Source organism: Erithacus rubecula (assembly GCF_903797595.1).
Source record: "Erithacus rubecula genome assembly, chromosome: 5".
NCBI lineage: Eukaryota > Metazoa > Chordata > Aves > Passeriformes > Muscicapidae > Erithacus > Erithacus rubecula.
This window is the reverse complement of record NC_136687.1, coordinates 65,264,470-65,408,648: the sequence shown is the minus strand read 5'-3', so window position 1 is coordinate 65,408,648 and position 144,179 is coordinate 65,264,470. Positions and strand designations below refer to the sequence as shown.

The 144,179-nt window shown below is 40.7% G+C and overlaps 2 protein-coding genes across 2 annotated transcripts; one reads left to right on the top strand and one right to left on the bottom strand.

Moving 5' to 3' along the window:
* Nucleotides 1-51,925: 51,925 nt before the first annotated feature.
* On the top strand, nucleotides 51,926-102,351 carry LOC306802066 (bifunctional heparan sulfate N-deacetylase/N-sulfotransferase 3). The gene is made up of 14 exons (XM_079305814.1): nucleotides 51,926-52,064; nucleotides 58,383-59,509; nucleotides 75,511-75,598; nucleotides 76,163-76,317; nucleotides 77,946-78,131; nucleotides 80,559-80,687; nucleotides 89,519-89,701; nucleotides 91,199-91,295; nucleotides 92,118-92,241; nucleotides 95,406-95,580; nucleotides 95,942-96,112; nucleotides 97,113-97,222; nucleotides 97,668-97,770; nucleotides 98,943-102,351. Exons 2-14 carry the CDS (start codon nucleotides 58,529-58,531, stop codon nucleotides 99,060-99,062), a joined length of 2,622 nt encoding a protein of 873 aa, XP_079161940.1. The 5' UTR covers nucleotides 51,926-52,064; nucleotides 58,383-58,528; the 3' UTR covers nucleotides 99,063-102,351.
* A 5,201-nt stretch (nucleotides 102,352-107,552) lies between these two features.
* PRSS12 (serine protease 12) lies at nucleotides 107,553-140,288 on the bottom strand. Its single transcript, XM_079306702.1, has 13 exons — nucleotides 139,925-140,288; nucleotides 132,516-132,654; nucleotides 130,477-130,655; nucleotides 128,730-128,880; nucleotides 125,901-126,079; nucleotides 125,558-125,699; nucleotides 124,495-124,700; nucleotides 121,406-121,547; nucleotides 117,661-117,866; nucleotides 116,916-116,994; nucleotides 114,912-115,034; nucleotides 111,783-112,063; nucleotides 107,553-110,135 (listed from the first exon to the last, which is right to left on the bottom strand). The coding sequence occupies exons 1-13, from the start codon at nucleotides 140,238-140,240 to the stop codon at nucleotides 109,828-109,830; spliced, it is 2,451 nt and encodes an 816-aa protein (XP_079162828.1). The 5' UTR covers nucleotides 140,241-140,288; the 3' UTR covers nucleotides 107,553-109,827.
* Between the last annotated feature and the right edge of the window lie 3,891 nt (nucleotides 140,289-144,179).

The following is a 144,179-nucleotide window of genomic DNA, read 5'->3' as shown; positions in this document are numbered from 1 at the left end:
ATCGTGTAATATTAGAATAACTTAAATTACTAAGGCTGGTTGGCATTCTTTCCAAAACAAGTGAAGATTGATCTTTGGACACAAGCTGTGAGCTGTGTAAAATTGCCTCTGCTAAATATATGCTAATAGGCATATGAATGAGATTTTGTTAATCTTCTGCTTAAATAAGTAGGTAGAGAAAAGCTGGGAGTGAGTCCTCATTTCTTCCTTATAAGAAAAAAGGGTTGTTATCTTAATAATTTAAATTAGCAAATATAATGCAAATATGTATTTGTAGATACAGCAAACAATTAGCAACTGTTATTTGGGAACAATATACCAAAATATGTGTTCCTCCTTTACTGAAGTACTTATGAGGATTAAAATTGACAGAAACCCACCCAAATTGTAAGGTTAAGGTGTTAAATGCAGTTTTGTGTTCTCTTGGTTTCTTCGGCCATATTGGAGAATCTTCCAAGAATTCCTGTGTTCAGTTAGATGGGGTGTTTGGTGTCCTAATGAGCCATAAAATCCAAGTAATGGAACAAAATTTGGAGCCAAGAAAAGGCTTTCTTCTGCTTTATTTTGTGATTCAATTCAGTAACATTTCTTAATTGCTGTAATATGAAGAATAAATAATTGAATTTTTTAAAGGCTTAACAGTACTTTACCATGAGGACAAATCTTTGTGTCTTTAGGATGCTAAGCACTGTAGCAGGTCATATTTCTTAAATTTCAGAAGGAACACAACAATTCTATTTGAAACAAATATGATTTCAAAGTGTGTGTGTTTGTGTGGACATGAATTGTTCTGAGCTGAGCCTTTGATTATTCCAGGAAACAGCAGGCTGAAGTCTTGGGGGTGTTTGAGCCTGGATCATTTCTTTCCCTTTGGGGCACTACTTTGCATTGGCTGGTGGTGGCCAACAAACCTCTTATTCTCAGGACCTATTCTGGTCTCTGCTTGTGGGCCAGGCAGTAAGAGGTGTTATGAAAGAGATCATTCAGCTAAAGCAAATTCTACAATATAAGGATCACTGACCTGAGAATTGCAATTCTGTACTACAGGGATATTCTGGACTTTTTTCACAGTAAATGTAACTTAGTTGCCATAATAAAGAAATGGGTAGTACATCACATAACTTATACATTTTTTAGCACACCTAAGGCAAAGTTCATTAATTATGTCACAAATCACCTTTGTGTAGCTTAGAAGACAGCATACATTATAAAAAATGTTTAATGCATGAACATAATGCTCTGCCTTGTTAATACTGTGCTCTGTAAAAGGGAAAAAGTACATTGTAGAGTGCATGTGGATGGATGTATTTACATCCAGTGTTATTTCTTTACAGTAGTAAGCATCAAACCCACTCATCCCCTCGTGACAAATGCACTTTTCAGAGGAACTCCTTTTTCCTCCTAAAGCAGCCAGAGCTGAGGAATGGCTCATTAAGTGCCCAGCATGCACCATTAGGTAAGGCAGGTAGCCCTTCATGCAAGCTTGGGTAATGCTCACACCCCTCACCTCAACCTTTGCTGCTGCCAGGAGGAGAAACGTTGCCAAGCACGACATGGAGCCTAAGGCAGTGAAGTTAAAGCCTCTTTGCTTTCATGTCTTTCTAGTCTATATCAACTAACATTTTCATTTTCACTCAAACAGAATTACATTCTTTGGCTATACCACCCTGTGCCATTATCTGTCTAGTGGAGAAGTTTGTACCCTAGAGAAACAACTTCCTCAATAATACATATTTCCTGTCAAAAGTTTCTCCCCTGCAGAGCAGGTGAAGTGCTGAGACTCAAATCACACAAGGGATTGGCTGAGATGCTGAACCCTTGTCTGCAATCCCAATGTTTTAAAAACTGAGCAGTGCTTTTAATTTATGACAGGATGTGCCTGGTCCATCATAGCACACCAAGTTTCTCTTGTTATGTACACTGAATCTTATGAAAATGTAGGTATCTTTTATAAATTACCAGAATTCCTTCCTCTTTTTCCTTGTAAGGAATGCAAGAAGTATCTCCTTTGCCCCTTGGCAGTTTGCATTAGAAATAAAATAAATTCTGGTGTCTGTTTTGTAATCCATCTGTTAAGATGTAGCTTTTAGCAGGGGAAAAATCATTTTAGTTCTGTCTTACTATAACTTGCAGTTTTCCAACGTTATAAATTACGTCCTGTTGTAGGCTGGAATACTCCAAAATTTATTTGCAAGTTTGGAGCTGGTCTCTGTGGGAGCAGTGTCTGAGATCTGTGTGCATGGCACCTGCATGAAGAGCACTGGTGGCTGTTCAGTGACCCTCAGGGTTTGTTAGTTTAGCAGGAGCCAGCAGTAGCTCCTTGGCAGGCAGGTGGGCTGGGAGACGAGCTGGGGGGCATTGGGGGGGCTCTGTGAGGGCAGGGGCAGCTCAGCCCCAGCTCCTGCACCCTCAGTGTGCCACTTCTGGGCTGCCTGTCTCTCCTGCATAATGAAAGAGCACATTTGAACGTCAGCAGAAATGAAACAAGGAAACAGCACAGGGCAAAAGGCATCTGCAGGAGAGGAGTAGCCGGAGATGAAGCCTGCAGAAGGAATGTTGTGAGCACATTGTGCTTCCCAGGTTGAACTGCACTGCCTTGAAAAAAACTCCACAAACAGAAATTACAACATAGTGAAAACAAACACCCAGAAAATGTTTAAAAAGTCAAAGAATAAATCTTCTGCCTAGGAAAAATTGCTAATGAAATAAAATATTGGGGAAAGCACCTTGCAGAGTGTAGTTCAAAAAGATTATTAGAAAGGACCTATTTTTTTTAAGAGTGTAAGTAGAGCAGTTTTCTTGGCTTCTGTTAAAAGTCTGCAGCCAGCTTGGGAACTGAGAAAATAATAGAAGTAGCAAACAGCTTTATGTTTGTGTCCAAGAGAGAAGTCATTCAGCAGTTATGTCATGGGCTGTTCTTCAAAGCAACTTTGGGTTATTAAGACAGTGCTGACAAGTGGTTTTGTTGCTCTGTTTGCAGTGTGAAGTCAGAGGGTTTTAGACTCAGTTTCCCCAAAGAAATGCAGCCATTCTAAATGGAAATGTGGAATTACACCTAGGGTGCTCATATCTGTATTTCATTGTCCTTGTGCTTGTGCTGTGCTCTGGTACTGGGAGAACAGTTCATGTCTGAAGGCATATTCTCCAAGCAATTAATTATCCCCTGTATTTGTGTAATTGTATTGTCCTACTTGTTGTAATTGAGCTACGTATATTTGGCACTGGGCTGCTTTATATACCTTTCACTCCCACGGGTGAGCTGTGTAACAAATTGGTGCAGCTCATTTGGAGGCAGGGAAAGAAATGTGCATGGATAATGGGTTCCATGATGGATGGGTAGCCCGTGCTGGGCTGCCTCACTGAGTACCTTGGCTGCACAGAGCTCCTGATAAATGAGCAGCCTGCCCAAAGAATGAGGGCAGACAGGAGATGCTCAATAAGTACTAATAGGCTACACAAAGTATTGTGCTCAGCAATGTGGACTTTTTTTCCATAATTCCAGATAGCAAACTGTGTTAGTCATGCTAATGTGATACAGTATTTGTGACTGCCTTGACATTTTCCATTTAAATATTCAGGAAGCTGCTTCTTTCACATCTGCATGTCCAAGTACATTGTGCTGGATTAGCTCTAGTCAGTTTAGCACTGTATTGTCAACTGTAGTTAAAACAAGTGTCATGGGCTACTTCATCACTGAGTGGCCTGCACTCATTATACAAAAATTGGCATTTATAAGCAGCTCTTCCATGAGGTTGTCTTCAGTTTGTGAGTGACTGAGGGAAGAGTCACATCCAGGCAGCTGTTGCATTCTGGATCTGCTAAGGCATCTTTCATCATCTTGTGCTCATTCAGTTCAAACAAACAAACCAACCCTCCTGCATCTGGACACAAGAAACTGCCATTTTACTTTGTGCTGACAGATCTGCAAGGCTGATGTCACTTGTTTATATGGCAAAAGCGAGATCGATAAACTCACAGGGAATTCAGAGCTCACAGGCTGCATTTCCTGGGGAGGATTAGCTGAAAGGAAATGTCTGACAGCTCTGTGTCAGCTTTCACATTGCAAGCTGAAATATTCTTTCTTCCCCTTCACAGTCTGATGGAAATGAGAGGCGTTGAACTGCTCTTCACTTAAATCTTGGCCAGTCATTTAGCAAGAAGTGTTGTATCAAATCAGTAATTTTGTCTGCCTGGAATATCCTAGACCTTTAGCAATTACTTAGGAACACATCAGCCTTTCCTGCCAATCAAGTCTAATGATTAGTTCTACCATCTTTACCTCCAAAACTGCTAGTGCCTTTCTTAAGCTGGACCCTGCTAAGGGTTCACAATGTAGGTTGATATGAAAGGGTCAGAAACTTCCCAGAAACGTTTTGTTCCTCTTTGCAGTTTGAGTCTTCTTGATGAAGGTTGTCCTTGTCCACTTCACCACATTGCTAAATATTTATCGTGCAGTTTTTACCACTTCAGTGCTTACATCTTCAGGGCAGATGTTCCATGGAATGCAGTGAGAACTGAGGCTTTCCTAGAAGCCATGAGACAATAGAAATACTAAATTTAGCATGAGGACTTCCTTCTCTTTTCAAAACTCAAAGCAATGATGAAAATCTAAAATTAATAAACTGCAGATGCAGAAATTGGTTTTGGTTATATTTTATATCACATGGATGAGCTGAGGATTTTAAGATCTCTTTCTAGGCCATAGCTGACTCTTCCACTCGTGAAAGGATATTCCCAAGGTGCACAGTCAGTGGCCTTGATCTACCAACATGTGTTTTCCTCCCAGTTGCTGGCTTGGAATACTGTGTGCTTTGGCAGAAACAACAGCCCTCCAGTATTTGAAATGGAACAGTGAGCATGAAGCTGGATCTAACTTCCTCCCACAATGGGAATGACCCTTCCTTCCTCCAGATGTGCTTTTACAAATATTGAGTTGGAGTAAATTACTCCTTTTCACTCACAAATTCCAGTTTTAGCTGAGTCCTTCCTAGTTGAAGTAAGTGGAAGAAGCCCTCCCAGTAAGATGCAATCATTCTCTTTGTTTTGATGAAGACAATACCTCTTACAGAGCTGTGGCACAAACACACCAGGCTTTGCTTTTAGGCAGGAGGGTTTCTTTTACTCATTTTGAAGTGGGGGCTGATAGGTGATAGGCAGCCCTATCCTTTCTACAAATCTCTGCTGATGTTGTTTTTAAAAATAAAATTAATAAAGGTCCCTTAGGAGATGCAGAGTAAGACAACAAATATTTCCTATCACTTTGCCTTTTCTGTTTAAAAACTGCTGATTTAAAAATCTGTCACTTTGTGTTTATTTTGATGTGCAAGTTTCCACAGTGTCTTGCAAGTTCTTGTGCAGGTAAAGGGTGAGGTAACAGAATTCCTTCATTGCAGGCTGGGCTCAGTCTTTCTTCTTAAGGCAAAGTGCTTCTCTTTGTGCTTGGGTCACAGCAAGTCCCTGCACCTCCATCTGACTGAAACAAAAGGGACCACTGTAATCCAAAACCAGAAAGGATAACAGGAAATACTGTCCCAGTTTGAAAAGGGCAGAGAAAAACCACCAAAAATCCTGACAATTTGATTCGAGTGGAATTCCAGCCTGCTGTATGTAGGAATCATTTAAGACTGCCAGTTTAAAAATGATGATAGTACTGGTACAAAGATAAACTTATTTTTGAAGAACTCCCAGGCTTTCTCTCTTTTTTTTTTTTCTTTAAGGACTTCCTTCATATTTTAGCAGTGAATAAATCTTAAATTAATTCTATGGTAGATGATGGAAGAGCACTTTAGAACATGAAAGAGCATTCCACGTTAATTTTAAATTCCTCTTAGAAAATCAGTTGCAGCATAATTTATCAGAAATATTAGGTTATTTTCATTTTCTCCAATTTTGATGGAATTTTCCATTAATATGTTTTCTCTGTTTATCCTGGAGATGCCATTAATCTGCCAATTTTTTTTCTGGAAATTAGCCTCTCACCACTTCTTTTTTTATTTTTTTTCCCTCTCTGGTATGTTTATTTCATGTCCTGCTTTCTAAACATCCCCAGACTTTCAGCCTGCTAACTTGGATATCTTTGGGCAAACCATTTGGCCTCTTTTTCCAGTGATCTCCATCTGCTGAGGGGGGGACTGAGCTTCCCCTTCTCCCTGGGGCTGCATTTAAATGGACTGATGTTCATAAAATCCTTTCAATGCCTCCTGCCCAAAATTCTCCAAGGAAATGATGGCACAAAGAGCTGTGGATACTGACTACACTTTGAAGAAATTGCAGGCAGCCTCTTTTTGTCTTCCCTGTTTACTTTGTTTTTCTGATATGTTCATGCCAGAAAAAAATAGGAAAAAAACCCCTTGTACTCCTATTTGTTGGATTTTTCCTGTTGAATTAAAACTTCAAAGAAAATGAAAATAAAAACTTAGATGCTTTAGCTATCTGACCTTTTATCTTTGACTGAGCTCTCAAAACCATTCCTGAAGTAGACATTTCATAGATACTTGTGACATGAGCCAAGTGTCACATGAAAGGACAGGCTGTTCCCATAACATTGGGGTAGGAAGCCTTCACCTAAGTTAAAAGAAACACCTGAACACCCTGTGGCCATGTTGTTCTGTAATTGCACATCTATTAATATTCTAGACAAATCACTCTTGCTTTGATAAATAAAAGTACATGGGGTGAACAGGCTTCCCCAGAGGGGATCAAACAGAGAAAGGATTTAGAGATCACAAATGCTTGTGGCTCAGTGGAAATCCACTATTAAAAGATCCTCTGATACCAGAAGAATCTCAAACTACTAATATCAAAGACAGTTAATGTTAATTACTGGGGAGCACTTGCAAAGATGGGTTGTGCACTTCTGAACTGAATCTGACTGACAGGTTCTCATTTGTACAGGGCATAAAAGAGAGAAAACCAGTCTGCCCTTGTATGACAATCTAGTCACTACTGAACTCCAAACCTTTTACTTTGGTTTTTGAGCTTGAGCTCCTTGGACTTGGTGCTAATTTTCATCTTCAGTTTCTGTGCTTTGCCTTCAATAAGTGCCACGTCTGTCACCACACTTTCTGTGATGTGCTCAGGTGTGGAACATCTGTTCTGTGTACCAGCTGCTTAGCCTTAATTTCTGTTTCCTTAAACACACTTTTACAATAAACTCTCCAACAGTGATGCACTGAGAATGAGTCTGTAATGTGCATAAATGTATGTATCTGTAAGTGAATGGTTTTTTGTATTTAAGTTCCCTGTTTTGTAGTTATTTTTTGCTTTGCACAAGGTCAGGTTTTGCTACCCTTGTTTGCATGACCCCTACATAACATTATCAATAATGACTTCAATGTACAATTTTAAAAATCTGCTTTTCTGCACCTTGCTGTTCGTCATGTTATTATCTACATTTTTCCAAAACTGCTCTCCATTGCTAGAGCACAAATCCCACAATGTATATATGCATTCAAAGGAACAAGTTAAGGATAATTCCTCTTCATCAGGCTCTCTGCAATGAAAGATGCTGCTGCTGTTTCATGCAGTGGACTCTAGCTGCCATGGCTGATCACTTGGAGTGTGTGGTACTTTCCCAGAAAAAGAAAAAAAAATCAAGCAAAAGGTTTTTAGTGCTGTGTTCTGCAGTGCTGTAAATCTGGGAAGGTGTGGTGAGACACATGATGTGTGGGATTTCTAATGCAGTGAAGCCAACAGATTGAATTTGTCTTGCTATTACTATTGTATGAATAACAATAATTACCCATTTTTCCTTTCATTAACTTTGTGATTTTGACGGATATGCTGCTTTTAGAAAGGCACACGCTAAATCTCTGAATTCTGTCTTCTAAAAAAATAATCCTCTCTGGGAAAAACTCTTCCAGAGGCCAAGGAAATACTTCAGCTGACAGTAACTCTTTTTTGAGTTGGTTTCCCTGTGTTCTTTTCTTAAGAAGCTGGTCTCTAATGAGCAGGTCTGATTGGAAGCTGCTTCAGGCTTGCACTGGGAAGAGAGAAATTTCTAAGCTCTGGGTTGAACTTTGAGGGAAGTTCCTTTTGTCTACAGAGTCTTGTGTGTGATGATTTCCTTGCACCCTTTTGGAAGCCTCTTACAAGCTCACACAGAGTATCCAAAATAAGGGCTGTAGGAATAGTCTTGATAAGGATTGAGAAGCTGGATTTCTTTTTGCCAGTCTTGCATCTGAAAATACTTTCTCTTATTATTTCTTTTCTGTGTAGCAGAGATTTTGAAGTGATGACAGTCTGGGGTTTTATGTGAGCTTTTCCATGGAGCTTACCTTTTCCTGCAGCTGGCTCTCTGCCAGGCATCCTCTGGAGCATGGGGATGAGGCACTAACAAGCAATGGGCAGTCAGAGTCTCCACACTGATAAAATTATTTTAAACACCAAAATATCAAACTGCTTCAATGAGATGATAATTGAATAGGCTGAGGACTTTGAAACATGGGAAGGCTGAATAAATAGCTAGTTGGTTACTGACTGAAATGGTTATTTAATTTAATTTTAAATTTTACTTAGGTGAAATAAAATATTTGAAAACCCAGGTGAGGTCTTACTAGCATAGATTTTATTATGCTAAACTCTTTAAAATAATCTGTTGTTTTTTCAGCAGCCTCCAGCCCCTCTGTGCTTCCTCTGGTTTCCCACATCACATGTCCCATGTCAGAGTGTGGCACTAAATTGCTGAGCACTTCAGTGGAAATGGTGCTGCTGACTCATTTTAGGATAAACCCAAATTTTATTGCTGCTCCTCTCATCCATAGTCCATTTGTTAAAATGAGCAAAGTAAAGCTGTCCTTCACCACTGATGTGAGCCTTCCACTTTCTATTTCTGTGAACTGATTTTGGTGAACTCCACTATCTAGATTATGTACAACTCCAGCAACAAAGATTCATTTGGGCAAAACTGGTTTATTTTACTTCACTGACAAAGAATATCTTTGAAAACAAAAGTGGTACCTAGGCCGTTAAGCTTTTTCTTTCTTCTCTCTCTTCTTTATTTTTCTTTAATTTTCTCTTTTTTCTTCTCTTTCTTTTCCCTGAAGAGACATAGTAAGCTGTTAAAAGTATATCTGTGAGCACAATAACTTGCACACTTTTGTTTTATGTTTGCTAAGGAAAAAGTTTATCAGACTGCTTTGTTGATCTCTGTAGAGTTCTTTTGTGGAGAAAGGTTGCCAAAATGTCAGTCAAAGCTTAAGGCTAAGCCTGCAGCCATCCTGATGTATTAAAACAGGGGAAAAAAAAAAAAGAGAGTGATGAAAACCCTGATCCACTGAATTACTAGAAAGACTTTTTTTTTTTTTATTCATATTGCTGTGGTGTATCTGGCCTACATTTCTCACTCATGTTAGTGCTGAGTGAGGAGTATTTGTAAATTATGCCTGTTCCAAGGCTCATTTGGGATGTTTACCACTGCTCACAGTGCTCACAAGGCTCCATGCAAGGGCATGGAAAGGATCCCCCATTCCTGTGGCTACAGACATTACTGGAATAGGTCAGAGCTGCAGGAGGAGCTCCCTCAGCTGTGGAGCTCCAGTGTCCAGCACAGCCCTTGCAAGTGTTGCTCCTCTCTCAGGGCTGATGTTTGAGAAGTCTGTGGTGCTCCCTTCTCCTTAAGGGTGGGATGTCACAGTGGTACAGTTAATTTTTGTTGGTGGCATGACTGCACTTACTTTCCTTTTGGAATGACAAGTTGGGATGTGTCATTTATCTCAGGCTCTGTATCAAACCTGTGGGCCTCCTCCAGCCCTAGAATTTATGGTGAGCTGTAGGGGAAGAAAGTGTCTATAATGGATGTGCTTGTTCACTCTGCTCTTGCAGCTTCTCTTTTTTTGTGACACTTGGTTGACCAAGCCCTCATTATCTTGTGTTGCTGAGACATGCAGCCAGTCTCTTGCTTCAGATAACTTAGGCTGCCTCAGACAGTTCTGAGGGAGCAGGGATTGGAGACCATGGCTTTTGGAGCATAATTACAAGTTCATGTCCAATTCACTTTGACACAGTGTCCAGCAGAAGGAGCACCCTGGCTTCACTGTGATGTGCCTGTGATCTGTTGATTGCTATCTTCTCCCGAGTCAGAAACAGAATCCCCTGATGTTTACCCTTACTTGAAGGGGTGTGAAAAATTGATGTCACCAGCAAAATCAAGGCTGTAGTAAAAATTGCTGATTCTCAGCAAGCATTTGTTAGTGCTTTCACAAATCAAAAACTTTCCCAGATAATGACTGAATTTTATATCCTACATATTTTTCCATGGCACATGCTAATTGTTTTTTTACCAACTCTGCACATAATTGGCATGCCAGTAGCCTCTGAATATTCGTTTCACCTGGTAGCAGACCATCATGAGTTTATCTCCCTAGTCTGGTAAACAAAGACAAAAAGGGTAATTTCCTTACTATTCATACCAGTTTGTAAGTGGAAGAGGCTAACTTCTGATTTAGAATTGATTTCAAGCTTCAAGGGAGACCAGGTTAGACATGTGTTAAGCAGAGATTTATCTGATGAGACCTGAATAGGGATCTGCACAGCTCAGTCCCTAATTACCCAGCTGATTGCCCTGTCAATTAGCAGTCCCAAGCCTGCATGGCCATCCTGTCTCTGGCCTGTCTGGGCTCCTGATGTTCCTTGCTTGCCTGCTCTTTGCTACTGCAGTTCAGGCAAAGCCACAAATCTTTGCTCATGCTGCTTTTCTCAGAGCCCTCCTTCACAGGAGGGTGCACTCAGTGATACCCAGCAGCTGTCTTCCTGCTGATACATGGACCTCATTTTAAAATTCATTTCAATTACTGACATAAAACCCCTATTTCCTCCAAATTCTTGGAAATGCCTGTTGGTTAACAAAAAATGTCTGTCTGATTTCTAAATCCTTCTTTTTTCCTTTTTTTTTTTTCCAAAATAAATGTGAGGTGTGTGTTTAATTGCATTAAATTACTTGAGATGGAAGAGCTTACTTAATTTAGTAAATGACTCTGTGAATCATAATAATGAGGATTGACCTGTTCTACTCATGCTCTGACTTTCTGATGGCATCAGCAATAAAAAGCACAGAGGACCTATTTTAATCATTAAAATTGCAGAGGCATGTCAGAATGCTCAAGTAAAACAGGTCTTCTGAGTGGATGGCATATTTATGTAAGTGCTTTGAAAGGAAAAATGCTTCTTATGGTTGTAGCATTACAATAACAAAACATGAGGAATGCAGCAACAAAGTTTTCAGTCTTAATTATAAATCAGTTCAGTTACAGGTACAATGTAACTTGTATTTCTAGTTTTCTTCCTATAAAATTAAATTATCTTTGTTGATATAGAAGTATAGTACACATCTGTCAAGTAGATGAATTCAAAGCAGTAAGAACTGCAGATTCTGATTCCTCTTTTTCTTTATTTATTTATTTTTAGTTACACATATCTGAACAGTGAACTACCTTAGAATATTTTGTTATTTTGATTTGGTTTCTCAAGCATTAACTTCAGAAATGAGCTACCTAACATTGCCATGCAGATTGTGGGCCAATTAATTATTTACCAAGTATAATTATATAATTAGCAACACGTACACATTTGTGTAGAGGTGTAAGACATTTTGCAGTCCCAGGTCAGCAATTGTAATCTGGGGGCTCAGCTCAGGTCCTCTCCCTTCCAGCAGGGTGGGGAGCATGCCTGGAACCACAGCTCTTCAGGCAGGCTGATACCTGGGGTACAAGGCCTTGGCCAGGGAGCAGAAAAAAACCAAAAATTAAGTGAGAGAGAAATCTATCAAAAACATGCAGTTGAGAAAATAGCTGGAAAAGGTATAGCTGCAAATTCCAGAGGAGAGCAGAGTCAGCTCTGCTTGTAAGTGCCCTCTCTAATGAAGAGCTCATTGTGAATTTAATGTGTGCCTGCAGTACATTATTTGAAGGGGATCTCTGTAGTTCATACATGCATTTGTGATACTGGAAGTATCACAGGGTAGGTGTTGGAGCAGGGAATATATCTGCCTGGATCTCTGGTACATACTGAACATCTCCTTTATGTGTTGCAGAGCTAAAGCACTGTAACATTACCCAGTCACTGAGAGAGATTTCAGCATCGTGGTCTGAAACAGTGTTTCAGAGCAAATAGCCGAGTAAGCCAAGTTTAAACTCTGAAGTGGTATTTACTGCTGTATCCAGACAATTTACAGTGCTCAAGCAGCAGGATGGTAATAGAATGGCTACCCTATGTGTAATTAGTTGGGTGAACAAACAACTGAAATTAGCAGAAAAATTCCTCCTATCCTTCCTGGAGGAAGTCCTTCTTGAATTCCAGAATCCCTTGTTTGATGACAGAATAATGTAATTAAGGTTCCATGAAAACTTGCTCTTTCATTCCAGCAGGGCTCTGGAATGTGCTTGACAGCATCCATGTGCCAACAGAAGCACCACACTTGCTCTTGTTCAGTGATTGAAGGCAACCAGTTACGGCAAATGCTGTGAATTGAATGTGCAGAGAAGGTACCTGCTGAGAAAAGGTCTGACTGTGTGTACAGGTGGGGCCTGCAGTGAACTCAGGGCCCAGGCAGCATCTGCAGCAGTATTCTCACTTGCATAATTACCTTCTAAAGGCCTGGGAAAGGGGAAGGACACTGCTCATGTATCCTGGGGTGAAGTCCAGAGTGTGCATAAGGTCTTGGAAGAGTGAATTTTAGACATATGAGAGAAGAACACTGCTGGGAAAAATGCTACCAAGCAGAAAGGCTGGTGAGCCCTCTGTGCCTGGCCTCAGGGACCTGGCATCCCTGTGACCATGTGCTGCTTAATCCAGACAGCAGGCTGAGAAAGTCACATTGCAGGGTTGTGATGTTTTATTTAGACTGGTTTCCAAAGAGGAGAGAAGCTGTAATAATAGCTCTGAGTAGCAGTGGAGAGAAAAATAACTGGGTCTTTAACCTGCCTCTGGTGGCTGAGTCTATTCACTGCCTCTCATGAACACAGTACCCAGGCACTGGCAGTGTTGTGTTTCAGCAAACACAAAGAGTAATTGGTACTGTTTCTGTGGGTGCTATTCACACAGGAGACTTCAAATGAAGGCTGGTGCACTGCTCATGTGTAGAATTTGTAAAACTCTTAGACACAAAGATGTGTTTTGCTGCAATTCCAAAACATGACTCCCAGATCTAGTCAGCAGAATCACCTGAACAAAACCATCTGTGTCTGGGTACAGCTGAGTGCTGTCAGTAATGCAGAGAAGCAGTGCAAGAGTAGGAAGTTGTGGCTATTCTTAATACTGAATATTGCCAGGGAGCTTTTCTGAGATTTTTTTCTACATAACTTTGTTTTCAGAAGTCAGTCCCTGGAACATCTGTGCTTTGGTGATGAGATTCTCTTACCTTGATTCATGATACCTACCCTTCTCCCATGCATCTCCATAACCCAGTTATTTGCATAGCACCAAAGAGAATTTTGCATATTAGCTAAATCCACTGCTTTCCAAGGTTTAGGGATCTGTAATTATTTGCAGTTAAAACTTTCCTTGGCTTTGTAACTAAAGAAAGAGGTAAAAGCTTTTTTTTTTGGTTGTTCTAGTTGGCAGTAACTCTTATAGAGAATTTATCTTTGCTATATTATTTCAACAGTCTCTCCAGTTTGTTTTTTGGTAGGTTCTGTTACTGTTTTCAGAACATGGATACCAAACTGGGATCCTCTGCAGAGAGTGGAACAGGGAGAGGGTGAGCAGTAGATAAACAGGTAACTACAGGAATAGTTTCTTGCCATTCTCACCCACTGTGCACCCTACATTAAGGGTCAAGAGGAGAATGCAGTCTGAGCAGTGTATTCACTGTCCAGTGTTTCAGGATTTTTTTCCATGCAGAAGTGTGGGATTCAGGTATTCCAGAGGGCTTTCACCAGGTTTCTGCAGGACTTTGGTGGTGTTACCATTCAGAATTTGTTTCTCTCTTGTAGCAGATGGGACTTCCAATAAAGCTTCTCCTCAGGTGCCACGAGAGGTTTCTAAAGTCTATTATCCTTCTTTTGATATTGATCCATACCCTGAGGTGGGGAATGATGGGATTGGCTTGGCTGTTTTGCTGCCCTTAGGACATCAGGAGGGCATCCCTTCCTGATACCTTCAGTTTGCACTAGTAATTAGAAATGCTGTAGTCCTGAAAAGCTCTGGAAATATAATTAAAATCAAACATCATACTTCTGGGGCAGAAATTGGCAGTGGTACTTTCTGCTCCCTAGGAAATGTCCAAAGCAATAAAAACGAGCCCTTGTTAGTGGACAAATGGGAAGTTTCCTGTGTAGGACAGAGAAGAGTGCATGGCTGTTTGTACCTTCATCTCACCAAGAGGGACCAGAAAGGAAACACTGTTCCAGTGAAGGAGATGTGCAGTCAGCTTTTCTCTTCTGTGTGGAAGATGCAGTTTGTCTGTCTGAGGGATAATTGGACACCAGATGACAAAGTGAGCTGATTTAATAAAAAGGCTGAGGAATAAAATTTTAGTCTGCAGCTGTGGCTAATTCTGTTCTGTTTGCAATAAAAATAATAATAACTTTCCTGTGACGTGGCCATTTTAGCATTTATGTTGCAAATAACTGGCATAGCAACTTGATAAAAAAAGACATAAAGAACCTTCTTGTGTTGCAACCATTTTGATCAGGAGATAAAAATGACCAAGTTGTGGAAGTAATATCTGGGTCATTGAATCAATCCAACACCAATTTATGACTGTGCAGGGAAATGAAAATGGAAAACAAATTTTCTTAAAGTCCTGTTAACAGGAGATATCCATCACTCACTCTCAGCTTCTCATTTTTAGGGATATGAATACAATAAGCACTGAACATGACTCTCAGTTCATAAATCAGTATTGAAACAAAAATTTTTTTAAGTCTACAGGGAATCTTTACAGAACTGCTGTATAAACCAGTAATACAGATGTGCAAAAAGCATGAGGAGATTAAATGTTGTATCCATAACCTTCAACTTGGCTGAGTAAGGAAGGATATCATCATTCTTGTGTGCTGCCAAAGGCAGAAACACTGTGATCTCTCCCTTGTTTGTTCTTAAGATTTGTAAAATTAAGTGTTACTAAACTTCATCAAGGAGCTGAAGTGCCAAGCTGCCAAAATAATGGAACCTGCTCCTGAGAATCAGTGATGAGTATTTTATGACTCCATATGTGTGGTGGGTTACAGTGGCAGTATCCCTCTGGGTTGCAGAGGAATTCAAGCTGAGAGAAGCTCCATAGATTCTGCTTATTGCCTCTCTGGTTGTTAGAGGAAAGCACATGTCAAATCAGCATAGGATAATGTGTTGCCAGCAGCAAGATATTTTGAGTTAGCATTTACTTATATAGAGTTTAGAAATGTCAGGCACAAAGCATGTGACCATTGTGTTATTAATCTGGGGGTTTATTGTTTATTGAGGCACTGCTCCATGGTTCCTGTGCATAGTGCTCCTGCTGCAAAGGTAAAGCCAAAGCTTAGTGCTGTTTCTTTGTGCTGGCTTCAGTTTGTCTGTCTGCTTGGTGCCTTGCCTGCTGCTCTGCCTGACCAGGATCACCCTGGACTGGGAGTGCAGCTGGAGCCACTGGAGCAGCTCATGGAATGATGTTGACACTTTTAGGAGCTTTGCTCTGTGAACTGTCACTGAACCAAGTGCTGACCAGCACTCAGAAGCTCTGTGCTGCTTGCAGGGTTTGTCTTCTTCAAGTGTTCTCAAAACACTCAAGGATAAGAGTTCTGCTGAACTGGGAGCTTGATTTCTGCCTACTTATGATCTCCTGGGGAATGTGTAGGATTTTTTCCTCATTTCTCATCTCACTTGTTGAGCTAATGCCTTTAGCTCAAGCTGCCTGCATTACTATTTTGGCTGTGGCAGAGCCAATTGCTAATCATGAACATGGGCAGATGTGGTAAAACTGATCCATACATAGATGATTCACTCTCTGTGTTGAGGGGGAAAAAATTTACTTTCTCAGTTCCTATATCAACAAATGAAAGTGTCCTCCAAAACATCAGGCATGTCCAGAAGAGCAGTGTCTGATGGTGTTATGCAAGAGCAGCATACCAGTAATGACTCGTGGTTTCCTCTGAGCTCAGCTGGAGGGCACTGAGAGTGCAGGGAGTTGTTTTTCATCCCCTTGTACTTCCTCAGCATAAACAGAGCATAAAAAGCAGCTATTGCTCCCAGTCTGTCACTGATCTGCACGTAGAGTCTTGTGGCAGCTTTGTCCGTGGGACAAGAGGAATCTGCTGCCCTGAGCACACCTTGCTGTTAGGTCAGTGGTGCTTTGGCAAGGCTCCATCTCACACACCATTCATATGTGTGTGTGGGGTGATAGGTTCAGTGAAATCTAGCCCTGCATCCTGTGGGATATTCTGAAGTTTGCTAAAGATGTGTGTTTTTAAATCTTCACTGGAAAAGTGGTGGTTTTGCTTCTGTTGCTGGCAGACATTTTTGAAGATTGGAATAGATTTGAAGTAACCCAGTCCTTCCTTCCCTGTCACAGACATTACTTTGTCCTGATAGAGCATTTGGAAGGGAGCTAATGTGTGATTCAAAAGGGGAGCTGGAGCTGGGAAGCTGTGCCAGGATGATGGGAATGAAGCAGATGAGAGATCCCTAGAAAGAGTCACATGAGGAGGGAGAAATGCAGACTGGCTGGCCATGGTGCGCCAGAGGCCCAGGAAGGAGTTGCTGGGCAAGTTTGGATATACTTGTGACAGCATGGCAGTCTGTTGAGAGCTGAAGCCCCTGTCTGTTTGCTGTTCCAAAGGCCAAAAGACCTTTTCATAGACTAGTGAAGGGAGTGGGAGGCCTGTTCTGGCTGGGAGTGACACCCCCTGGCTCATGCCTGTACCACACACACTGCCAAGGAAGCCACTCCTTCCTGCTGGTTTTGTGCTCCTCGGGTCAGCGAGCCCTCAGCTGTAGGGAATTAATCAGCTGTAGTACCTGGAGGGCCTCAGGCTGGAGATGGTGATTTCATCCCTAGGACCACCCACAAAGCTGTGAGTCTGGATGCTTGGGACCCTCCTCACGGGAGTGGGAGCAGCCATGGTCATGCACTCTGGCTGGGTGCTCAGGTTTCTCTCTGCTGCAAACAAAGACATCCTGACAAGACATTCTGTACCATAGGGTTGGAAACTTCAGTACTGCTTGTCATCTCCTGCTGCTTTGAAGTTTGGGTTTACAAACCTGGAGTATTCTTGGTTTGCAAAGGTGGTGTCTAATCCAAATGTAGAATGGAAGCAGCTTGTAGTGTAATGCCCAGTGTTTTGGTTTCTTGCCACATCTGAATTCTCCTGATTTTGTGACTGTACCTCAGATTACCTGTAAATTGCAAATGTTTGAGTAACTCATCAAAAGGCGGTATAAATTTACATATTTAGTCAGAAAGAATGAGGTAAAATGTCCTCTTTTCCCCATTTCTCCTTCAAATTCCAATTTCCCACTTTCCAGAGTCTGCTGCCTTGTCCCTGTGTGATCCCCATCCTCCACCTCTGCCACCAGCTGTGCTTAGGTGTGGGTTACCAATAAGTGATTCTCAAGGCCCTGGTCAAGGAAAGCTGATTATCTGTGTGTGAAAGTGTCACCCAGCTCATGTGTGAGTCTGTAACTGGTCTGTCCCAAAGCAGATGTGTTACTCTTTTAAAGCTGAGTCCAGCAGAAACAAGCAGTGGGTTCTTTTACAGTCCAAATGTGATGCCTGGAGAATGGAGCCCTCCTGGATAACTCTCAGGTACCTCAGATCTGAGTCACTGATGCCTTCCAATACTCAAATCATCACTCAGCATGTCTCGAGGGCAGGCAGGTGGGGTTTTTACTGCTCTCTGAGGATTTTACCTCTCTTCCTGAAGAAGTACCTAAAGGAGCAATGTTAGCATGTCATGGAAATGCCTTTACTGTGATAGGTGGAAGAATAATGTGCTCAAGTTATGTGCATGCAAGCTATTAGTGCTTCCTCCCCTTCACACAGCAAGCTGTTTATCTCTCACAAGGCTGGAAACTCCTCATTTCGCTTTCCAGAGATTCCCTTATGGAACAAACAGTATAAATAACATCTGCAATATGAAGCTCTGGGGATAAAAAGAGAAGCTTTAGGCCATGATGTCTGTATTTATGTATTATTATTATGTTTGCATTCATTCCCAAGGAGCAGAGAAGGCAGGGAAAGAGTGCATTAGGACCACCATGCATTGTCTATTCACAGGAGGAAGAAGCAGCTGCTGCTGAGATTTCTGAACCCTTGCTCTCTGCCTATCTGGAAGCTCAGCTAAGATTACCTGTGACTGGGTATTCTCACAAGGAATTAAATGCAGGGCTTTGGAGTATCTTTCTTGCTGTTATTTATAGTGAAGTTACACATAAAGCCCCAGTTTCAACTGGGGACAATTTTTACTTCAGCATTGTACAGATTTGTCAACACAACACTGTGTCTCAAAATAAAAGTGGGAAGCAGCTCTACAGGTGGTTTTTATAATTGCCCCAAAAGCCACTGCTAGAAGCCACAAATAGATCCTGCCTCTTCCTTCTCAGCTGAATGCTCTCCCCACCAGAGCAGGATGTATTTTGGGCATTTTTTAACATTCTAGCACAGTGATGCCAAACCCTGTGATTAGAATTCACATTTTATGTAATTTGTGATTGCTGCAGTATTTGACATTTTTCTTCAAGTGTCAGTTTTTTGTATTCAAGCAGCTGAAAAGGAGCCTCAATGTTCTTTAAAAACAAAAAGATTTAAGCCTTTTGTTGCTTGAAAAACAGGACTTAACAGCTGGTTTTTGAGGAACAGAATGTTTGTATTCCTTCTTTTCATATTTTAATATTTTCAAAATCTGTAACTTCTAATCACTAAACTAATTATTGCTCAAATTTTTCAAATAAATCATGACTGTGTGGTCGTTTGCCATGGCTGCACTACTGAAAAAACCCATCCCTGTAGAGAAAGCAAGCCCATATTTTTGGCATTACTGTTGGAGGAGCCTCTATTAAAAGGTAGGACTGCTGAGGCACATTTAGTTTGCATCCCTGTTGCAGTGAGACATTCCTGATGGTCCATCACAACCACCGTACCATCTGCTTATTCCAGGCTATTTATTCCATCCTTGTCTAACCTCTTTCTGCTTTAAAGCAAGCACATTTTCTCAAACCTGTTACCACTCACTAAATTATTTTTTAAACATATTCTGAAAAAATTAATCCAGCCTCCATCTTGTAAAATATTCTGTTGCTGGACCAGCTATGACTTCTGAGGGAAGAAAATCTTACTATGGATTAGAGTTACAGCATGATGTATCCACAATGGAAGAGTGTCTCTTGCACTTTCATCAGTCTGTCATTGCTTTGTACAGTCTGCTTAAGCTTGTTCCTGGTTTTGAGTGTGTGAGTTACCATCATGCTCTACTTGGCAATGTCCACAAGTGAAAATGAGGTTAATCTTTGACTACATGCTTGAATCAATGCTTGAAGAATGAGGTGCTCCTCCTTCATCCTATCCTGTAGCATTTTATTGTGTTGTTGGAAAAATTTTTAATTGTTTTCAGAAAGAGGTGTGGGTTTCATAGCTGTAAAAACAGCCATCTTTTCAAACCTCATTGAGCCCTTGCTTCTGTGGTTGTGGTGATGGGTTCATTATGCAGCACTTTGTATCAGTTTTACATTTCTGGCTTTCAAACATCCTCCTTGATCTTGTGTTTTAAGAAGGCCTATAAAAATGCAGGGCTTATCTGCACAGTCCTTTGTAGCCTGGTATCAGAGCTTCCCTAAGATGTGTCCTCTTTAATCAGGGCAGCCTGATCTCCTTGTCCTGCTTCTCATTACTGCTGTGGTTGGCAGTGCATTATAGCGAGCACTGCACAAGCAGAACACAGAGACCAGCCCCAGAACTTGGGAATCGTCCTTCATATGGAAATGTCCTCCTTCCTTTAATCATTGAAATCGATCCTTTTAAGAGTCTGCTGTCCCGTCCCCCAAAAAACTTTGTGTGTGTCTGTTACCAATGACAAGAAATGAACAGAATCTTTCGGGGGAGTGGACTGCAGATTTGCATAACAAAACTACAGAGCTGTGTTCCTCCCTGTTTCTTCACCATTCTCAGAGGGTGTGTAAAGCATTTAGAGTCCAACCTCACTGTGAGAAATTGCTTTTAGAAGCTCTATGGCACAGACACAGGAGGTTTTCATGGCACTGTCCCTTAGTGGCATTCTTCTCTCCTTCTTGGGTGATTAACTAATTTAAATGCACACAAAGTGCAAAGTTTGAAGTTATGGTTATTGGTTATATTTTACTTTGCTTTTACTCACAGCTGATCCCATCTGCTGTCATGCTTCCCTTCTGCCCTGAGCTTTCTTGGGCTTCTCTGTGTCCTCCTAGGCATGTTTGTTTTCTACATTTTATAATATCACCACATTTGTGTCCTGCCTGTTTTCCAGATGGCTGTTAAATATATTAAAAGCTTTTATTCTAAGGCCAGTGTAAAACCTTATGACTCTCTTTAAATATACATGTTTTATGGCTTACTTACACTGTGTTTTTTCTCTTCTGGGCCATAGCTATGCATCTTGTTCATGCTGCTAGGGATTTCTGAGTGCATTTTATCCTGCTGACTTTGACTTATTAATACAAGGCTGTACAGTTTCTGGTACTCTCTCTTTCTACTTAATGTGGTGAAAGTTACTGGGAATAGTAAATTTGTTGCTAGTATTTCAGTGAGGAAATAAGAGGAGTAAGTCTGTGTGTGAGAACCTTCATTCTTGTAGCTGATCCATCCATTCTTGTTCCAAAGGAGCCCAGTTTACCCTACACCTGAGGAGACAGTGTCTGATGTTTGGGAAGGGGCTCAGGAGGTTAAGCTATCCCTCACAAACTGCACTGAAGACATTTTTGAAGGAAAGATCCTTCCCACTGTCCTCAGGGAGCTGCCAGCACACCTAAAAGCCCTGGATGAGCAGTGGGAAGTGCTGGGCAAGCCTCAGGGAAACTCCATGGCACTGTGGTGTTCCCAGGTACAGCCAGCCCCAGCTGCTGGACTGGGGCTGTGGGGCTCTGTGTGTCCAAACCCAGCACAGAACAGACCTGTGTTTGCTTCAGAAGTACCCCACACAGGAAGCATAACCTTGCCTCAATATGTGCATGCTTGCTCTCCCCCCTCCTCCTGCTCTCTAATAGTTTTCCCTAAGATTCCTGAACAACAGAGCAGATGGAAACCTTATTTAAATTTAGAAACCGTGAATACCACATGCTGAGCTCAATGGAGCAATTCAAGTTGTTTTCCCTTAAATGATTTTTTTTTTTAAATGCTGGATTCCATTTAGAATTTTCAAAACAGCACAAACATGTCATACAAAGCATTTGAAGGTACCTGTATTCCTTGGCACATAATGCCTCACTTGGACACAAGTGTGAAAATGTGTCCTAAACAGACCCAACTTCACAGCTAGTCATCCTAAAAGACATTAACACTCCATTATTTATTAGAGCCATTATAAAAGAAACTCCAGCACCGTCCCCAAAGAGTGAAAATCTGTCATGGTTCCCAGGAAAGAGAAGCAAGGATTATCCTTGAAAGCAGTCAAAGGAGAGAATAGTTTTTACCAACTTGTCAGAGGAGTTGCCATGGGCACCAGCCAGGAGCCGAGGTTTAAATGTCAGATTTCCCTTCCAGTACTGTTTTTTCCTTTCTTTTGCCGTATTTTTGCATTCATTCCCTTATTCTCTCTCCCTTTTCCCCCCTTTTATAAGAATTTCTCTAACCATGTCCCTGTTTTCTCAACATTCAGTTTTCCTTCTTTTTGTGCCTATCGTTGGACATCATGCCAGTCCCAGGTAAAAAAAAAAAAAAAAAAAAAAAAAAAAATCTGTTTTTTTTTTTTTCTTTTAAGTAAGAGAGTACTGGTTTGAAAGTCATTAGCATATCAATATTTGTCCATCAAAAATGTAAAAAGCCAATGAAATTGCATTAAGAGATTGAGGCAGCTGAGGGAGAAACTGCTGTGTGGAGCCGGGAGCAGCTCACTTCAGTGATACCCTGCCTGCATATTGGGAGACATGTGGTACATTTCATTATTTGCTAAAATATTACAAAGAGAGGGATGGGGGAAGGAAAAGAGCAGAAGGAAAAAGCTCACATCTGTGGTAATGTCTCTGCAGGGGGAAAGAAGGCAAATCCTACCATTTGTGGAAGGTATTCATGTGTTGTTGGCTGGTTAAACTGCATGTCAATTGAATTAATGTATCCGTTAAATCTAGATAAAAGCTCCGAAGCAGCAGTTTAGAAAACACTTTTTTCTTTTCTGGGTTTTTTTTTCCTTCCCTTTCCTTAATTCCTCTAAGCTGCCACAGGACATCTGGGTTGGTTTTGTTTTGTATGCTGGGTTTTGTTTTGTCTTGTGTGTCTTCACTGTCCAAATCCCCAAGCAAGCGCAGCTGCCTTTAAAAGCCGCTCCGTGTGTGTTGTGCTCGGTGGTTAATGGCGCTGGCATGTCAATGAACACAGCCCGGCCGAGGGCGGGCGGGCACAGCTCCTTCCGAGCCATTGTCCCAGCCTGGCTGCGGGCTCAGGGCCCGGTGCAGGGACAGCCTTTGGCAGAAACAAGGCAGGAGTGGCACAAAGGAAACCGAATTTTTGTAAGAACCAGCCATGGACTGCGTGCCTGTAACCTCCATTCGGTCACTAAGTTTGTTCTGGAGAGCAGAGACAAAATTGAGGCAGTAGCAAATGTTCAGCTTTGGATCCTGAGAGTTTATTTTCTCCGTGTAGCTGTGGAAAATAAGTGTTTGTGGTTTTGAAACCCATTTCTGTTCTCCCTTCCATTGATCTCACCTTGCATTTAAAGAGCTGAGTATGCTTCTATATGAATAATTGACACATAATTAATAGGTCATACCGACTTGAACGCTGGGTTATTAATAGAACTAACAGGACACAGATTTTCAGGATGCCTGTTAGTGCAGACTGCAGTTCCCCCAGTGGTTTTGAATTATGTGATTTTTTATTCCCTCTTGGGAATCATTTCTGTGTTCCTGGTGCACATAGCAGTGGTGCTGGGTGGTAGAGAGGTGCATGGTCATGGGGTTTGGATGGTTGTGGTGCAAAAACAAATCAGTGTTCAGAGACTGGGACAGCCTTGAGTCCTCTCTGTACAGCCTGAGGTGATTCTATCACATCCAGTCCCAAGTTCTGTTACCTCCAAACCATCCAGCCCCTGAAACAAATGCTTCAGGAAGCATCCTGTGCAAGAGGAGGGAAGGTGTGGAAGTTCAGTGCCTACAGCAGATCATCAGGAAGATTAGGAGATGGTATCAGTGATGTTCATTGAAGAGCAAGAAAGTTTGCATTGGCTGAAGTCTTTGAGGTGGGAGCACTGATGTAACCAGTTACTTGATTTGGAACAGCAATGTTGTGGGTGTACTTGGCTGAAGAAAAGTGCTAAATACAACCTTTCTGTCCTGGAACAGTGGGAAGGACTGGTGCTCTTTAGCCTGGGTTTCCATGAAGATCCAGAGTTTCAGACAGCTGATGAGAAGTCTGGCTTAATGTCAGCAGTAGCCTGTCTACCTTTATTTAATCAGAAATTATTCATGACCCTGATTCATGAAACCCCCACTCTTAAACCTAAGAGTCATGTTAAAAACAACTCAGAAACCTCTATTAATTAGTTGGGGAGACTTGGTTTTAAGATTTTCTGTAAGTATGCATTACCATAGTAATGTAAAAACTTGTATGTAAAATTATAGCAAGCCTTTCTTTGACATCACTGAAACCTCTCTCACAGTAGATATTTTGGGTATGCTGGAGGTTTGGGACTAGGTCTTTACCTATTTACTAATATTTTCTTTCTGAAAAAGAGGAATTAATTTATCCTGCTTGGTAGGATAACTGAATGATTGATTCTGGTATTTTATTTGCCATCTAAATCTAAAGTAATCATCATCCCCCAGTGCAATACAAATAGTCTTGCCTTTTAATCCTTGTCCATTTCAAATAATCTGTTTTCGTGACTCACTGAATAATATCTTAATTTCATTTTCATTCTAGTATAATCTTACTCTGAAATAAAATAGATCAAAAATATAAACTCTAAGAAAGTACAAAGAGATTGGTTTTTTGCCCAAGCCTTCCTGTGTATTTACACATACATTAAAATTAAACTCTGTATGTCACTCTTGTGTGCCATGATAGTGAAATCCATGTGAAGTACATTGTGCTGGGGCATCAGTCTTGTCACTGAGATATTCCAGTCCTTCCAAGGAGACACACCAAGTAGGAGAGTAACTGTGACCATAGCTGCCAACATTTTGGAGTCAGAGCTCTCCTTTTTTCTTGTCAGTAAATGGAAGTATAAGTCTTACACTCTGCATATATGATAAATACTGATGGTAATAATGTAAATTCAGGTGCACAGATCTCATTTTTGGTAGAAAAGTGTTGTTTTTCTCTTTGTCTCCCTGCCCCACTGCTGTGATCTTGGAAGGGCTTTGCTGTGCAGCAGATGGCAATGCAGGTGTAGCCATAAGTTGGTTTTGCAGCCTTGGCCTTCAGCCATGGGGGACTGTGGAGCAGGGAGTCAGATTACCAGATGGAAACCCAAGGCTGAGCACAGATTAATATTTCCAGGATGAGACTCATTACTCTGGTGTTAGCACCAGACAAAACCAGGAATTAGTGTCCTCATCCAACACTTGAACAACTCGAGTGATGAAGTGACATGAAAATTCCTGAAACCTCAGTGAAGGTGTATGTCTGCTGCATGGGATTCACCTTGAACTTTTGTTGTGCAGTGCCACTTACATTAGAGACCTTGGCAGGAGTGAGAACCTCCCAGTGCTCTTGCACTGCTGTGTGTTGGTCAGCACACAAGGACTTCCTTCTTCATGGCTAAAGACAAGCTTCTAGAAAGCCAGGTTCCAGGAAAAAGGGAGAGGCTAAGCCACACCACCATGCTGCTCAGAATAAGTAGAAATTGGCCTGTTTCAGGGCTCCATGCACCTTGGTATTCCCTTTCCATCACTGGACATAAGCACATACATGGGAAGAGTTAAACCAGGACAACTTCTTAAAATTGTTTCAGCCCTCACCTGATGCCTGCCTCCAAAATGCACTAAAATGATATGGTTGCTTTGTGGTTAGTAATATTTAAGGGTTTCCATGGACTGCTCAAGTTTCCCCTGGAGTCCCATTCAAACTTTAAGATTTACAATGCCCTTACTGCTCATATGAACAAACTTCTGTTTAGATGGAAGGCTGCTCCTGAAAAATTAGGCCATTGACTGTGAAAATAGAAAGCAAAATACAGGTCTCTGTGTGAGAATGGGAAGCCACTTGAAAATGTAGCCCCAAAGTCTCAATAGGGTCTGTGTGTTAGCATGTGGGATCCTCATAATTTTAAATGTGCTTCCTCATATTGGATTGACAATTTGCCCATTAGATAGTGCTCTAGTTAAAACCTTTGTGCATGTGCTACAGAAATTTCCAGAAAATTTAACAGACTTCAGTTGGCAACATTTGTTATATGATCGAGAGAGATGAAAAGTACAGAAATGAGAGTGAAGAAAAATATATAAACTAATGGGGCTGGGGGGGAGCAAGTGGAACCACTGCAAGATTTGTCTTTCTGAAAACTGCCTGATTGCTTTTCAGATCTATCCTTTTTTCCCCTGTTGACAAGCAAAGCTTGGGAATAAGTGCTGCATGAATTAAATCCATCACACTTGACTGACTGGGTACCATGTACTGGATCTTCCAAGCAATTTGGGTTCTATCAGAGTGCCACTATTGATTTTGGTGCTTTGACAGAAAATTGCAGAGAGACAAATGAAGGGGGGCAGGAATCCTACAGAGATTTTTTGGGATGCTGTAGCTGTAGGGGGTAGCTGAGGCAATGCCAGATTTCCTCCATGTAAGGTACCAGAGAAATGTGAGCACAGCTTTGTGCAGCTCAGGCAGTAGATGTTAAATATGTCTGTGTTGGTGCTGCACACTGTTCTTCTGTGGCTCTTTAGGAAAAGCTTATTGACAGCTGAGCAGGAGGGTTGTTATTCTTGTCCACCTACACGGTGTCTGTTCCAAAGCAGCAGCAGCAGCTTTCCCTCGGCAGTACAGCTGTGCTCTGTCAGGAGTAGCAGGGATGAGAATGTCAGTCTGTCCCATTGAAATGCAGATGGGCAGAGATGTTGCTCAGCTCTGTCACAAAGTGCTGTTTATTTCACTATGTTTGTATTGCTCATACAAGGACTAGCTTTGAGAAAAACATTTTATTTTCTTATCCTCTTCTCTTTTTCTGGGTTTTCTCTGTTCCTCTTTACTTGGTTAAAGAAAGATCAGGGATATCTGGGCCTAGGGGGAGAACTGGGACTAGAATTGCCCAAGAGCTGACTTGTACCAGGAATAGCAGAGACTCCTGATGGAGCAAAAACCTGTTGTTTTTCTGCTGAAATGTAGGATAGAGTAGTGAATGCTGAGCATTCTGTGGGGTGCACTATGGATTGTTCCTGAGCGTGGAGCTGTGGTGAGGCTGCTGAGGGAATGGGAGGTTTCAGCTGTACTTTTCCCGTTTGCCTTATGCCACATTCAGGTTGGACACAACAACTTTCTACTTTGTCATTGATCTCTTCACATTGCCAGTCCTCTGGGGCAGGGCTGTTTCTCCTGTGCTTGTCTGGGACTTGGAATGAAGTTTTCATGAGGGATCTGTCGAAGCTGCTGTAACTCAAATCATCATTGCTGAAGAGGGAGTTGTGTAGGAATGGCTGTGCCAGACTGGTGCAGTAATGGGGTTCAGCACCTTCTGCAGGCAGGCAGCAGGAAGAATAGGGTTTGCTCTATGCCTCCCTCTCCTTTGGTTTCTGCTCTTACTTTTGGTTACTTTGTTTTCATTATGATCAAGGCATAATATAAAGAACTTTTCTGTAAGTGAAATCCAGTCACATCCATCCCTATTAACACCTGCAGCATATTTCACCTGAGTGAGAGTGGTCATTTTGGATAAACTGTTTTTCAGGAGTAAATATACATTCCTGAAGGGAATGGATGCAGCAGTTACTGTTCCCCAGAACAGGTGACATTTTCTACAGATTGCTTCCTTAGGGAGAAATGTTAAACCTTGAGATTTCATCTCTCCTAAGAGAAGACTTTAGGTATCTTCTCTCTACTGTCCAAAGCACTAACAGTATAGAAAACAGACAACAGTAATGAATGGTTACATTTAATAATGTACTGTCATATTCAAGTACAGATCTGATTACTAAACCTTTAAGTATCTGAGGCAGAAGTTCTTATTACTATAGGAGTCTGCTCCAAACCCTCGTTTCTGTAGTATCAATTTACAGTAATTCCTGACAATGCCCAAGCTGTGTATTTTAGGAGGAGAGCATCACAGAGCTCCCCAGCAGGTACAGCCTCATTTGGCTGTGGTGGCTGTTCAGAGTGCACTGTGCTAATGGGGGAGTTAAAGTCCCTGCCCTTTCTATGATGCAGAAAATCTGCCATTGCCACATAAAAGGCCATTTCAGGGCTCTTGCTGCAGCTCCTTTACAACATGCCTGTGGCACAACTACAGGTTTGGGTTCCTTGGAGACAGTTAGTTTCCCTCTTAATAGCTGCTGATGCCACAAGGCAGAAGTGGCCCTGCCAAGTACTCTTAAGGAGCAGCCTGAATTCCCAAATCCCTTCTAGGGTAGCAGCAGCATTCTTTTAGCTTCAGTACTGTGTGATGGCTGTTGGAGGTGATGAGCTGATGAGACCTGGTCCAACAGGAATCCTTCCTCCTCTGCAAGAGCCATCCCATATAGTCTGCTCCAGAATAAGATTCCCAGTCCATCTAGAAGGCCTTTGGGAAGGTGGAATCCCTTTTTCAGCCCTGCACTGCAAGACAGCTTAGACAGATTGTGATTAAAAGGTGAAGATTTTAAAAAGGCAATAAAAGCTGTGGTAAAATATGGAAAATTTTTAAAATATTTTTCCAAGCAGATTCTACTTTAAAGTTGTGTGTATATTTATTTTTCGAATTTTGGAGCATGCTTCATTGAAAAAATAGATGCTTAATGTTTTTAAAAAATTTTACACATTCTCAGAATTCAGAGAAGTTCACTATTTCAGCCTAAGTAAGAGTCACCACTTGTTTGAGGAGTTGTGGACCACTGTGTCACCTTAGAAAACTTTATGCATGCTAGCCAGACATTTTAAATTTGAATCTCCTTTTATTTTTAATAATGCCTTAAAAAAATGGGGATATCTTCAGCTGTCTTAGGTTGGAGGTGTTTACCTTCACTGAATTTAGAAAATGCCTCCACCTTCAAGAGCAAAGTGACAAAAAGAAGCTCTCAGCATCTCTGTTTCCAGTAAAGAAAACAGGGAAATAAAAACAAAGGCATTTCCATTTACAGAGCAACTGTTCCTGAGACGTGATTAAAGCTGTTCAGATTTCCAGTAATGTATATATAATATATTCCTGTATCTGCAACATATTGGTAGGAAACCTTAAACAGCAGATGCTCCGTGGGACTCTTAAACTGAAGTCCAATCTATATAGAAGACAGAACTTATAATGAGACATAATGTAGCTGTGAGACAAGACTCACAGGCAATTTCCTGCAAGAAAGAGTGAGATTTAATCACTTTGGGCTACTTCTGCAGCTACTGCTAAGGCACGTTAATTGTTCTGTCAGAGGGGGAGATGCTTGTCAGGATTGTAAGCAAACGGAATTGCTGCCAGCCATTTCCTCACAGACAACAGATGATTCTCATAGACCATTTGTTTTATTTCTGTGCATTTTGTCTTGTGCTTTGCTGTCTCTGTAAAATCCATGGCCTTTTCTGTTAGGACAACAGGACATTAGCAATTATGGCTGTTACAGTGCTCCACACATAAGCAAAGCCCCCTCTCAGCCATGTTAGTCATCAGGGCTCAGTTCAGTTATTATCTCTGTCACTTCTGAAAGTTTTCATTCTAGTGGCTTTATTTACCTCGAGGAAATAACTTTGGAATTTTTGATTGATAGAAGTAATTGTTCAGGTACTTGCAGAAGCCAGTCTTGTGTTACATTTAATGGCCTACAGGTGAGTGACTGCTGCTTCCTGACTGCCAGGCACAGAGGGGGGGGGGAAGAAATCCAGCTTATCTCAAGTCTTGTATTTTCTGCAGCTCACATAAAATATTAGCCCCAATTAGCATTCATGTTGCCAGCCTCAGCTAGCACTGTGCAGCAGCGTGAAGGAAAAGCCATAGCTGGCAGATAATGAGCCAGGTAATTAGTCAGGGAGTTCCTGGGCACTCATTCCCATCCAAAGGCAGGGCACGGACTGAATAACCAGCAGCTCCTGCACTGTCCTGCCAAGCTCCACGCTGTGCAGTACCTGCCACTCCTCAACAACACTTATCCTGACTTCCTCATCCTGTTGGGATTATTTGCAGCCAGCAGTCCCATCTTGGTTTCCAGGTTGATTGCACAGATTGTAACCCAGGGCACATTTGGCAGAGGGTCTGCTGGAGGTTAGGCAAGGAGAGGCAGATGGGGGAAAATGTCATTGACCCAATTGCCTTGTCTGAAATAGATGGAAAATTATATCCTTGTCCCATCACTCCCCACACTTCAAACAAATGGAGGATTCCTAGGTGAGTTCTGTGGCATCACTTCCAGAGCCCAGGGATGAGTGTTACTGAGGTGAATGCTACCCTGTGCAGTCATTTGAAGCCAGCCTCACTGTCACCACCTTTTCTTTTCCCCTGAGTACCCTCAGCCAAGCCCCTTGCCTGGCTCTTGCTGTGGGCCAGCTGCACCAGTCAGAAGCCCAGCAATGGATTCCATGCTCTGCCTGCATCAGCTGATGTTAATGTACTCCTTTCTTCTAGGGCATGATTCAGGACAATGACCTAACTGGAATCTTTTTCCAGGATAAACATCACACATGCCAGTATACTCCTAAAAAGAGGGTAATGGATCTGAAACAGGTTTTTTTTAACATCTAGTTGTCAATGGCAGAACCATATTTCAGGTGATTAGCATCCTGCAGACCACTTAGTCTTAGCCAAGAGCCATGACAGAAAGGAGATTGAAAAGACAAAAAATTTTTGGTTTCCATGGCAGTGAACCAGGAATGGTGTGACCAGTTTCAGTGCAGAACATGTGGGAAGAAGAAAATAAGGTCCAGAGGATTATGGCCAGAGAAAGGAGAGAGGGTGGGTGGGCTGCAGACCCTATTTGCCAGAAAGCATGCGATAGCACATTTAAAGCAGTAATTTTTATGAGAAACTCACTTCAGAGCTCAGAGGTTTGTTCTCAGAAAGGCAAATGTGCATTAGGAGTGCAGCATTCCAATGCAGAAAGCGAAGTTTTCCAAAGTACAGGGAGATCAGTGGTGCCTTCTTGGCCAAGACACCTCTCTTGATTTCCAAAAGATTTCATGGGAATTGTCAGGGTATCCATAAATCAGGGTAGTGTTTTGTGATTGATTCTTTCGTTCTTTGATTTTTAGCTAATAAAAGCAAATACCATAACAATAATTCACACTCAGAAGAACATTTTCCCCATTGCATCTAATGTAATTTCACCAAGTTAGCACAGTCCAGATTAAAATGTGAACATTATATGTGTCTAATATATCAAAAGCAAATTAAGTCTGGATTTGAAAAGGTGTTAGAGCTTTTCCTTTCATAAAATAAAATTAGTTCTAATTTGTCTCTGAAGCTTAAACTGAAATGAATTTATTGTTGAAATATAAACCAATAGCTTGATCCAAGTTTAATACATTTAGCACTGAGGAAACTTCTTAAGCAGTATTTTTATTTTTCTTACAAGCTGAGGGACAAATCAGCAGTGCTACTGAGATTACTAGAGCTACCATGGGTAACCCCTTTGAAGTATATGCCCATGGAAGAGGCCAGGAACAGGGAAATTAATACAGATACATTTTTAGTAAACTCACTGATAATTTTTTACAGGTGTTTACAGTGTGACATGAATATTTTGAAGACATTATGTGAGGTCCAGTATTGGTTGTAAATATGGACTAGCACTGCAGTGATGTTTTACTTGAGGGTTACAAATTCTGTGTTTGCACCCTTTTGCTTTTGTTCCTCATACTGTGTAATGAATGACTTTACTAAGCCTAATGTGCACACAGTTGGCAAACACGATATAGAAGCATTTGTCTAAATGGCTGAAAACCAATTTTGAGTTTGGAAATGTGACTATTTGTTCGAGGAGTAATTCACTTTTAATGGAAAACCACAATACAGGCTGTCAAACTAAATGACAGAATCCAAACAGAAACCATCAGATACCTAAATAAGCAGCCTGGGTTAGAAAATACTCAAATGTGATTATCAGGTGACTGTTGATCACCTAATTCTGAATTTTAGTCATTTGGTTTTTTGAAAGGTTTGTTCTCTCAGCCTCAGTTTTTCTTTTAGTAATGTTGGAGTAGTGATACTTCCTCTGCTTGCAGAGGTGGTAACAGGATTGCTTCTCTTCACACTGCTTTGCCTATGGAAAGTCCTATTAAAGTGTTATCTGAACATTTCAGAGGGCTCTGGTGTTATCCTATTACCCACTCACAGAGGCAAGTAGTGGGTAATTGGGTTCCAGCTTACTTTCATGGGATAAGAGATTCCTCATTTAACTCTATCAATAGAAAGATTAAGGGTCCTTGTTATTCCAGGAGGATAAAGTTGCATAGGACAGGAGAAGTGAATAATAGTGAGTATAAAGCCATGGTTGTAAACCAGAAAATCTATTACAATAAAGAAGTTTCAGACAATGAAATATCCTCTCTAACTTTTATGGTCATACTTTTAATTCAGTACATGGAGACACATTACTCTGGATCACGTGAAGCAGAATAAAACAGCCCATTAATTTAATCAGAAGTTTGCAAGCTGACTTCATATATTCACAGCTGTCATGTGAAGACAGGAGGTGAGACTCCTGTGAGGGCAGAGCCAGTGGAAAGGCTCTTGGAGCTCATTGTTTCCATGACCTCTCTGGGCTGATCAGCACTGCTGCGTTTGCTGGCTGTACACTAGACTTCTTTTACCTCAAACTTCTATTCCATTAGAACCTGCTTTTGCTAAATTCTGGCCAAACAGGAAGGATAAAAATTAAGTTTCATTTTGAGGATGTGCCAAGTTCACAGTCATGTTCAGGGAGGTGAGGTGCCTTAACTCCTTCGTTTGTCATGGCCTGTGACACAACTGAAGGGCTTTTCCCACTGGGAACTGCTGGCAGCAGCTCCTACACCTAACCAATGATGTTTCCTGGCACCCAGAGATGGTTTGCTCTCTATCAGGCAGAACTTTGTTACAGGAGATCAGTTAGTTTTGCAACTTGCATTGCTTTGTCAGCTTTATCTGGGAAGCACATGGAAAAGCACTTAGCACTCAGCCAACTTCCACACAAGGCTGGTGTCTTTTCAACTGTGCCATCTCTGTAGGAAACTACAGATGACAGAGTGTAACAGTGTTTTTCCACAGCTGCCCAGAGTTTCTAAGCTATTCTCTGTATTTATCTGCAGTGACCTTACAAAAATATCCCCCCCGCCCCCACAAAGCTTAATTACTGTAATTGTGATTTAGTTTGACTTCCACAGGGGTCTCTGTGCTCTAGAGCAGCATTTATCAGCACATTTATTCCGTGGAATAAGCTGATGTTCACAGGATACCTCAGGGTGCTGTCTACCTGCAGAGTGTCTGCTAGGCTGTAACTTGCACTGTTAATTTTTAAAACCTGTAACAGAGAGGCAATATTACATTGCAAGGCCACCTTTCTGCAGCACCTCCCTAAAAGCTCTTTTTGTTCTGGTGCTTTCATATTTCTCAGGTTTCTACCATCCTTACTGTAAGAACCAGCTCCCTGTTGCTGCAGGGATGTTGAAAAATTATTTTCTTCTGGATGGTTCTGTCTGTTTTGAAATCACTGGAGGGAAAAATTTCAGGGCATCTCCCCACTGTCCCAGCTGGACCTCCGTATGGACTTGATTTTTATCTCTTCTTTTCTGGGTTGTTATTTGCAGCCACTCCACTGCATTGTTTACCAATTTAAAAATAATCCTTGTAAGTCTCTGAAGTGCAACCAAAATATGCTTTTTTGTGGCAGTGTAGCAAACCCTTAAATAACTGTGACATTGTATTGGTGATGAGAAAAGAAAGCATTTACATAAGGAGCAGCTTGCCAAACCTTAGCAATTTCTTCTACAGTCAAGAGGAAAATAAAGCCTCTTGATTCTGCTGGAATAGATTTAAATGATTACCCTCTGCTATTGTTCAGAATGAACATTTTCAGGAGGATTGTAGGAAAAGCATTGCTTGTAATAATCTCCTAATGGAAAAACATAGGTATGGGTCAGGCACTGTCAAGAGTAGGAATGTATCAGTAGGCTGCAAAGGTCAGCTAAGTAGAAAATACAAAGTAATGATGCAACCTGTTTAGCATCCATGGTTTGGGAAAAGCAGTCAAATTTAGGCTTTACATTGCTATTGATGTGGGTGTCTGAGCCTTGCTAGGGAAAATTGAACATACTTTACCCACCAGGTATAAGTGTGAACCAGTTCCTGTTTTCTAGACTTCACAGTATTGAATTATAGTGCTATTTTTCAGTTGTAAACTTTTCAAATTTATGAACCAGGCAAGTTTAAACGACTCTGTAAAGGAAATAAACGAGATATTTTTCCAATTAAACAAAATTACTTTTTTAAGTCATTGTTTTAAGAGATCTTGTTATTCTGTGGGCAGGGATGGATAGGGAAAGATGGTTCATCATAAATACTGAAGAAAGCTGCATTTTGGAGAAGGGAAAAAAGAACATTAATAAAATTTGTAGGTGGTACTGAGGTGACAGGTACTATAAACACTACAGGAATAGAGACATAAAAGAACAAAATAGTGCCTAGTGAGAAAAGTATATGCACTGGAAATGCAAAATGAGAATCAACCTGGAAAAAAAAAATGCAGAGAGATCTCCCCCGGGGAAATTATTCCTGAGCACACAGGCTCAATGAGCAAGAGAAAATTGGAAATGGTAGTGATTAAAGAGGCCCTGAGGTGAGGGTAGTCAAAGAATTAGACAGCAGCAACAGTATGATATGGGTTTAGAAGGAGGGAATTTTAGGATACATTGTGTTCCAAATACAGTGATTCCCTGGCCAGGGAGCTGGTGCAGGGCTGAGGTGCTGCAGCTGGCTGATGGCAGCAGCAGGTCCATGTTGGCTTTCTCTGGTGCCTGGAAACCCTTACTCTGGCTTTCTGCAGCCCTGAGTTTCCTCACTCCTACTGGGTGAGGAAAATAGAGATTAATTGCTCACAATGTGAAACACAGCAGCAACTTCACTAATTATTATTTTCAATCAAATCATTGTGATTTTCCTATAAGAAGGGGAATAATTAGGAAAAGCAGAGGCCTGAACTACATTGCTTTTAAATGTATCCAGTTAGTACTTCAATCTGCAGGGAGAGCAATCATTTCTCTTTGTCTTCTGATGGAAAACTTCCTCCCTCTCACTGCACATTTTGTAGTAAAAAACTTCTCCTGTTATATAGTAGAATTCATCTCAATAGTAGAGAATTGCAATCACCAACATTCTCATGTAAGGCTGAGGCAGACATGCACTGATCCAGTAGAAAGGGCTCAGTCTGCAAATGCCAGATCCAGCCTTTCATACCAATAAACTCCCTGGTCCCTGCTGGGAAAAAAATCAGGTCACAAATTGAGTTAAACAACCATTCAAATGTCATCCCAGCTCTTTATTCACAACTCTTCATGTAGCTTGGAAGTGTGTCCTGAGCCAAAGGCTGTTAAAATACATCAGCTCTGGGAGGTGCTTGGGCACATGCTTAATGTTGGACTGTGCATCGAGGGCTCATTCATGGAGTGCTCACCTGTGCCTTCCATGGGAAGCATCTTCACATCCAGGTAAAAGCAGAGATCAGCAACCTGCCCAAATGAAAACTGCCACCCCCAAACACCCAAAATGTATTTCTTCTCCTCAAAGAAAAGGTTTGCTTAGATATCAGCAGTCTCCTTCAGATGAAGGAAGCAGTTTAAATTTCATCCGTGACTTGTGGTTTCTTAAGTTTGCAAAGCACAGATTAAATGGATATGTAAACACTTTCTGTTGTTTTGTTTTTGTTTTGTTTTGTTTCTGTATCTGGGGCTGCCACAGCCCAAATTATTCCAGAGAGCCTGTCATGCTAAGCTTGGCAGAGATGTCAGTCCTCAGGAAGTTCAAGGTCAGTGCTCAGGCTTTGGAGGGCTGTGTGTCTTTATCTATAACGAGTGCTCAGTTCTTATCCTGCAGTGAAAAAAGACCTGTCTGAATCTCCAGTTTGAGCTTTTTTTGTTTGTTGGTTTGGTTTTTTTAATACACCAGGAAAAAAAAGCAAACCAAACCAAATTTTGGTCCCAAGAACTTTGATCTGCATCTCTGCCAAAATAAATGGAATCACGCTGGAAGAATATTTTTCCACTGCATTGTGCTGTTATGGATTTATGCTTCCCAGCCACTCGTGTCACTCAGCCCACCACATTTCTTGTGATGCCTGCCACTCACACAGGAGAACAGCAGCTCCCTGTATATCCTGGCTGAGCAACATGACAGTCAGTGGATTTTTAATGAGATAATGCAGTTCATGGAAGAGCTGAGCCACAGCCGATAAGTGAATGTAAAATACAGCCCTTGCTCTTTTAATCCCTCCTGCTTACTTTACATGAGAACAGAGCCTTTGTAAGCCCCATACTGGAAGCTCATTATACAAGAGGAATAAAATTCAGCTCCTTGTTTTTATGTTATTTTTGTTGGAGGCATATCCCACGTAGGGATCTCAACTATAAAGGAGCCTTAACGTAAAAGAAAGAAACAACAGGATCAGTGACAAGCCTAATTGGCTTTTTCAGATGTTTAAAACATGAGGCCAGCAGATTCATGTATGTGATGTACATGAGATGAGTTTCTGGTATAGAATTAAGTGAAGAATCTTATAATAGCATACTGAGCATGTGTGGATTTCAGGGGTTTGGTTTGGGCTAAGACATTAACTGATGGTAAATAGTCCCCAGTGGTTATTAATTCCAGTAGAACAAGGAGCATGATGCCTCTGCAGTAGCAGTGGTGAATTTTGCTCAATAAATCTGGAAAAAAATCTCCTTAGGTGAAGAGGAAAAACCATTTGTTTCCTGGAATTCTGGGAGCCTTTCAGAAAAAGGTAGGCTTGTTCTGCAGGGCACAGGACATGCATTTTCTGTGGGGTACCAGAGGTGAGGAGCCTGTCCTGGTCCCCCAGGGGCAGTAACACACAGTCAGACCCTGCTCCTGTGGTGCTGTCAGTCAGCAGGGATGGTTCTGAGCCCCATGGCTGTCCTGTGTCCTGCAGGGTGTCCATCAGCACCCCAGTCACTCCCTGGAGGCACAGGAGAGGTGGCTGACAGTGGAATGTTGTCCCTAATGGAATAATTCATCTGGTACCCACTTGGTCTCCCAGCACTTCACTACATCTCCATGTCACCACAGAATCACACTTGCATCACAGCATTTCTCTTTTCTTGCTGTTATTTTGTCTCCTGAGCACATTTCTGGAGCTTTGTTGTTCCCTGTTGGCTTTGTGTGTGCTGCTCACCTTGAAGAAGGTTTGTTTACAGTTGCAGAGTAGCCTCTGAATTTAAGCCACCACATCCCTGACAAACATTAATTTCACTTTCCAGTGTTTACTTTTAATTTTTCTTGCTTTTCGGTACCAGGTTCTCTTAGTGTAGCAGGACCTGAGCAGTGAGGAGTTTGACATTTGCTCACTGACATGCAAAAACTCCAATGAATTTGGGTGGATTTTGGATTACAGCTTCCATAGGGAAAAATCGGAGATTCAGCAAAGGTGGTTCAAATTGTAAGCAAAGTCAGTTATTAAAAAATGTCCTGTTATTTATTCTCAAATGCAGTTATTCTCACTGCAGGTTGGGTGCAGGAGGATAACATTTGTGAAAATACAGCCAGGTGCTATTTGAAAACATTTATTTTGAGGCAGACACATCTTTTCATTCTTTTCTTCATCAGGATAGTTTAATTAGATTCAGGTATACTTTTTAAGAAGGTTACTTGCTGTGTAATTGGTTAACTCACCACATCTGTGAGTTTGTTTGATTAATGGGGAAGAAAGCCTGGTTACTCAACTCAAGCTGTGTCCTGGCTGCTTCCTGAGCAGTGCCCCAAGAGCTGAGTTGAAGCCAGCAGTACTGGGAAAGGTCAAAAACCCATTTCCAGAGCCCTGGTCTGAAGGCTGTTAGAAATTCTGCTGTGATCTGCTTTTATTGCACATTAGTTTTAATAGGATATTATTGGTTTGTGAATACCCTTTTCCCAGATGCTGCTACAATGTAGTTTTTATTGCATAGCAGTTTTAATGTGATTTTACTGCTTTATAAATACACTTTTCACCATTCTTGCCTTGCTACTGTGGCTGTACCAATATGTTTGCACATTACTGTTACTGCTGTCTTAAAACCAAGGTTAAAGCAATCACAGTAGGGCTGTGCAGAATGAATGATAATTGAAAACACACCTAGCAGGATGCTCTTGATATTCTATAAACAAACAAAGCAGAATCTTTATTCATTATTTATCACTTGTTCTTTGTGACATTTCTTTACAGGATGTATCTTTTTCCTTTCACAGAGCTGAGCCAAAACATATGTCAGGCCAGATGCATACATTTACCTCTCTCCTTTTCTCCCACACTGAATCACAATCACTTTGATTTTTCCCAAACTGTGCTTTCCTTATGGATTTACTCCATTTGCTGAGAGTGCCATACAGAAGGTTTTAAATACTGGCACAAGATTTTGGTAGCTAAGTGTTTTATCAGTGCCCTGGTATTCCATTTAATTTAAATTGCAAAATTTAAATCAGTATAATTTGCTGACTCAAAATTTAGGCTTCTGGATAGAAATAATCTAGATTGCCTGACAAAAAAGCATTCATTCCCCATGGCTGTGGTTTAGCATCCTCTTCACAACTGGTGGGCTGGAGAGCACCTCTTTTCACAGGATACAGGTGCACTCTCCTGTTTGTTCAGCTTTGTGAATATTTATGAAGTAGTTCCAGCTCTTCTGTACCTCTGTTAACAGCTGTAGCTATTTGCCTCGGGTCATCATGGATTTGAGTCTTTATGTCTTTAGCAAGCCATATGAACTTCCTGTACTGTAACCTGTAATTTCTGCTGGTGTCTATCTCATTTATTCTATTCCTAGATTTACAAGTAGGCTTTGTTTTTATTGTTGCCTCTATTTCTTTACCCAACCAAAAGATGCCCAGAGTTCTCTTCCTTATTCACGGAATGGCTTTGATTTTGAACAAGTTTTAACCATACTTTTCTGCATGGGTTTTTTCCCCATCCCATCTCCCATATTTTCTTCTGCTTTGGAAAGTGAAGCCCTCAGAGCTACACATGGAGATGTGTTTTGGTTGGAATGCTTTTTTCTTCTCTCATGCTGGACCTGGCAGGGTCAAGATCCCTGTTCCTCAGGCAAGTTCCAAGTTCCTAGCCCAGTGATTTATCTGACCTTCTGCATCATCCCCAAGGCACAGCTGACTTATTCCAGGTGGGCTGTGGTACCTTCTAGGTTTGAAAGGCCCTTGCTGAAGTCAGTGAATGACCTCTGTGTTGAAAACGACGTTTTGGAACCCCTGTTTTATTTCTACCTTCCATAAAAAAAAAAAAATTAAAAATCTTAAAAAAAATTCCTTCAGAACAGAACTGCTTTCATGCTCTTTTTTCTCCTGCTTTAATTGCTTTTGATTGGGATATAGCTTTGCAATTCTGTGAGAAGTAATGTCTCACTGTCCTTTGTTCTTTCTTACATGCTGGTATAAATCAATGAGGTTCTGCTATGTACATATCTTCTGATCTGTGAAGAAACTAATTTAATTCCAAATTAACTGCTCTCAAAAGTACTTTTTTTCCTACTTCATTTCAACACATTGCAAAGTTACAAGTAACTGTAGACCAATTTTAATCAGAACAGTGGAAGGAGATAAATGTCAGTATATGTCAGAGCATCTTAATTTCTGACTGGTTTAGTGAAGGAGGAGGGCATTACTGAGATCCCTTCCATATTCATAAATTCTGTCCAGCTTCTCACTGCTCTTCAGAACCCTCCTGATCTTCACCTTAACTTCCTTAACCCAGAGTCCTCCAGCTTCTCTGATCCTCCTCTTTCATCCCCTTCAGTTATTTTGTCCTCAATTTTGCCTGCACTGCCTGGGAGCATTAAAAATACTTCAGACAGGTTTCTCTCCTGCCCTTGGTGTGTCTGTATTTATCTCTTCCCTGATATTTGCATTCTTCAGCAGAAACAGTCGTGTTTGTTCTGTGTTTGTCAAGCAGTTAACAAAGTGAAGAGGTTCAGTGTCAAGGGCTTACAGGCAATAATTTTGGCAATAAATATTAGGATAAAATGTTCAAACATTTCTACACCAAGATGTTTTTTTTAACTCCAACCTTGGTTTGAGTTTAAACACAAGCATTTAATCAACTTGTTACTTGTAGAAGGTTTGCTGTCATATTCAGAAGGGGAAAGACAAAACAATTAAGGCATCCACACACAATTTCATTTCAGTGGTCACATGTTCTGTTCTTCTGTTTCCTGCTAAGTGCCTGTGCCTTGTTCTTGCAGGCTGCAGGAGGTACATCTACATCCTACCTTGGAGGCAACCCTGACTGTTTGCATAAATCACCAGCCTTCCACATTTATCATCATAATGAACTTTGCAGATGTTATTCCTCTTTTTTTCCCCTCTGCACACATTCAGAGCAATTTAGACACCATCCCCACTTGCTCTTAGAGGGAAGCGATCCCAACATTCTGCCAAGCTGGAAAGGTAAAATTCTGTGCAATAAAGGAAATATCTCCATGCACGTATTTACCATATGAATATAAGAAGTTATTTAAATTCTGTGCCTGGCATGAAAGTGGACATACAAAGATGATGTTTCCTAAAGCTTTGTATACTGACCTTAACTCTGAATTGTGTGTCTCAAGTTAAACCCGTCCTCTGGTTCATATCTTAAGTCAAGTGCACATCCCTCTTTTGATATTAAAAATAAAAACAATAAAATAGCTATTTCTCCACCTAGTTATCTGTAACTGGCTTAGAAAAAGCAGGAGCTATTTCACAGCTGCATCCCCATGTGTACTGTTTCCACAGATACTCCCCAAAAACCCTGACATGAAATAAATTATTTTTAAGGAGATACATAGTTCATGAACATGAACAGAGACTCTCTTAAGTATTCATTAAAAAAGAACCAAAAAAACACAAACCACTGTAGTAACTGCTTTTTTTTCTAGTGGTCTTCTCTTCTGGCTGCTCTTCTTGAGCCTAAGTCAAGTATCAACCAGAAGAAAAGAGTGATTAGTTTCAAGTTAAATATTATTTACGTATTTATTTTTATGTGTTTTAGAGGTCAAGAGACAGTAAAAATCCTTTTTGGTTATTCACTCTTTCCTTAAATTCTTCAAAGATAGGAGAAAATAGGATTTTGGGCTGGTTTAGATTTTTTGGGTGTGGGTTATTTTTACTGAGTGTGATTTAGTCAGATTGCTTCTGCATAGAGTGGTTTGAAACTAAGGCAAAGCTTCATCAGCATCACGACATGTACTTGTGCTTAAGTTTCATAATTCTTCCAGGTCTGACAATAGAAAAGACATGCTTTTTGGTCACAGGGAGAGAAAACTAATTAAGTTTTCATTGGAAATGACAGCAAGTATCTCTGAGAAGAGATTTATTTTTCCAGCTTTAGAATTATCTCCAATTCTGGTATAGTTTAAAAGTTTCAGACCAAGATGACTGAACCAAGTAGAGCAGAACGTTCTTGTAAGAGTATCTCCCGTGCCCCAGAAAAGTGTTTGTATATCTGATAGTAACATCTTTTGTACTTACTCTGGTCCCAGCATCACAGCCCACTTTTAAAGCAAGTAGCTTGTAAAACTCAGAGGCTGCCAAGATTGGCTAGAGCTGTCAGGTTGGCACAGCAGAGACACTCCAGTGGTACCTGAGAGCAGAGAGACTGGATGGTTGCTCACAAAGCACCAGGCTAAATTCAACTGTGAGTTAGGAACACCAGGACTTGCCTTTCAATCATGTCAGCTATCAGCAGGGTGAAGGGCTTTGCAGCCAAAGAGCTGCAAGTTGTGTATTCCTGCACTCTGAAGCATAAATAACTGCAGGAAGCACCACAGGTAATTTGCCTCGAAAATGGCAATTACAAAAAAAAGAAGAGAAAAGTTTGATGGTTTTCTAGGACACAGTCCTACAGTAACTATGGCAATATTGTCATTAAAATCACAGGGTTTTGCCTCATTGAACAAGGTCTACAGGAGCAAGATATAAGAATATAAGAAAGGTAAAGCATATATGAGGAAAATCAAATTTGTCCTCAAGAAGTCAAGCAAGTCAAACAATTACCTCACCAGTGACTTTTTAGAATGTACAGAAGTCGAGTTCAAGGCATTTGTGACACAACACCCACACAGCAGCAGCAAGTGTAGAGTGAAATCCTTTGGTGTCATGGAATCACTGAATGGCTGAGGCTGGAAGGGCCCTTTGGGGTCATCTCATCAGCCCCCCTGCTCCAGCTGTGTCACCCACAGCAGCAGCCCAGCAGCATCTGCAGATGTTTTTGTACAGCTCCAGGGATGGAAAGCCTGTGCCAGTGCTCAGTCACCCCCACAGTGAAAACTGGGGAACCTCCTGCCTTTCATTGTGTGCCCATTGCCTCTGCTCCCTTGGACTCTGTTTAAGTACAGGGGGGTCTCAGGTGGGGTCATTTGTGTGTCAGAGGACTGGAGAAGGAAGCAGAGATTAATGTGTCCAGCTGAAGGACCAGGTGTGATAGACTAAAAAAGAACCATAGCAACAATTTCCATCCAGCACATTTTTTATCAGTCTTCTTACTGCTCACAAGGCTCATTATGGATTTCCCCCACTTTAAGTTTATCCTCTTCAATCCCTTCACCCAGCCTGTCCCAGCAGTACCATCCAGTTTCACAGAACAGATCCAGTGTCCCTGGATCCCTGCTATTCTGGACATTGCTTAGTCCTGTCTGTTTATGATCCTTTACATTTGTGTCCAAGCTTCATGTTTTTGAGTCTTACTGCATTACTTCATTTAAAAGAGGAATTGAAAAATAGAAAAATCATATATTCTACTATTTGCAATTTCCAGAAAGAAAAACATTCCTCATAGAGGTAAATGAAATTCAGCAGCACCATGGACATAGGCTGTGCTTATTCTCAAAACAATCTCTTCCTGGATTTCTACTACTTGAGGAGATATTGAAAATGAGCCTTTAAGACTTGAACTTCAGTCTGATGGACTGACAGGAGTACAGGAGAGGTTTCATTATGTAGGAGTATTTGGATAAGGCTTAGTAGATGGTTTTTCAGCCACTTGACAGACCAGGTTGTGTGCCTACTTTGTATAAAAACTAAAAAAAAGAAAGATAAAGGAAAAAAGGATAAAAGTCCTGGGAATATGATGTAGGGGGAGCTCATTATTTCTCGGGAGGTGTGGGTGACTGTAAAGTGCAAACTTTGTTAAAAACATGATACTGATGTTTTTATTCACTTTGATGAAGTGAGATGCTACTAGCTGATGAATGTTGGAGAAGTGCACATTATGAATATTTTTGAACAAAGACACTTCGTTTTGTAATAGGATAAAGAAAGGGTCCTGTGGTTTTTGATAAACAAAGTGTAGAAGTCCTTCATCTCATTCATTAGAGGCTAACTGATGAGCCTTGGAGACAAAATAGTTGAGGAAGAATCCAAGGATGTTTTCCAGAACATAGGATTGGTTTCTGAAGAGCAGATTACATACAAAGTTAGCAATGAACACATGCATGCAGGTTGCCATAGGGTTGGTTGTATGTGCAATTTGTTCTTAGGTCAACAACAGTTTTTAAGGCTCTTTCCAGTAGTTTCAGTTTGAAAAGGACAAAATAGTATCAGATGCTGTGACTTCAAAATCTCATCATTGCAAGCACAGATGCCTTTCTGATTTCTGTTCTTCTTGTGCTTTACATTTTCCATCATGTCTAAACCTGTGAGGCTGTGCCTTCCAGCACAGCTGAAGGAGGGAAGAGAATAAAGCTGGGTTCCAGTACTGACACTGAGCACTGACTGATCTCTGGACAGCTACTGGAGAGCCCACACTAAGTTTGAGTATACCCAGAACTCCAGCTGAGAGAGCCCTTCTCCCTCTTGTGCACAATAAAGTACAAATGGCAGTTCAGGAAGTGTGTAATTACAAGTAGCACAAGAGGAGAGATAACTCCTGAAATCCTACTGTTCCTGGTCAGCAGTGGAAGAAATTAGTTTAATTGAACAGGCACTATAATTTAAATATCTGTTTTGTCCACAGTCATCTGAGCATGAGATGTCAGGAGGGTTCCTGTGATTTAGCTTCTCCCAGTTCTGTAAGAGTACTGCCCAAGCTGCCAATTCAGGGCAGGAATAACAGAGTGTTCAACATGGTGACAATTTCCCAGCTCAGTCTGTTTCAGATTTTTCCTTTCTTGGCTTCATAAAATAGTTTTAAACACAAAGCTCTTGGTAACAATCTGATTTTGAAACATAAACCTAATGTACTCTGTTAATGACTAGAGATATAAAAATATTTCATATTCTATCTACCCTACGAAAATTAACATTGCATTATACTGACTCTTGGCTTGATTTAACAATTTGAATTGCTGGTTGTTATGTAAAGTTGGGTTTCTGTTCTTCTATTCTTTGACCTGGTAGAAGGCAAATTGTAAATGGCACATCTAATTAAAAAAAAAAAGAAGAAGGAAAGAGCTTATGTGGACAACAACAACATGTACAAGCAAATGCTGCAAAATTCAATTAAGGCTGAAAGAAAAAAGGTTGCACTAGGGAATGTCTACTGCAGAACAGGGAGACATTTTCTGTGCAATAGTCCTTCAAAGCACACAGGAGTTGGCATCACTCTTGTTAGATCATGTTGGGAGTGCAGCCTTACAATTATATGGAAAAGTATTGTTCTTTTTATTTGAAGGCTGGGAAAAGTGATGTGACTCGTTGTTTTTAAAGGAAAAATCTATAAAACTGTGTGTCTTAAGGGCATCATTACCCTCATAAAGCTTTTGCTTCTAGAGCTGATGTTTGAAGCTGGCTCATGTCCACACCAGTTGGAAATCACCACCATCTGAGACCTGGTTCTGTAATGCAAAAAATTCTCTGAGGTCCATGGTAGCTTTGTATTCAGAGGGGATTCATAACAAACCTTTCTTAGTTGCTGTTCAGTGTCTTTTGTGAAGTGAGAGCTCTCGGTTCAGAGCAGCAGGGAAAGCACCCAGCAGCACCACAGGTGGTATTGGCTGTTGTCTTAGCTGGGGTACAGGAACTGGAGTCACAGGGTATTTATTGCAAGTGAAGCTCAGTAACTCATGTACTGAGTAAAATAAGAACATAGACTGTAATTTAAAAACTTCACAGAGAAATTAAACTGAAAAGTATTTTAATATTCTGGTCTGAGACTAAGAGGTAGGGACATTCTTCATTACACTGTCAGTTCTAGAAGAGGAGTTCTAGAAATGCTTTTGTAAAGACTGGTTTATTAAAAACAGCAGTGCAGCTTGTCTCACATGAGTGCTGTCACTGTGTTAACTTTAGAAGAAGGAGCTTGAAAATGGATTTTATTCAGTGTTTACATGGGTAGAGAGTAAGATACTGTGGGAGGAGACAAATTAAATTTGAGTTTGATCAGTTAACACCAAAAGTTGAAGAAAATGGAAGGAGAATAGGAAAAATTAGCTTCTTTGTTATTAATTTACTGCTTCATTGGTTTGAGCAATGGCTAATGTAGCTGTCCAGTGACTTAAGGACAAACTGCATTGGGCCTTTTCTGATAGCAGCTGAACATGTATCAACAGTTCAAGGCTTTTGAAACAGATTTTTCCCTAGAAGAAAGCATCAGTTCCATACCATAGCTGTGCATAAAACTTCTCAGGAGATGCAGAGCCTTGGCTTTCTATCCAGTAGCAGCAAAGTTAAATTCTTGCTTTGTGTATAAATGGACAGACTTGTCTCAGAAGTGGCTACGAAGGCAGAGAGTGCAGTGCATGCAATGGGATGATGGAAGGAGAGAGGGAAAGGATTCAGTCTTTTGCTTAAATAACATTATCAGCACATGGCAGAAGTTGGGAAATGCCACCTGTCCTAGAGCACAAGAGCAGAGTCATTTGGAAGTGATAGGCTGGAGCTGTACCTTGCAGCCACGGCAGTGTGCTAGCAAGGGAACCTCCCTCAGTACTGGGCCAGGGCCACCCTGCTGTGTGTGGCATCACCAAGTGGAAAGTGGCAATAGCACGCTAAAATACGTTTGCACAAGGCATGAGATTGAGCACCAGAATCCACAAAGATGGATTTTTCAGGAGAATGTGCCCCTGTCCAGCACAGTAATTCATCTTCATCTAATACGATATAGAGCGCAGTCAAGCATGCATAAATCATTCCTGTTTGTTCTGTTTGCACTGGACGTGGATGGGATTAGAGTGCTTTGGACACTGTTCATGTCAAAGAGGAGAAATGTTGCAGTGTTGAGATAAAGGAGAATGTTCCTTTGCTACAGGCAAAACATGCACCTCCCTCAGTCTGCAGTCTGCTTCAAACAGCAAACAGTGTTTGGAAGAGCAGGCTACTAATTCTAGGAAAGATTAACTAGCAGTGTTCGGTACGAATATAGAAGTTCTGATAGTGCCCCTTGGTGAAAAACACCATCCTCAAGAGTGTGCTGAGGGAGGAGCTCCTCAGCAATCCCAGCTCCATAGCTCTTTGCTGGTTGTGAACTCAGCCTTCTCTCTGAACTCAGTGTGGCTCAGTCTTCCCAGAGCCTCCTGTGTCCAGGCCTCTGGTCTGTGTGTACAGTGCAGTGGCACTTGAGTTGTTTGCAGAATGGAGATAGTTACAAATCCTGCAGTAAGACACGGTGAGTTGTTACAGCATCACAGTCGTGGTGCAGTGCCAGAGGTATCGGCTGTGCTCCCCCTGCTGCACTGAAGGATGGCAGGAGCATCCCTTCCTGGTCACACTTCCATATCATCACAGATGCATGTGGCACCTCAGAAGCAGGTGCAGGTAGTGGGCAGGGGACTGCATCCAGATTTCCTGATTCCCCTGAGGTGTTCAGCTGCCCCTGTGCCCTGTCCTGTGGAGTTTGTGGCCCAGGAGCAGGCACGATGTGCAAGGGCTGTGGCACTCAATGGGTAAATGAAATTAAGTGGTAAGGCTGACATGCCAGAGCAGCATTTTCTAGGCACAGCTCCTAGGAAACTTCACAGGGAATTACATACAAAATTTGTGGCATTATAAAGCATTATAATTCACAGCTATTATATGACCACCAGCTGCTAGCTTAAACCTACTACAATTTCTGCTCTAGAACAACCAAGCTGAAAGGTAGAATTAAACTCCTTGTGATGGGAGTCACCTTTTTCATATATTTGCACAATATCTAGTGCAGTGGGGCACTAATAACAACAGGAAGTTTTAGCTTTTAATTTTAATCTTCAGTCTTTCTGGGTTAGCATTTGCCTTTAAGGTGACTTAACATTGTGTATGTAATTACAGTCTCTGGATCTTTGAAAAGAACTGTTTCTCTTGAGTTTGCTGAGTGGAATAAAATACACTTATTAGCCTGTAACCTTTTTTAAATCCCTCTCCCATATGGTGTTCATGTGGCATCACATATAACAATATAGGATAATACCCTGGATAATATGGGCCATCATGAATATTGATGAGCAGGGTAATTAAGATCTCTGTGCATGGTGCATGATTACATATGGGCAACCTATTGACGCAATTTCTTATGATTAAATCAAAATAATATATGACAAACATAAGAGTTCTACCAGTTTATCTGATATTTCAATCCATTTAATGTTTGGGGAGAACTGAAATATTAATAAGCAGAAAGATCTGGTATTCAAATTAATTCTAGCAGGAAAGAAAACAATTTCACCTTTTTTTTTTTTTTTTTACCTGTTGACTTGTGGGACAGATGACAAGCTGATATGTTTCCCTGGAGGCTAACATCTTATGTTCCAGAATACAGGCTTTCATTAAAAAATGATGACTTGTGAGGAGATGTTCATATTCATGTGAACAGAGTGCAGGTGCTCATCTTCTCTGGTGCCTACAGACAGCCTGAAACAATCAGCGTGACAAACAAACCACCACAGCTGAAACAGCCAATAGCAACTTCAACATCAGTGCTGAGGGTTTATTCCTGTTCTTATTGGTTTGATCTCCCAGCACTATAAAAACCCTGGGGTCACTGATCAATAGATGCTCTTGAGCCATCAAGGCCAGTCCAGCACTGTGATCAGCAATGTCTGATGGTCACTCAAGCTCCATCTCAGAGTTAACTTTTTGCCCTCCCTGCTCACAGAACGGGTCTGCTTCACTCTGGTAATTTAAGAACTTCTAATTCCCATCCTAACTTTCTGCACCAGTTTTACCAATCATTATTACATGAAATATCTCTTTTTTTTTTTAATTCTTGTGAGCTACCACTGCCTACTGATGTCTCCCCCTCCAAGTGCTGCAGCTATATCACCTCTCAACCTTCACCTCGACTGTCATGGCTTGGGTGTGTGGATTCACCTGGTCATGGGATCAGCTCTTCTCCCACATCTTTTCCACTTGGAATCATTTTCCTCAAACTTTAACCAGCCTTCCAAGTGAGGGTGTACCTCAGCCACACGAAATAGCACCAACACTTCCATATATCCACTTCTCTTCCTCTCTGAGCACTGCTTGCAGCATTTTCCAGACACATCACTTTGGCAGCTGACAGACACTCCCTAACTTGGAGCGGTCCCCACGTCCTTCCTCAGCTCAGTGATTCCCAGCTGATGGGCTTTGTGTGGAGCAGACAGTCATGCCATTGATCTGCAGCCTTACCTTGCATGCTGAGTAACCTGCCACTGCTGTGCAAACTCCTCTGGGCATTGCTCTTTGTTTGCTGCTGCAGGGAAGCAGGGCTGTGCTTTGGGTGCTGTGTGTCCAGGAGCACAAGGCAGGAAGTAGGTTTTATCTAGAGTAAAGGGAAGGTGTGAGGAAGCTGAAGGGAGTGCTAAAGCATGCTGCTTTTCTCCAAAAAATAATCAGCTAAATTACCCATTTTCTCCAGAGTTACTTCTGCTAAGGGAAAGATGAAACTGATGATTTTTCCAGCTGGCTGTGAATGACATTCTGCTTTGGGAAGTGTTTGGATTATTGCTCAACTGAAGGGCTGGGTATAGCAGTTTAATGTTTTCCCTCTTTGCAAATTACAAGACTGTTTTGGAACTTTTCTTTTGTTATTGGTGTGTAAAATGAATTGATTTTAGGGTAATAATGCAAATTCTTCTTAGCCCTATTTTATTATATATTCTAAAATTAATTTTTAACAGAAGTTTTAATTATGCATTAATTTCTTTAAAAGGCTAAAGATGCTTCAGATTGTTGATCGTGCTTATAGAGACTTGGCTTCTTTTTAATTTTCTTCCATCCCCATTATCCCTTTCCTGTAACCAATTTCAATATTGCTAAGGAGCTTTCACTCAAATTGACATACATTCAAAACAACTCACTAAAATTAATACATTCTGAATCAATGCTGCTTTTTGTGTGTGTGTGTGTGTGTGTGTGTATTTATTAACTTGGAACCTCTGAACCTGATCTAATGGGAAGGAAGAGTCTTTTCTCTCTTTTCATAAGAAAATTTCCTGCTAAATTGCAACAGAAAGTGCTCAGTCCTGCTCATTAGTGGATCTGTCTTACACTTCAGGTGGCGTGACTTGAGCAGTAAAGGATGGGTTTGCAGCTTACAATGGACACACCTAATGAATTCCTGAGCTTCTCAAATTCCAGAGCTGCCCATTTGATCACTGTACAATGACAATAGTCTCGACAGCCTGATTAACATGGAACAAAACATATTTATAACAATAGTTTATTCTAAGCCTGGAGGTAAAAAATGCTTTTCTGCTGTCAAGCAGTCAGTATCCACAGCCTGTAATTAGCAACTTCTTTCCACTGGTTTGAAAGATATTACTACAATGTATGCAGATAGTGGGATTTTTTAGGCTAAGGTATTGAAAATTAAATAGAAAATTCTGAAAAGAAACAATAAATGGGTTTTCCATCTGAAAGCTAGTGGATTTATGGGGAAAATCCGTAAGTGTAGCTGGCTTCCTGTATTGTTTGCTACAGAATAGTCACTACACACTTCACAAGTGAAGGGTATTGTAATAACAATAATGGAAAAATGCAGTTAGTTTATAAACTTGAATATTATTGGGGTTTTTTTCTTCTCTGAGATATCCTCTTAGCTGATTACATTTTTGACCATAAGCATTTCTTAAATCTTAGGCGACATTTTTCTCCTCATTATATAGATGAAACTTGTAAAGAAAACCTTTCCTAGTTTAACAAGTTTCTGATTAATCCAAAGAGCATTATAAATCTACAGTAAGTTTGACTTTGGACTAGCAGCATTTGTAATAGCTTTAAAAATGTAATCATGAAATGACTAATAACAGGCAATTGCCTTGATGTTCCTTGTTTTCAAATACCTCTCTCAATTGAATGGCTTCCTGCAAGAAAATGCCAACAAAAATAAAACAAATCAAAATGAGTGTTTGGTTTAAAGATGTCTCTAAACTTAGAAATGGCAGGACTGGATAAAATATTTATTTATTAATGAAGTATTGCTATTACAAGTAATGCTCCAAACAATGGCCTTTCTGATGTGCACTATAATCAATCTATCCATTGTATGAGCAATTTGTGCTGGGAGTTGTAGTAATGATCACCATACAAAAATAACCAAAAATTGCAGATTTCAGCAGGACCAAGAGCTCATTTGCAGATGAAGAACCATGCAATGGTTAGAACTGTTTCTTGAGTAAGTGGTCAGGCCCTGAAACAAGGTGGGATTCAGTTCATTTGAGGAAGAGAGATTGCAGGTGATGCAGAAGGACATAGTACAGGTGAAGCCTTGAGCTGGAACAAGAACATGAATGGGAGAGGGAGCATTCGTGTGTAGAGGCCAGCAGTAAGAAAGGCAGAAAGCTGAGTCCTTAGTTCATGGTGGGGACTAGCAGTTGTCTAATGTGTCTCTGTTCTGCCTGCAGTTCAGTAGGTTTTCCACCTCCCTAATTTCTTGTCTGGATTTACTACTCATTTTCCTGTTTTTCTGTGAAGTGCTGTGTGCCAGGCAGAAATCTTGGCCAGAAGCACAGTCAGCGGTGTCTTCAGATGTATTGCTCAAAGAATGGCTAAGACATCACTCCCAGCTCGCGCTGCACTGACAGCTCTAGAGCAAAAAACCTGAAAAGTAGCAGCAGGAAGGATGAAAGCTGTTAATATTCCTGCCAGGAGCGCTCGGTGCTGCAGCTGCTGCCGTGCAGTGCTGCAGCCTCAGCTGTGAGTGTCTAGCACATCTCTGGAGCAGCCAGGAGCTTCCGAGCACCAGCGCGCTCGGCACGTTCCTGTCCGGGCTGGCAGCAGGGACCTGGGAACAGCTGCTCGGAGGGAAGGGAGAGGGAAACCCTGAGTTTGAGCTCACAGCTGAGAACTGCAGTCACTTGTGACTGACTTCCACCCCGTGCTGCCTAGCCTGGTGTAGGGAACATCCATGATAATAGAGAGTACCCAAAACAAGAATGGATCAGGGTGTTCACCCACTGGAGAAGCTTAATCCGGGAGAAAGTCCCTTTCTGTAGAATACTGAGAGGGCAACAGAATTTCAGATGGACTCTCTTCCTGGGATTAATAACCTCACACATAGTAAACCCTTGTGACAAGTTCTCTTTTCTACTCGTTAAATCGAGCTCATGGACCTTCCACTGTTTTGTAGCTTAGAAGACAGTAAAATTTGGGGTATTTAGTGTGTCATGAGAATAAAAGGGGGAAAAAGAGGAGAAAGTAAATACCAGTATTCCTGAATTAAGAGCTGTAAATTCTCCTGATGTTTGCAAAAGCTACGTTCGGGTGACTGTAGCTTTTCTCCTTTAAGTGTTTGCATTGAGTTAGTCACAGAAAGGAAGGTTTGGACAGACAGGCACCGGTGATGGAGTTAATCCATGTATTGAACTGTCAGCCATTAGGTGAGCTAACAATCACTGGGCAATTGTGAGGTAAATTAGCTAGATCAAGAGGGCACTTGTAAAATTTATTAATTTTATTTCCCATTTGTGAAAGCTAATGCAGTTCAGACAGGGAATCGTAACTCCCTCACCTGCAGTAATGGAGCAGCTCCATCTCCAGAGCGAGGGATGCAGGGTATCGGTGAAACACACAGTGGGACTAAATGTGTTTAACACGGGGTTAGAAAATTCAATAAGGAAAAGCAGCGAGGCTGCAAACACATTAACTGGCATTCTCTCAAGATTTTAACCCTACGTTGTCCTGACAAAATGCAGGTGACCTCACGGAATTTCCACCCTTGTGCGCTGCTGCCTTTAGACCGGCTCGGAGCTCGGCCATCCCTGGAGCTGCACCCACAGCGAGGGATTTGGCGGGAGGGTGTGAGTTAAACTTCCCTCATCGCGGCTGCAGCACGGGCTGCCTCAGTGGGTTTCGGAGGAGCGGAAAAAAAAAAAAAAATCATACTTTATTTAAGACGGGGATTAAGAATGCCACAAGTGAGGGAGCGCGGCCCTCGTGTGGGAGGCGGGCGCCGCAGGTGCCGTGAGGGGCGGGCGCGGCCGCTGAGGGCGGGAGCGGCCTGAGGGCGAGGGGCCGGGGCGGCCCCCGGCCCGCCGAGCCCCGGAGGAGGGCGGGCGGTGTGGGAGGCGGCGCGGCGGAGCCCCCGCCCGCCCCTCGCCGGCGAGCGCGGCTCCTCCTCCGGGAGGGCGCGGCGAGGCTGCCGGGCGGTGCTGCACCCCCGGCGGCATCCCCGCCGCACCTCCGCGCCCGGGGCGGCTCCGCGCCCGGCGGGTGCCGGCGGCTCTCCCGGAGGAGCCGCTGCGGAGGGCGGGACGGCAGCGGGATCCGAGGCGCCGGCGGGGACATGTCGGCGGAGCGCTCCCGCAGGTAACCAGCGGGGCGCGGCGGGGCCGCTCAACTCGGCCCTGCCGGCCCCCGGCAAAGTTGTGCCCGAGCCGCCCGCGGGTCCCGCCGCGCTGCGGGCACCGCCCGGGCGGCATCGCGGCGGGACGGGGCGTCCGCTCCGCGCTGAGCATCCCGCTGCGGGGGCGGCGCCTGCGGGGCTGTTCCCTGGTGTTTCTTGGGCTTTGGGTTTGTTTTCCTTGTTTCCCGGCGCACTCGGCATCTGCCTGGCGCGGTCCCCGCACCAGCCCTTCAGTGCCGGGCTTTTCCCGTTCGCGCTGCTCGCGGAGCTGTTCTGCGTGACGCTGTTGCCCTCTAGTGTGTGCGGGGGTTGGTTGTGGCTCTGTCGGGGAGCAAAACAGTCCGCCTAGTGCGGTAATTATTCAAACTTCAGGTGGTTATTGCTGCTTGGATTCCCCAGATTCCTTCAGGAACTGATGTGTGTTGCTGCTCGGTTCAGCTGTCATGTGCAACCCTCGGGAAGTGGCAGAAAACTTTTATGTTAATCAATTCCCTGCCTGATGTGCTGGATAATTGCTTCAGGTTTTGCTGTGGTGGGGTTTTCTTTTCCTAATAAGATGGTAAGTGGAAGAAATGGGGTTTCTCTCGCTGTCAGCATCCCCAGTCGTGTCTCGGAAGGAATGGTGCTGAACTCTGCCTTAGTATCTCTTACACTTGGCAGTTACGGGGGAAAGGAGAGGGGAAGCAATGGCATGGGCATGGACCAGACAGTGTGCTGGACATTTATCTCAGAGACCTCGAGCAAATCATGTACTCTTTAGATACTGATGTCTCTGCAATTGCCGAGAAATAGCAGGGTTTATCTCAGAAAAATTTAAGCTCAAGAGCTTAAAGATCTTTCCGTTGAAAGTATTGTGTGTGTATAGAGAGTAATTTGAAGACTAAACCAACTTCTGTGTTCTGTTGCAGTCTTTAATGCCTTCTTTTAAGCTATTTTTAAATTCTGTATATTTCATCTTTATAAATATTTTTTTCATGACAAACTGTACTGCATAAATCCCTATCCTGTAAGGGTCTCTAGGCAGTGCAGCATGGAGCTAAGGATACCACAGATAGAGTAGAAACTGGGATCTGCTTACCTCAAAAAGAGGTAATTACTTGAAAAAGAATTTCTATCCACAAGAATTGATAGGCTGCCTAAACGGTTCCCTTTTTTCCTTAACAGCCATGAGAGAATGTAAGCTCTTCAATAGTCACACATTGCAGGGTTTGTTATGTGTTACTAAAGGAACCCAAAGATTCTCTTGGCAGCTTATGTCTCATATCACCATTTTTACGAGTTGAAAATTACTTTTTAATATGCAGTTTTAAGGTCTCATGCTCAGCCTGGATTTACTCATTTGAGCTGTTGCTGCTTGAGTATTTTAGTCAGTAAAATGATGCTGTAAGTAGAGGTACTCAGTGTTTGGAGGCTACTTTGGTATTTTCGTAACTGATCTAAAAATCTGAGCCCTTCTGTTCACTCCAGGTTTGGTTGTGTTCAGCTGTACTTTGCTGCTTCCTACCATGTCATTTTTATATCCAAAGGTTTCCATTTAAGTAACAATAAAATGCCTTCAGAATGCTTCCTTTGAAGTCATATTTCATAGTGACTGGCCAGAGCAGACCTTTATGTTAGAAGCAGTTTAGCAGCATTCTGATCAGTGGAGATTTAAATGTCTATGGTAATATGCTAAACAATATGCCTCCTTTTTTTCTGCTCTTCATTTAAAACTCATCTTTCATGTAATATAACACAGCATGTCACCAGCACTGTGGTAGTGTCCAGGCTGGTAAAGAACAGAATGAGAATATAGTGATGGGAATTGTTAAAAGAAAATTATTAAAAATATGTCCCCAGACAAATGTAATATACCTGAATAATATTGATGACTATTCAGTCCAGAATTAGCTCTGTTTTAGTAGTTCTTGGTGAAAAGAATTTTTGCTACCCTTTAAGAATATGTTTTTTGCCTTTAAGTATGACTTAACTTTATTGTTTCTAATCAAAGGTCACTGTAAACAGTTGCCCTAGCACAGGCCTGAGGTAAGCCTAAACCTGAGTTTTCTGACTGGGCTTTGATAAATTTGTTTTGGGAACAATTTCTCATTCATGGATGTTTTAGTTGAGCCCATTACTTTAATCTTGATATTAACACAGCAGAAAAAAAGTTCCTTGTCATTTTTACAATTATGTTGATACTCATGATTCAACTGTAATAGACATTTTTTAAACTTCTGTGCAGTTTTATGTGCCTGTGCAGGTATTTCTTATTTGACCATTTGTTTTTACTGGATTGAGAACTCCTGTGAAGGATTTAGTAGTCTGCATTTCCATTGTTGTCTCCTGGAAGAGTTTCCATGAGGGTTATCAGGATGAAATGATTTAGAGAAGCCTAGAATCTGGTCATTTATGCTTACCAGTGAAGCAACAAACTAAAGAAAGCTACAAGTGGTAGGAGCTCTCTTATGGTGTGCCTCAGAAATTTGGGGTTCCTCATGGTCTTGGTTCAGTCATAGTGCTACTTTGTTAGTAAATTTTGAAAAACCAAAACTGAAAGAGAACAAGCAGAACAAATGATAACCCCTGCAAACCAATCCAAATTGAAGGTTTCTATTCAAATGCATCTATTTGATGCTGGTTGTCTGTAATTGTGACTGCCCAGCAGTGCTGTTCAGAATGGTAAATCCTCTGTTTAATAAGGTGATATCTCTTCCCTGTACCAGCAAGATTCTCACATGAGCTGGTTCTGGGCTGCAGAAACCAGTTCTGCAGATGACAAGAACATTGAGCCTTGCTTCTGTGTTCATAACAAAATGCAAAACTAGCTTCTGTGACTCAGCTTTCTCTCAGCAAGATCTTCTCCATACTGAGTCTGTAAGTTAAAAACCAAATTCTGAATATTCAAAGATGCTAATTTTCACCTTAAGGGAGCATTTTGATACCTCCTACTTGGAGCAGCAGAAGTAAAAGGTTCTGGTCTGAATTGCAGCACGGCAGCATGAAAATGCAAAGTAGGAGATCAAAGCCAGGTTGTAGGAGATCAAATGCAGGTTCTTCTAAAGCAATAAAGTTCTAGATTAAAAAAAACAAACAAGCAAATTTTATTGCTTCAAACCATGGAAAGATGCCATACAAATTATTTTCTAGTTAAAATTTATGGCAACATCAGCTTTACGGAACTTGGGATTCAATATAATATCTGACACCTGTTTTCAAGTGCTTTGAGGCACAGGTGGGATCATATTCCTCTGTCACTGAACTCCACATGACTGTAGAAATCAAAGAGATCTGAAACTGCTTATGTTATCTGTGGGTCTTTTTCCTGTTTTTTCACTGAAACAATGCTAACAAGCTTGAACTCTTGTGAAGACTTTCTAGACTCTTTGTAGTTTTTTTCCTTTTAGCCTTTGTCTTATACCTGGATATTTTTATTGATGTCGAAGCTATTATGATTTCTTGTTTCTTTGCATTATGTTGTCATGAAAGTAAGACTCCTCAAGTACTGTCCTCTTCTGAAATGCCACTTCTCACAGCTTACTCACTGTAGGTACGTGGAGAATTGCCCTTTTTCTCTGGTTTTGCTGTAGGAAGGGGTAGTGAACGAGGACCATCTTCCCTGAAGCCATGTCTAGAGATGAGATAGTCACTGTCACAATCTCCTCAGGTTCCACAGTGTGCATCCCAAGGATGTCACTGTCAAGGGGGAGCATTGTGAGTTGTTTTAGCATGCTGCTGCAATACAGCACTGGAGTATTCAGCAAGTCCTGTTGCTCAGGGGAAAATGCTGCTGCCCCTTCCCTGTACCTTGTGAAGGCTTTGAGACTGTTGATATTGTAAAATGCATGTACTCTGAATTTTTTAGTTTCTTCTTTCTGTATTCTTTTGAGCTCCTGCCATGCAAACCAATCCTTAAGCAAGTGAAAATTGCATAAGCCTCAAGCTGATACAAGAGAGCACACATTTAAAACCTGTGCCTTGCAGTGTTCCATCCCACTTCCTGACTGTGTTCATCCAGGAATGTGCCAAGTCTAGCTGTGTCCTGCTTCCTCAGAGAATTCCTCATTCTTCTCAATGGAACCTCAGATCTGGCTTGGCAGTTCCAGCACTCCTCCTTACAGCTGCACTCTGCAGCCCCAGGGGGTACCTGCAATTAGGAGCTGAGGATACAATGACAGGGATTTTCTTGAGGAAAACACAGCAGGTTCCTGGGCTGGCTCCAGGTTTTCCCCTCTATGGAACGGCCTTAGGAACCGTGTCCTTGCTGCAAATGTTTCTTGGGTTGCAACCCTTGTGTAATAGCCAGTTCAAAGAGCTCTGTCTCTTCAGCCCTTCCTTGCTATGAGCTTAGGTCAGTGTTAGTTCTTATTTTTTCAGTATCTGGACCAGCCAGGTCTGTCATTATCAAAGAGAGGGAGGTGTACATACAGCTTTTCTACAGAACACAGTCAGTGTTAATTTTAGGCACAAAAATGATGTGTTTCTTGGCATGCAGGCAGCTGAATTGGAAATGCAAAATGAAGAGAACCCTTTGTGTGTGTAATGAAAAATTATCTGTCTGGAAACCTCTCTCTGGTGTTAACTCAGCCAGGATGGGACTTCTTTGTCACCTGACTTGTTAACAAGTTAAATATCTCTGTTGTGCCATCAGGACTGATTCTCTTGAAGCTAGTGTGGCAAAGATTGGACATTTCAATCTTTAAGAATGTTGAGTTCTTCTAAAGGTGCTTTCATGTTGTTGTTTGATCTTTATGCATTCTTCAGGTTTTTTTCAGATAGCAACTGGGTGTCTGGGGTTGTGTTACTTTACTCTAGCACTGATTATTGAGCCTGGGTGAAAGGCTCAAAAAAAAAAAAAAAGCTTTGAGCAGGACTCTGTGCAGCTGCAGGTAATGTTCAAGGCTGGGTTTGAGTTATCCAGAAGAGAAGGGGATGATGAACAGGTATCTGTGAGTTATCCAGGGAGGAGAGTGAAATCTATCCAGAGTAGAATCTATCCAGACAGAAGGACTCTTGCTATGAATCCTGAGTATGATTAGACAGCTCACATACACTTGCTCTTCATGAATTTTGCAGTTTTGATGAATGACTGCCTTGGAGTTTCTTTTTCCCCTCATCTGATTTTTCTCATTGATTTTTACTTTTTGCTTGTCGTGGTACTAGGAAGATCCGTCTTCAGGATGTAATCAAATTTGTGGATATTACATAGGTACTGTTAAGAACATCATATTTTCTAGCTTTTTTAAAAATCTGGAGGGAAAGACCAATATGTTTATAATGTAGGATTACAAGAAACCAACCAGGAATGGAAGGATTAAGCTCTCAGTTGGGAAATAACCATGTTAATGTCACACCTTATCCTAATCCCATTTCCAAATGGACTTGGATGCAAACTACACTGAAGTTACAGTGGCATGGTCTAGATCTTCACACACTTAATATTTCAAAATCTGCTTTGAGCCTTTGTTTATGACTTATGATCATTATTTTATGCTTGTCACACCATACAGTTGTTTTACTAGGCAGTTCTGACAGCAGTTGTACTGCTGGCTTGAAAAATGACTCTTTCCTTAAATACAAGATAAAGCATAAGTATATCCTTAGGTGATCTGCCTGTTAGGTTTAACTTCTGATTTATTGCTTTTTCTTCTCAAATGTAAGAGCTTGATTATTCTAGGGATTTTGGTTTTTTTAATGCAAAGAAATGTGAAGTGCTTCTAACAGTTTGCAAAACTCCACAGTCCAGAAAAATGCTTTGTTTTCCTGTAATGTTGCAGGAAGGAAGTTTTGCTTTAAAAATATTCCTGTGACAGATACAATGTAGAGTGCATCAGCATATGTTTGTACAGCAGTTAGGATGTGCATGTTCTTGGTTCTTTGAAAAACTAATACAAGATAGAATTTGTTTAATCATGTTCCCACAGCTTTTTAGGCGTGGAAGGAAGAAGGTTAGAAGTTTTCTTCAATGTTGTGGTTGTTAGTGGTTGTCTACTTGGAGTTAGCTTTTTTCTTTAGGTAACAAGAATTTGTAAACCACAGTAAATTCTTTGCTTTTGTCTTGCTTTTCAGTGCCCCTGCCTACTTTTTTTGATCCTCTGAGTTGAGGAACCTGTGAGATTTAGAGACCTTCAAAAGCACATGGCAAGTAGTGGGAGCAGGAAAAAATATGTTATTGCAAAATTTTGAACTGCTGGTCTCCAGACCTCTGGCTAGCAGTGATTTCTTTGCTCCCCATTAGTTTAAGTGGATGTTACTTCACAAGGTGATGCCTCAATTAAATCTCTGATTTTCTTTTCTTCTAGACTATACCTTCGGTAAAGCTCTGTGGAAGATAGATGTGTGTGCTGCAATGGTGACATAAACATTTCAGAGGACTGGAACAAATTGTTGAGAATCTGTGTTTGGTTTTCATGCTGCTGTTGAGAGCTATCTAAGGCAAGTAAACACCATGAGTTTTATCCTGAAACTTCACAGACATTTTCAAAGAACAGTAATTTTGCTGGCCACTTTTTGTATGGTGAGCATAGTTATTTCTGCCTACTACTTGTATAATGGCTACAAACAGGAAAATGAACTTCCTGAAACCTCTTCAGAAGTGGAATGTGGTGATCCTCAACTGTTGCCATACAAGCTGATGGAGATGAAGACCATGAAGCCTGTTGATCCCCCGAGGACAGACCTTGTAGTGCTGGTGTTTGTGGAAAGCCAGTACTCAACGTTAGGCCAAGATATAATAACCATTCTGGAATCTAGCAGGTTCCAGTTTCACATTGAGATTGCATCTGGGAAAGGTGACCTCCCAGTGCTTATAGACAAAAACAAAGGCAAATACGCTCTCATAGTGTATGAAAATATTCTAAAGTATGTGAATATGGACTCCTGGAACAGAGGCCTTCTAGACAAGTACTGTACAGAGTATGGTGTAGGTGTGCTCGGATTTCTCAAAGGCAATGAGAACAGCTTGCAGAGCTTTCAGCTGAAGGGTTTTCCTTTCCATGTCCACAGCAGTCTGGGTATTAAGGACTGTTGCATTAACCCTCATTCCCCACTCCTCCATGTGACTAAACCTTCCAAGCTTGAGAAAGGGCCCTTGCTTGGAAATGACTGGGCTGTTTTCCAGATTAATCACACAGCTTATCAACCAGTGATACTTGCAAAAGTAAAGACACCAGAGAACCTTTCTCCACCTGCTGCTGTAAGTGCTCTCTATGCCACAGTAATTCATGACTTGGGGCTCCACGATGGGATTCAACGAGTCCTTTTCGGCAATAACTTGAATTTTTGGCTGCACAAGCTGATTTTCATAGATGCCATCTCTTTCCTCTCTGGAAAGAAGCTCACACTGTCCTTGGATAGGTACATTCTGGTTGACATAGATGATATCTTCGTTGGCAAGGACGGGACAAGGATGAACACCAACGATGTACAGGTAAAGTATGTGCACAAACTCATGGTCATCTATTCATATTTAATGCACATATTGAGAGTCTTACAAGCAGGAGGCAAATGTGGTGAGGAGCAGTAAATGTCAGCATAAACCTTGAAGAGTGGCCTGGGTTATTGGCTGCTTGAAATAGTTTTGGATGTGAGGAGTTGCTTGCAGCATTTCACCACTCTCCTCTCTGTTTTATGGCACTTGCTTGCAACGAAGTTTCTGTTAATATTGGTCTTAAAAGCTCATTTTGTCACTAAATGACTTGACAATTTTCATTTTAATGTTTAGAGTGTGCATTCCTGAAAGTCCATTTCCACTCTGTGCTGTTCAAGTGAGGTGATAGTTGTTGGTCTGTAGCACTAACATCCTAACATTTTTTCTTCCTGTAAGTATTTCTTCTGTGCTTTTTGGGAGGAGTGTTGTCCCAAACCAGATAGTAGGAGGTCACCTTTCTCAACTTGGTCTAGAAGCTGAAAATCTTTAACATACTGATTGTTGCCCTGTTTGTGATAAAAGTAAGGAAGAATGTTTTAAGAAAACTTTATTAGTGGAATGAGGAACTGCAGGAAGGAAAGGCAAGGACAGCACTGCATGCTGTGGGTTATTTTTGTTTTATTTTTACCCAAGTTTTTTGTTTTTTTCAATGTTAATATATTTGTCAAGCTACAGCAACTCTGCACACAGTGCTTCTTTAAAGGTTTGACCCTACTGTTAAACTTCTAATTTGTTTTAAAATTGCAGCATATGCTCTTTTCCAAAACATTCTCTGTACATGCAATTATAAATGAGATTTACCTCTTAGTTAAGTAAGTTTTCCTTAGGCAAACAAATCGCATGGGGGAGAGCAGAAATAAAGGTGAAGCTTCCTAAATAGTTTTCCTGTGGAGAACACAGTGGCAGTGTTTGAGTTAGGTGGGTGAGTATGCATGGAGAGTCTCCTAAATGCAAACTCAGATGGCAGGAAATCAGGTCTGACCAACATCACTGGCAGAAGTTGTGTTGTTCTGCAGAAGCAGCACTTTGAGTAACAAAGTGGGTGAAATAAAGCCTAAATAAATCCATCACTGTGTTGTGCAATATCAGGCAGAGACAACACATTTTGTCTTGTTTCTCTTTGCAAGTGACACCTTAGCATTGTCATTTTAAAATAAGGTAGGATGTTTAATTGCCACAGTTACATACCAGAAACAGGAGACTATTAAGACAAATTTGACTGCAGCAGACACAGAAGAATAAACCATATTGTTTGGGGAAAATAATTTTCAGTATGTCAGAAAACAATCTTCCCAAAATAAAACTGTCATATTAAATAGAAGTAATATCAAAGTGGAAATAACTTTTAAGTAGGATAATTTCATTCATACAGAACTGTGTTCTGAAACAATGGAATCTGAAAAAAGTGTTCCCTTCTGATTCTTCATCTACTTACAGTTAAAATGTTGTATTAAACATGTTGTTAGGGCTGTCAGATGCAATGCATCTTCATTACTATTAATAGCAAAGGAGTTATCCTCTGTGGCACAATGACGTGGAAGGAATGAAGCAAAATCAATTTGCAGTAGTTGGAAATATGTTATTGTAAAATGTATTTACAGATAAATGACATCTCATTATACAGGAGTTTTACTGAGTTCTGCTGCAGTGACTGTTACAGAGAATTGGGGCTGCAAGTGTGAAAAGAAGTTCTAAATGTAGACTTTGCATAATTTCAGTACTCAAGATCAGCTCATTTCCACTGAGCCTACAGTTTAACTGCTGGCAATATAGAATTGGGGAGGATGCTCTTTTGTGATTTAATTTTGTTTGACATATCTCCTTGTTAATATTTTCTGGATATACTCTCAGCTGCTAGGGCTGTGAGCTGGAGGAGAGTAACAGGAATGTTTCTACCAGTATTCTATTAATGCAAACCCATCTGAAACTTGAGGAATCTCCCAAGATCCAGAAGACCTCTAGGGTTGGTTGTGACTACTCTGTGGATAGGACAGAGTTCAGAAACTGGAAGATTAATGCAGAATCAGTAGCAAAAATCAGGTGATCATCTGCTCCAAACCCCCTGCTCAAGCTGGGCCATGGCCAGGTGCCTTTTTTCTGTCTCCAAGGAGGAAGGTCCTGACTGCATGTAAGATTGTGGTTTCCAAGGAATTTCTTCTTTAGATATCCTGATTAGATTTGCAAAGTGGCCAGCATAATTAATATTTGGGGGGTTAACCCATAAAGGCTTAACTTCTCTCTCTCCTATGAAGTATTTAAACGGGAGTTAAGCACTTGGAAAAAAAGTTATAAGATTTAGTGGTAATTTTTTATCACTGTTATATATTGACCTCAGAAGAGATCAAATTAAAAGCAGGCTCTCTAAAATGAGTGTCTTCTACACCTCTAAAGAAGAGTGGTGGTACTTCAGCTTGAGTACCCCTAGTGTCAGGAACATGAATGTAAAGAACCCTTCTGAAAAACATAGTTTATCCTGTTGTAAATGCTTTGTTTTGTTAAACAGCAGATTAAGTTTATTCTGGTTTTACCACAGCTTCTTCAGTTAAAAAAAATACCCCAACAGCTTGAAACAGTGGTTCAGAGTTTTAGAATAAGTACCTGTTAGAGATTTGCCTGGCTCTGTGTAACATCTGGGCTGATAGAACATAGTTCTTCAGTGTAAGATACTGAGTAGGTGTCAGTGTGCATCAACAATAACCATCCATCCTCATATTTATGTACTTTATCTTCCTCTGATATAATAGAAATAATGAAAGAGAATGTTTCCGTGGTCTAATTGCCTCCCACTTCGAAAATAAGCTTGGTAATAATCAACTCAACATTCATTTTTCAGTAAGGTTTTTTTTTCTCTCCTATTGTCTGTCAGGCAGGAGGCACCATTAGGCTGTGACAATGTTATATTTTATTTTCCTTGTTTCTTTTAGGAAGACTTAAGAGCCTGTGCAGTGCAAATAATTCATTTAAATGGACATACAGAGAATAATCTATCTAGATATCCAGAGAATAAGTTTATCTTAATAGACCATGATTGTCCTGGCTGACAGTATACATCTTTCATATCTTCTTTTGTCACAGTTACTCTTTGTGAAATTTTTATTACTATAAAGCATTGAGATTTTTCAAGGGAGAAGCAGATGATAAAAGAGGGGAATTTAAATGTGAGGGTTTTTTTTTTCCTGATGACAGTTTGTTCTGTGTTAGTGGTCTAGGCCTTTACCTTCATTTCCCCAATATATGCACTTTCTGGAGTTCCTTGAAAGCTAAATACATTCTTCAAATGAAAAAAAAAAAGTTTTCCTAATAATTAGCTGTGTGAGCTCCTCTTGACTGCCTGGTCCTTTGTGTGCTTTTCACAAGAGACTGAATTGAAATCAGGATAGGGATCTCTTCAGGTAAGCCTAACCTTTTTTCATACTTGTAGTTATTCTTGATAATTGCCAAGGAAAAATTTTCATATTAACCATATCCATTATTGCAGGGAGGTGATAGATCCTTATGTCTCATTCTGGTTTTGGAGTTCTTGGTCAGTGCATCTGTTCATGTCTGTGTGCACTGCAGTGGGCAGTACAAGGTTCAGGCTGCAGTCTTCCAGCATTCATCACTGGAGAGTTGGAGAAAAGAGCTGTGCCAAACATTGTTCTGGTAATGGAGAGGGTTGAGCCAAAAGGAATCAATTCATAGCCTTCAGTCTCCATCCACACTCTCTCTCTCTCTTCTTGCCTGGATGCTGAGGTTTGTGAGGCAAACACCTCTAATGGAGCTACTCCTCTAACTTCCCACAGTAGACATAAACATAGACACACAGCTCAGCTTCAGGCAGGCTCTGGTTAAGTGAACTGCATCTTAAAAGTATGTGACTTGTTCATAAATTGTTTCCAGAGTGACTAAGATCAAATATAAACATTTGTATTTGGTCAGATCAGTCCTCTTCCATTTTCTATAGCCAGTGCTGACACTTCTTTGTTACTTTCTTAATAACATTGGTGGCCTAACCTTTTGTTTAATATAGTTCTGTTTAATAGCAGGTTTCCCCACTAAGAGCTAATTGTTTATTCCTTATATTAAATTGATCCACATTAGTCAGCACTGCTTAAATTATTGCAGTTGTTTAAAACCCATTAAGTGTCTTTTCACCCTGTGCAGCATACGTGGAAGGAAACCAGGACTTCCCAAGGCAAAGTGGACCACTTGGCTATAAATTTTGCAAATCCAGTCATGTGGCTGTTCAGTTTTTCTTGAAATGACCTAAATATTTGCCTCAGAAGAGAATCTTCCATATATATTGTGTTAAGGCAGAAGGGCTAAAATGTGCAGAAAGCCTGAGCTGTCAAGACAAAGGATGGTCCCTGTCACAGGAGGAAGTCTAGGTCTCTAGGTTAATTGCTTCTTTATCCTTAGGATCACATAGAAGGTTATCAGAAAAGAAATGGCTGATGTGTCATCAAACGTGCCATCTGCAGAACTACTGAGTCATAAATCTTTCCTTTGGGGAGGTTCAAAAAATTATTTTAATCACATCTTCAAGTTCCATAAAGAAATCAGTGAGTACAAACTTTGGTTCTGCTAAATCATTTTGCATTCCCAGTCTGTTAGCTGTAATACCTGTATACCACTGTGGAATGTGTCTGTTTTGTGTGTACATACATTCTTTCCTAATTTGACCTGAAGCTCCTAAGGTATTTCATATCGACTTGTTGGAAATAGCAGGTAAAAAGTGCATTCAGTTCTTCACAAGTGTCAGGGAGAAAGAAAATTACTGACTGGGGTGTCTCTGTAGCTGTCTGATGCCTTAGCAAGCCTGGTTTACTTGAGCATTTTGTGTCAGCTGTAGTAGTGTGGAATATTGCACACTGTGAGACAGTAGAGAATTAGAACTAGATTTCAGAGCTAAAATGCAACTTAAAAACAAGTGATAAAAATTGTCTTACATATTTTATGGGCTGCTACCAGCATATAGTACACTCTAGCAGTCAGTTACTGTAACATCTAACTTCTAAAAGCAGTTTGGTTTATTTGGCAGCCTCTGAATTTTAATCTAGTGAGATGGATACAACTGCTGCTCAGTAGAGGCCAGTTAAATAAAATCATGCTGATGTTTGAAATGGAAAGCAGGATAAAAATCCTTTCCCAGAGTAAGGGGACTGCAGAGTGGCCACAGGGATGCAGAGGAGCTGGCTCTGCTTTGGGTATGACACTTCAGGGGCTGCCAGAGCAATGCTGGGAATTCCTCATGGGCCTCTTCCTTCTGTTCTGCCCCAGTGTGAGCTGGACACAACCAAATCCATAGAATAAGCTTGGTGCAGAGTTTAACCCTGCAGCTTATCCATGGTGGATAATGACAAAAAGCCATGCATACAGTTTTGGTATTGAAGCCTTCATTCCTGTAAATTCCATCATTTACATTAGTTCTGGTTTTGCTGAAATTCTTGTTTTGTCAGGTATTTTGTATTTGGTTTTCTTTGAAAAATGAATTTTTGGATCTTTTTTCCCCTCTGTTTAGTTTTGCAATACTTGAACAACTAAATCTGATGGGGTTTTTTGTTTGGTTTTTAATTATAATGCTCCAACATTGTACATGGAAACCTAAAAATGTTTCATGCAGACCTAAGTCTTGAGACAATGATATGTGAAGCACTGCACCATCTACTGTTACAAATTCAGTGGTTGGTAGCTAAGAGAAGAAAAATGCATTTCAGTTGCAGTTTTTTATTGTCAGAGAGACTGCAGAAACTGCTTTTTGGCATGGTAGAATCCCATGAGATCTTTGAGGGCAATGAGGCTGATTTGCTTCAAGCTCTTGTACCCCAGCACCTGATCTGACTATTGGTTGTACACTCCTTGGTTGTCTTCAGGATGGAACCAAAGTAAGGAAATGACACCTTCTGAGGATCTGTTGGTGCTTTCCCAAGTAAGATGATGAGCACTGTGCATCTTTCCAGAAAATCAGAGCATTTTTTTTTCATTTCTAAATTCCCCATGTTTCTCTGTAGCAGTGAATACTTTGCTATCCTTAGGCTTAATGTGCCAATGGTGTCTTCCTGTTCTCAATAGAGTTCTCTGATTCAAGAGTTCTTTTAAATAAAACCTAAGGAATGACACCTGAGATCCAGTGGTCTAGCTCTGAGTACTTGGTAACACTGTTTCTGATTTTTCTCTTGACTTAATTTATTATGCAGAGATATCTTTCCTCTTGAGCATAAGGCTTGCCATCCAAAGAAATCCTCACAAATGCTTATGTCCACCCAGCGTGCCAGCCTGCACTGAGATAATTTTTGGTTCACAGCCATGTGGTTAGCAAGCTCTGTCTACATAAAAGTGTACACTTTAGGAATGTAGGTGAGTATTTTCATGGGTGTGATAAAAAATGCATGTGAATCTGCACACTTTGAGTATTGTCAGCATTACCTAAACTCTGCAGTGTTTGGGAAAATCCATCTGGCCATGGAAACAGAAGCTGCTATCCTGTCACTCCCTCACTTTCCTTGGATTGTGAGTTCTTTTGGTCAGAGGCTCTTTTTGTTCAGCAAGCACCTCAGTAATGCAAACAATAAAATGCAATACAGCTTCCCCCAGAGCTGCACAGATTCATCAGCAGTGGCTGCTGCAGGATTTATTCTGGGCTTTTTCAATGACAAGCTAGCCATCCACTTCCTGCTGCTAACAGAGCTGAATAAAACCTTCACAGCCAACAAATAAAAACCAAACTGCAGACAGATCTAGGAATCAAAGCCATTAACTGTAAAATATGATGCCCACAGTGAGCCTTCCTCCACCCTGCTCTTCAGTCAGATCAAGGAGGCACAGTCTGGTGAGAAATGAGAGTGGAAGTGGGACTCTTAATTCATTCCTTTCTTTTACACTGCAGCAGCATGGGAAGTGGCTTTCTGTTCAGCCTGGAAGGTCAGTGCAATGACATAACTGATTCTTGGTGACCATGCTTATAAAACCAAGTCAAGGAAAAGCAGTTGGTTACCAGTTTAGGTGTAGCTCCTCATGGAATAATAATTCCCTATCTATTTACCATTCCAGTTTCTTTTTCTGTGCACAGACCATAAAAACCTTACGACCAATTTTTAGAAGTAGTTACTTTTTAGAAGATTCCTTCTTTTACTTTGCAGTCCTGGAGATGAGTTAGTGTTGCTCCTTAAAATGTAGCTTCATATCTGAGATAAGTAATAAATGAAATTTAAAACCACTTTCTATTGCAGAAATTATACTGCAATCCATTTGAAAATAGAAACAGTGGAGAGGACAAATAAAAAAGTCTGTGACTCTGCAGAGGAATGCTTTCCAAATTCATTCCAACTCAGGTCAGTAAATCTAGACAACAAAGGCTCTCCAGAGGAGACAGGTTTGTTTTGGGAGCACTGGTTGCATTTTTGTGGACCTCATAAGCCACAGCTCTTCCTCAAGCTCCCATTTACTTGCCTTTTAGTGTTAGCAATCCTGGGAATAAGCCAAGTGTCTCTTCTCCATTTTAAAGTGGGCTTGGACTAAAGATACCTCAGAGCTGTCTTTGGTGGAATGCTAATGGCACTCAAAAGGAGGCTGAAAATCAATTCTGCATTTCTATAAAAATGTTATTTCGTGCTGCAAGATGTTCCTCCTATCACTTGTCCTTTTCCCCTGCCATTGTTAAAAGTAATAGAAATGGTGAAAATGGTAATCCTGAGAATATCCTAAGACAAGATGAATACTGAAATGTATCTCAGTTTGTAATGTAAACTGGTTTTAAATTCTGATAGACTATGAAAAATATTTTACATCAGTGAAGTACTTCATCTTACTGACTGAGGAGACTTCTAGGTTGTGCTCAGTTCTGTGCAACTTGTTTAGAAATATTTGTAGAGTACTTAGAGACACCAGAATAGTCAGGAAACATCTGAGCATAAAAGAAGAAAATAAAGGCTAAAGAATTCAGTAAGGATGACAAAAGCAGAAAGCAATAGGCTGCAGATGTCTGCAGGGTGTAAACAGTGAGGATGGATAAAATATTTAATGTAAGGCACAGAGACATTTTAGTGTAGGCTGAATAGCCAATAAAAACAGCAGAATAGAGGCTAATATCCAAAAGGAAGGAGAAGGATTATGTAAGTCTTTAAAAATTAGATTTGGCAAAAGAGTATGAAATATGCTATTGGAAGGAACATAATATTGGCAGGGGATTTGTGTTAAGGTATGTTCTCAGTCAGTAAGTCAAATGCAGAGCTCAGCTGGATTGCTTTCTGTTGGTTTGAGGCTGAAGTGTAGACTTTGCCAGCTGGGATGTTTATCTAGGCACACCTAGCTTTTGTAGCCTTGTCCTTTAGAAACACAAACACTCAAGAAAACAGGTAGGGTGTGTATTAACATTTGTAGCAAAATCATCCTCCCCTTTTTCTCTGAAGTCTTGGGATTTTCTGCATTTCTTTAGACTTGATACCATGTGGGAGCCAATGAAACGGTCGAAGTTCTTATTAATTCGAAATATGTTTTTATGTTCTTTCTGTGTTGGCTACGTATAATCTTGAAAGGTTGAGAAAGAAGTTTAGTTGTTATTTTGTGGAAACTTTCTCTTGGGGTTTTTTTTTTCTATAATTTCTATTATGCCAATGCTGATGCAGCTGGGGAATTTCATTCAACAACTTTAGAACTACTCATAAAGAGAAGGAAAAAATGTAAGTTGTGACCCTTGGCTAGTGAGCAAGCTGAAGACTGAATTCCCAGCTGTATCTTACCTAGAGCTTTCAGACAGAGTGAGAAAATGAAAATGAAAGATTATTTAGGATTTTTTTTCTTTCAGTAAAGCCAAAACATGGAAAAAGAGCTTTTGGTTTTCCTCAGCTCACCTAGGTACACAGGTACATAGGTAGATAGCTATTTTTATTCAGATAGAGTACTAGAAGCAGAGGAATATTTTTGGCTCTATTAGGAAAAAAAGAACATCTAAGAAGTGTTTGTGAATGAACTGTGACATTGATACGTTGCCCAGCACATGGAATAATCTTTATTTAATGTGCCAATGATGGGGTAATTTTGCTGTGCTTTGCTAAGCAGGAAGAGCAAGCAGTTTATTTTGGTTTTTTATCTAGAATACAGGGTTTAAGTCTTCAGTCATTTGCAGTCTTGTTCTCTAGTGTGCAAAACTCTGCATTAACACAAATGCTGTGATTTAGTCTTACCTGGGAGAAAAAGTATCAGCTGAGAGATGAACAAACCCCAAGGTGTTTCTCCTTGCTTGGGGTCAGCATTTTAGACACAGCTTGTAGTCTCCAGTAGTTCTTCAAAGGTACTTAAAAAGCAGCTTGTTATACCTTGGTCTGTGGGGTTGAGTTTTGCTGTAATCATGTAACAGATTTAGATTGTATCGTGGCCACTGTTACTCGGTGGGGAAACAGTATTGAAATTTAAGTGCTTGAATTCTATGTGCATTTGAAAAAATGATTAATTTCACCCACTTTTGAACTCTGATCATTTAGATAATGATACAGACCAGCCTTTGAAAACTTGTTTATTTAAAATTGTGCTGAGCAGGAAGCACAGCCTGTAGCCTTTTGGGGATGAATGGGTCCTAGTTTGTCCAGGCTCAGGCTTTGAAGTCCAGAGAACATTGGCACTGAAGATAAAAGTAAGGCTGAGGTTTGTACAGGAGGCCATATTTACACTCTCTTGGATTTGATATATGTAACACTGACACCACATTTTTGCTTTCCTTACCTAAAGAAATGGAAATGTGTTTTATTATTTCCCAGTCTGCCCCTATCAGTCCAGGAATTAAATTGAAGGAGAGTAGATTTATATTGGACATCAAGGAGAGTTTTTTACAGTGAGGCTCTGGCACAAGCTGTCCAGAACTGTGGTGACCCCACCCCTTAAAGTGTTCAAAGCCAGGTTGGAAGGGGCTTGGAGCAGCCTGGTCTAGTGGAAGGTGTCCCTGTCCTTGGCAGGGGGTTGGAATGAGGTCACTGCTCCTTCCTTGCCTGGATAGGAGTGTGGGGCAGGGCAGGAAGGGAAGGAGCTGCTGTGGACACCTGGCATGGAGAGCACTCCTAGGCAGCAGCACAAAAGGAGCTGCAGGCTATTCCTCCTTGGGAGTAGCAGTTTGGGAATCAAATCTGTGCTGAAGTAGGTTTTACAGAGCATCACCTTTTGTACACGAGCTGTGGTATAAAGGTGGGTCTGAAATGGCACCTGTGAGGCATCAGTGCTCTGGGCAGTGACGTGGCCATGGACAGAGTGCTCAGAGCAGAGCTGCTGCAGCTGCCTCAGCACCAGCTGAGCCCCTGAGCTCTCTGCTGCTCAGAGATAAGGCCTTGACCTTCTTCCAGGGTGGAGCCTCCTTTTCCAGCCAAGGAGAGAGGGCCCAGTCTGGGATTGGGATGTGCTGCAGCCTGAGCTCCTGGACACCCTCCTTGTCCTGCAGCCAGCTCTGCCTTCTGCCTGCAGCAGGAGCTGCAGCTGGAGCTGGCCTGTGAGGAAGCATTAAATAAGGAGCAAATGTGCTGTTGATAATGAATGTGGAGCTGGGAGCTCAGATCACAACCTCTGTCCTTTCTGAGCTGGGTGACTGTAAAACACAGGTCTGTTAGAGCAGCCGTGGCACTGTTTTATCTGTGACAGAGCACTGTGCACCCTTGCAGACAGGATGTGAAGCTGTACAAGTGTGGGCTGGCTAATGAGGGGTGCAGAGGTGTAATGCATAACATTTCCTGGGAGCCAGACAAGTGTCAACACAAATCAATGAGCAGCCCTTAGGATTTATCTGCTGCTGGTGGGATGCAATGGAGACGAGCCAGACTAAGCAGGCAGAGCAGAGTGGCCCAGAAGTGACCTGGAACAGCATCTGAGGGATGGCCTGTCCTGCTCAGGCTGAGGCAGCTGTGGGGCTCTGTGTGACTGCAGCTTGGCTATCAGAGGGCTTCCACTGGAGCTTACAAACCTCACATTCCCTCTGTACTGGCCACCACCAGATCACAAGAACTTAAAAATGTAAGTGGATTTTATAGCCACTTGGGTTTTACTCTGAGTTCTGTTACCCCCGAGAACTCACCTCTTAATACTTGGTGTTAGATAAGTAAGTCAAGTATTAGGCAAAAATGCAGCCAGCAGGGTTTCTTTTGAATCCTATCTGACCAAAATCCAGGGGAAAATAGGTAGCAATAGAATGTTTTATTAGTTCTGTTTCAACTGACCTGGGATTTTTTTGACCTTTAATTAAAAGAAATGCAAGATTTTATTTCTGCTAACTGCAAAATAATGAGATCGTTTAGCTGTTTAGTAACAGTAACCTCTTTCATCTAAGTACAGTTTAATTAAGAGCTACTAAAGCAGAAGTTCAGACAGAACCCTGAAAACAGCATGCTAATTACTTTGCTTTATTAAATGCTATTGGCACCAAGTATTTCTAACCTTCAAGTTACCTTGGTGTAATTAGCTCAGTTCTCATTAACTGGTACCTCAGCCTCCTCTCCAAGAAGTGAGAAGTCAGTGTAGGAAGTTAGAAACATTTCTGAAGTCTCTTGGTTGTACAAATGATTTACCTAGATGAAAGAGCCTAATTACTTGAAAATACATAATTGCACTATCATCAAGATCATAATTGTATATGATAAAAAAAACAACTCTAAAGGAAGACCCAGTGACATTTAAAACAGTGTGTCCTGATGAAAAAGCTTTTGATTGAAATCATTTGAGCAACATTTTCCAAAGTGGCCCTTCATGTTTTAAGGATCCTTCACTGGACATGTTAAGTTTGGATACCTAAGATGAAGTTGTGACTCCTGAATTTTTTTCTTCTGTTTGACTGAAAAACTTAGGGGCACAACAGTGCTCCAGCCTGATACTTTATTGACACTTAGAGGGAAAACTGGATTACGTGTTCTCTGCCAGCAAAGTTCTTTGCAGAAGAAGCTGAAAGTTGTCTTTGTTTTTTCTCTTGCCCTCTCTGTAGTGTCAGCTCTGCTAGGAGAGTGCACAAAGACAAACTAAGCTTTCTTGTTCTTTTATCTGAAGGATAGGTAAAATATTTTTCCAAGTACATCCCTATACTCGAAGCAATTATTTTTTCTCCTGCATAGATTTAATGTTTATAGTAATGGGTGTCATATTGCTAATCTTGGAAATCCAAAAAGAGTGGTCATTGCATTTTAATGATGTTCCAAAATACATAATTTATCATGAAGGAATCATTTTTCCTCAGAAGCAAATTCCCAACACACAGGTTTTGCAGGAGGGGGAGGTTGGGGGAGGCAGGTGGTGTGTGAGTACCTGAACAGCAGCTTCTGCTGCAGCTCTCCCAGAGCAGGAAAAGGCAAAGTGATGTCCCAAAAAGTGCAGAGTAAAATGGCATCACATCAGCTCCAGTTCATTAAACCTCTCTACACCAAGAACTCCAGTCTGAAAATGGCTTTAGTTCTGTTTCTTCCCTCTCTTACAGGGGTTACAGAAGAAATTCAATATGGAAAAATTAAAGCTATTTTTGGATAAGAGCTCCCATAGAAAGGTTTGCTCTGCTTAACTCAGGTGCTTTCACATTACACTTTCTACTAATTTGTCCTTCCTTTTCAGGTGATCTTTGCCTGTATTGAAAAGCCAACAGGACATTAGAAATTTTATTCAAAAGCAAAATAATTCCTAATTTAATAACTCCTTTGATAGTATTGTCAGCCAGTAAAACAGTTAAGCAAGCAAGCATTGAGAGATGAGATCTGCTTCCCAAAAAAAGGAGGAGAAAGGCTTTCTGGAAGATGATGAAGCTGCCCTTGCATTTGTTGCTGACATGAAAGTGTTTTCTGATGTGGAGTGTAAGATGTGAATGCTGCAGCACTGTGAGGCTCTGTCTGTCTGCTTGCCAGTTTATTTGAAATGTACGTGATTACAAGTAGAATTACCAGCATATTGAACCATTTCTCTTCTCAAGTGCCTGAGTTCTTTAGCAGCTTTTCAGCAGGAAAATAGTCATAAATATGTTGGTGTGACTGCACAAAGAAGGCGTCGTTCCTCTTTGGTGAACCAGAGTTCAACAAGGCAATCTTGATTTATTCCTTTGATCAGTCAAGGCATTTGAGTCTGAGTATTTGTGTTGATGCTGAAGAAATTACAACTGTCTGTTTGCTGAAGACAGGCTGACTCTTGTAGCTTCTCTGTGGCAGACTCTGAAGTGAAATCACATTGAGATATTTGAGGGCAGGAGGCAGGATGCCTTCCTGGCTATGGAAGTGGGAAGCAGGTTTGAAGATAGGAGTTTTATCCTTGGCTTTTCAACTGATATACTTGAACAAAAACTTTTGACAAACCGTGTCATCTGTCCAGGTCTCTGTCCTGTTTGAGAAATGAGAAAATCTGTTGACTTGTAACAGGGCCTTGTTCTGAGATTTTTATTTTTACTATTAGTGAAGAAAGGGGTCTTTCATCATGTATTGAACACTTATATTTGATTTCTGTCACTTGGAATTTTCTAAACCTAGTCTGTGAGCTTAGGAAAAGTGAAAAACAAAGTTCTTCATTGGAGCTGTGTACATGAGTGGGATTATGCAGGCAGCGATTTATTTTCTTTATAGTACCAGCAGAAATATAACATGTGCTAAATAATTATTTATAAGCATATGAAGACTTGATGGTTTTAAAATAAAATCTTCAGTACTGGTGTATTTATGTAACATCTCATACAGATACCCAGAGGGGCTGTTCATAAACAATCATAAAATACCCAGAAAATACCAGCAGTTTACTTTCAGCTTATGAAACAGCATGTAGAAATGAAATTTCAGGCTTTTAGTCCCCCTACTTTTCTCTCTTTCTGTCTTTCTGATGGAAACTCTCAGTAATAGGCCCTGCCATCTGCTACTATATATTTTTCATGAGTTTTAACATTTTGTTTTTAGAACCTGGAAGATGAGTAAAATGTCAAGTCGCCCAGAAAATAATCATAGGCATGACAACTCAAATGTTAGCTCGGCTTGTCTGTACCCAGAGTGGTTCACAGCAGGTCTGTGGCATTCCTCTTCACAGGCAGAGCAGGTACACCCTTGGAATTAGCTGATACATTCCCAACACCAGGGGAGAAGGTGGGAACCACCCTGGCAAAATTAATTCCCAGGGAAGAAGTGAACTCTGTGCTGCGTTGTTACAGAAATGTCTTGGGCCTCTTGCCACCTTTCTCCTTCTTTTTTAAAGTCTGCTTGCCATTTTGGTTTTCCATCCTGCTGAGAGCAGGCTGGAGGTGACAAACTGGGCAGGTGTTAGAAAGGTACAGGATAAAACCTTCAGCTCAAAAAATGCTCACAGCTCTTAATGTGGAGGGAAAGAAGTGAGCAGCCCTTGGTGCCACCTCGCTGTCAGGCTGTGCTCAGGATCCCTTCCCTCAGCTGTGTGTGCCCACAGCACTCAGGAAGAGAATAGCTGCATTGTTTGCCTCCTCCCTTTTTAACCATGCAGAGAGAAAGTTATTTCATTGAATAGGTTCTGAGCAACTCAGGGTTGGCTTTCATATAAATCCTGTGCAGATTTGCTGCCTTTCATTAGAATAAGAAGCCTCCTCAGAGATCTCTGCACTCTCAGCCTGTGCAAAAGCCCTCGTTACAGCATTGCAAGATTTTTCACTTAATATTCTGCTTCATAAGTCTGGAGCTTGTTTTCAATTATCTCCATTCTGTGCTTCATTTTGCACATTCCTGTAGAGTGTCTCTTGTTCACAGGACAGTTTTCAGGCTTTGCAGTGAAAGATGATGATCTTTACCAGGTGAGCCCTAGGAAAGACCTGGAGAAGAGTTTGTGTGCTCTAATAAGGTGGATATTGCCTCAATGTGTAAAATGGGTCGTATTTTAAGGAACTGTAAGTTGAGTGTACTATGCCTAATACTTAAACTAGATTGGACTTCCTAGTATTTTGTTGTTTGGCATATCATTGTAGGCAAATCACTTGTATAATGAAAATTACTGGCTCATATTTTTCAAGGCACTTAAGTTGTCTTTGTATTTCAGAAGTAGGGCACCTGCTGGACCTCTCAACCTTTGAAAATCTCCCATCATTTTAATCTTTTTGTGAAGTTAAATACATTCCCCATTCATAACACAGTTACTCTTCTTTGACAACAGTGATGTTTTCAACCACTTTATTAAAATCATTGTGCTACACTGCATGTTGACTTGGAAATCTTTTTGATGACCTTTTCTCATTTGTTTTGTTTTTGCTTTGCAAAGTTTGGAAAGCTGGGTTTCTGTGTTCACCTGAAAGACTGAATGAGAGAACAGCAGGGTGTAAGAGTCAGAGAGAGAACTCCTGAATGTAATATTTAAATCTGAGGAGTAACAAATCAAGAAGAGCATATTGAAACCAAAGAGTGAAGCTGCATCTGATGAATAATGCTTCCCCCTTCTTCCTACATGCTGTTTTTTTGTTGGTACTACTTTAGGGCAAGTACACAGATGCTGGCAGTCAGTGTGCTCACTGTCTGAGAAATGAGTCAGAATTTGGGGGAATCTGCAATCCAGTTCTTTGATGTGGATTAGGGTTGATTTAGTTTCTTGCTGTCTCTAGATTTTTCCTTTGGTGTTGCCCATGATTTTGAACCATGGCTGAAATGCTGTGGATGTCCTTGAGCTGATGCAGAGAAATGTAACTCTGACAGGTGCTCTTCACCCTTGAGAATGGAGCAGTGCTGGGGGCACAAGAGATCTGAAATTTATTCCTGGCTGTGGCATTCTTTACTGAGTGACCAGTGGAAGGTCTCTGTGTGTGCCTTTGTTTCCTAGCTCATGATTCAGGGAGTAACCCAGCCTTTAATAGCTGGCCATCTTCATGAGGAAAATGTTGGAGTTTTCATGTGGTCTTTAACCTTTATGTGCTAATAAAAATACCTGTACTGCTCTGTCTTACATAAAGGACTGTTTTTAAATAGCGAAAACAATTGAAAAGGCACAAACTGTAAAAATATTTATATTGGTATATTAAATTTCTGTGCCACGTTGTGTTTTCTACAGGTATGTTTATATGCTGTTTTTTTGGTTTGTTTCTTTTTCAGGCCCTGCTTGATACTCAGAATCTTTTGAGAGCCCAGATTACAAATTTTACTTTCAACCTGGGATTTTCAGGAAAATTCTATCACACAGGTAAGAATGAAACACTGAAATTACTTTGATTTTGATTGTATTCTGTATAGTGTGAAGACAAGAAGGGAAGGATAGAGTCTAAGGGGCTTAGTATGCCATGTTCCTGCATTAGTTGCTGTGTGGAACAGATTAAATGCCTCCCCTCCTTTTATTAAAATTTAGTTCCTTTCAGTCTGGTTTTGAGTGGTAAATTCCACCAGTCACATAAAATTTTGTATTGATTTCACTGAGGGATCTGATGAGCTAGCACAATTCATCATTGTGATTGTTTCATCTCTACTGTAGAAATATAGCAATATATATTATCCCTTAAAATAATATTGTTTTAAACCCAGTGTAGAAATAGGAGAGATAAAAGAAAGATTATTTAATAGGATGTGGGCTGGCAAAGTGTTCCTGACTGTCCCATTTTGTCACCAGTGCCTCAGCAGGAAGTATTTTAACTGGTCACAGTTTATTATGTTAATATCATTCTTAGTGTTTCCAACATTTGTAAAAACTTAATAAAAGCAGAAACTTTACTTCAGAAATGCTTGGATTTTTTTGTTTTCATTTTCTCTGCAGGGACTGAGGAGGAGGATGAGGGTGATGACCTGCTGCTGAGATCAGTGGATGAGTTCTGGTGGTTTCCCCACATGTGGAGTCACATGCAGCCACACCTCTTCCACAACGAGTCCTCACTGGTGGAGCAGATGATCCTCAACAAAAAATTTGCTTTAGTGAGTTGTATTTTTGATTTTTTTTACTTAATTTAGGTACTCAGAAACAATTATTCTGTTTAGATTAGGAAAAAAAATCAAGTTTCTGAAAGAATACTCCATTGAAAGGTATCAAATGTGAAACCACTGGATGTTAGGGTTAGGTAAGAGTGCCACATTTTCAAAGATGAAATTCTGCAGTGATACCCAATAACATCTTATATATTTCCTTTGGATCAACTTTATGCAAACTTGTTTTGAAAAGCATTGCCTTTACTAATTATTTATTCGCAGCCAAGGTTTGAATCAAAATATTTTAGTGAGAATATAAGAAAAAATCAAGGAGGATATTGGAGAAACAGATCGTAGTTAATTCCATGCAATAAAGCAAAACAAAATTGCCATACATAAATCACATTATTTGTCTGAAGAGGGGGTCTGCTGTTAAGACCTAATTGTATCAAAATATCTCAGCAGACAAAACTTGTTGGCTGAACTTCATCTGCTCTTCCAAAAGCCTAATTTTACTTCTGCCTTTTCAAAACTCACTGGTTGTTCTTCAGCTGGCAGGTGGAACCAGAATTTCACCATTCTTTAAAGATGGAGAGCTCAGGGTTCTCCACTGTGGTTGAACCAGGAGTGTCTGTTACACACAATAAATGATTTTATTAACATCACACACCTATTTTTTTAGAGGTTGTCATGTTCCTTAGTTGCTAGTTTATTCAAAGGATCCAGGTATCAGCCAATGCTTTGCACACACAGTATGATCAGGAAATATGGTGAAGATGACCATGTCAATTCAAGCCATATTAAAAAGTAAGAATTTAAAGGCAGTGCAAGGGCAGTCTTCCTAAATCATGCAAAATTATCTCCTATGGACTGTGAATTCCACTGATCAGACTGGCAAGAAATATTTGCTATATACTGTTCCTTTGAATAGTAACCTGAAGGAAAATGCATTGGATGTGAGGAGAATGCAATGGCAGCAAGGTGAGTATGTGCACACAAGAAATGCCAGGAGTCTTCAAAAACAGCAAATGTGCTACAGGAGGGTTCACTCTGCAACATCTGCCTGTAGACTCTTACAAGTGGTTATCTTTTTTCCATTTTTAACATGGCACTGAAATAGTTAAGCTGGTTTTTGAAAACAGATTTGTATTTTGAATTGACTGGAGGGAAAATGCAGTGATTCTTGAAATTCAGCTCCTCATCCAAGTAATTGTGAAGGGACATATAGTGGAAATTGTGATTTTGGAGTCAAAGCTGCCAAATGCTACGTGTTGTGTTGAGGATGTGCCAGTGATTTTCTCTCTGAAATCTGAGTTTGTGAGCAAATTCCTCGCAAGAACTTGAAAGAGTGCAGCTTTCTGTTTAATGTAAATTGAAGAAACCAATGTAAAATGCATTTTATGCTTCTTCCCAGCCTCCCCATAAAATTATTTCCTAAAAAGGCTTTTGTCTTAAAATCCTGTGTTTCATCTTCACCATGCTGCCCTCCATCTCCTTCCAGATCAGCATATTTTGATATTACTGGTATTTGCATTTCAGACCTGTTCTTGGTCTTTCACAAACAAAGCATTTGAGAATTGCTAAAGCATCAAGTTTCTCAACTTTTTGAGTGCAGCCACTGTTGTGTCATGTTTTAGGAACATGGTATTCCAACTGACTTGGGCTATGCAGTGGCTCCACACCACTCAGGAGTCTATCCAGTACATGTTCAACTTTATGATGCCTGGAAAAAGGTCTGGAACATCAGAGTTACCAGCACAGAAGAGTACCCACATCTGAAACCTGCAAGGTACAGACGAGGCTTCATCCACAAAAACATCATGGTGAGTTATAATGCTGATGTTCATTTTGTACTCTGCCATTTCATGAACAGTTTCCTCTTAAGTGAAAAAGCAGGGTATCCTGAAAGTTCAAGTTGTGAGAAGCAGAGAATTCTTTGCATAAGATATATTTGACAGTGTCTTGTTAATTAAAGTCAGTCTGATGCTGGTGATGTTTCTGCTGATGAAGGTGGCACCCTGCTGACAGCAGTTAACAGGCTGTTAACTGTGCTGGTCCTGTGGGTAATGCTGGTTCAGAGAGCTCAAGGAAAAGTCAATTTTGCATCATTTGACACAATATGCTGGGCTAGATTTCTATCTGGTTTTCAATTTGCATAGTACCATTAATTGCAGATGAGTACTGCCAGGTTATGCCTGTCTGGTTCTGGGTGGGTACATGTTTTTGTTTTCTCTAGGAACTGTGCATGGCTGCCCTTGTTTGGCTTCCTGCCACACACAAATGCAGGCTGGGCTTTGCAGCCTGGGTGCTGGCAGAGCCTCAGGAGCTGCAGAGAAGGAAGACACCCCCCCCCCCCACCCCCTCCAGGCTACCAAAGAGCTCAAATCCCACTGTTTTCCTGAATTACCCAGCTCCCAGCACTGTCACTGCCAGCCACCTTTGCCAAAGGAAGGGCTCAGACACAGCTGACATGGGAGGCGTTGTGCTGTTGCCATCTGGGCACTGGGGTGGAGGCTATTTTGGGTTCACATCTTGTCAGTATCATCTCAGAAGTGTTTCACAACAACTCTCTGAAATACTTTGTGGCTTGTTCCCAAGTGACTTTGTTTTGGAGCCTGTGGGAGAGCAGTGAATGGGGGCCCTGTGTTGTACCTCTGGCTGCAACAAGCACTTTTGGGAGGTTGAGAGCCTTGGCACAGCACTGCCACTTAGAACAGAATTCTGCTGCTGTTCTCATGTTGCCATGGATGCCACTTTGCTAGGCTAAGTAGTAATATTTTAAAGTTTTGATCTATTTTTGGGTGAAGCAAATGAAAATGATCTTCAGAAATCTAGGAACAAAAGTGACCCCAGTATAGGGTTGAGCTGCAGTTTGTTCTCCTAAAGCAATCACTGCCTGTGAAATAATGGCTTTGTGGATGTGCTCAGGGAGCACAAAGCATTTTGGGAAGACAGATTGACTCAGAATCTCCAAAAATCCCTTCCATAAATATTTGTAAAAACATGTCATTTGAAGACACATAATGAGATTTAACACAAGGACACTGCAGCCAAAAATCTATTTCCAAAATCAGTCATACAAAACCACCTGTTGAGGGAGTCTCAAGCTTTCAGTTCTCCAGGGCAAATGCATCAATATTTTACATCTGCAGGCTAATAGTAATGAATACACTCAGTAAGAACATTGTTGTGTAAGATTTGTCAGAGAACCTCCCATCCAGTGCAGCTTTATTCCCTCCCTCTGTGAAAAATTGTTCTCATATTTCCTCAATGAAATCCAAAGGTTTTTTAAAAACATAGGCAAGTTTATGGCAGATGTACAAATTCCACACGTTTTCTGACAACACAGGATTTACAACCCATGATGACAGTATTCTCTACATCACAAAAAATTGTTGAGAAATTAAACTACAAGAAATAGAGAGTACAAAAGCACAGCCTCTGTGAAATAAGGCATTTGTGTGCTTTAAAAGGTAATCTGTCATAGCAATCCCAGTTAAGCTTTGTGCATGAACATCCATACTCAACTGTTGATTGTTTCATAAGGAATAGACATGATTTAAATACTCTCCAGTAAATTATTTTCTAAATTCAGGAGAAAATATTTTGAGTTTCTGATAAAAAAACATAACTGCATTTAGTAGTTCTTCATATTCCAAAGATTTACTCTTGGATCATTTTTTAAAATAATTTTGCTTGTACTATGTATTTCAACTGGTTTTAAAAAATACAACACAGTTGAATGAGAAGTAAATCTGTTTTATAAGATGAGCATTATTAGCAAAATTCCCCATATATCAAAGTAGAATTATTGGTGGTAATACCTAAGCCAAAATAAACCAAATTTTCCTTTCCAGTTTAAATTTACAACAAAGCCATAATTCAGATAAAAGTGGAACTGATTGATAGGATATAGACTGATAATATTTGAGATTATCTTTGCCATTTTAAAACTTTAGACTCCAAATATGTGAGTTTAGGATGAGGTGTTATGGACAGAATGAGTTTGAGGAGGCTCTGAAATTGTAATTTGGTGATAGATATCAGCCTCCAAATTCAAACAGAACGTGATAAATTTTTGGATCTTATAAATTTAGTAATAATAATTTATCTAGATCAGTATTGATTTCCAGCAAAGTTGAGAGGCCAAATATACCCAGCAATTTTCTGTTATATGTTACTTCTCTGGCTTTTATCATCTCATTCAAAATATAAACTCTTGATTTTTTTTTTTTTTTTCATAAATTCAGGTGCTTCCTAGGCAAACTTGTGGCTTATTCACCCACACCATTTTCTATAAAGAGTATCCTGGAGGTCCAAAGGAATTAGACAAAAGTATTCAAGGAGGAGAGTTGTTCTTCACAGTGGTTCTCAATCCAGTAAGTACAGTGGAATTTAGAATTTTTTTTTTAATTAATTGAAGGAAAGTTTACTGAATGTTCCAGCTGGGTCTCCCAAACAGTAATGGTTACTGACACTGAGTTCTTTTTTTCAAATATTTAAATTAAGATCTAATATTGTATATGTTCTTTGTTGTACAAAGCAGTCTTCACCTTTTTTTGACAGCTCTTATTTTTGTTAGCAATGCATCAGTGCCAGCTTGTCTTGTTCTTTACTTTTTGCATGAAATCAGACCCCTGAGATTTAAGTTTTTGAAGAAATTGAGTGTAAAGAACTGCTGTGAGTATTTCAGGTGCAGTTCATTTCCCTGCTGTGCCAAAGTTGTGGTGCAAAGTGTTGGGAGCACAGACTCAGGTGAGAAGGCTGCAAGCAAGCAGTGCTTGGGCTCCAGTTTGAGAAACTTCAGTTGCTCTCTCATAGCAGCTTCAAAGAGGAGATCCAAGTGAAGGAACCACACAGTTCAAAGAAAAGATCTAAGTAAATGAACCTCATCTGCCTTAACCTTTCATTTATCTTTAATGGAATATAAACAAGAAGTTAGGTGCTGAAACTACAGAGCACTGACAGAAAAGAGCAGTGTAGTACTTCAAAATGGGCATGGGGTTAGGTCAGCTGCCTCAAAACTGACCTTTTAGACAAGCTTTAGATGAGGTTTTCATTTGGGTCCAAATCAAACATATAAATAAAATTCTGCTGTTTTATAGAAATGTAGTTACTAGGAACACTACAGGGAACAAAACATGTTTCCACTCAAATCTTTTGGAGTAACAGCCTAAATATTTTGCACCCTTTTTTAATCTTCTGCAATGTAATGCAGTCCAAAGGAAAACCTTTTCTGAAAGCTACTTCAGCAATTTGTATGCAGGTGTGTTTTTCAAGCCTCAGATTTTCTCAGGCTATAGTTTTGGCTCTGTGAGACCAGTTACTGTGCTTTGTTCCCCTTTTTCATGTTCACATAGCAGAATTAGGAAATAAAAACTTTCCTTCCTCAGCACACATGTGGTTTCCCTTCTAGAAGGTGGCAGTGGCTGCAGTTCTGGGTTTGATTCATGTATCATTCCAGGCACAGCATAGAATCAGTCACAGAAAGGTTTAGGGTGGAAGGGACCTTCTAAACCATCTGCTTCCAACTCCACATCAATAGAGCTGAGACCTGGAAAATTGTTTGGGTGGGGAGGGGATTGGCACCATACAGTCCTCTGGCAATATGTGGATTTTAACTGGAAGTTACTAGGTGAGCAAATTAGAGGAAGGCACAGAACAATATTTTGAGTCAGAACAAAATTGCATTCCACATTGAAATACAGCCACAATAGCCAAAAACTGTTTTACAGTGTAGGGAAACAGCAAAATGTAATATGATTTTTGATTCTCATCATGGAAGTTTGATCATGTCTGCCTGGCATCCTGACATGTGAGCATAGGAATGTCTTTTTATACATTACAGTCAGGTCTTTGACTCATGCATTGCTGTGTAGACTTGTGATCACCTACTTCTGAAAATTATTATATCCCCAATGCAATACAGGATAAAAGAAGTTAAATGCAGTGTTTTCTAAATATAACTGTAAATGAACAGAAGGCCAAAATCTGCCCAAGACTCCTTCTAAGGGACTGCCTTTGAAAAATGCTGCATCTGATTTCTAAATGGCTGCCTATGATCAGTTCCTAAAGTTCTAAGCATTAGCCTGGAACATAGTCAATTTAAATATTAAAGTTTGTATCTTTGTGGGGCTTAGGTCATGCATGTATTTATGTCATACTTTGCAAGTTCAGAGTTGGGGAAAAATTTAGACATTAAAATGAAGACTAAGTTGCTTTAGGAGTCTGTCTAATGATAGAGTGGCATTTTGGATTTCATAAGCTTTCTTGTGTTTTCATTTAAATTGCTGGTATTTCTTTATGTGAAACACCCAGCTGTTGAGAGGATGAAAAAATTCCATTATGAGACATTTTCAAAATGTTGTTTTTCACTGATACAAAACTAAGAAGAGAAAACACTACCCATGAATCATTACAATATCAGCTAAACAATGTTCTCAATAATGAGTACATGAATAGTTAGTTTCCAAACCTGGAAAATATGAGTGTGGATTAAATGTTAATCTTAACAAATTTCTTCATTTTATTTCATTTGGAAGTGAATATCATTTTCAAAGTGTAAGTTATGAGGCTGAGACTTCAGGAACTGAGTACCCTACTCTGAAATAAGTGCCCCTAAGAATGAAGCCCAAAATTCCTCAGTGGTTTGGCAGTGCAGTGGTGTAAGAGAGGCTCTGGCTCCTTGCAGTGTGCAGGATAAACCACACAAAACCCCAGGGCCATGTGTGCAGCTGTGGGTTTTTGTCATGAGAGCCAGCAGGAGGGCCCTGTTCCCAGAGCAGGGGACAAGCAGGTGTGCAGGTCTGGAAAGCCCCAGGAAATCCTGCTCTGCAGATGCTGTGTGTAGCTGGGAGCCAGCAGCTGGCCTGTTGGGGTAGCAAATCTCACAGCTGGCAGGTTGTGATTCTGGGGTTTGCAGTGCTGCCCCTGCTCTGGTGGCTGGGAAGTGATCCTGACCACTGTTCTCTAAGGCATCCCAAATTCTCAAGTGCCACCAAGCTGAAAAAGAGCCCAAGCATTGAGAGAACACTATTACCCACTCTTCAAGGAATATTTTATGTGTCTCTCCCCTGTTAAGGATCTTGCTGACTACAGTGGCCCTTGGGCAAGTTCGTGCTATATCAGGATCTTGCACAAAAGGTTTCACAGGAAAAGAAAAAGCAAGCTTCAGCAGCCTGTGTTATTGGTATACTGGCATTATTTCTCCCACATTATCAGCTGAATAATTGACTTACAGGGAGGTTGAGGGACTTGCACTGATTTACTATGGAAATCTGGGGCAAGGCCACAAGGAAAATGTGCACTGTGGCAGTGTGTACTGATGAGTCTCTTATCCAGTCAGACACATCTCTGGTTTGTCTCACATTGTTACTGGCTTTCATGCCACTGTACTGACATCAAAGCATTTTAGCAAGTGTTTTTCCTGATAAACTTGTTAGAATCTTTGGTGATTTCAGATTCATCTCTCTCTGCAATATCCAGTGAGATTCTTGGATTTGTAAAACAAATTCGTGTTCCATGTTTCTTAGAACCAAATTGTGCCAGTTGCCTAAATCTGTCCCTTGAAGGACGTGAGCCATTAGTTTTTGAGCTGTTTATAATGAAGAGGTCAGTGTAGGCACTGCCATCAGTTGTAGCATTGCTTCTCAGATCCTTTGGACTGTAGAAGATGCAGATCTGGAGCTTTTCTAGCCTATGAGATCAATGTTTAAGGGTAGCCAACAGTTCATGAAAATGTTCTATACCTTTTCTGCCCCCAAGAAAAACAAACAGAATGCAGTAATTGCATTATGTGCATTTATGTGCACTTCCTTGAAAAATTCTGTGTGTCTGCAGACAGAAAGAAAAGGGAAAATGCCCTGAGGAGAGGAATGGGGTGAGAGCCTTCAGATGGTTGACAGCCCAACAATGAAACTAATGTGTAGCCAGCTGTGTGCTCTTGACATGGTTACAGCAGTGCTGATGGAGAGGAAAGGCTGTTAATGCTTTAGGCACTTTGATTGATCTTAAAATAATTGTAATCTTTGTGTGCATTCCGTTCTAAGTATTATTTTCTTCTAATTTTTACCTCTCCCCAGTTGCAGTGAGCAGAGCTGTTATTAAGCTAATTGACTTGCAGCAAGGGAGAAATTATCTCCTTTAGCACTGAAAATGAGAGGATTTGTATGAGCATCAGCAGAACCTGCTGTATCTTACTGTGACCCTGCACTGGCACTGCAGAAAAAATCAAAATCAAAGACATTTAGACCCAGATCTTCCCTTTCTGTCCATCTTGCTTGTCACAGTCTCATACATTACTGAGTGTGAGAAGCAGCAAAGATGGTTCAGTTTGACAGGCTTGCCCCACTTCATGTGTGAAAAAGGCACCAGTTTGTCTGTCCATCTCTTCCCTGTCCTCTCCTGCCCGTAACTCCAGCAATAGTTGCCATCAGTTGGGGCAGAGGGAGAAATCACTTTGGCTGAGTGTTTGGCTGACTGCAGAACACAAATATTCTTTGCCTTTCTATCTGTTCTTCAAAACCCACCCTTAAAAGCCAGACAGTCTGGTATTTTGTGGGTGGAATAGGAAAAAAAAAACCTAAAAAATTGCTAAGTGAACAGGCAGTGTGGAGAGGCTGTGGAACAGACAGGAATGACTGTCTTTTTAGATTTGATTCCTTGTAACAGTGGGCAGGACATGCATTGAAATTATGGCAATCAGAAATCTTTACTCTTGTATGATCCTTAAGATTCTTGAATGAAAAACTTTGTGCTAGTAGTTTAGAGTGAAGCAAGTCATTTGAATAGTACTAGCACTACTGAGTCACAGTGGGAATCAGCAGCAGCAGAAAATAAACTTGGGGTTCCTGACTATCAGATCAACAATTCAGAACTACATCAGTTACACAAATTTGTTTGAACTCATTGTGTAAATGGAATTCTACTCTGGCAATCTGAGTGGACAGGTCTGTGGCAGCTGTGAAAGCAGCAGGACAACCTCAGGGCTGAAGAGGGAGTTGCAAGCTGGAATCTCTGTGGTGGAATTGAACACAGCTTTTCTGCAAGCATCCAGGTCTGAAAGGACTGTCTTTCAGCTGCTAAAAACACATATTCAATATAGACTCTGCTCTGATTTGCTATTCCATCACTTTGGTAGTGCAATGGAGCAAAACCTGCTGTTACTGAGTCTCTGAATACCTGAAACAAAACTGTTTGGAGTAACTTGGAAACAATAGCAGAACTGCAAACAGAGTGTGTACAATGCCAAATTAATTGGAATATAGGTGTTCTGAGAGTTGGTTGTACTCTCATGGCCTGTTAACATGTGCTCAGTAGCTGAAATACCAGCTATATCCCAAATTGGTAATGCATCTGCTGCTAGTGCCTAGCCTAGACCACAGAATTAATTGCCAATCATAATTTAACTTCATTTTGAAGGGCTGTGCATAACTTCATTGAGTTGGGAGGCCTCAATGCTGCCTTGTGATGTTGTTGCACAGATGGGAGAGTGACACAGTGCCTGTGACTAAAGTACAATGACTGGTTTATTAGGAAGAATTTATTCAAGTTGGAATTGACTGATATATATGTATATATATACAAGTGCCCAGTATGTAATAAGTGTTTATTACCTGGGTTTTTTTTTGGTTTTTTCCTTATACCAGCTCTTTTAGTTCTAGATTTGAAATGCCAAAATTATTAAACCCTTCAAGATCCCTGCAAGTGTCAGAGTTCCCTCCACTTCCCTTTCTGCCATAGTTAATGTCTGAAAAGAGTCTTCTCTTTGCTCTGGGCTCTGATCCTGGCAGCTTAAGAGAGACCCCTTGACTCCAGGAGAAGAAGCTAGGAGCCCTAGGAAGGGCTAGTCCCTCCTGGGAATGGTGTTATCATTCCTTTGGGAGGCTGGCACCTCTGTTTTGTCAGGAAACAGCAGCTGTTACCAAGACTCCAGAAGCTGGGTTTGTGTCCTTGTTGTATAATTTCCATAGGTGCAGCATTCTAACAATCTTGATTTTGTAATGATCAGTATTTTTTTAGATACCCAGCCAGTTAACATCCATCACTGGAAGTTGCATTGTTTCACTCTAAGTTGTTTGTCAAGCATCTCTCTGTTCTTAATACATAAATTAGATCATGCTGGTTCATCTTTTCCTGATACATGATTTAATAGCAGCAGCTCCTTCTCAGATTCAACTCTGTTTTTTTGACCTAGAAGCTATTGCCTCTAATTGGGAAATGTTGTAGTAAGGAAATATGCAGCATAGAATGAGCAGTCAAAAAGGTAAAAGCTCTTTCTCCTGAGTGCTTGTTCTCATTTCCCTACATTTCTGCAGTTCCAGTCAGAACCCCAAATAAAGCCAGGACTGGGGAAGGAGAGCAGATGTAACTTAGACCTCTGTCCTTTCACTCTGGTGAAGGAGAAAATGCTGAGGAGAAACTGGAAGGAGAAGACAGAGCACAGGAGAGAGCACCTTTGCAGCTGTGATCTGAAAATGTGTGAGAGCAGGAAAGGAGCTTCTGCCCAGAGGCCAGATTTAGTCCCAAACCATCATTTTAAAAATTGTCTGCATTCCATTTCAGTTCCCTCAGTATCCTTCAGTGAAGGATATTAAATTCCATGGAGACTGTGCATTGAAGTGCAACCAAGATGATGGTTTGTTTATGAGGAACAGCTAAAAAAGGGTGATGCTTCTGCACTGAAATGAAGAAAATGCTGAGATGCCTGAAAGAAATTATTTGAGAAGAGTACTGGAAATAATAAAGTCAAATAAGCTCTTTTTATCTGAAAGTGAGGTTAAAATGCTTGTTAGAGTAAATATAACTCCATTCACAACTGCTTCCCTGTTGAAGGAGGAATAAAGAAATATATGAAGCTGTATTTGTATTTTTCAGCATTTCCCAGAGGTGGAAGATTATTGAACAAATAGTGGTATTTACTGAGTCTAGCCTTGGGACATGGCCACAAAGGATTCCTTTCAGAGCTGCTTGATCAGTGGTTCCAAGAGAGTAAATCTTCAGAAGCATAGCATGCTATTAGTGGCAGAGAAAGAATAATGATTCTTGTTAATTAGAACTTGTTTGAATGACTCAGGACGTGGTATCATAGAGCAAATCAAAGCATCATAAACCCAGCATGGAAAGGAAAAAATAATCATTATGTTTTGTCCTGGTGTGAAATGGCACCACCTGCAGATGGAAGGGGACTGATGTGTGTTCCCATCCTTCTGCACAGGGGAGTGGGAGTGATCCCACATCCCTTTCAGCCAATCTCTGATGTTTATGATGCCATCTAGGAGAGTCTTTTTCTAGAATGTAAAGTCATGTATCAGGTCATGTATCTGCTTGGCTAAATATGGATTTCTTTACAAGACTCAGCCATTTAAGTTTTCAAACAGCATTTGGTCATCTTTGTGTTGTAAATAATTAACCATTAAGTATTTGACTTGAAAAATATGACTAAAATGGGAGCTTAGGTATCTGGTAATTTTCCCCCTTCACTGACACAGTTTTATGTGCTGGAAATTACTTATGATGATATGTCCAGTCAATTTCTCAGCCTGTACTGACATTCTTAAAATTACAGTGATATTCTCTTCAGAGAAATAATAATTATATTTTCTGAAGTAGCAATCTTTTCAACATTTCTTGCTTTTTCTTTCATGGCAGTGCAGTAGCTGTTGGCAGGTGAGGAGTTGCCAGGAGGTGAATTGACATTAAAAATGTCAGAGGTCAGTTCATGTGTAGGAAAGAAAGGGGCTGTCAGGAAAGCAAGTTAACCTTTTTAATGGAAACCTGCTGATTGTGACTTTAGTGAGAACAACATAGTCCTGTGGCTGTTCTGTTCCTGCTTTGAGAACTGAAATAAAAAAGGAAACTTGAAAAGGTTATACATTTGGTGCCTAAAGGGAAAGGATTTTCATCCTACCCACAAAGAAAGATCATCTCCTTGTGATTTAGCAGTGTGCATCTTCTGATTTTACTGCAAATAGCAGCTTTTCATTGATTTCTTTTTCTTTCTTTAGGCTGAGGACTAGAATTCCTTTACAAAAGATTTAACTTCAACTCCTAAACTAATTTCAGAATTATGACCGTGATAAGCTATTCTTTTTTTAAAGTGGCTTACATCGGGTCTCACTTGAAATAGAAATTTCTCATTCATGGCATTAGCAGATTTATTTATAAAAAGAGTCATGTTTCTAATTTTTAAATGGAAATTAGTCAGGAGAGTTTATCTTGGGGAAGTTCTACTTTAAAAAGAACTTCAAGAAAGAAATCACTGGTGGAGAGGGCAAGGGTTTGCAGATTTCAGTGTAAGAGTAGACTGTGGCATCAGTGAAAAATGACCTTGGAAAAGGATCACTGTAGAAAACACAGGGCTGTGTCTGCAGCCCTTCCTCAGTCCTTGAGAGCCCATCCTTGCAGTCTGTGTATTCCTGCACTGCTCATCAGCTCCATTTGGGTGTATCCCAAAATGCCCTTCCTGTGGGAAACCTTCACACAAGCATTGCTTCCACTGGGAGTGCAGAAGTGCAGTTGGAGCAAGGGCTGGAGCAGGAGGATGTTTCTGGGTATCACCTGCATAGTGGAATACTGGGAGAGTAAAATACCAGCAGCCTTAAAACTTTTGGTGTATCTCATTTGGGTTTTTTGTTTGTGTTTTTGTTGCATATTCCATGCACAGTTATTTGAAAGTACACATGTTTCAGATTGTTTCTGTTTTGTGTGTCAGGCTTGCAGAATACCTTTGTAGAGGAGATTAGCTACTTACTCTATAGAACTTACACCTGCAGCCACAAGGTTAAAGTCACAGCAGTAGAGCTCAGCTGTTTGCCTTCTTTACTCTTCCACAAAAACAGAAATTATGTTTTTAACTTTGCATTTATATTCCTCCTAAAGTCAAGCAGTGGACATTGTTTTTGCTGTACCCTATGAAGTAAATGCACATAAAGGTGCTGTCAGTGTTGCCCAGCCCCAGGATAGCATTGCACATCCTGCAGCTCACAGAGCTCATGGGACCTGTTCCAGCATTTTCCTCATGGATTGCACTGAGTTGAGCAGGAGGATGTAATTCAATGAGGGGCCAGGGCAGTAAGGGCTGTGTGAGTGTGATCCAAGGCTTGCTGCTCTGCCTGAGAGCAAAGTGCAGATGAGATTTACATTACCTGGGGCTGCACTGCCACCTAGTGATGCAAGGACTCGAGGTGTGCTCTTCACTTTGTCTCCCCAGATCAGCATCTTCATGACCCACCTGTCCAACTACGGGAACGACCGCCTGGGGCTCTACACCTTTGTCAACCTGGCCAACTTTGTTCACACCTGGACAAACCTGAAACTGCAGACCCTTCCCCCCATCCAGCTGGCTCACAAGTATTTTGAACTATTCCCTGAGCAGAAGGACCCTCTCTGGCAGGTGAAGGCTGAGCAAGAGATCAGAAAAAAAATGGTCTTGGTGGTTTTAGTTTTAAATTCTTTGTTTCAGTTTTTTTAACAAAAAAGCAGTTATATTTTTAAGTTGGTTCCATAAAACAGCCAACTGAAGCTTCAGGATGTGATTGTGTTCCCTGTTGCTTGTAAAAGGCTGCAAAATTAATATTCATTAAGATGTGCAACTAAAATTATCTTTAATTTGTTTTATTTGTGACTTTACTTGCCTTTAAAAATGTGAGGAAAGGCAGGCAAGTGCATGTTGTGTTATTCCTCTTCTCCTTTTGGAACAAAGTGGAAAGCATTTGACAGGCAGATTTATATGTGTCTTCTAGCAGTTAAAGAAATGAGTTTTTCTCCAAGTGTGTAAGGAGAAGAGAGCATCCAAAAAGGGAAAAGAGCAGTAAGACCATGGATACTCTAATTTTCCAAGTGGAAGTAGATGAGATAGGTCAGAAGTTACTCACTGTAGGTGGGAGCTGCCCAAGGAAGAAGTTTGCTAAGAAGCTGTAGATACCTGAGTCCTGACAGTGATAATATTAACCCAAATAAAATCTTATTAAGGTGGCTTGGTAGAAATACTCTAAGGAGCAAACTTTACTAAATCAAACATAAAAATGTATTTAAGCTTGCTTACTAAAATGTTTTCCAGCCTTGGATATTGAATTGCCAACTTAGGATCTGAGATTGCAAATTTGTACTTAAATATGCATCTTGAAATTCATGCTGGTATTGAATAAAACATTGAACTAGAGGGGGAAATGTCAAGGATTTTGCATAATACTAAAAGAGAATCATTTGAAAAATGGAAATCACCCTGTGGCCAAATTACTTGAAAAGTTACAATTACTTAGAAAAGACATTTTTAAGTTGCAATGACTATGACGTACTGAATGTGGTGTATTTTGTCCATAATTGATGTGATTTTGAATACAGCCTCAGAGGGGTACATGGAGATAATTCTCTTCATCTCAGTGCAGTATTGCCAAACAATAGTGTCAAAAATTGTTTTTGAGTAGCATTTGCAGAACAAATTTGAACTGATTCAGTTGTGAATCAGCAAAGGTTAAAGATGAATCTTAGGTACTGTTTGAACTAGAAAATCAGAATATGTATTTCTGAATAGAAAGCCTTAAATCATAATTAACTTATTCCCTTAGTTATAAAATGCAGCATATATAGTGTGGTAACTGTTACAGGAATAGGGCAACTATTTATGTGTATTTCTTCAACATTCTTCTCCTTAAAAAATTTCCAGACACTTACAAGAATCAGGTTTTCACTTGGTTACACTGGAAACACCATTCTGAATCACTGGAATAATTCTGGAATGCATTGGTTTTCAGTCATAAGGGAAAATAATACTTTCTGGTAAGAATATTTGTACATGGGTGAAAAAGAGGTAATTTATATCTAAAGGTAATTTAAGAACCTTTTCAGATGTGATTGCCAAGGAAATTCTGAGTTTCCTTCTCTGTTTCAGAACCCCTGTGATGACAAACGGCACAGGGATATCTGGTCTAAGGAAAAAACCTGTGATCGATTACCAAAATTCCTGGTTGTGGGACCCCAGAAAACTGGTGAGATTTTCTTTTATTCCAGCAACATTCACTATTGACTCAGCTGCTACATAGAGATCTTGATCATCCAACAGCAGTTTTTTATTTTCAGATACCATGCAAATGTAGCTTAATAATGTAAGTTACAACAGCAGTCAGTACACATTGAAAATGCATGGTTCATGTGTGTGACAGCTGTTCTGAGGATTTATGTCAAAATGAGTAAACTTGGATAAAGAGGTGAACAAGACAGACAAGCTCTTGTCAAAGTGGGAAAAGGAAAGGACAAGACAGAGACATCTTTCAAATGGGTTAGATTCTGAATTGCAAGTTCTTGTTTTGCACATCTTGTTTATAGAATTTTGTCATTTCTTGGCATTTTTTTCAAGTCAAGAAGTTCCTAATGGACAGTTTTAATTACAAGATTGCAGTAGTTTATAAATTGGCTCAACGGTTATTTTTCTTCTCTGTAATCAGAAAATTGCATGTAAGCTTCCTTTCATCTTCACCAATCCCCAGCAGCTACTGAGTTTGAGATTGTAAAATTATTTTTGTGACAATCTCATACACGTAAATCGTTATTTTTTAAAACATAGCTATTTTAAGCAGGAAAAGCAGATTTCAACACTGGCACACCAGTGTCTGTATTAACTATTTACAATTGTTTAAATGACCTAATTCTAAAAGCTCAGAAAGCACAGGATCTGAGGTGACATAAATCAACATCCCCTCAGTGAAGTGAAATGGAATAAAGCTGACTTAGTCTCATCTGCAACTATGATCCCCCAAAAAATGTGTGTGTGTGTTTTTATTTTAAATCTTGGACTTTTATCCTGTTTGCAGGTACTACAGCCTTGTATTTGTTCCTGATCATGCATCCTTCCATCATTAGTAACTCCCCCAGCCCAAAAACCTTTGAGGAGGTACAGTTCTTTAATAGAAATAACTACCACAGGGGGATTGATTGGTAAGATGGGTTATTAGTATAAATATAAAAGTTTATATATTGTGAACAATAGAAACATGACATTACTGTTGGTAATGGTAACTGTGCATATATAAAGTGAGATAAGGAATAACATTGTGTCCTTCAGGAATGAGAAATAAATGCAAGTGAATAATGATCTTACTACAGAACATCTTAAATGTACTAACTTTTGGAGACTTTCTTGTAAATACCCAGCTATGAATATGTGCTGTACAGTAACAAAATATGTCTTTGTCATTACATATGCCTTTGCTAGTGGAACAGTAATGGTTATTAGTTGGAATATATGGACACAAAAGTTATGTTTCTGCTGGAAATCTTACTTCTTAAGAGAAAAAGAAAGATGCTTATCAGGAAGAGGCATTTCTTCCTTTAAATAGGATATAGCAGTAGCAATAATGTAAATAATAAAAAGTGGGGGCAGGGAAAGCCTCCCAAAATGTTCTTTAAAGATCAGATAATTAGGAGGATTGTGTGTGTGGGTCAGTAGTGGTGCTGAGACAGCCTGTGTCCCTGCTGCCACGTTCACTGTGGTTCCTTCCAGGCACAGCTGCACCTGAAGGTCACTCCTGATTCCTCAGCTTTCCCAAAGTGCTGCATGTAAAGCACTGCAGCAGGAGAGCTGGTGACATGCTCTAGTGGCTGGGGAGCACCAGGGAAGGATTATTGATTTCTTGTCTTGTTTCTTTATTTTGCCCCCAGTTTAAGGGAGAATACTTTTATTGCCTTTGACTTTGTATTCATCCATAAAATGAACAGGCTGAGTGCTGTTCTGTGGTCTCAGTGCAGACACATCAGATCCAATTTGTTGGTATGCCACTTGTTTCCCAGAGTTGTAATTGCTGCAGCACTTTCTCACTGGAAGGGTGGTGAGTCAGCCACTTGTGCCAGTGGAGAGGTGCTGGCTGAGTGACTGGCAGTGGGAAATTGCTGCTGAGGCCTTGCAGTCAGTGGGGAGGACGTGCAGGCCAGGCACAGCAGCTCCTCTGATGGAGCAGCCTAAGTACAGCGAGCCTGTTCTTCCACAAAATCCATGTTTCCATGTTGTGGGGAGCTACTGTGCTGCTTCTCTCCTTCCTCCTGCCTTATCCACTTCCCTGAGGTGCAGTCTGGCTGCCACACACATCAGGTTATCCTTGATCTTAACGTGGCACTAGGGCATACAGCTCACAGTGGCCAGCCTGTCTAAACCAGGCACGTTCCTTTGACAGGTTCTTACCACAGCACCCACTCTGTGCCCCAGCAGCCCTGCCAGCTTCCCACAGTTAAGTTTCAAATCCTCAGAACTCCCTGATGGTGTAGTTGCCTAATTCTTAGATTGCATTCTGTCTGCCAAACACATCTCAGACCACCTAGTCCAGTAGTGTAGTTCAATGCTGGCTTGTAATGAGCTTGCCACTTTGTAATTAGATACGAGGGCTCTCCTCATTAGTCCATTAATTGGCTGGGATTCTTGGAGGAATCACAGATTGCAATCAGTTAATTTTGTTTACAGTTGTGCAGATAGGGCTTTATCCCTGAGCTGACTCAGCCTTTGTCCAAACTTGGTTTTAGGGCAGGGCCAGCTACAGAAGCAGAAGAGAGTTTTTAGCCCTCAGAACCTCAGTATTGCCATTTTGTAAATTGTAGGCTTCCATAAGACATGACAGAAAGTAAGATGATTGTTGAAATGGAGAAGTCTAAACAGACCAGTCCCAGATTTCTTTATGTAAGCTTTGTTACAGGTTTCTTGGACAAGTTTCTCTAAAGCCTTCTCAGCTTTGTCCTTACTGAATTTAATAATTGTCTCATGAATGAGGGACTGAGCCAGACCTAGTGTGTCCAGCAGAAATGCTGACCCTGAACTTGGAAACCTCTTGATATCCCCTCTGGTCCAATCTCTTTCCATTTTTCACTGATAGCACATCAGCCTGTACTTTTTTTCAAATTTTCCATGTTACCTAAAAAATTAATTCTTCTTTTTTTTTTGGTCCTAAATTCAGTGTAGTGCCATATTTGATATTAAAGGCTTGTAATCCTCATTGCCTTGTATTTATCATTTTACTTCCAGGACCTCAGTACAGCAGCATAATAAGTTCACCCATGATCTTGAGCAGATTTGCCCCTCGTGCCTGTTGCCTCTCTCAGAGCTCTTCTTTCCTGGTGAAGCATTCTGAGCCCACACAGTCAGGCCAAGTCATTAGCTTCTAATAATGTTCTGAGTAAAAATGGGTACAGCTTCATCAGTCTCATCAAATCAGCCCTAGTACTTCTGGGAAATAAAAGTCCATTGACTTCAGTGGTTACAGTTTCAAAGCCAACAAGAGCTCATCATTTGTACTGGAAGTAGCTCACTTGTATGAATAGAACAGAGTCTAAGCACTGGAGGAAATCTCAGTCCTTAAGCATGGTCTCCAGAAGAGATTGTTTAAATAACATTTATTTTCTCAATACAGGTTAACTGAAAAGTCAAGAGGGTCAACATTTCCTATTTGTTTTCCCCAGCAGTAACAAGAAGTGGTCTGAGGGCCAGGAATAGAGCAATCCTTATATGACAAAGCAATTGCAGGAATTTAACTACAACTTCATAATGGATGAGAAAAGCTCACAAAAAAACCCTAAAACAACTACAACCCAATTTTCCCCAAAACTGTGACTCACAGAAAAATAAGTGAATTCTGTCACTGCTCAGAAACCTTTTACCTGATGAAATTCTGGGGGTTTGTTTCAGTGCATCTTCCCCATATAAACAGCCTCTTCTCAGTGAAAGCAATTCTGATACTAAGAAGCTCTTTCTTACAGGATTGCACTTCAATTGGTGTCAGAAAAAGGCCAAATTTGGAAAACTCAATTTCTACTTTAGACTTCAGCAGTTTGTTCTGACTGAAGTGTGAGAACTTGTGAATTTTAATATATATAAATACTGTAACATTTTTATCCAGTTTAAAAAAAAATAGCTGCAATGTCTAATTACATGTAGCAAGCTATTACCAAGTAAAATATTATGAGATACAATGTAAACCTTGGTTTGCTTTCTTGGTTTGTTTTTTTTTGCAATTAGACTCCATTTTAATTGAATATTCTAGAATATAAAGTATACTTAATAGATTTATCAGCCTTGGTGTGATTTTTAAGTAGTTCTGAGGATGATCTTGCTTTCCCAGGTACATGGATTTCTTTCCCACTCCTTCTAATGTCACCACTGACTTCCTCTTTGAGAAAAGTGCCAACTATTTCCATTCTGAGGAAGCTCCCAAGAGAGCTGCTTCCCTCATCCCCAAGGCCAAGATCATCACCATCCTCATCGACCCGTCCGACCGCGCCTACTCCTGGTACCAGGTACGCCCTTGGGAGAGCACGGGCCAGCAGCAGCCAGGTGTGCACCTGAGTCCTCTGTATATCCTCTCAGGATGTCAGTGACCATCTCTCATCACCCATGGGCTGAGCACCTGTCATATTTGAAGGGTTAAAGTACCAGTAACCATTTTTTCAAGTTATCTGTAATGCAAGTAAAAATGATTACTTAATTAATTCATGTAATCAGCACATACAGAAATTAGTATATAGACATAGTTATCTAGTTCATGCCCAAAATACATATTAGGCTAAGAAGTTTTGGTCAGTAAGAGCACCCAGTTTTGCCTTGTTTCCCCAGCTTTCTGTGGTCTGTGAAGTTGCAGCAATGTCACTTCTTTTACAGCATCAGCGATCCCATGAGGACCCTGCAGCTCTGAAATTCAGCTTCTACCAGGTGATCACAGCTGGCCCTCGAGCCCCCTCTGAGCTCAGAGCTCTCCAGAAGAGATGCCTGGCACCTGGATGGTATGCTACCCACATTGAAAGGTGGCTCACTTACTTCCCACCTTACCAGGTGAATAAGACTCTTGACATCCTATACATACATATATATATGTATATATACTGTCCTAAAAGTTTACCTTTGTAAAAGTCCTGCTTACTGACTGCTGATCTCAGGGATATCCTGGAAATCATTACCATCCTTCTGGCCCCGTGTAAGGTCAAGCCTCAGTAGATGCACATGCTAAGCCCTGAACATCATGTGGTAACAGCAGACCAGGCAGACACATCACATGATTGGTATCTCCTTGGGAGATTTATTTCTGGAATGGAATTTTGTGACATTGGCAGCGTGTCTGGCACTGCTCCCCACCCAGCAGTTAGAGGGAGGTTGGCTGCAATCCCAACCTTCTGTTTATCCAGGACTCTTGTAGCTGAGACAAGTTGGCTGGAGCCTGCACCTTCTGTTTTCCCAGAGTGTGCCAAGGAAGCTCTGATGCATCTAGCTGCTGTTACTCTCCACATCCTCTCTGTTCAGCCAGCCTTGTATCTCTCTTCATGAGACTCACAATGCTGCAATATCCTGACTCTCGTATGAAATTCTCCTCATTATGCTTTCATCAGCTTTTCTCCACACGTAGCCCATGAATATTGATTAATGTGCATTGTCATGCAGATTTTTGCCAGATTTTACATCCCACAGTGATAGTGAAGAGTGAGCCCTGATAGCATTATGTTCTATCTGGAAAAGTAGTAGCCATTAATATGATTTTTTCTTGGCTGGGCCAGTCTCTCTCAATTTCCTGACAGTATTTCTTATCTGTCTAGATTCTTCATTGCTATTTCTCTGTTGTCACAACAGCTTCCAATGCAATATAATTTCAGATTTAATTAAGATGATATTTACCCTGTTCCCAGGTCATTAATGATGACGACAATTAAGACTGGGCCCATTATTTTTTCCTGGGGCAGTATTCTCTGTATGATAAAGGAGTTTGACAGAGGTGGAAGTTTCAGTTGCAAGCCTGAAATAATGAATTTCAAATTAAACTTCCATTTCTTTTCTGTTATAGTTGCTAATTATTGATGGACAGCAGCTGAGGACTGACCCATCTACCGTAATGGATGAAGTGCAGAAGTTTCTGGGAGTCTCTCCTCATTATAATTACTCTGAAGCCCTAACGTGAGTTAATTAGTTCATCATTTTCACATGTTCCACATTCCTAAAATACCAGCTAGTCTGTAAGTCAGCTCACTGCACAGTAAAGCCCTTCACAGCTCTTTGAGCTGTTGGTAGGGTGAAGTGTTCAGAGCACAATTTGGGGTTAAATTTTCTGTGAATTATTCACTTGGCTGTTACAGAAGTAGAGCTCTGATAGGCAAAGTGCTGCTTTGTGAGAATTGCATATTAATCTTGAATGGCTCAAAATTAATTTACTGCCATAAGTGGAACATGGAATGCTGATATGCAGAAACAGAAAACAAATAGAATTAATTTCTCTTTTTTTTTGGCATTAGCTGAAAAATAGTTTCAGTTACATCAGTCAGGAATGTAACATCCACCCCTTGGATTCTGACTCCTAGATTTGGTTATACACAAATTTTACACTGCTCAATGTTTGTTTCAGATTTGATTCACATAAAGGATTCTGGTGTCAGCTCTTGGAAGAAGGAAAAACCAAGTGTCTTGGAAAGAGCAAAGGCAGAAAATACCCTCCCATGGATTCTGAGGTAAACCATGATGTTCATTGGCATTGTACAGGGATTCACTTGGCACATACAGGACATGACATAAGCAAAATCATGAGAAGGGAGAGAAGACAAAATTAAGTAGATGTTCATTATTTGGCTACTTTTCCCTACAAAGGAAATATTTAGGATGGCTGTGGGCTGCTACATTCAGTTCTTTATTTAAAATGTGAGGATTAAGTTGTTGAAAAGCAACAGCAACCAAAACCCCTCACAAATTCTAAATCTTGGAGTCCCTTAGAAAACTAGAACTTGGTGCTGCTCCTGAAGTCCTGTCCCCTTTACTTTATGGACTCGAGCAGCAGAAGTTCCACAGTGCAGGTTCCTTCTCAGTCAGGATCAGATAACTGTATTTGTGTGGTCCTTTGTCTCTGAGACTAGTTAGACTGTGACAAGTAATGCAGGCACTCCTATAATCCAGTTTTAAGAGAGGATAGGTTCTGTGCCTATGAATTTTATAAGTACTTCCCCAGACAAATGCTCAAATGGGGAAATTTCAATCAAATGCTGCAGCCTGTACCCAAGAGCAGTTCAGACTCTTATTCCAGCTCTAACTTTGATGTTGATCCTGTTTTGCATTGCTATTTCATTTAGCCTGCCTAAAATGCAAATAAAAACTTACAGTTTGAACAGCAGTAAGAATTAATATACCAGGTAAGATAGCACTTTTTTTCCCAGTACTTAAATTACAAATAACTTCACATCAATGGAGTCATACTAATAAAAAAACATTGGGTGAGAAGGATTTTGGTCAGAGATAAGAAGAGATTGTGTTTGTGCAAACTCTGTCTTTTTCAACTCTAAATACTTCTGAAAATGGAGGTTGCTAACTGATACAAGTCTACATATAAAGATATTTTAGGAGCTGTTTTTTCAATCACAATGCAATAAAAGTATCTCCATCACCTTCAGTGTGATTCTAAATGTACAAGACTAAGAGTAGAATGAAATGTTGCTTTGACTTTGTTGTTCATTTTGGATAACCTTTTTAGGTTAACTTTCAGAGTTCAGCTCCCTGCATGCAGTAGATAGCATAAAACAATATAAATTGCATAAAGGAAGTAAAGTTTTCAAACCAACTTTGAGACCTCAAATTCAAGCAACTGCAGTAGAGCATTTTATTAAATAAAAACCTCTTCTTTTGTATCCATCAGTGCAGGGCCTTTCTGTCGAGCTACTACAGAGATCACAATGTGGAACTGTCAAAACTCCTCCACAAACTGGGACAGCCCCTGCCATCGTGGCTGAGACAGGAGCTACAGAAAGTGAGATAGCATTGGAAAAGAGCTTTGGAAATCTCCTTCCACCTGAGTCATCATGGCTGAACTTTCCAGCAGCTACCAGAAGGTCTTGTAAGATATACCTCTTCAAAAAAGTGTAAAGGGTAGAAATTATTTCCATGTGCTGGCATGTGGATTGTAAAAATACATGTGTTCCTTAGAGCTCTGGTGGGCCAAATCTTTCTCATAAACATTTCTGGGCCTGTGGACTTGTGGACTACTGTGCACATATGTGGAAGTTATTTACAACTGGTATAAACGTCAGAGATACATGACCTGTCCAATTTCATGGTAAATACTCACATTTTTATCTATCAGTTGTCAAGTATTGTGTCTCATGTAGTTTTTGTAGCCCTTTGTTGGACCACTGGCAGTTTTTCTTAGGATTTGATTCTTGTGTTGCATAGCATAACTTAATGTAGCACAAAATGCCCAGAGTACTTCTGCCTTTGGAATCAGCTTGGTAATGCCCAAAATGTGTGCAAACACAGGGGAGCAATGCAGTTATCATGTATCATTTATCTGTGCATGGCAACAAATGCACCCAGCAAACTCTGCAATCCACAGGTGAGGAAAGAAAACCACAAACAAGCCAAACAGGACCTGTGATTATATCTGGTGACCCTTAAGAACCCCTGCAGTGTGGGAAGGGCTTTTGTCTGTAGTTAATATGTCTGTTTTTGTACTGTCTGAGATGTGAATTATCTGAGCAGAAATTGGATTGGATATGGGAAGCACACAATTTGCAGTATTAAACAATTGTGACCCAGACTGGAGCAGTGCAAGGAAGAGGCTTTCACTCCTGGTTCTGTGAGCAGTCAGATCTGAGCACTGCACTCTGGGCAGTTACTCTGAGTCAAGAATGACTCCACTGAAATGAATGAAAAACTCCTAAAAAGCAGAAACTTTTTTTTCCTTAATTTGCACCACTATTTTTTCCTTAATTTATTTGCCTTTAACCTATGCTTTCTCCCCCTCAACCTCATTAAAATTGTAGCACCTTTCTGCAACCTTCAGATGACATCAGCTGCAAAAGTTACCAGATTTCCAGATGGAAATACCTGCCCTTGCACGCAGATATTTGTGATTGTTCTCAACAATACATCTCTCAATGCATCAGTTTAGACATGAGATCAAGTCTAATCAGTAGTGCTTAGAAGTTCAGGAAGATTATTGGAAAATTGAGCTAAGTGTGGCCTTAATGCTCCTCACTGAAATGTGGCTCTGAGTGTTTCTAAAGGCATGAAGGGTTAGTAAAAATGAAAAAGAGCTACACTACTAAATGCAAGGCTTTGTACAGGAGCCTCTGTAATGTTTTCATCATTTGTTTTAGGGTGAATACTTAAAAACATGCATCAGGTGGTGGAAAAACTTCCTATGTCTCAGTGCTGTTTTACGACATTTATGTAATCATGCAATTTAACTTCCAAGGCAATGGAATGGAAACCAGTCTGTTATTCCCTATATAGAAAACAGATGTTGAGATCCTTACTGTACATCTAACTGGTAATCTTTATTATTTATTGATTTTGTCTATGTAATACGTGGTTTTGATAGGCCTGTAAAGAAAAAAATCTAGACAAATTTGCTGTATATAACAATATTCTTTACGCAGCACATTTCTGCTAAGGGAATATGCATGATTAAGGATGAGGACCTACTAGAGTAGACATTTTTAAGATGAACATTTCTATTATTTATTAGAAAGAAAATTTCATTTGACTTTAAATATTCAGTCATATGGATTTGTCTCAAGAGCTGACTTGTCTTGAAATACTTCTTATTGGATAAAAGAAACACTCTGGATTCTGAACATCTGTAAAAGCAAATACTCTGCATGCTATGGACAGCTCATGCATCCTGCAAGCATCCATATAGATTTGTTACAGCTAAATTGAATAACTGGAGAAAATACCTGGGGTTTTCATCCTGCCATGATTGATTTTACTCTTGATACAACCTGGTGTAACATCACTCCAATGTTTTAAAAATGCAGGGATTGCACAAAGCTCCTGCTGTGCATTGCTGCCTCAGTTACTCCCTGTTTTTCAGTGAAACAGCATTATAAAACAGAGGAAAATGGGAAAAACCTTGGGCACTGTCAAGTGCCTGGTGTTTTCAGGGTGAGAAGACAGATTGAGTGCCTCCTACATGCAGGAGGAATGGCCTTCAGCCACATTCCTAGTTCATTCTTTGTTTCAAAGAATTTCCTCTCTGTCTTCTTGCCCTGGGAAAGCAAGGTCCTGACAGATAGAGAATGAGTGGGCAGTCAGGGACAGAGTGGTGACATTGGTCACATTGTCCCCTGGGGAATTTTAGAGCCCATCTGTGGTCACCATGAGGCACTGGGACAATAAATCCTCCACGTGCACGGCCTTGGCTGGATTATTAGTTGTTTGTAAAAGGATGGTATGAAACCATGGGGGGTTTATTCCAGAACTATTCCATTGAAATGTGTTCTTACATTTAACAGGAGCCTTTAAAAAGCACTTTTACCACGCAGCAGCTTGGAGGAGGAGGAGGAGGCTGAGCACAGCGTGCAGACAGCAGCAGGGTGTGTCAGGGGATGCACAGGAGCACAGCTGAGTAACCAAGGCATAGCACAGAGTTACCTGACCTAGGGTAACCTCTTCCATTCACAGCTTACCTGCAATCAGTGCTTGATTTCCAGAAGTACACCATCAGTATTAATACTCACAAAACCAGATTTGTTACAAATCTCTTTGCTAGTGCAAGTCAGATGTTTCATGGTGGCTGGTAACACAGCCATGGCTTCTGTTCCCCCTAGGTAACTGCACAAGCCATTTCTTTAGCAACTGCTTGGTTTGGTGAGTTTCATCTCCATTTCAATAAACATGATTCTGAATTTTGCTTTCTGCAGACATCAGTGCCATCAAAAAGCAATGTGTGGTTCTAAGCATTTACTGACCATTTGGGGGTGTAAACACAAAGCCTGATCTGAAATCACTTAATTATTTCAGCTAACATTCCTGAGAATACTGTGACATTTTCCCAGTCCTACTTGTGCAGAAAGAATGAGTATGAATGATTTGCAGACTATCTTGTATAGAATATCCTTTTTCATTGCTTAAAAATGTGAAACTTCCTCAGGAAGAAATTAAATAGATATTTCAATGTTTATAGATGTAATACTCTTGTCATTCACATTGAATGAAAATTGCTGGAAACATTTTTCTCAGAGTTTTTTTTAAATAAAAAATAGATATTATTCTGATAGTGGCATGGTATTTGAAGTGCAACAATAAACTCTGATAAGAAAATGCAGTGCTGTGTGGAAGTGACTTTCATACTCACAGAAGTTGTCCTTTTCCAGGTTGGTTAGCAGCTATTGCAGCTTGATGCTGAGCCACAACACAACCCAGCAGCACAGGAGCAGCATGAAATGTTTTCAGAAATGAAAAACACTGCTTACTCTTGCTGTGAGTGAATATTGCTGCTTTATGCAGCTGCTTGTTTTACTGCTTTTGCTTCCTGCTTACTTTTGATTTCTTGTGCCAGCACTTGCTAATGCGCTGGAGAAACATCTCCAGAGTTTGCTATTTTTAAGATAACAAGGAAAATTTATTCAAATCATTTGCCTTGGGGATTCAATAGTTGTGCCAATGCATCAGCCTACACAGACATGAGCAAAGCTTTCTTTGGAGAAACCTCTAAAGATGGTATGCATGTCCAAAGGAAAATTCACTGTTATCAACAAATTCAGAACAGAAGACAAAATTCTACTTATCTCGCTGGGCAAAAGCTGCTTAGGAGTGTGGGAGATAGGAAACCTACATTAACAAAATATTGCATTCATTACAGAGGAATGATGCAACTTAAAATTAAGAAGTCTAAGAGTCTTGTATAATACCCATCTGTGTAATCTCTTAAACAAACAGTGAAGTAGTAACAGGTAGTAAGAAAAGGGGAAAGATCCTTGCTACAAATAATAATAACTTCTTGGCCTCTTTGATTTATCTGCTTTCATATGATGTTTCTTTTCAGTTCTTCCAGTCCACAAAGTCCTAGAGCTCAAAGGCAAAAGGCACTTTTCTTTTTCTTTAACTTTTTTTTTTTTTTTTTTATGTCTCTCTGGGTGTCATGGATGGAGAAAGCACAACAGTCAGCAACGGGCAAATCCCAGGAGCAGGAAGGTGATCAACAGCTGAAACCAAGGGCCAGGGAAACCTGAGTAGAGGAGGAATTAAGACAAAGTAAAAAAGAAATGAGTGTGTTGAGCTTGAGTCTTCCCTGGACTGAGGATAATAATGATAGCTCAGTATGCCATGGTGTGAAAGTTACAGTAATTAGGGGAAATTTAGGCTTGGCATTAGGAAGCATTTCTTTATGAGAAGGTATGAGAGCTGGAAATGGCTCCCTGGAGAGGGAGTTGATGCTCCAGGCCCGTTAGTGTTTAACAATAAATTGGAAAACGCCTATAACAACAGGCCTTAATTTCTGGTCGGCCCTGAGGGCATTTGGACTGATGATCCTTGGAGGTGCCTCCCAACTGGAATATTCTGTTCCAAATGAAGGTGTGGACATGGACTGAAAAAGGAAAATAACCTCTGTTCACCTAGAGGCATGACTTAATCTCTCTAGCACATCTTTCACGATCTCTGATTATTTTAGTCCATTGTTTTCAAATAACGAGCAGTATTACTGGAGCATTTAAGGCCCCTGCCCCAAGGATACACACACCCATGAATCTACACGGACAAAGCAGCAGCGCTCTCTCAATCAGCTGAAGGTCTCTGTTTTGGAGAAGGCCTTAACCCGTTTTCCCCCGGGGATGCTGCTCGGTGTCCTGGGGTAGGAGCGGGAGTCACACGGGCACAGCGACCGACCCCGCCTCCCGCCCGGGCTCAGTGCGCGTGCGCGCTTTGGCCCCGCCCCCAGCCCGGGCTCCCGGCACCGCCCAGTTCCCGCCGCTGGCGCGTGAGGGCTGGTCGCGTGCTGATGGGGCTCAGCCCGGGCGGGCGCGCGGCGGCGCGGCCGTTGGCGCTGAGGGGGTCGCGCGCGGGGCGGCCGTTGGCGCTGAGGGGCGCGCGCGGGGCGGCCGTTGGCGCTGAGGGGCGCGCGGCGGGGCGGCCGTTGCTGCTGAGGGGGTCGCGCGCGGGGCGGCCGTTGCTGCTGAGGGGGGCGCGCGGCGGGGCGGCCGTTGCTGCTGAGGGGGTCGCGCGCGGGGCGGCCGTTGCTGCTGAGGGGGTCGCGCGCGGCGCGGCCGTTGGCGCTGAGGGGGGCGCGCGGCGCGGCCGTTGGCGCTGAGGGGCGCGCGCGGCGGGGCGGCCGTTGGCGCTGAGGGGCGCGCGGCGGGGCGGCCGTTGCTGCTGAGGGGGGCGCGCGGCGGGGCGGCCGTTGGCGCTGAGGGGCGCGCGCGGGGCGGCCGTTGGCGCTGAGGGGCGCTCGGCGGGACCGTTGGCGCTGAGGGGGGCGCGCGGTGCTGGCGCTGAGTGAAGGGTGAAGGTGAAGTGGCAGAGGCGGCGGCGGTGCTCGCGCATCGGGCGCGTTCTCCACAGCGGCTGAGGAGCGGATCGGGACAGACTGAAGGTAGGCTCCATGGAGGGGTGAGCGGCATAACAGGGAGGACGGGTGGGCGCCGGGCGCAGGTCGCACGTGAGGGAGGGAGGCAAAATGGCGGCCGCCATGTGGCGACATGGGGGACCGGGAAGCAGAGATCCATGACTCCATGGGAGCTGCCGCGTGTGGCTGACTCCCTTCCTAGGCATGGAAGAGCAGGGCCTTGCTAATTGGCATAACTTTTACCCTCTTGTGGGTATAAGTCGTTGACTGTGGCAAGTAACAAACCGAGTCTGCCGTGGGCTTAGCTGTCTCCACCTTTTTTTGGGTGTTTTTTTGTTGATTGGTTTTCCAGGTTTCTTCCTATGTTTTTTTTCCTCCAGTTAGCTATTACAGCTCAGTTTTAAAACTTCATTATTCTTTTTTAATTTCATAGGACCGCAGAAGCCGAAAGTATGGAGACGAAGTTGGTGGAAGACCCTCTTCCCAAAAAGTATGTGTCTGGCTACTCTTCAGAGAGGGGATTTGGGACAGGAGTAATACCTATTTGATAATTTATGTTTAACGATTACTCTGCTGTGACTTGTCCTTTGCAATTAAGATATCGACTTGGTGTTTTAATACATGCTTAATTTTTACGTGTTTTCGGGACAGAAAAGTATACCCAAATGTATTAATGTGACTAGGAGGAATTGAGTTTGAATGTACAGACATCAGAAAACATAATCCACTATGCCTAGCATAAAAGACACATTGCCAGTGCTTTGCCTGCCAAACTATAAGCACCTGAATGCACAGATTCCTCAGGGATATCCTGAGCACGGGGGGTATTTTCCTCGATGAGCATGTGAGTACTGAGCGAAATCTGCAGCTGTGACAGAGATGGGAAGTTAATGCCAACAGCTTCGTTTCAGAGCAGCTTTACCACTCCTGGGAGAGCATCCTGCTGTTTAGTGATGATTGCTGTCTTGTTTGTGTTTCCAGTAGCAATATTAAATTGCCTCAAACTTGTTTTTGCAGGGGAAAAACCCTCTTGAAAGAAGATGGGCCTAAATTCCACGAGTGAATTCTAGGAGTAACTGTGCTGAATCTGTTCATTTCTGCTTAGGGTCAGGTGGATATGTTTAATCCTCTGGAATTTATGCCTTTTGGAAGCAGTAATATTTCTAGTGATTGAGCAGAGCTAGCAAAATGTAATTTTGGGCTAGGTCTTAACCTCGATTTTTCAACAAAGTTAAATTTGGAGCTTTCATGAGAGCTGCAGTCCATCTGATCTTGATGGAGAGGGGCTGGAACCCAGCTCATCGTGCCCAGAGTTAGCCTTGACTGCTCCAGGATCTGGTGTGCTGCTCCTCTCGCTCTCAGGCTGTCGCTGAGCCTGAAGCTGTTGCAGTAGTGGTTTTGGTAGTTGAGTGACTGTACCGTGCCTTCAGGGACAGCCCTTCTGAAAGGTTGTTGCAGTGAGCGTACCTGTGCTGCAAAAGCTGCAGGTAAGTTTTGCAAGTCTGGAAGATGGATGTGGAAACTGCACATTTGAGATCTGCATGAATGTAAAGCATTTGAGTGTATGAATAAGTCAATAAAGAGACATGACTGGCTGCAAGTGTGATTTCTTTCTTGAAAAACTGCTGGTAACTGAGATTAGACCTACACATGTTGGTCAGGATTACCTAAACGTGCCAAATGTGTGTTCTGGGGACACCCCTTTTGGGCAGAATCTGTGGTTTCAGGCGGCTGATGCATTGTCTGGGTACCAGAAGTGGTACGGCTGCAATCGGTGGTAAGTGCTGCAGGCAGGAATGATAGAAAAGATTGAGTTGATAGTTGTAGTTGTTGAGGGATCCTTATTTAAGAAAACTGATGGACATCCAGTACATGGAATCATTGCATATTTGGACAAGATACTTTGTTTAAAAGTAAATGTACTGTCTCAACACCAGCTGTGCTGGCACAATCTAGCAGAATATCTCTCAGGTACTCTCTTTTTTTTTATTTTTATTTTTATTTTTATTTGCAAATAATTGGAAACTGAAAAGTTAGAGGGGAAGGGAGGTTTTGAAAGGACTGGGAAACATGATCTGTTTGGCAACTGAGGTCAGGATTCCTGCTTGAAGTGATTGGAGCAGAACTGTGGGCTCTAATTACAGTGTGGACTAGATCTGAGGAAGTGGCTTCCGGTGGTTGTGTTTGGTGGGGAGATCAGGGAGTTGTCATGGGAAACTTTCCATTTTTTTAAGCACATGCTTCTGCCCAAGCGAAAGTGCAGTCGAATGTGTTTTCTTGAATGGCTATCACTGTAACAAGTGATAGCACACCTGTTTAACTCCTGGTGTGTGGTTACTGTCCTCTGACAGCCCTATCATATGGCTTGCTGCTCTGCATTCCAAGGCAGTGGCTGCCAAGCCTGGTGGCCAACAGTTCCCTTTTCTCCAGAAACCTTGGACGTCTGTCATAACCTCAGCACGTCTAGAAATTACCACATGTGTTCTACAAGGGCAGTTACTTGTGTATCTTAGATGGGCAAATGCCAGGCAGACTGGCTCATTTATTTTGGAAAGTTGTTTAGGGTGAAGAAAAGATACACATTAGGGAGGTTTTGTGTGAGTTGCAGTGATGTTTCTGTTTTGTATATTCTCTGGCAAATCTTAATATAAATCTTGTGGTGCTGGGGAACCTGGAGAGATGGCATTTCTTTAGGATGGCCATCTCATCTGGTAACAAGTGCCAGGTGTTTTCATGGTTTGCCACCATTAACACAGTTACTAAACAGCTTTAAAAGTGTAAGAGGAGCTGAAAACAACTTAACTTACCTGGTAAGAGTAAAAACACTGGGCATTAGACAAATTTCTCTCAGAAAACAACCCTAAGTTTATGTGCTTTGAGGAAAATGTTTTCAAGAGCCCCCTTTCTCAGGTGAAGCCAACTGAGGGTTACCCAGCTGATGTATTAATTAATGTACAGGAATTGTAGTCAGTGTGGCAGTTTTTATTGTATACATGTACACCATTAGGCTCACTGAACAAAAATAAGAAAGGCATAAGATGGATACAATTTCATTTTGTGTTAGAAACTGAAAAGCATGCTCAGCATGGAAACAGTAGTGCAACATTTTCAAATCTAACAAAGCATTCTATTAAAAAGAGCAAAAATAACAAAGTACTGTACTAAATCTAAATGTTTACTACACTTAGTATGCAGGCTTAGTTCTCCCTCCCCCTCAAAGTATCCTGTTTCTGTGGTGCAGCTATTAAAATTTGCCCTGTATACAATTCATATATTGCACTATGTAGCCTACTTCACCACAATGGGTCTTGTACAGTAAAGCTTGGGTGTTACATGCAGATACATCTTGATAGATTGGCTTCCCTTGTAATTAAGGGCTATATAGAAGTAAAAATGGTTTCAAAGTTCACTGGCACAGTGTTTCGCATTGGTCTAAGTAGGTGGTCACAGTACAGTGATTTATGATGTTTTAAAATATTTCACACTATTTCAAATGGTGTGGAATTACAGAGAACTAAAATATATTAAAGCACCTCGTACTAGTTTAGCACCAGTTACAATAATTAGTCCTTATCCTTGAAAACTTAAATTTGAGGTTGGAGATATTAAGGGCCAAATGTTCAATCCCATGGGCTTCTGCAGTATCATTGCCACTTCATATGCAAGTGAATTGTCTCGGATATTTGTTACAACACCAGAGAGAGACACAACCATACAATAACATATGATTGCCCACTTAACAGCACGAATGCAAGCACCTCACTTTTTCACAAAACACCACACAACACAGTCATAGCCAGTTTGGGGAATAGGAAACAGGGAAACACTCACTAGTCACAGTTTGCACAATCACTATGTGGTGACACTCATCTGCCACACTTGTCACACTGGAGTGTTTCATGGCCCACAGTTTTCAGTTGTGTTTTTATGAGCATGGTTGTTACTGTGATAGAGCACACTTGGACTCGGCATGGCCTTTGACAGGGATTGTAGTGCTGAGCTGTCTTGTCTCCCTCTCCACTAAGTCACTTCCCAGTGATTTCCAGACTGATGCCTTTCAGTGTTGCACTAAAGTGGTGATTACCTTCTGTGTTCTAGGTTTGGTGTGGTGGCCCTTTCTCAAAGGACAGGAATTTGGTTATCAGTGCATTTTTAAAGTTATAAGGGATTTCATAGCATGGGGAACAGTACTTGGAAAGGGAATTAAATCAAACCAAGGTGTGTCAGTGCTTTAGAAGTCACTGAAAACTGAGCTTTCCTGTGAGATCAGTCTGAACCAGTGTTGCAACTGGTAGGAGAGAGTTGTCTAAATATTACTTTATGGAAAACATAGTTTAATACTTTATAGACCTTTTCAGACAAATTTTGGCTCAACAACTCCATTGTATGTATAACTGTGTCTGGTAGGATTGACCAGGGTTCTTTGCACTACTTGAGGAAAGCCCAGCAGTGAAAGCATGGGGATGCTTGTTAGTCTGACACTGTACTGACAGCTAGTGATAAATAGAAAAATTGAATCCTCTCAAAAATGCTATATATGTACTCAAAATTGCAAATCTCATAAATATGACAGATAATACTTACATAAAGTGAATAAGTGGTTGCTCTTGCAGCTGTGCAGAATGTTTGTGGGGAAACTGTCAGTGAGCTGCCAGTTTTACTTGGGAATGTACTTTAGGAACACTAACCGGTGAGGAGATTTAGAAGACTAGCTGGGGATGTGATTATTGACCATTATTTTCTTTCCTGCATTTAATACAATGCTCAGAATTAGCAGGAATCAGGCTACTAATGGTCTCATAAGCTACTTAAACACAAGTCAGATTTAGGGGACTGAGTGTAGAATCATAGGAACAACAGACTAAATAAACTAGACTGAAGATTAATTGATATCTGTAATTGATTGTAGAGAGCCTTGGGGCATAAACAGCTTGGAGCTCAGTCTTGTGGGCAGTGAGTCGGGGGAAAGTCTTCAGCTGTCCTGCTCCAATATTACTCTAGCTGGCTATCACTTTTCCCCTTAGATACACAGTAACTTGTTCATGCAGTATTTTAACTTTTGGAGCAGGGAGGACAGTAATCCCTAACTGGAAGGTTGTGTGTATACAGTTTGGATTTAATAAAAACAAAAACACACTAATCAGGAAAATGTCTGTTTGCACCCACTGTGGGCCCCAGCTGTGCACTGCATGTGCTGTTTAAGTTGTCCTGCCTCAAAGTTTTTCATTCTGGACATTCATAGTTTGGTCACACTTTTAATCCAGGGTACAAAAGATGATACTTTAGTGTAGACGCCGGGGGAATCTTTGACCCCACAGCCGTAGCCCCAGGAGGTGACACCGTACACGACCCAGCTCTCCCCTGGGCGCTCACACATCAGTGGGCCACCGCTGTCCCCTTGACAGCTGTCAACACGTTTCTGTTCCTGCACGTTGCCAGCACACAGCATTCTTCCTGTGAATCTCCTTTGGTAGCGCTCTTCACACACCCTCTTGGGAAGTAAGGGGATGGCAGCCTGTTGTAATGTTCTTGAATAAGCTCTTCCTGAAAGGGAGATCCAAATTACAGTCTCATTACAATGGTCTTGGAAACATAGATGTGATTTAATCCAATTTTTGCTCTCAGGTGTTCACACTGCTTTGTCATTACATAAAATTACTGAAAGCAAGACTACTGAAAAAAATCTCATAATACTAAAATACTGTAGATATTGTAAATGTAAAATGTAGATGCTTTTTTTTAAAAACATAGCTTTTCTGCATGTGTTATCTTGATCATTCCAAGGCTGGAGTTTGGTTTATTCTGAGTACTTTGTGTCTTCTACAGAAGAACATAGACTTTAAAACCTCCATATGGAAGCAATTTTGGGGAGTCTTGAGCAGCTGAAAGTAAAGCACTAGAAATACTTCATTTCTATGTCACCAATTCAAAGCTAGTATAGCTCAGTCTGCACAGGTGCTGCATCTTCTGGTGGCTTCCAAGTAGAGCATTCAAATGGATTTTTCTACTTTTTTCCATAGCTTGCCCCTCTTACAGTTGGAAGCATGGGAAATGAAAGCCCATGTTGGTTTTGCCTTTTATAAAGTAAAATCTTATAACTTGTGAAGTAATTATGATTCATATAGTAAGTGTAGAATGTCAGCTGAGGTACTGCAATGATGTCATTTCTTACTATAAATTGAAGCCAATTACTGCAGTGGTTAATGTTTCCTGAAATAGATATCCTAAGTTAACAGTATTGCAGAACTTTCAGTGAATTATGTAAAAAGGCTAGACAGCGCTAGGCAATGAATTAACAATTGTTTTTAGCAAAAAGCCAACCCTACACTTGTGTTTCATTTAGTGTAGTACAGTGACCCTGACATCTGTGCACACAGATTAGTGCATGTAAAGAGGAGGGACAGATTCTTGGCTGTGCCTTGTCTCCTTGCCAGTTTGAGTGAGTCATTAGAACAAAGGCTCAAGTGTGGTTGCTGTCTTGCACTGTATTCAGCACCACAAAAACAAAAGTAAAACATGGTTATTAATTTGTGAAATATCTAAAGGACAAAGACCTTTGAAGAGGAAGAATGTTGTACTGACCAAAAAAAGCAACTAGAAGCCTGAAGTGCAGATTGTACTGAGGTTCTTGTAAATTTTGGCAAGATGTTCTATTACTTAAATCAAAGCTGGTTGAAAATTTCAGTGGTAACAAAGAACACTAAAGTGTTATTTGAAATTCTATTATGTGCATATCTTCTGCCCATTTTTCTATTGAAGTATTTATAATTTATACAATTTATATAATTTAAATAACTTTTCTAAAATTAAAATATTCATGGTCCTTATCTTTAAACTTTAAATGTATTAGAGCTGTTAGTTATGTACTGAGGCGTGGGGTGATAACCTCCTGTGCAGGGTGTGCCTGACAACAAATAAGCTTTTTATTCCTGCTTGTCAGTCTTAATGAGGCCACTTTACTGACAGGGTCTGTGACTTAGAGTGGCATGGTTAATCACTGCTTTCCAAATACAAGCTATATTCAGTAAACAAAATATTGTCATTTCTGATTAAGGATCAGGAGAGAAAATATTCCCCTGTGTTAAAAAAGAGTAAAATGCTTTCATTGTGAGCATTTTCTTATTTCAATGCTTCCGGGGGTGTTTTAAAGCAGCCTGAGCTAACCAGATCGGTTCACAGAAATGATTTTACCTGTGTCACCCCATCCAGTGATGAAGCAGTTGGGAGCAGTTTTCTGTGGTCGCTCCCTCCGCAGTGGCAGGCAGGCAGGCAGGACGTGGGTGCTGAACCTTGCACACTGTTCCTCGGGGCCCTGCAGCCTGACCAAGGCAATGTCATAGTCGCTGCTGTCAGGCCTGTACTCCTTGTGCACCACAATCTCCTGCACCGCGATCTCCTCCTCGTACTCCTCCAGCACCAGCGTGTGATAGTCTCCAACCCGCACCACGTAGTTGTGAGTGTTGTTGCCGTACCTGAGATGGAGGTGAAAACAAACAGGGCTGGCTCAGGCAAAGCCACATCCTGAGCATGCAAACAGAGTTCATTGCTTCCTCTATTGTTCACATAAATAATGTTAACAAAAGATTTTTTTAAAGAGCAAATATGCTTTCTCAAATGTTTACACTGACATTGCAGTGTGTCCTCAAGAATATAAAAACCTTCTTCTAAGGTTTCAGGTTATGCCATGTTCTTTTTGAATATCTTCACAGGCAATTTTCTTATGGCCATTTGCCATGACTGGCACTTCAAATGTGCAAGGTGTGCCTTTTGAATTTGGTTCGTAAGAGTAACACAAACTGACTAATTACAATGACAACCTGGGTACTGACATCACTGTGATGCTCCAGATAATTACTGGAATGGAAACAGTGTTCAGGCCTGCTTTGTAGGTTGTTGAGGAAATTTAGATGCTTAGGTAAGTTAGTAAAAACCCTTTACTTCAACTGAATTTACAGTAAGGACAACAAAGCATTTGTGCATCACCAGCACCTATTGTCAAACTGATAGGACACCTGTAAATCTTAGGCTTTTTTTTGCATCTGATATAATCCCAGTTTCTTTCACGTCATGGACTAAATGGTAATTACATTAGAGATGACTACTGTAGCTGAAATCACAAATTTTTTTTAAGATTTTTGTATTACAAGACACGCAGCTCTTCCTGGGCAAAATGCAAACATGAAAGTACTGTTGGGTACATTTATTATTTTAGAATATGGTTAAGCTAACAGAAATATTTTTCCTTTTATTTCTCCCTTTCCTTAATAGCCTTCAACAGGAAATTTCTAATATGCTTCCAGAAAATACTACCCACAGTGTCCTGTCACTTTTTAACCTATGCCTGTTCTTTTTATACCATCCAGCAATGCTCTGGTCTCCATAGCTTGCTAAAGCCTGCTTGAGGAGCAGCAGACAAAGCAGGAACATTACAGTTTTCTGCACAATATATAGCTGTACCACTGAATATTTCTTCTAGCTGTGGGTTGCATTCCTGGTTGCCTGTAAAGCTTTCTAGCTCTAATCCTTCAGGTCTTCCATGAGCGAAATTTCACTTCTAGGCTTTATGGAGAGAGAGCTGCAGACTGTGAACAAACATCTCTTCATCCAAAGATCACCTTCTATATAGGATACATGATGGGATTTTTCCTATGCCTCCTGTTTTTAACGATCCAGTTATTTTTTAAATGTATAGACCTCCCAATTTCCCTAAAGCTGTCAGAATTAGTCAACACAAGGGTGGGCTATAAAACAAAAAATAGCTTCAAACACTTTATCTTAAGTTATGTATCTGGAAATTATAGAAACCAGTAATTCCACTGTAGTACTGGTGAACAATTCTAATCATCATGCATAAAATTATGCTTGATTTTTATCCCTAATACAAATAAGCCCACTTGGTTACTTAAGCAGTGTTCCAATTTCCAGGATATGAGAAATGGTATACTGGCCTTTCTCTTGTCCATCTGCAGAAAATATGTAAAGAAGGCACTTGATCTATAGATAGCTCTTGGAAACCTATCCCTGAAAATCACTCTGAGATCATTTGGAAGTTCAGCCCAGCCTGTCCAAAGCCAGCTTAGAGCTAAAGGCTTCCCTCTTTGACAGTGAACAGCAGTGCATCCACAGGCTGTTGGAGCTGCATGCTTAGGTCTCATTACAGTTCAAATGTCACTTCTGGGACAAACAATACTTTGGTCCCTGAGACCACGGGTAACAGTTTCAGGGTAGCCTGTGAGTGCCTCTTGAGTGGCTGCACCAGTCTGGAAGTACCAGTGTACTTTGCTCCAGCCATGCTGCTGCCCCATCCTGTGGGTGCTCAGCAGAGTATCCAAAATTGGCACCCCTTGGCACCACATTCAGTTCTCAAGCCTGTAATCAAAGGCTTTCTCAAGACCCTCAGGTACAGCATCCTTGGTAATCACTACAGAGATAATGAACAGGAAAATGGGAAGCTGTTGTCTATGAATTTTGATGAGAGCAACTAAAGAGCTTCCATAGTTCTGCAGAAACACCTGGGACATCTGTTGAAATAGCAGGAAATTTTACTAACTTTGGCTATTTCAGCTTGAAGTATTACCAAGGAAAGTCTTTTGTGATTTCAGGAAACTAAAAAAGATGAATCTGGTGCTCAGCAAAGGTAATTCACTCTGCATTTGAGTGAAAGTGTATCTGACTCTTCATTTGAGCTACTAGCAAAGGCTCAAAATCAAAATGTGAAACATTTGCAGCTCACTTGAGCAAATTCTAGCAACTATCCTCAAAATTGTAGTGCTTCTCTATGCTTTTCCCCCCCAACCCGTTCCAATGAAATAATCACTAATCACAGGATTAGCTTCCTTATTGTGCAAGGTGATGTTTTTATACTTCAGTAACCTCATCAGCAGTGAAGTCCTGCATTTAGTTACTGCTGTGATACAGTAAAAATGTCTATCCCTGCCAAGATTTGTAGTTACCAAATTCTATCTGAAATATTACAGTCCTTATGTTTGGTGTCTGCTTAGTTGTCTTCACTATAAACTAAAAGCCATAAGCTCTATTTTTGTTGGAACAGAAAGTTAAAATGTCAGAAGTGTTGTCTATATTTTTTTATAAAAATGCTGAAGTTGTGCATATAAATCACATTAATGATAACACTCAAATAATTTCAATACATGATGATTTTTAGTTTTTTTGAAGGAAAGGAGGTTGAGGGGTAGAGTTTTGAAAACCAAAGGCCAACTCTTGGAACAGTTTTCCATGGACTTGAACTGTAATGGTTTTGCATATGCCCAGAACAACAAAACAGTTTAAAACACGGTGCATTATTGAAGAGAGACCCACCTTTTAAAGCAGTGTGCAGCAGTGAGCACCCAGCAGCTGCTGATGAGAGTAGCACCACACAGGAGTCTCCCGTCACCGTGGGAGGATTTGAGCCGCAGGGCCACCTGCCACGGCCAGCCGCCCCTGCAGGAGTGACACACGGGGTTCAGCAGTGGGGAACTCGGGTAGCTGCCCAGGGCCCTGCAATGTGCTTCCTCTTGGCTTCCTTTGACTCACACAGCTTACTTAGAAAGTCTGCTGTTTATTGGGAGTGGTGAATATTTTACATCCTGGCGACATTCAGAATTCCATTTAACAATGGTCCACATTACAGAGAATTTGGGCATCCAGCACTCCTAAGTGCTTCCTCCCACAGACAGCTATTTGAATTTTCTCTTCTCAGATTGCATTCATTTGGCCAAAAGTACATTCTCTGGGTTCCTCGCCAAGCCAGAAATTTCCTGTCAACTGGAGAGGTGAAAAGGGAATTTCTTGAAAAGCTGAACCCAGCATCCATCCCTGTCTTCATAAGAAAGGAAGCTGGGGAAACAAGGTATAAAGCAACTGTAGAAGTCTTAAGTATAGAGGACCATCTTTTTCAGCCTGTGATTATCTGTTTTTTATAGTAGATCTGGCCATATTTGCATATCTATGAATACAGGATGGATTCTGTTTTGCTGGTTTAATAGATTAGGAGTCAGAGAAGGGAAAGGGAGAGAGATGCACCTGTAAGCAACGGCAGCATCTGACAGTAAGCAACAGGTTGTGTGAGTGTTTTCTGGGTACTGTCAACTTGAGTGGGTGTGCTGGACAACAAGAGCTGCCAGGGCTCATGTAGTCCAGCATCTCAGAGCTACCAGCACCAAATGTTTTAAAGTAAGGTGATGGACTTTACTTCCCATAAAGAATAAAACAACTTATTGTTTTACAGCAACTGGTATATATGTAAGTACCCAGTTATTTTCAAACTTCCTCAGGGTCTTTGTCTTAATGATTTCTGGTGACATTGAGACTTTTTCTGATCCATACATATACTGCCTTTCTTGATTTTGAAGCATTTCTGTGCACTGTTAAATTTTTCTCACTGTTTTTGGTTCATCTGACATGCCTGAACTGATTTCTGATGAGACCAGCTTCCTTGCTCTGACTGAATTGTGCAATGCATTTTGTCACCACTGCATTTCAGCAAGTGTCCTTGGAACACATATTCTGAGACAAGAGTTCTCAGTCTCTTCCTCTGCAATCCATTATCTATTATCTCATTTGTTTCTTTACTAAGATAAATCATCCCACTTTACTTTATCTGGCTGTGTTAAAATATTTTTCTGGGCTCCCTCTTGTTACTGTTCTTTGAAGCTCCCCCAGTTGGGCAGTGTCTTTGAAATGGATTGATCAGTCCTGTGCATGTACTTTGAAATAGGTTGCATAGTGACATGTAATGCTGCTGGTAGTGTATTTTTTACAATGTCTTCTGTAAGGCTGTATGAATATATATCTTTTGTGTTCAGTAACAGCTGTTAAAAAAATAAAGTCAGTGCCTCCCAGATTTTTAGCTGTGTCATCATCAAAGCTTATTTTGTGAAGGAAAATAAGGTCTTAGGCAATGAATCATACCCAGGCCATTTTTTTTTCTTTTTTTTTTTTTTTGTGTAGGTGGCATTTAAAACCTTGTGCTACATTCGTAGATCTGTTTTTATAGCTCACATCCCGATATCAAGATATCCTCTGATAAAAGTAAAATAGCTGGTTTGTAAGTTACAAATTTAACCCATTCAAAGACCTTACCCACAAACATCTACAGATTTTCAGTGCTGCAAGTATTTATCAATTAAATTTCTTTAAAATTACTTTTAAATTTCCTGCCAAATTTACTTTGAGTATCTTTCTACCTCTACGTCATGACAAGTCAAAAGAAAAAACACAAGCCCACAATAAAATTTTAAATTTGGCAAACCACTTATAGCAAATACATGTCTTAGAAGTTTTATATTAAATTTTTTTTTATTATCTTTACCAGTTATTTACCGTAAAGAATTTTTCCCACCAATTATTCGCTTTTGTCGACGATGGAGTAACCTCAGCCCACAAACAGAAGCAAGAGAATCTAAACCAGAAAGAGAGATGCAGAGAGCATTAAACTCAACATGAGAAGTAGCCAATATTCAATGAGAGTTAACTTGAAAAAAAATCTAAAGGTTGAAGTATTCTGTGTTTCATGGTAGTTTTTAACAGACAAATTTTGATTGGGGAAGATAGACTTAGAAATCCTTTATAGCTGAGATCTTTTGACTGGGGAAAATACACTGAATTCTTTGAAGACTTAGAAATCCTTTGTAGCTGGGTTCTTTTGGCTGTGCTCAGAGTCATTTACACATTTGCTTCTCCCATGTAGGATTTTATAGGGCTCTTCCTTACTTCCTGCAAGTGGAAGCAGAGCGTGGCCAACCATACAGGTCTCAGTCCTTATCTGAGAATTACCTAGACCTTGAAAAGCTGAAAGGAGCTGTTTGGACTTTGCATCACGTCCCTCAAGCAGCTCAATGAGCACAGCTGTTGTAAACCATGATGACTGATATCCTGTATTAATGAAGTAGTCTTGGTGCTCCCTTTGTGCAGCTGCAAAGAATAAGCTCACGGTGTAAGCAGAGAGGATTCCCACCCTTTCTGTTCTATAATTGTTTTTTATAAAACTGTTTCCTCTGTGAGGTGGAATTGGTAAGTCTCTCTCCCACCATGGCAGTTGCTCACCTGTCCCTCACAGCAGCCTCACCTTTATTGCTGTTGCCAGGGCCCTTCTTGCTGAGGTGGTCGCAGATGACCCCTGCGTCCTCGCTGTGCCGGCAGTTGTGCGTCCCAATGTCCTGCTTAATGCAGTCTGCCAAGGATCTCTCGTGTCCTGTACACTTCACATTATCCACGTGTATAGGGCCTTTGCCCTCACCAAAATAGGCCATTGTCCTTGCTCTAGCTGGACCTCTGCAAACACAGTGTATTGTTTTATTATTAAACATTTTGAGGCATTATTCTACATGATACTCAAATTTCCAAGTGAGTAGTCAAAGACATTGAGGTTTTGTTTCAAACTCTGTCACTATTTCACTTGTTAAAAACCACCTGTTCACCACACCTTGCATTCTGGTAGGTAGAAAAAATGAACTGTGACAAAATTGCTACATTTCATTAATATTTAAAAACTACTCTGTATCTGGTTAGAAGGCAATGTGCAAAGTATTTTACATTGTATCAGCATTACATTTTGCCATAAAACAAAATATGTGAAAGCTGCTTTTTCATAATCTCTTTAATCCTCATATAAAGTCAGCATCTGTGAAAGCTAAAAATAATTTATTCAGGTCTGATTCCCTCAGAAAGATGGGCCAGTTAGGTACAATATACTTGCAGTGCATAGGAGCTATGATGTACAGACTTATCTGTTGTTAGTAGTTATTAAAATATTTTGTTATCATGTCATTTTTTACATGGTACCCCGTATTTGAGGTCTGAAAGTGTCATGTGACTGGAAACCAGTTCAGTGTCTGCACCCCTGTTCTTGGGAGGGACCCAGTACTTGGTGCTTGTGTAGCATTTAAGCATCTCATTTGGCAGCTCTTGTGATAGATTATTACTGTTAATTAGTTAAGGTAATCTTCTTAATTTATAAATAAATATATAAATTTATAATTAGATGTTTTGTTGTATATGTTTTAAGAGTCAAAGAGTTATGAATGAGAGACCGTCTAACTGGCTATACAGAGAAGTGGGGCAGAAAGCCAAAGACACCTCTAAGTGAGCCTGAACTACAGGTTTACCTCTTGGTTAAGAGCAATCTACTGACATTTTACTAAGATAAGGATATATGGAAATCCAGCTAACTAAAATACAGGTTTCTATTTTAAAGGATATTTTATAATTGAGTATTATAAAGTGCTGCTTCTATATATACAGAACTGTGACTGCAGATGTGATGAAATGCTGGAGCAGAGAAAAAGAATTTGACTGACAATGCATTAGGCAAGAAAGTATTTCTGTTCCTTTACAGCTCTTTTTGTACCTCTTTAATACCTGCAGTGTTGGGGAAGGTAGATGAGAATGGCATGAAGAGTTTACATCCCTTTTAGAGCTGGGTTTAGTCTCTTGGGGAAGAATCCTGATTTGTCAAACCATCTTCAAAGCTTTGTCACAGTAGAAGTGTGGCTGGCTCAAACTGAACCAGATCTCAGTTGCCACATCTACATAACTGAAGCATGAAAGTAACACAGGAGCTTCCTCCCTTTTGAAACTTGCATGTGGATAGTGTTGCCTTTGTGGATATTTTTACTATGTACTGAAGGGTAGGTGGGCAGGATTTCCAAGTAGGGAACATCGGTTAGAAGGCAGAAATTGTAAAAAGCCAGGGAAGAGAAGCTCATGAAACAATTGGTGAGAGACTATAGCACAAGGTCAACTGTCCTTACACATTTTCAATTTCCATGGTTAGGTATTTGCCAGATAATCCAAAGCCTTAACTGCCTTTGGAACCACTACAGGAAAATCTCTGCTTAATGAGTTTACTGTGATTTGACTTGTCAGTCCCAAATAGTGTGACTCTTGCTCCAAATATTTTTCTTTTGTGAGGGATATTCTGATTACATATAACCACAAAAAATAAGTCCAACTCTCTGATACCTGTGGGTAGCTCATGTGTTCATGTTTGCAGCGATGCAGTACATGCACTCATTCTAAATTCTTACCTGGTTTTGGTATCTCTGTCAAATAACAAAGTTTCTGCTTTTGGGCATTGTTCTAAAGTTCCCCAGGACATTGAAAGCTACTTTGCTGTGAATCACCACAGTATTCTTATCCTTCCCCACAGAAGTATTTATTGCAGTTTAGTACAGAATTCTCTCTCCAGAATCCTATCAATTACTTAATAGGGGCACTACCTCCTTCTTCCTACCTTTGCATGAAAGCAATCTATCTCTTAATCTGCATCAGTAATCTTGCTGTTTGCTGATAATGGGAATGAAAGCTGTTCAGACCCAACCGACCAACCAACAGCACCACAGAGAACCCAAACCAGCCCCCACTGAAGAACATCTGTCAGGAAATGTAAATATTATGGTGTTCTTGGGCAAAGAGTGCAGCTTAATAGAGAAAATTATTTCATATAATTGGGAGATCTCTGAAGGTACAAATGTTACATCTGTGTGTTTGTTACATGCTGGAATGTGCTCTTGCAACTGGCTTTAGTGCACCCCTAAGAAGCACGTGCCCCTTAATTGCTGCTTTCCAAGCCAGCTGTTTATGCACTGATGACCCTCAGAGAAACATCCTTTTTGCCTGCTCAGATCTGTCCCTGGAGAGAAGTGGCTTCAGGTCTTTTCCTCTCCGTTCTCTCACACCAAGGACCATGCACAATAACAATGCTGAGTTTTTCAGGTGCAGTATTATCATTATTCATGATGTTGTTAATGAGAAAATCCAGTGGACACCTATACTAGAATTTATAAGTTAGGTAACTTGTAAGAGTGATATCTTGACTTGTAAGTTGAGTTTTGCCAGTTTGAAGCCATAGTGCAGTACTACTTTTTAAAAGTTTTTAAAAGGCATGTATTGTGTGCTGGGACTTAATGTGATGATACTTGGTTCGACAAACATTGTTAGATAGAACAAGCAGTTAATGTGATTTGTATTTCTTCTGCTCAAGTTTCTTTATATATACATTTGGAGAAGACATTTCACTAATTTCCTGTAGCATTTCACTAGTGTTCTGGATATTTTTCAAGTCTTTTTAGTACTGCTATTTATATATCTGCCCTATAGTTGTTTTATTTTTGCTGCTTTGGGTATACAGAAGAAAAATACTGATGAGTGATGTAAGCCTGATTAAGTGATTTCTTTCACAAGTGACACATATGGTTTTAATTAGAGGGTAGGTTTGTTCTCTCAGGTCTATTCCTGTATTAAATGAAGCTTATTTAAATTACTGTCATGCAGACTGGAGTCATAATCCCTTGTGTAACAGTTTCATCAGATCTTTGAGCTACATCAAATCTAGCCAGATCAGTAAATGAAGGGGAAAACTCCATTAAATTAGGAATTCAGTAGCTGCTGATGCAGTCATCATAGCCACACCTCATGACAGTGGACACTGACCTCTTTTTGAAACTAATACAACAACTACAATTTTGTATGTAATTAATAGATTAATCATTTGGAATGTTTAACTTCTAATGAAAAACATTTAATAACTTGCATTAACTTGCATTTCTGTTGCCAGTTAGACTGACACACTTTTGAATACTAACATTCCCATTCTCAGTTATGCTATTTAGTGAATATTGCTTTTGAAGACACATAGCCTTACTACTTTTCATACAATTAGTAGGAATACATTTTTCTAAAAGAATGCCAAACAGACAAGTTTTAAAAGACATACATTATCCTATTAGACATGTTTATGGTATTTGGTGCAGAGACAAGATTTTTAGATACAGAAAACATAACTTGAGAAACAGCTTAATGAGTTTTCTTACTTGTAGCCAAGCTGTCGGCATACTACAGCTGCATCCTTATCAGACCATCCATCATCACAAATTGTGCCCCACTGGCCATTGATAAAAATCTCCACACGTCCTTCCTTCTTATTCTCACCATCCATCAGCCTGATGGGAGGACCTGGGAATAAATTATTGCTGTCAGCTCACAGCAACAGAAGCACAAACTGGTACTTTTAGTTCTTTTCATTTTATTCAGTACAACCAATATTTATGTTCAACGAGCCTAATATCAGTGATTAAAGTAGCCGTATTCTTCCTGGTTGGCAAAAGGAAGCAGTTTGTACAAATTACAAGACAAATACTAAATATTACTGTACTTTACTCTTCAGAGTTCAGCTGATGCCTTCATTCTATGCAAATATCTGACAGTTCAGAAAATGACCACAATTCTATACAAAAACACCTGATAGCTTTGATATGACACCCATACAAGCTGTGCAGGTTTTCCTTACAGAAACTTTATGGTTTTACTTTAAGAAACTTTAAGAATTTAACTCAGTCCATATATATCTATATCTATATAGATATAGATATATATAGATATATATATCTCAGTACATAAACCCATTCTCAAACTTGTTGCTGCTGCTCTGCCTACCACTGTGTCAGCAAAAATAGTGGAGCATTGTGTTAAGCTTCAGGTATTCCTTACCACTATGCACATTGTTCTTCAGCATGTTATTCTAGATTATTTTTTGAGCAATTTAAATTGATTGTTTATTGAGATACATTCATAAAATGGAATTTTTACTTATGTGGATTAGTCAGACTTAGTTGATCATGGTTTCTGCAGAGCTTGGCCTAACTCATTAGGCAGAGTGCACACTGTATTCTTACTTTAAAATTCTTCTATAGCCTGCAAGCAATGCAAATACCCTTAAAATAGTTATGAATTCCTCTGTGGCCTCTTCATAATGCTCAAGGAATAATCACCTTCTAAATCTTTTTGTATGGCATACTTTATAATCTTGATTACTAATTACAGTTGCTTTTTGGAATAATGGAAAAGACTTTCTCATTCTTCTAACCTATTTCTAATCTTTTCTAAATACATGAGAATTACTTAATTGCACTCTTAAAGCAGTATTTTGAGATATATGCATTTGATATTTAATTCAGATTAGTCTAGGGTATGAATAACTTTTGTATACCAAACACAAATCTGCTCAGTGCTACTTAAATCTGGCCTAAGTCAAAATGAATAGGGAAATATTTGAAAATAGCATCCAAGTCTATTTGCTTCTGATGTAATTTAAAGCATATTGTTTGTGTTGGAGTTCATATTGTCTGGACAATTGCGTGAATTAACTTCAGCAACATTCTATTTGCCTACTCTGTCATGATCTTACTGAACTAATGTCATTATTGTAGTGTATCCTATCTCTTTTTTAGTGTTCCTTAAGTCCTATCATCTACTAATTTCTCTTTCTTTTTTCCACTGAATTTGTCCTTATGGGAAAAAAATGCTTTTTCAAATGATGGGAATTAATGGTAACAACACTTTGTCCACTTTCCAATCAGGAATCTTCTAGGAAATTTCAGATAAACTGTCTTATTTTCTTGTTGAACTGATGTGTTCAGGAAGAATATAACTTAAGTGTTAATTACACTTCTATTAACCAGATAGAGGCATGGAATACTAATAATATTTTATTGTTATCTTCTTGTGGTTTAGAAAACATATATATATCTTTATGAGCACAAAATTAATATTGCATTCTGGTAGGAAGTGTGTGAGAATGTTACCATATGGATGTATTTAACTGAACCAGACTCCTTCAGCAGAGATATTTTATAGGAATTTGAGCAAAGTGGCACAGATGGTTTGCATCTGTAAAGACAGCAGTCATGGTTTGAATTCCTGTTATTTTTGGTTTGAGAAAATTCTTTCTAACAAAGAGGATTTGATATATGTACTGCAACATAAAACATTCATTGGATGGTGAGAGGGCTAGATAGAATAAGCCTGTAAAGAGGGAGAGACTCAAAAAGTACATTTGGAAGTGCTGAATGTTGTTATAACAAGTAGCAACATTGTGCAGTAAATCCATGTTGTAGTTTGTGGGATAAACCTTCAGGCTGTGATTTCCAGGAAGCAGGCATATAATACCAATTTCAAGTTCAACTGAAATATTTTTGGGTAAGCAAAATGGCCTTGGCAGCAGTTTTCTAAAGGGCTACATACTGACAAGCTACACACTTTGTGTAGCAAATTGTAAAAATGAAACTTTTTCAGAATTTCTGTGCAACCCATTGTTCCCCTTTAGTTTCTACTGTGCGTATCTCATAGCCAGAATTATGGTTTCATTATCTACATGTGTATTTAGGAATATTTGGAATTTGTTGTTTATATTTGGTTCTACAATTTCACTGTGTAATTGGTATTTTTCTATAATTTCTTATCAGTCTTTATTCTCTTTATTTTCATACAAGTTTGTAGCTTTTGGCATTGGAACGGACTCTTTTATCTGGCTGTGGAGTATCATTCTGTCATGGTCAGCAAGTGGGGCCCATTCACCCAGACACAATATAAATAACAGGCAATAGTTATACAGAAAAAATTTCATGCTTCTCACCCTTCCTTTTTGCTATCTCTGAACTTCCCATCTTCTCCATATCCCTTGTTTTGGATTGTCTGAATGCAAAGCCATAGGAGGATGTACTATTGATTTGTATTCCTCAGTGCTCAGGTGTGTCTCCAGAATTGGATACCAGGCACTACTTGGAGGTTGAGAAGTGCCAAGTAAAATCAGGTACACCATCAGGAAGTGCTGAATAGGTCCAAAATCTGGTGGAGACTGAGAGAATGGTATCTCTGGAATCTGACTTTGTTACCTTGCAAATCTGGCTTGAGCTTTAATGTTCTGGATGCTTACGTTCTAAACAAAACTCGATTACTTCCTGTGATCTTTGGGAGAAAAGTAAGGGTTTTTCCCTTCCTGTTCTTTCCTTGCACCCATCTGACAAACACTAGGATTTTGAGTATCCTTAAGTATCCTGTGCTTTGGATGGATCTGTATCCGCAGCAATACTCATAGTGTGAGTTTAGCAAAGAGCTTCCTTACCAAGCGAACGCCTGTGGCTGTCGTTCTCTGGGTGGCAGATGAGTCTGACATCCTCCTCATGGCTGCAGTCGTGCTTCCCCCACTCCCTCCGTGAGCACTGCAGAAGGTTGGTCTCCTTCCCAGAGCAGATCACATCATCCAGCCAGATGGGCCCGGAGCTTCCCTCTGAGTAGCTCTCTTTTTCCATACCTGCACTTTTCCCATACCTGCACAACACACAGGTATGCTTTGGTCCACAGTGATCAGAGGACACATGATGCTTAAGCATGAGAAAGAAGAGTGATATTCCTGAAGAAACAGAGGTTTCTCAAGTATTCTCAGTAAGCAGGTTCAGTTAGCATTAAATTCAGTGAGAGCACCATATGCTGCCTCTTCAGTAATGGGTTTTTTTTAAGGAATTACTGTTACATTAATACAAACTTAAGAATGTAATACCTTTGATTAAGGCTTCTTTTCAACCAAGCATATGGCTGGCTCTATGTTTCTGAGGCTTTAAGCATTTTCTTAGTATTCTATAGACATTTAAATATCACAGTCTGAGACAAAATCCTTTTCTGAATGTCATCTGTTACAGTTTAACAGTCACCTACTAAGAGTGTATCTTTGTAGCCACAGGTCAGTAGGAAAAGTAGGGAAGAGTGAATGCATGAAAATAATGATTTTTTTCTTAAATGCTTTTCAATACATAACTGTTCCAGGGCCAGGCTATGCGATTCTCTGAGGTAGTGCAGAAGGACTTAGACCTTAAAAATGTCTGTGATTAATAATGACTGTACAACAAGCAAAGATTTAGAAGAATCAAAAGAGAGGATTGGAAAGAGCTCAATGAATAAAGTCTGCTAAATCACATTTGTTGAAGGTTATTCTACCTAAACTAAGGCTTAAATACCTCTGTGAGACTGAGGGAAGCAGGCTTTAATGTATTTTAACTTGGTAGTTTCTTTGAAGCACTCAGCTAACATTAAAAAGCAGATTCTTAAAATAGGATCCATGTAGGGTTCATATAACCATTTGTCATGATGGTCAAGTCACAGAGTCAGATATCCAATATCTGTAATCTTACTTGAATCCCAGCTGCCAGCAAACCACCTGCGTGTTCAGCTCGGTCCAGCCATCGTCACAGACCGTGCCCCACTGGCCCGTGTGATAGACCTCCAGGCGGCCCTGGTGAGTGCCCTTCCCACCGGTGAGCCGCACTGCGCCATCTGTGCAGGTAACAGGGAAACAAAAACACGATCAGTGTTCCTACATCACTACTGTTCTCAAGCAGAACCAGTAACACTGCCTTCACTGCATCCGCTCCGGCTCTTGTGCCTCTGAAAACTTTCAAAGGTCTCTTTCCAGAACTCTGTGTGAACTCTGCCTTTGTCCCATTTTTTCTGTGTGATGATGGATGACTGAGGTACCTGTGAGAGGTGTGCAGGAAACTCCAGCATCTTCTTTGTGGCCACAGTTGTGTTCTCGCCAGGAGCTTTTTGGGCACTGTTCTATCGAGAGTTCATTTCCCGTGCACCGCACCTCATCCAGCAGCACGGGGCCAGAGCCTTCTCCAAAGTAAGCCTGGCTCCACGCCTTGGCAACACCCCTGTGGAAATGCAAGGAACACCCAGTCAGGAGGAAGCTGGACACTTTCCTTTCCTGTGCCTTTGACTTTTCACTTTCCTAGGAGAGATTACAGATGGATTCTAATTTTATTATTCATTTAATATCTATATATAGTAAAAATAATGCAGTATATATTTCTAAAGATTTTCACCTGTTGTCCTCAAACATTAATCAAATACACAGATGAGGCAGATAAATGTGATTGTTTCCCATTTAGTCATGTGAAAACCACAGCAAAGAGAGCTTAAGTGACTTGAAAAGTGTCATATCATCCATCAGCAATAGAATTAAGAACAGGAAGCAGACCAGTGACTAGCTTTATATGGGCTATATTCTCTGACAGCAGAAAGGATTTTGAGCACAAAAAAATATGCTGATTGAAAACACTCCATTGTTTTAAAATTACAGAAATTATGCAGTGTTTAATCCTTTATCATCTATGAGGATTTTCCCAATTCTATTTAAAATACCATGTCTTTCATATATTAATTTTTTCCATCATTTGGTTTCTTTCCACACAATGTTTTCTCTGTTCCTATATTCATTCTGGTTTGAAATGGCAAGATTCAAATGTCTAAATTTTGGACTGTAAGGATTTACCTATCTAAAGCATTAGTTTAACTAAAAAAGCATCTTGTTTTTCCAGTGTATCTGATAAAAATGCTGGCAGAAATGTATAGAAAATATTAAGGAAAATATCTTTCTTCATTAACCAGCTGACTGAAATCAAGGAGATAATGATGGACTGCTCTGAATGCTTTTACAATTTATACCATATTCCAGTAAGAGTCTCTGGAGTTAGGCAGAGACAACACATCCCATCATTATAACCAGGAGAATCTGTCAAGCAAAAATTATTTAGGAAACCAAATAATAAAAGAAATTATCATTATTTTCCACCTGTTAATGGTAGATTCATATTCTGGAGTTTTATTGGAGTGCTACAGAAAAGTTGAAGAGGTGTGGGAAGCTATTCACTGAGCAGCTTTACTTTAACAGTTTCTGGCTTGTTTCCAGATGGATTAACAGTATGCAAATTTATATTATTTTTAGTACTTCAGAACTGGTCTACTGCCACTGTTGGTAAGATTTCATTTCATATTAATTAGCATGCTTGTTGTAACATCTTGCTTACTTGTAAATCTCTAGACATATTTCAAAAAGACTTAACAGGTTTAGCACCATCTTAATACAATTTATTTACTCAGAAAAACGAATCAAATTAGAAGCATCACAAAACTGCAGTTTCAACGATTAAATAAAAGTAATAAAAAGTTTTAGTGTCATCAGTAAGGAGGCAGGCTGAGTGTTAAACTTGTCATTAATACACAGAAATGCAAAGCAGAGCTTAGTAACTCCCCAAACCTATTAACAGCAGCCCAATTCAAAAGCAGGAAAGGCCTGCAAGAAGATAGACTTTCCATTAGGTATTCCCAATTGAAAATGTGCAGAAATATAGAAATACAACATAAAATAAACAGGGAAAAAGTAATCTGATGTCAGAGAAACATGTTCCTATGTTGGCTCAGCAGGAGATGTACAATATTTTTAATTAGTTCACAGTTCTCATCCTTCTGAGCTAATTTGGGTAGCAGGTGCAGCCCAAGGCCTCTGTTACCAAACAAGTACACTCTGGGGACCACCCACTAATGCCACAGGATTTTCTACCTTCAATACCACTTATTTCAATTCATTACAGTCCCAGCAGGCTTGAACCAGGAGAGTTCTGTTCCAGTCTTCTCTGCATTTACCTTAGTTCTCATCCAGCCTGTCTCAGACATAATCCCCTTCTCCTGCATGGGATAAAGCCCAGCATCTTCTCTGCTTCTTGCTCCTAGTTCTTTCCCTCTTCAACCCCTCTGGCCTTCCATCCTAATTGTCCTCATCTCCTTTCCCTCTGGTCCAGCAGTTTTACTCTTAGTTTCCCGCCTCTGCAGCATTTTTCTGCAAATACCAATACTTATCTTCTGTGGGGTATCAAAATCCCCCCTGGCTGTTAAGAAAGTGAAGCAAGAAAATCCTGTTCTGCTGCTGTAGCTGTATTTCAGACCATGCTTAGTTCAGACAGAGTCACTGACAAGCTTAACTGTCAAAACTTCAAACAAACAGATCTCTAGCTCAGTATATGCAAACTGACAGTCTTCAGAGACTCGTGATTTAAACAGATCTAGAGAGATTCTCAGAGGCATGCCAAAAAACGTATCCTTCCTGACAAAGCACAGTCCTTGTGCCAAAGCCAGGAGACTGTCAGTCTCCACAGTAAAATGGATTGTAAGGATTTGAACAGTCAAAAAAATTATTTTTTCTTCACCTACAGGTTTTGATTGGCACTTTACAGGAATTGTAGTGAGTTTTCACTGTAAAGTCAACATTTATTCTGAGACATTCTTTATCTGTCCAGTCAAACAGACAAAATTGGCCCTATCAAATGACACTGAAAACTGTTCCAGCAAATTGAAAGTAATGTCACTGTACCTGAATCTTCTATAAATAAACTTAGTTACTGCTCCAAAGTGCCAGTATGATTTTAAAGGAGCAATTTTTTGACAATTACGCTTCTCCTAGCTTTAGCTGTGGGTCTGAAAACTCTCCTGCTTTGCTGCTGGAATAACAAACATAGAAAAACAAACCCAAGGCCAAGCTGCCGACAGACAACTTCAGCATCTGCATCATCCCACTGGTCATCGCAGACTGTGCCCCACTGGCCACCGTGGAAGATTTCCACCCTTCCTTCATGGGCATTGCTCCCACCAGCCAGCCGGATCGGAGTGAAGACAGGCCCTGGGAGCAAACACAGGACATAGAGCAGCTCATTCATGCCCTAGAAGATCATTCTGATAGGAAAGAAAGAGGCAAATGGCTTAATGGTTTCTCTGACATCACTCAGGAACCATGTTTTCTTTTTTCTATTTAGATGGAAAACCTGAAAAATGAGTTCCCTTATGCTTCACTCTCACTAGCTGAAAAATCTTACACATATGAGTAACCATATTGATCTTGAGTTATCTAAATGTCAGAACATTCACAGGCACTGCTGTAAGGCCAAACACTGAATCTGTCACTAGAGCTACCTTTCTACAAGTAAGAGCAAAACCAGGTAAAATCTGAAGTAAGAGGCAAAAATTATGTCACGGACACAGAAACAGAAATTCATCCTTGGGTTTTCTCATTCCATTAGAGAATCCTGTCAGAGCAGTGAAATCTCTTTAACTGTGGAATGTCACTTGAATTGTGCAAGTATTGTTCCCTTCTTGTTTCCAGTCTTTTAAAATCAGTACTTCTCTTCTGGTGTACCAAGAAACTGTCTTGAAAGCATCACAGCTGAATAAATCTATAATACTGGAAACAATTTAAAGCCACATTGCTCTAATGTAAACATAAAAACTAAAAGGTTATTTTAAAGTTTCAGCTTATCTAACATCTGAGTTATTTAAATCTGAGTAATTTTTTATCTAGCTTTCCAACCAATTAATGCTACTATTTAATGTAATTCTTGATTATTAAAAATAAAACCAAAACAACAATACTGAGAGAATTTCTCCAATTTCATATTAGTGTGACACTGATATGAAATATGGGGGAGATGTGTCTGTGTAAATATTTTAAAAGGCTAGTTGCAATAGAACCTGCAAAACGTAAAAACATTTATAGTTTTCAGCTTTAGGCAAAGCTTTCTTGCTTTTGTTCTTTAATTTGTCTCCTAGCTCGAAAAGATTCTCCCTTCCCTGTACTAAATAGTTTTCTCAATAGTTTTCTAAGACTAAAATGTTCTTTTAAAAGCCATTTATCAAAATAGTGCTCATTATTAATAAAGCTTTTGGCAAAAATGCACCCACCTTCTTTGGATAAACACGTAAGTAGAAGAAGCACAGCACAGAACTGGCTACAGCCACGTTTTGGTTTCAGCTGAATAGATCAGCACTGCCAGCTCCCCAGCACTGCCAGCCCAGCCCTTCTCGAGGCAGCCCTGTCTTAAATCTGATGGCATCTCTGCCCATTTAGTTAGCATATTGATTTAAAAATATCAAATACCATAAAAACATTAATGATATTTCTTTTCCTAATAATATTATTTTAACAGTTAAAAAAAAAAAAGTGGGGAAACAATTTTCATTTTACAGCCAGAGATTCTTGCTACTTTATTCTTTCTCACAACCTACATCTGAAAGAAACAATTTCTTGTTGATTATGGAAAGGTAAAAAATTGTTAAGCTAAGTGCTGCTTGAGGTATTTGAAGGAGTTAATGATGCAATGGTTCAATCTGTATAATCTGTTCCAAGAAATTTTAACACTTTTTCTAATTTAATAACTAGTAATTATTACAACTTCAGCTTAAACAAAATAAGGAATTGAGAGAACCATATGCTTTTTTTTACCCAGGGAGGAGCTACATGTGACAGCAGCTGCCATTTTTTGAGGACATGTCCCATCTTGCCAGGTGTCTTTTTCACATAATAGTATATTTTCTTCATTGCCACGACAACGCACTTCACTCCAGAAAACAGGAATAAGTCCAAATCCAGAAAGGGGTATGTGTTTTGCTGTACCTTTTTCCCTGTAAAAGTAATCAGGATAGGACATCAGAGTGGGAGGAAGGGAAGTGGAAACGTTTTCTCGTATATAAGTCTTGGATTAGAAAAGAAAGGGCTTTCTTCAGTAGTGTAAATTCATCACATTTTCATACAGTTCAGCATTGTCTTCTGCACAAAGAAAAGTAACAGATGTGACCCAGTTCTCACCATTTTGTTGTGGGATATTTTAGTACAATGACTGTTTTGCTGCAGAGTCGGCTACATTCCTGCTCTCCCAGTTCTTAACTATGAAAATCAACACAGAGACCACAGTCCATAGGTGAATTTACTGTACCAGCCCACTGCAATTACTATGGCAGGAGGGGTAATGCCACCAGATCTCTCTCCCTTATTCTGTCCTATACTCTATGAAGACATACCATGCTCAGCCCATAAATGCCATGTATTGTGGCTGTGATATTGGGGCAGTGCAACCATCTCACACTGCACGAGATGAGGCCCCCATCCATTTTTCTCTATTCAGCCATTCCCATCCACTCAGAACATTTTATAAATTTCTTTCCTCCTCATGCTCAATCTACAACACTTATATAGTCATCTTCTCTTCCTTGTGAAGCACAACAAATTTAAAGCAAAGCCCAAATATGGTGATATCCAAGGAACAGATAGATGGAGCATCTGAAAAGCACCGGTAATAACTTACGAGTTCACCTGGTGGTATGGAGACCCAAATTGCTGCCAAACATTCAAGATGGCTCAGACTTTCAGCTACTGTTTGCTTGAGGCTTTTTTGGCCTGGGTTCAGCTTTGAGCCATTTCTGTTAAAAAGATGAAACCATTCACCCGTATCGCTGAACTACTTTTGCTAACAGCAGCCTCGTTCTGCTGAAATGTTCAGGGTATGGAAAGCAGAGAGGACTTGCATGACAATGAGGGAAGGAGCCACTGCACGTAGACAGCTGAAGTCATAAGCAAAATCACAGCCTCCAGATGGCTGAACTTTTATCTCATCTAATCCTCATATTTTTATAAGTTGGCGTGGTGTGTCCAGATTAGCACTGGACATTATCAACCAGCTTAGATTTAGTTCTGGCTAGTCTTAAAAACTGGAATAATCATTAAAAATGTCACAATGCAAGTCTGCTATAAAAGCCCTTTACTGCTTGTAGCATACTTCTTTGGTATGTGAGTGAAAGAAATGTTAGGCAATAAAGGCAGCCAAACTATGCTAAGGGGTGCTGTTGATTAACTCCACTCTTGCAGCAGTGGGAATTGGTGATCAGTGAGGACAGTGCAGGGACTTTCAACCTGTCTAGCATGGCTATAGCTCTAAATGCTGCAATTTGCCAAAAACATAGGATGAGTTCCAGGTATCATTTGGCATTCTACAGTGGGTGATTACTAGGATAACCCCTTGTCCCTGAGAATTAAGAATTTGATTAGGAGCCCATGTAGAGTCTAATCCTGGCCACATTTACAATGTTGTAGATTCAATAACCTTGACACTTAGATATGTGAGATCAGGATCAGACCACATAATTCTGTCCTTGTGGACATCTCCCAGATGTCCAGTAGAGCAGTTTGTGTTTGCCCAAAGCTTGTTGACCTGTTCACACATGTCACTTTGAAAGCAAAGCATTTGCCATGGCCTGCTCCTGTCCAGATCCTGTCTTCAGCTTTCTGAGGAAATACTGATTTCCTCTTTGAAGCTTAATGCAGCTGAAGTAAGTAAAGTATTCTAGGAAGAACAACTTCAGCATTCAAACACTTTCAAACAGAAGAGCAATCATCAAAAATGAAAAGCCCTCAGTATTTACAAAGTAGATTGTTCTTTATACTGAAATATCATGAAAATGAGTTGACTGATTTTTACTCAAACTTACCCAAGTGCAAGCTGTCGACATACAACAGTCGCGTCATTATTGTCCCAATGGCTCCCGCAGATTGTTCCCCAGATTCCATTCAAATAAACCTCCACTGTACCTTCAAATTCATTCTTGCCTCCCCGGAGTCTCACTGACCCTAGTTACCAAAAATTAAAAATAAAAATTATATCTCCAAAGTACTCTATTGCTCAGTTAATGCATCCCACAAAAAAGACTCTGAACCTCACTTTCCCTGAGTTCTTGTTTCATGGATACTGAGCTGTTTCCAAGAAAACATTGTGGCACACCTAACATTCTCATACAATGATACACAAATTGAGACCGCCCTATTTTTACATGAGGAAAGCATTTTGCTCCTCGTACTGAAACTGCATCATATTTCTGATCCTTCTGATGCTACAGCTTAGTTAAGGATCTAACAAAGAGAAAGTATTTATAGACACATAATTATTGAAATGTGATTTCCTCTACTCAAATGAGCAAAACGTATATATGTATCTATATGTGTGTATATTTGTATAAAACATGCTATACTTTCATCTTTCACAAAATTCCATTGACCTTAAGGGAATCAAAAAATAACCACATGGTCTGCATAACTTTTGCTCTGACCCATGTTACATTATGCATCTTGTAAATGACAGCAGTTTATTTTAGACAAAAAATGCATTTGTTCATACTTTTCTCAGACAGAAAAACACTGCATGTAGTTATGTTAATTCATGAGAGATCTTTACCAAATTCTCAGACAATGCAAGCTATAAACAATAAGGAATTGTCTAAAAGAAGTGTGGAGAAAAAAAAGTGCTTCTTGAGAGCTACAGAGCACAGAAATCCTAGAAAATTAGCAGACTTGGCATTTTTTAAAAACTATTGCAGTAGTTTTACTTGAGATGTCAGATACATCTACTGTTGAAGGTAGCCAAGTACCACTGGCAAAGGTGGGGAAAAGCTGGTCATAGGGATAACTACAGAGAAGCAGGAAAGAGTCATGACAGAGCAGTAATTCAACAAGAAACATTTCTGTTGAATTATCAGACATAGCCCAGCTGTATCAATTCGTAGTGCCTGAAATCTCAGTTAGTCCATCTGCCTCTGTTCTGTGATCTACTTAGGAGCTACACCATCATCCAGTTTGCAGGAGTTTGGCAAAGGGATGAAGATCATCAATGTTTGTGCCTGCATTTCATTGTGTCTGTGTTCATCTTTGTGTAAATAATAATAATAATAATAATAACAATAATAATAATATCCACTTTTTCTTCTCAGCTTGTCCTGGGTTTAGTTCAGTATATTTTATAAAACCACAAAGCCAAACAACTGCTAAATAACTTAAGGAATTAATTAACCTCATGTTTGGCTTGGCATGTTCTTTTCTGCCTCCTATTTACTTTCTCAGCAGTAACTTACTGTTCAGTAAATTACAAACAACATTTATTCAACTCATGTTACAGAGAGAGCTATCATTCCTGAGAGAAGATTATTACTGAGTCAAATATAACTATACTGTAGACATGTTGCACATCATTTATCTGTCTTTACAATTTTTCTCTTTGTGTTTTTCTGGATGTGTCACAGACAGTCTGGAATTCTGTTTATTTCTGTTCTTCAGACTTTGTATAGACTATTATTTTCACTTGAAACATCAACTGCACTCATACCAAAGTGATTCCTGACATACCAGAAAGCAAGTTTGAAGATGTCATCTCCAAAACTAAGTTTATTTTGGTGCATGATTGCTTACAGTGCTGCATGACACCTACTGAAATCAATACAGTGCTTCCTGAGTACACATTACACAATGCTTCTATTCAAATATTTGAATAAGGGAGTACTTGAAGAATAAAACTATTTTCTAAGGTCTCCATGGTAGAATTTGGCTCACTCTTCTTTCTGTATTTACAGATTTAGAGATTTCCTAATGACAGTGGTGGAAGAACTTAGTCATGTACACACAGCCAAACACACAAGAGGATTGTTAAAGGTAATTTTGTAATCAATTTTAAATATTCTTGATTTTCACCTGGTAAGTTAATCTAAAAATAAATAAAAAGAAAGCCTATTTTTACATGTAGGTAATATTAAACCTGCCATTTAATAGAGGTAACCAAATATATGGTATATGCACTTTGAAGTATGTATCAAGCTCTGTCATATGACCAAGTCATAATTACGTAGCAAACAAATCAAAGGGCACTAATGAGAAAATTGTTTCTCTGTTGTTTACTCAAAATGTTGTGGTATTCAGACACCTGGTAGTTATATTCCCAGATCAAGAGATCCATTAGTTAACAGTAGTGGCACGTCATAAAACAGAACCTCAACATCAAGACTTTTATTACAGTTGCTTAGTTTTTCTTTCCAGTATATAAAACTCTCTCTTCATGATGAAAGATAGCTCTGTGTTTCTTGTGTAAATTGATCCTAGGGAATTGCAGGATAACAGCATGAACTGCCATCGTGTGTGTTTATGCTATATTACCAATTATCTGTTTCTGTGTTAATATTTTAATTGCAAGATAGTCAGTGTTTGCATTGTAAAATTACCAGGAAACACTTTTTCAATTCATTGGCAAGAAAAAACTTAATGACCGAAAGGATACAGGTTAATTCTCATTTCAGCAGTAGACATTAAGTCTACTGCTGTTCCAATGTAACATCTCAAGCACCCCAGCACATGTGGCTTCCTCTGTGCTGCCCCTGGAATACAACAACTCTGTGTTCCCTCTTAGGAAACATGTCTGGCTTAAGTGTATGCACTGGAGGATCTAGGCTTCTGGAGTCAAAGGTATAGTAGCATCTCAAATTTTTAAGCTACAATTTTTCAGCTCTTTTAGTTGCTGAAGAAAACTAAACCTGTTGGGAGTAGGGCTAATGCAGTAGTATCTACTCTTTCTGCTCTCCACCAGTTCAGTATGGTGTCAGACCTCTGCTTAAAGTGCTTGTCAAACCTACCCTGCCTAAACACACAGCTCAACAACAGGGAACAGCAGCACCAGGATCCTGCCATGGCTTTGCCCTCCTCAGCACTGATCAGCAAGAGAGGGTGAGGAGAGGTGACCTGTCTCCACAATAGTTAGAAACAGGAGCACAGGACACAAAGCAGGTCTGAACACATACTGTGGTCCTAGGACAGACTTAATTCAGCTCTTTATAAAAAATACAATATGCTGTCTTGACAGAAACCTTCATTTATAAACACTCAGAAAGTATGTATGCATTTACTGTAATTGTGTTCTAGCTGAGGTTACTGAGAGTCAATTCCTGTTGTTTACATACAGTCTGGTAATTTTAGTTGTCCTGGTATCTGCCCAAGTCAGAGTCTTTCCTATCTGCTATCACTGTTGAAAGGAGATTAGGTTATACTTGCAAATGCAAGGAAGTAAGGGTATCCAGTGGGTGCTGCTGAGACTTGCTCCACAACACCTGCCATATAGGCTAAAGATGAGACACTCGGGAAAACAGGGAGAGGAAAACCACCCAGCCAACTTTTAATTAACTCCAAAAAGCAGAAGGGCTTCAAAGGAATTGCACTGTTGTGCTTGGCCTCTTTTCCTATACATTTTCATGTGCAGAGATGCTGGGTAACTTCAAACCCTGTTTTATTTTTTACATTTCACTGGGAATGAGCTTATTTACTGTGTGGTTGAACTGCAAATAGAACAGGAATCACATCCACTTTGCTGTAAGTGTTAGTGCTGCAGCAGTGGTGTCTATGGTGTTGGCTAAAGGTGTGTCATAATTTCTTGGTTAACACCTGTCCAAAGGTTTGCAATTTGGCTGTAAATGCAGGCTGGGAAAATAGGAATCAGAAGTAGAAATTGCCTGTGCCTTTCACCCTGGTGTGCAGATTTAAAGCAAAGCAAAAGAAGTAATTTCAATTTTGGAAATCTGTAAAAACAACAAATATTTTTATTTCTGCCCTAGTGTCCAGGGTGTTCCAATGTGGGATTGTGCATGCATGGTGCTCACTGTGATCAATGAATGCTGCTGTCTGTCACTTCCTGAGCACTGCTCTTAGTCTAAAGTTACATTTTCCCCATGCATTTTAACCTTGAAAAAAGGGTGCCTCCAGCAGAACTACTTCTTAAGAACTATCTTGAGGATCAGTAGCAGTATTGCATACTCAAGGATCCTTATATTAGAACTTTCATAAATATTGTATACACTGAGTGTGTAATGTGCTGTGTTGGTTCCTCTGCAGCACTGAGATCCATCATGTCAGCAGTCAGTGGTTTAAGGCTCTGAGAAGCTAAACTGAAACTGAGCAATGTAATGGGCTCTGAAGGACTGCAGTTGTCTTATGTGGGCAGAGCTGGAGAAAATTAGGGCTCTCACACTGTGCAGCTCTGGTGAGAGTAATTCCAGAGGAGCTGCTTCTTAGAAGAAAAATACAGACACTCATGTTTCAGTTCTAATCGTAAGCTATTTAAAAAAATCTCAAAAGTCATTCCACAAACTGCATTGGCTATAGTATAACAGGTAGGGAGAGAGAATAATCTAGTGTTTACATTATGAGCCTGAGGCTTGATTCTTCTCTCACAACAGTTTAGTGAAGCTTTATTTGACTGACATTAGTGTGATCAAAGCAATTTTAATGGAAAGGTTCTAAAGTCAGGCATTCCTGGATATGAGTATTTTATTTCCCATTCTGCCACTCACCTCTGACAAAAACACACTTACCCTGTTTTGTATTGGTCCCTCCTTATAATAGAAAAGAAAATAATTAACCCACTTGATGCAAAATGCTTTAAATTAGATGCGTAACAACATAGCATGGACTACACATGCACAAAACTGTAACTATGTGTAACTATGTGTAACTAACTGTAACCATTAACTGTAACATTGTGTGTCAGGAGCTGCTCTCAGGGACTGAGTTAGGCTTTGTTCTTGGAGCCTGACTACACCACAGGTAAGTTGTTATTAGCAGCAACCAAAATACTAAGTTCTGGTGGACTTATACTGGCTCTGTATAGAGTATGCTTATATTCATTTATTGTCCTCTGTGATGTCCTTGACTAATCATGATAATTTATATGTATTTGTATTTCATTTACTTGCTTTTAAGGCATGAATAAGTAATGTTACCCAGATCTTTTTAGAAGGAAGGAAATGAAACACCAAAACCTATTATTTTAAACTGTAAAACTGACTTTAGACTGGTACTGTACCATATAATTGCAAAGGCACTTTTTAAAAAAACTTTCATTGTTACTATTTAAATAGAACAATTTAATGTATACACATGCACAAAGGTTAGCCAGTTAACTTTGCAGATAAGTCATAATATTTAAGCAAGAAAAACACTGAGATTTATAGTTGAGCCTTTGAATATGGTATTGTATTTAGTTATGCAGGTGTCTGACACAGAGTATGGGCTTCCTTAGCCCAGGCCCAGGTGCAGTGAGTTTCTCTATCAGCAGTCTGTCCCTCTCTAGCAATAAACAGACAGTGACATTGCCTCACTGGCATTTTGCTTCTTGTAAGAAAGGAACATATTTCAGGGAGAATGTTACAGTAATTTTTATTTCTGGACAAATGGCTTGATTTGTGTCCATGTTCCACCTTCAGCCATCTCACAAACTCTGTAATTCTTTCCTATTGCCCCCATGGAGGCTTTTGGACAGACACTGGCCCTGATGATGCCACTGGAGTTTACCACCCAGCCCAACAGGAACAGCTGATCTGTCCTTTACAGAGTATTGGCTATTGTTCAGTAGCTGTGTCTTCCCTCTTAGCCAGGGCCAACCTGGATTTCCTTTTCCTAGGGGTACAGAGCAGCCTTCTGAAAAGACTGGAGAAACACAGCTAAACCCAGATCATGCAGTATTTTTGGGTGGTTTGCTGCTTAAATCCCCTTCGTGCTGAACTTACAAGGGATTCTGAAACTTATTTTACTATGTGCAAGATTGGGTTCTTAGCAATAAACTGCTGTGCTCTTCACTATTATATTAGACCAAGTTCTCATAAAGTATTTTGGAAACCAGACTGAAGAATTCTAAAAAAACCTATTAATACACTGGGCTAAATTAGAGAAGCAACTGTGGTACCCTTCCCGAAAGTGAGATCAGTTAAAGGCCATGAAGTCTTTAGGGTTTTTTTTCATCTGTATCTAGGTATCTGTTTTGTCCTCCATGCCATCAGCTGCATGGTATTCTTTCCAGGGAAACATCTGTACTACACAACATCATTCTGTCTTCTTGAAGGAGTACATTTGGCTTGGAAAACAGCTTTGGAAGCCACATTTTTTTAATGTGTAAATGATCAATAGGGACCTTGGTGCCTCCATATCCTCTTCATGTGGTGTTTTATAGCAATATGTATAATTATCATGTTGTTCAAATTAGCTTTTTTTTTTTCCATACACCTTCTATGGCTACTGTGGGAAGGGAAGCATAACAATCCTTTTCAGTCATCTCAAAGTAAACTAATTTTAAAACACCCTTGCAACCCAAAGTCAGCTTTCACAACAAACAAAATAGTAATATTAATGATCAGCTTCCTTGCTGACTTTGTGCTGTTACAAAAAAATGTAAAAGGAAGGACAACGAAGCAGAAAATTTTAATTTTCATTTCAACAATTACGCTTGATGATGCTTAGTATAGCTATAGATAGGCCTCCGTTCTTATTTAGGTAGGAGATAATACCAGAGCAATGCAGGAGAAAAGATGAAGTAATTCAAAACCAGACTGTACATCAACATATTTAATGCTAACACTGATGAAATGCAAAGCTTATCAAGAGCTGGATGCTGAAATTATTGTTCAGTCCTTACACACTGAAAACTTGCACTGAAGTCAGCAGAATTAGGCTGGGAATGCGTGAGGGGAGCACAGATCTCTGGGCTCAGCTCATGGATGTTGCTGAGCACCAGCACTATCTTGTGAACCCCATTATCCCAAGACGTGAGGGGAAATAGAAAGTCGCTTGCGTAAACAGTTTGTCTTTGGAGCCAGGCATCCTTCTATTTCTCTTTCTGCCACTTCACTTCTGTAGACCAAGTGCTTTCCGGACAAGTGAAAAAAGGGATACCAGCCAGCCCTGGCAAACTGAGCCTCCTGAACGCTTACGGCACAGCTTTGAAACGCGGTTCACCTACCCAGTATTAGAATAGCGGCGGAATAAACCCAGCCGGGACCTTCGTCTTTCCGCTGCATCCTCTGATGCACGCGTTTAGCTCTCCTCTGCGAACAGCTTGGCTGTCACTTGGACAGACGGTGTCCGTCCCCTCGTTCCCCGTTCCCTCCAGCGACAGGGAACCGGGTACGGGATGAGAGAACGCCGCCGCCCGGCCAAGGCTCTCAGTGTCCGTCTGCCCCCGCGTCCCGCAGCCCCGCGCTCTCCTCCGCTCCGCTCCGCTCCGCCGCCACCCGCGCCCCGGGCTCGCCCCCTCCCCGCTCACCTCGCTCGCAGTCAGCGCGGCCGCGCTCCGCCGGGCCCCGGCCGGCCCCGGGGTCGCAGCCGGGCCGTGCTCCACCGCCGGGCAGGGCGCAGGAGCTGCGGCGGCCCCGCGGCGCCCGGCCCGCCGCCCCCCGGCGCGGCAGAGCGGGTGCCGCCGGTGCCCAGGGGCGCTGGGCCGCGGGGAAGCCCCCGGCGGGGCAGCCGGCGGGGGGCTGCGGGGGGCGGGCGGCCGGGAGGCTGGCGGAGACCTGCCCCGGCCCGCGGGCTCCGGGGATCGCCCCTATCACCAGCGCCACCACGAAGCCGGCGAATGTCATGGTGCCAGTCCCGCCGGCTCGGGTCCATCTCCCCCTCTCATCGCGCCCGGGATGCGAGGGGGGAAGGCGGGGCCGCGGCGTCCCGCTAATCCCCCTCGCCGCACACCCCTGCCTCTCCCGCCCCCGGCTGCCCGGCCCGCGGGGGCAGGGCGAGCGGGGCGCTGCCGGCTCCCTACCTGCCGCAGCCTGCCCAGCGCGTTGGGGAGCGCAGCGGAGCGGCCGCCCGGCCACGGGCACGGCCCCTCGGGCAGCCCCGGCGGGATTTACAGGGATGCGTCCCCCGAGCCCGGCCCCGGGGCTCCCTCCCGCTCCCCCGCCAGCCTCGGGGCTGCCGCCCCCGTACCATCCCTCGCTCTCGCCGGCGGTCCCGCAGCAGCTCCGCACCTCGCACTGGGGCTCCCCTAGCAGCCACCTTCTCTGCCCTCGCCCCGTGCCTCTGCCTGCCTCACAAAGAGCAGAAGGAGCCGGGGCAGAGACGGCCTGGGGCGCGTAGCTTCGGGGCGAGAGGGACAAAACGAGCCCTCAGGGCCGTCTGGGGTGGCACAGGGATGGAATGATCCCCAGACGTGCTAGCGGGGAACAAAGGGGCTGGAAAAAAACCGCCGTGAAATGTCTTCGAGGGTTTAGCATTATCCCAGTCCCGTGTGCTCTGAATAGTAATCTGCTTATTTCCTAGCGAGCGCTGCATGACCTGATCATCTCTGAGTTCCTTGTCCCACCGGGATGGCTGTCAGTTATTTCTGCTTCTTTGTCTCATTCAGTTGTTAGTTTGGGTTAGTTGCTATATTTTGCTTTACTGCTGGTTTTAATCTCTGCTGTTCATTCTTGAGGTCCAATTCTGCCTTATGGAGTGCATACCCTTTATTTGGCAATTTGTCTGTAATGTGAGTCTATTTATTCAACTCTCCATAAGATCCTTTTTCCTCTCTAATTTGTTTTGTTGGAGAGTGTTAATCTGGTTCCTGAGTGAGCACATCAGTATTTCCATTATCTTTTGTTGAGACAAAAGTCTAAAAGAAAGAGCGTGCTTTCTGCTTTCCATCCGGAATACTGCATATATCCAGTGAACAGTGCCCCTCCTTTAGCAGCCTCCAAACTGTTCAAAAGGTGCAGAATGCAACTTTACCAGTTTAAACTTTTGTTGATAAGAACAAAAGAGCTCCAATGCTAAGGAAAGCAGGTACCCTAGTGGTTGGAATCGCCTGTGTTCATCTTAGTTCTGCTCATCTGTAGTTAATTCTTTCTTGCAGCATTACTGTTTGTATTTTAATCACTCACAAAGTTAAAGCATACTCTGCTGGGGTTTCTACAGCAACGTGATAACTATGCTATCATAGTGTCTGTTGCACTTCTTTGTGGACACAAGTGCACAGATTGTTCTTTCTTGCTGAGACTTCATCTGGGGATATGGATATGCATTATTTTAAAAAGCATCAGGACTGGCAAGAATTTAATTTGATTTCAAAGTATTTGATTATATATAAGACATTACCCTGAAAGCAACTCATTATGTCCATTTTTAAATTGTCTGAAATTCTGTTTCTGTCATGACAAGTTGCTTGCTTTTATCCTTTGGGAAGGACCAGTTAAAAGCATGCTCAGCCTAGCTGGTTAAGGTTTCCTTCATTGCCTAGTAAACACTTTTTGGCATCAAGTAACAACAATATTTTTTTTCCCCTGACCTAAGCTCTTTTTCCAACCCTCTGTACCTGGAAGACAAAGGGTTCTCCTGATCAGCAGAGGGGGAAAAGAACAAATGAGTATGATGAGTCTTGCAAAGTGCTTCAGGCAAAGCTCTGAGCCTGGCACTTACTCATGCATTCTGATTGCATTCCCCTCCCCAAGGTGTGTGGGCTGTGCAGTGAACCTTCTTTACCTATTTGGGTAGAGGTATTTGTGCTTGAGCTTGCAAAGTGGTACTCAGCAGGAGGTGGGGGAAAAGAGGGCAGGCTACTCAGGGAAAAAGATTTGGAAGTAACTACAATTCCAAAAAAACATAAAGAAGAAAAAAAGCAGCATCATAATGATTCACTCCCAAGACAGGATTCAGGATTCAGGTATAATGGAAGGATCCACATGTACAGATTGACTCTTGAACATTTTAATTTTTATCATGATTGTTCTTTTTGATGTGATCTTATAAGGAGAAGGAGCCTTCTTTTGTTTTAGTAACTATAAATGAGCTTTCCCTATGATATGAAGTCTGTTAATGCTACAGGAAATAATGCTTTTGTTAAAATTTACAAATTAGGGACTCAGTCTGATGTCCATTCCAGACATTGACAGTAAACTCAGTGTAAAGAGGAGGAGCTCTCTTTGAAGGAATCCTGGAGCTAGTGGAGGTTTTTTGCAGGTGTATGCTTTGCACTTTGCTTGCAGCTTCTGTCTTGGCTTGCGCATTTCCGAGTGTCTCCCCATATGGTTTCTCTGGTGTCTGAGCAGTGCGAGCACATGCAAGTTTGTCCTGCAGCTCTGGCACTTACAGGTGCCATGCAGAGAATCACTCTGATCTGCTTGACTGCTTTTATCACACTTGGAGGAAGCTCATTATCTCTGTGACTGCTGCCTCTGTCACATGTAGTCACAATCACTCAAAAGTTATTGCAAAGAGCAAAGACAGAGTTACATTTACAGACTGTGGTTTTGAGAACCTTGATTCTTTGACTTAAAATGGACTTTCAGACTTAAAATAACAATAAAAAACTGCACTATGCTTTAAGAGTGGACTTTATTTTCATATATTTAGAAACAAGAAACAAGAGGATTATTACACTGATATAGCTTTAGAAAGATACCAAGTATGAAATGCTCTTAATGCATTTGGCTGCCTTAAAAAGTGTTCTCTCTGCTGTACAAAACTATTGAAAACTCATTCACAAATTGAATTGCAAATGAAAAGGAAAGAAAAAAATATGTTTTCTTAGTTAGGAAAATAGGCAAGGATTTCTTTGGAAACCTCAAAATTAATCTGAGTGTTACACATACCTTGGATTCTGAAATTATAGCATCCAGCTTTTCAGGGAAAAAAGGCAAAAATTGCTGAATAATCATAAATCTTTGGAAACTCTGCTAGTTAAACTCCTGGTGCAGCACTGGGGGATTTAAAGTCAATAATCTGTGTTTAACAAGGCCTGTATTTTTATAGGAAAACAAAGGCTTGTTTTGGTCTTTTGGGATTGGTGCAGAAAATAATCCATTAAAATGACATTACAGTGGGTGAACTGGCTCCAGGTGAAGCCCATTCCCCCTCTTGCAAAACACTCCAATACTTAGTCTCAGTATTTATGTTGTTGTGACAGCAGTCCCATAGACCAACACTCATGACCAAAGCTGGGAAATCTGTCCTGTGCACTGGCAACTTCCATGACAGCAGTTGGAAATCATCTGCCAGAATACGTTTTAGTTTCTGTATAATTCCACAGGGTTGGCTGTTTATTTCTCTAGTTATATTTGATAGTCCCAACACCACACTGTTGATAAAACAAAGAATAATAAATAATTTGTAGTTATGAATGGATCTGACCACTTCAGCACTCCCTGCTCCCCTCATATTTCCATGCACAGATTCCTCAGGTTACCCAAGAAATGGAAATATTCACATAATACAGAGCAGTGCGGTTTATTTATAATATGCAAGGCTTTAAAGAAAACTTACTCAAGAGTTTCCTTCATCCTAATAGCTTTCTAAAAGCACTTGATAGTTCTTCCCTGTGGCTGGCTCTGATTTTGCATTGTGTGAGGATACAGGTTATTAGAGGACTAATTTTCAATGAGTGGTTCATGTGAATAAGTGAAAATATCTGATGTGTGGGTTAACCATGCAAAAATAGTAGTCCTGCATTTCAAAACATTTAATACCCAGCATTTAAAATTCAGCTGGAGAATCAGTCTAATTCTGCTGCCATTTGAATCAATAGGAAAATTCACTGATTAGCCTCT

Bases quoted from the DNA above. Each gene is read 5' to 3' on its own strand.
- LOC306802066 (XM_079305814.1), top strand. From the start codon at position 58,529: ATGAGTTTTATCCTGAAACTTCACAGACATTTTCAAAGAACAGTAATT. The intron at 75,599-76,162 runs GTAAGAATGAAA...TTTTCTCTGCAG, and splicing joins AGGAAAATTCTATCACACAG to GGACTGAGGAGGAGGATGAG. The intron at 78,132-80,558 runs GTGAGTTATAAT...TCATAAATTCAG, and splicing joins TCATCCACAAAAACATCATG to GTGCTTCCTAGGCAAACTTG.
- PRSS12 (XM_079306702.1), bottom strand. From the start codon at position 140,240: ATGACATTCGCCGGCTTCGTGGTGGCGCTGGTGATAGGGGCGATCCCC. The intron at 130,656-132,515 runs GTAAGTTTGAGT...TTACTTTTACAG, and splicing joins TGTCGACAGCTTGCACTTGG to GGAAAAAGGTACAGCAAAAC. The intron at 125,700-125,900 runs GTACCTCAGTCA...TTACCTGCACAG, and splicing joins TTCCTGCACACCTCTCACAG to ATGGCGCAGTGCGGCTCACC.